At 37.3% G+C, this 136,217-nt stretch overlaps 3 protein-coding genes across 3 annotated transcripts; 1 reads left to right on the top strand and 2 right to left on the bottom strand.

The window, feature by feature from the left end:
- Nucleotides 1–21,383: 21,383 nt before the first annotated feature.
- On the bottom strand, nucleotides 21,384–26,854 carry LOC140156992 (uncharacterized). Its single transcript, XM_072180046.1, has 2 exons — nucleotides 26,558–26,854; nucleotides 21,384–23,288 (listed from the first exon to the last, which is right to left on the bottom strand). Exon 2 carries the CDS (start codon nucleotides 23,280–23,282, stop codon nucleotides 21,387–21,389), a length of 1,896 nt encoding a protein of 631 aa, XP_072036147.1. The 5' UTR covers nucleotides 23,283–23,288; nucleotides 26,558–26,854; the 3' UTR covers nucleotides 21,384–21,386.
- A 5,548-nt stretch (nucleotides 26,855–32,402) lies between these two features.
- Nucleotides 32,403–97,771, bottom strand: LOC140157778 (nephrocystin-4-like). Its single transcript, XM_072181027.1, has 31 exons — nucleotides 97,308–97,771; nucleotides 96,064–96,210; nucleotides 94,651–94,786; nucleotides 93,646–93,750; nucleotides 91,941–92,096; nucleotides 91,206–91,345; nucleotides 90,055–90,245; nucleotides 89,693–89,825; nucleotides 88,637–88,864; nucleotides 87,109–87,189; nucleotides 82,573–82,709; nucleotides 81,579–81,822; nucleotides 81,114–81,211; nucleotides 80,210–80,398; nucleotides 79,448–79,543; nucleotides 74,382–74,496; nucleotides 72,505–72,648; nucleotides 71,656–71,757; nucleotides 70,883–71,090; nucleotides 70,229–70,455; nucleotides 69,320–69,546; nucleotides 57,672–57,867; nucleotides 57,008–57,100; nucleotides 54,835–54,991; nucleotides 53,742–53,824; nucleotides 52,844–52,929; nucleotides 51,454–51,625; nucleotides 36,984–37,092; nucleotides 35,627–35,745; nucleotides 34,608–34,703; nucleotides 32,403–33,948 (listed from the first exon to the last, which is right to left on the bottom strand). The coding sequence occupies exons 1-31, from the start codon at nucleotides 97,734–97,736 to the stop codon at nucleotides 33,808–33,810; spliced, it is 4,785 nt and encodes a 1,594-aa protein (XP_072037128.1). The 5' UTR covers nucleotides 97,737–97,771; the 3' UTR covers nucleotides 32,403–33,807.
- On the top strand, nucleotides 44,210–48,827 carry LOC140156991 (uncharacterized). The gene has a single exon (XM_072180045.1). The coding sequence runs from the start codon at nucleotides 44,346–44,348 to the stop codon at nucleotides 46,155–46,157; it is 1,812 nt and encodes a 603-aa protein (XP_072036146.1). The 5' UTR covers nucleotides 44,210–44,345; the 3' UTR covers nucleotides 46,158–48,827.
- Nucleotides 97,772–136,217: the final 38,446 nt, after the last annotated feature.

Genomic DNA, 136,217 nt, shown 5'->3' with positions numbered 1-136,217 from the left:
TGTTCATGTGGTTGTTTTGCAATGATATTCATCTGGTAACCTTGACTTTAATTAAGTGTGTGCTTAACCCCCTGAGTACTACCTGCTGATCTAACATTGCCTCTGATTGGTCAGTTACATGATATTTTCACTTTAATCACCAATCAGATTGGAGCTTTGTAAATAATTCACCCCAATTTTTGTGTGTGGTGAAATTATTCTAACAATGTTGCTGATTGGTCCAATTGATAATGAAAACTTCTTTTTGGCCAATCGGCAGGTAGTTCTCATGGGGTTAAATGAATATAACGATGCTGTTCTGGCAAAACCTTGTAACTTCAATAGCTGCTATGTGTTAAATGTGTACCATACCATACAATATTGTATGGTACATGTACATATTTAACACATAGCAGCTATTGGAACAACGAGGTTTTGCCAGAACAGGGATAATAAGGCATATGACAATTACAGCATATTCTGCATGTAGTGAGAATTTGACAATTATAATGAAGGCATAAAAAACAAATATTGTTTGATTGGCGTAGGCCAAAACAATTAGAGTCGGCCAGTCAGCAATTTTTATACTGTCGGAATATTTCTAAAATTAATCAAGATTTCAGCTGCGTTTTGTAAAGGATATGCCAAAAAAGACCCAATTTGGTATGACTCCGCCCATAAAAAAAAAAGTACACACGATTTATATAAAAATGCGAAAAATACACACAATTTACCGTTTTTACTGTATTATATGCCCACTTCTATTAAATACCCTATCTTTTTTCAAAGAAAAAGCGACTGAAATGCAGAAATTTCCATACCATAGCATTGCAAGTAAGCTTAAAAAATGTCATGATCGCAAAATTGCATGGCCACATTCTAACTTAATCCAATTCATCGCCACATTATAGTAGAATGGTCATATATTTAACTAAATTTTCCGATAATGTGGTCCTTGAATGGGCGCCGCCATGTTGAATTTCAAACAGGAGGTCGTATCTTGCAAATTCTGTACAGTAAGTTATATTTTGCAAGTTTTTTTCATTGAAAATTCACTTCTAATAAATGCCTTCCCCCTTTTTCGAAAATGCGACACGTCAGGGTGTAGGTTGGCGGTATTTATAGGGTCGGTCGGGTTAGGCCAATCAAACAATTTTTTACGCCAAGGTGTAACATATAATGTGCACATACTTGATCTTGCAGTTCTGTATGCATGGACTTGTGAAATTGTGCTTGAAATGCAATGAATATTTTTATATTTGATGCACGGGTAAATACTACTGCTTATAACTAAGGTTCTGGGTTCGATTCTATGTTGGTGCTCTCTGCACTATTTTTTTCTGGCGTTTGCGTTGGCACTTGAAATTGAAATGTATGTAAGATTGTCACACTGATATTATGGCTTTAAATATATTATACCATATGCCTTTTTGTAATGAATTCCATTCCCACCTGTTGGGCTAATCCAGTTGAAATACATACACCCCCCATGGAAGACATGACCTTAATCTTCCACAAAGGGAGTGTGACAATCAAATGAGATTACCTGAATGGATGACTCCATTTGAAATCTACACTCCCTGTGTGGGAGGTTAAAGTCATGTCTTCCATATGGGGTGTATGGATTTCAACTGGAATAGCCCAGTATATGTTTGTTTTTACAGAGCCTGTTTGAAATGATAAGTTTCTAGACAAATTAGTGTGCCATTTCATTGGCCTATTCCAGTTGCCATACATTCCTTATGGAAGACATGACACACAGGGGGTGTAGATTTCAAATGGAATCACTCATTCATCAGGTAACCCCATTTGAAATTCACACTTCCTGAGAAAGGACATGTCTTCCATAGTAGGTGTATGGATTCAATTGGAATAGTTTTGTTTTTTATTAGTTGTTATTTAGTTGGGTAATAGTATACAAATGTTTTAACATTTAAAAATGTTTATACTGGTAAGAATATTTTCATGAGGTGAAATATGGACTGTTCCATTTAATTAATAACCAGGCTTCGTCGAGTTGAATGGATCGAACCATTCATATTTCACAGAATAAAAATATTCTTTCCACTGAATGAATAAGAACATTCAGTATTTGTTTTATAAGTCATATATTTCTTTCTTTTCTTCCAATTAATTTTATAAATCACCAGGAAATCAAAATCATTAAAAGAAATCTAAATTATATTTATTTTAGAAGCAACACCCACAGTTATAATTGGCAAGTTGAGGTTTGTCAGTATTGCCATGGTAGCTCCATGCCGTGAGTGCAGTGAAAAATTGACTATTGCCCTCACGCAGTTAACGCTAAAAATATCAAAAATAATCAATGTTAAATGATTGGCCAATTAAATAACAAGAATCTTTGTATGAGTTATATAATTAATGTAAATATTTTTTTCTTTTTGGTTTTGTTTTGTGTATTTTTTAATGTAGAATATATTATTATTATTATTATTATATTACTTTTCTGTATCCAAAGGAAGGAATGTTTTAATTTTAAGAACTCATTTTAATTCAATTTTATTTTATATGCATGGTTTATTACAATATAATATTGGGTGTTTTTAAGTCTTAAACAGTTTAAACATGCAATTTGAGGATATTTACACCTTTCTTTTCAGTATATCGTCAGCCTGCTACGCTAATTGCCCAAGTCATTTTTTGTAATTTTGAGAACAAAGAACAAAACGTGGTTCAATCATGCATCAGTTACGCAATCACCCTAATTATTTCGGATTATTCCCTTTCATTTGTATCATTATCATTTGTTCTTGTGCAAAGATTGGTGAATAAATATGTTTAAATGCATTCTTGAACCATATTTTGTACTTTGTTCTCAAAATTACACAAAAATGACCTAGGCAAAAAGCGTAGCAGGCTGACAATATTCATTTATAGATCATGGCAAACATGGGAAGTAATGTGCTATTCCAGATGAAATCCGTACGCCCCATATATCTAAGACATGACCATAATCATCTGCACTGAGAGTGGACATTTCAAATGGGGTTATCCAGATGGGTGACTCCATCTAAAATCTACACCCCCGTGTAGTACATTAAGGAATGTCTCCCATAGTCCATAGGGGGGTATATGGATTTCAATTTACATTACTGGAACAGCCCAATGGTTTGAATTTATGTCCTTTATAATATATTTTCACTTTTTACATAAACTTGATTTTCATAAAATAAATGTATGGAAAGTTTGCTACCAATATGCAATCAATGTCTCAACGGGCAACTCCACATGGCTGGCCAGATCCGCATAAATGTGTACTCCTGGGATGTGCATCAATGTGAACTTTTATTGTGCTTGCAGACGACATTGTGACATGAGTGCCCTCTATGCACACAACATAGGCACTTGATGCACTTACAAGAAACACGCTCACTACATGGTCTTCTCCCAGCTGTGGATCCGAGTGCCATGTAGTGCACATGGATCACGACTGTGCACATGGATCACGGAAAGTGCACATTGATGCGGGTCTAGCTCCCATGTGAGTCGCCCATTGTTAAGAGTACATTCAAAGCAATTGTAAGCTTTGCAGAGGTGGAATAATGCCCTCAATTTTGTTTTTTCAAATTCTGATTTTTACAGGATTGTAATGTACTGTTATACCATGTGAAAGCAAGGCCTTAGGTATAAGTACTGTATTTGCGACAAATTTGGAGATGCTCGATAAAAATCTCTGGATTCGAGATTTAAATTCAGCACGATTCACTGATACAAGCATTCATGATAATAGGCGCTGGAATAAAATAGGGGTTTGTTTCATTTTACCTTGTTTTAAAATGTTTGGCTCAAACTGACAGGTGGCGGATCATGTGAACGAACATTTTGTGAATGAATTTTTTTTTTCAGAAATCTTACAAGAAATATTACTTTGAGATTGTCAGGAAGCACAAAGATGTACTGTAGAAGTGATCAATTGAATTAATTTTTACATGATAGCTTTTTTTTATTTTATGAATTTCAAGATTTCTGCATAGACTACACATACTAGATAAATATTTGTCGCACATTTTAAATTTGGTGCAATCTATATGAGAGGTGCATAAGTTAATAAGGCCAAAAAAAAAGTTGTTTGTTTGTCCTCCACCGCCCACTCCTCAGTTTAAGGCCTGACCAATTTTTTTTTTTTTTTTTCAATTTTGTTTTTTTTGATAAATAATTTGGAGTATTCAGATTTGGAGTATCTCTGGACCTAGCTAGAGCTAAATGCTAGGATCTTTCAAGGTTGAAAATAAAAAGCCCCCCAAAAACATTTTGTGTCTTCAATATGTCATAGTCTATTATTATTATTAATGACTTCAAAATACATTGGATTTATATCCATTTTGAAATCATTAAAAGACTATGACATGAACTATAGCTTTGCATATTAAAGAAACAAAATGGGTTTTTAAGTCACAGTGAATGATTGAAGCTTTTAGATCTAGCTAGGTTCAGAAATATGCCAAATCCGGAAAAAAATCTCCTCTTTCAAAGCTGTGGAGGACAAACAAACAAACAATTTTTTTTTGGCCTAAATGAATGTAGCACTCAATTTTCACATTTTTACAGTACGTACATGGGTTCAGACTATAAAAACCTGCTATTCCAACATCCCTACCAAGACACACTATCAATGTGAATTTGTACTGGAGTAATTTTGCAAAATTTATATAAAAAAATATAAAAAATTCTCACATGCTTTATGTACTGTACTTTTTTTATGTCATGCTAGACCATATCAAAAATTTCAGTTTTATTGTAAGAAATCAGTAACAAAGTACTTTGAGAGATTACACAGATTGGAAATTGAAAAAATTAGTATATAATATGTATGTCAGATCAAGCAATTGACCCCTTGCACGGTCATCTCAAAACGAGGTTCTACCCGCTAAGGGTGTGCGTAGTACTGCGTACACCTGTCAAACGCATGCCTGTTACCGCGTATGCTGTGCAAAAGCCTTCTGGTGTTGCTTTTTGTGCATGTTTTTGTAGGGAGGACCTCGTTTTGGTAGCAAGATGGTGTATCCGTGCGTTTGCAAGGAGGACCTCTTGGTAGCAAGATGGTGTATCTGTGTGAAGGGCGAATGTACTTGAATATCTTTTTGAATAGTTAAAGCCTCTATGTTGGAACTTTTTTTGAGGTAGTAGTAGATCTTTGAAGTAGTGTCTCTTCAATACAATTGGTATTTGAAATGTGGGAATAGTAAGGGTTGTTCTGCCATTTGCCAGACCAATGTTGGATTATGTAATGTTTGAGAATTGGGCTATTCTTGTCGAAATCCATAGCATACACTCCTGTGGAAGACATGACTTTAATCTTCGACACAGGGAGTGTAAATTTCAAATGGGGCTACCTTAACGGGTGACTCCATTTGCACCCGGTGTTGGATATTAAGGTCATGTATTGGGGGTGTATGGATTTTAACTGGAATAGCCAATTTTGGGGATGAGGCATGGTTACCCATCGTCAAAATTTGTCAAACCGAACTTTGAAAATGACTTATTGTGTGGATTACTAATACAGAATGGTCGGTTGCAGATCCGTCGGATAACGCTTTTTCAATGGGAAATGAACTTTGCTGCTTGGATGATGTCACGATTAGGTTAGCATTTATTCCATATTGAAAAGTGCGTTCCAACGGATCTGCACTCAATCAGCCTCAATAGGTAAGCATTGGATCAGGGCGATGAGAAGGAGGTCCCTGACCCTAACCACAACCTCCCCTAACCATGACCTCTATAGCATCGCCCTGATCCGTTGTTTACTTTAATAATATTGGGTTCAATATTGTAATGTATGTCGGTGCAGCCAGTGTTTCTGATCATCTAAACGGGATATTCCATTTAAAAATCACACCCCCTTGAGGAAGCGTTTGGAATTCAAACAATTTTAGCTATATTCCAGATTGAAAAATGTTCAGCCCAAAAAGTTGAAAAGATGTGGAAGATTTTTGAATTCCAAACAAATTGTCTTAAATTAGGGGCCAAATTCTGTTAAAATCAAACTGGATTATTTTCAAAATTTTGTAGTTTTCAGCTTGATTTTAATATTTAATGTGCAATGGGCTCTTCAGCTGAAATCCATACCTGCTGTGGAAGACATTACTTAAATCTCCAACACAGGGGGTGTAGATTTCAAATGGAATCACCCATTCAGGTCACCGTACTTGAAATTCACACTCCCTGTTTGAAAGATTAAGGCGATGTCTTCCACAGGGCTTGTGTGGATTTCAACTGGAATAGCCTAATTCCACCTGGATTGATCATTATAGTGGAATTGAGATAGCAAGTGTCATCTTCCACAGGGGTGTGTGGTAGAGAAGATATCTCACCCTTCCCATAATCCTTTGCAACATAATGCATCACCTCATTATAGCGAAGAACACTTATAGTGTAGGTTCCTTGAATAGACTGACTAAACATGGTTGAAAGTCATCATATCTTGCAAGATCTGGATGTGCTCTGTTCATTGAGGTACTTTTTGTCACTATATCGACCCAAGTTGCACTAATCGGTACTGAAAATTGAATGGAAGAAGTGCATTGTGGGAAGCGTAAGATAATTATCTTCTCTGGGTGGGTGGATTTCGAATGGATTCATACAAGAATTGAATAATGATCAGAATCAGAAAATGGCTGTAATATACGGAGGTCATTCAAAAAATTCTGCTTCCAACCTCATATCTCTACTTTTGTAAATGGCAGCTTGCATATATTTTTCACATGTGTTTTTTAGAAAATGTGGGACAGGAGTTCATAACAATTATTTTTTTAGTGGGTATGTCGTCGAACACCAAAGATTTCACATTAGCAGATATCCGAGGTCTGCTTGTTCTCGATTGACAAGGGGCAGTCTTCTGTGAATGGCTATTTTCATAGCCATTAGTAGGCAAGGGGCAGTCTACATGTATCATTCTTTGGTACTTTGGCCTGAAGAAGTTGGAACTATACTCCTGAGGAAAGCTTGGCAGTTCCAAACTTGTCTGACGGTGAAAGAACCCGCTAAAAAAGTCATCTGCAAGAAGATTAGATAAGGTATTGATATTAATTTAACCCCCTGAGCACTATCTGCCGATCTAACATTGCCTCTAATTGGTCAATTACATGATATTTTTACTTTAATCACCAATCAGAATGGAGCTTTGCAAATATTTCACCGCAATTTTTTTGCGTGGTGAAATTATTCTAACAATGTTGCTGATTGGGCCAATTGATAATGAAAACTTCTTTTTGGCCAATCGGCAGGTAGTTCACATGGGGTTCAAATTATTTTGCAGCTGAGTTCACTAATTACCATACCATAATTTAAAAAAAACTAAACCAGGTTATGAGGTCAGAAGCAGAACTTTTTGAATAACCTTGTATTTGATGTTGTGATAGTGTGTATTAATTAATTGTGGCAGTAAACAATGCAACTTGTAAATTAGTATAAATAAACTGTATAATTCTGATATGAATCAGTTTAAATTATCTTGTTGATATTTGTGTTATTTTTCTAACCTTGATAAATTTTGTGACTAATTTTGCATTTTTCTCAAAAATAACTTCACACTGGTAACAAAAGTTTTGTATATCATAGGGGCAAGGTATCCAGTTTACTTCCTTGTTATCCAGTTATTACATGTGAAATGTATGCTTGGGAATGTAAAACCTGCTTCTTGTTATCAAGAACTTCATGTTAAGAGGGTTCGTGTTAATGAGTTGCCACTGTACTTCACTGAAATTTCAGTGATTCAAGACAAGTGGTTCCTAACTGGATTCAATGCCCCTATAATATACATAACTTTTTTGCCATTGTCTTATTATTTTTTGAGAAAAATGCGAACTGAAAAATGCAAAACATGTAGACTGATGTGAAGGTGTCTGTCTGCTATGTCAAAGGGTCGCTATGTCAAAAATAAGGTTGGTTAGAGCTAGGGTTGGATTTAGTGTTAGATTTGACTGAGTGAACCTTATTTCATATTCAACAAAGTAAACCTTGGACATTTTATGACTTTAAGTCCCCCATATAACTCGATGTTAAATGGCCAAACAAAATAGCCAGTGGGATTTTTTCACTTTACTTCATATTTTAAAATATTCAATCAAAAAGATTGAATTTCAGTCTTTTGCTGTCCCAAATTAGGGACAAATTGTTTATGATTGTTGAGTGACTTGATTTTTTTTTCAATCAAAAGGAGTGATTCTCAATCTTTTAGCAATTAAAATTAGGGGCAAATCTTTTTGGGTTGAATTTTCAGTAGAAAGGATTGTTTTTCAATCTTTTGAAGGCTGGAATTACGGGCAACACCCTTCCGATTGAAAAAAAAAGATTGAAAATATGTTTAAAATCTCATTCCAAGCATATGCAAGACATGTCATTTGGCAGTACATTAGGAGTAACACTTGATTGGATAGTGAATCAGTCTACAAAAAGAGTCAAACCAAAAAACCATTTCAATCTACCGTATTTAGATTGATTCCTATCATCAATCATTAAGAGAGATTTTCTGAGAAATACTGATGCCACGGGAAAAAGGTGGAAGATGGGGGTCAGCAAATTTCAACCATATTTTGTCAATTTAATAAGTTTGGATAAGTGTTCATAATAAGCAGTATAAAAAAATCTGATATGCCCACTCCTGTGAAATATGGGGGCCCCTAAAATATGCCCCCTAAGAGGTATTTCTCTGACTTGTAAAATGCCGTTTTATGCCATTTTTGAACAAATTTTTGGCACCTAAGACAAGCATCTATGAAAGTAAATTTTTCTACACACCTTCTTTCATCCTTTGTCTTTATCAAAAATATAAAACAACAAATGTTTATATTGGGATGTTCCATTTATGAACAGGGGTGGGGGCCCATATTTCACATTTTACAACTTTTGAAAAAAAAAAGTGAAATATCCCTCTACTTTGTGACGTCATTGTAGGAGTTCCTCAATCTTTCTCACATTGTTCATTACAGGAGAGAACCTCTGTACATAGGTCATTTATATAATGCAATAAAAATCATGGAGACTTTTTTACTTTTCATAGAACACAAACATGGATTTTCCCAATATGTGACATTGGTATAATGATGCTGTATACAACACCAACATCAAATATAAGATCTTTTCACTGTAGCAGTCCCTTTTCTTGAGCCAATAGTCGGTTATTGCATTGAGGAGTTAAGAACCACATTTAAGAATGCGAATCAAATACAGGGGTAGGTGTTTCTCTTTTACAGAATATGGGTAAAATCGCCAGTAGATAATGCTCCTTGAATATGAGCCCCATAACTCATGTCACAAACTCGTATTCATATACATGTTAGTGGTATTATGAATCACAAGCTCCTATTCTGATTCTTAATCATTTCACATGCATCAGTACTTAAGCTATAGGAACTAGGCCTAGTAGGGCCCCATACCCCAAAGTACTAAATCCTAATAACCTGGGGTGGAACTTAATGCTAGGAGTGGGCTATAAATGGGACTTGTTTTGTTTTGCTTCGGGATAAGGTTTTTTGTATGTTCTATTTGACCTAGGCCTATCTCAACATGAAATTACAAAATGTTAAGCCTGGGTTCCAAAAAAGAATGTGCACAGCAAAAATCCAAAATGGCCGCATTTTCCCTGAAAATCACATTTTAGCCATAACTTTGTCATTTTGGGGTCTTTTTACCAGGTTCTGGTGTCTAGTCTATGTTGTTTTGGGTCAATCAATCTATTTATGCAGTTAGAAGTAGTCTCAAATCTTCATGTGTTGAGTTACAACCATTTCTGACCCAATGCACCTTTTTTACCCAAATTTTGAACCAGGCCCATAGACCTCATATATATTTAAATTACAGAAAAAGCTAGACATCAGGTTAAAAATTACATAACAATATAAATTGGAAAAACGAAAACGACACACAACATACGTTACATCAAGTAAAAAATGTAGATTTTTGCACTGCAGACTTTTATACAATTTTGATAGTTTAATGGATTTTATTGTATTTACATTTTTAGCAATTTCTTGCATTACAAAAGTTTGTATTACACTTTATATTACTGATTATACGAGGCTTCTTCAATTGTGAGCTAGGATAATTCAAGGAGAAGGCAGTTTCCATGGCAACGGTCTTTTATACTAATTTTAAAGCAAATTTCCCCGGTAACACTTTTCGACAAATTCCCTCATCATGTGAACATGACCTAAACATTTTACCCGGAATAGCCAGTATCAGGGATAATAAATTTTCTTTTCCTGATCTTTTTTTAAAACTTTTTACACTGTCAGTAGGGGAGAGCTCCAACCAAGTCATGTGTATTGACCATACGGTGACAGTGGTATGTTAAAATTAGGCGAGGTAAAAAAATATTATCCCCGATACTGGCTATTTGGGAGTACAATGTTTTAGGACATCTCCACAATATGAGGTAAAATTTACAAAAAAAACATAATATAAATGGCTAGTTGTTATGTTCCTACGGAAACTGATAAGTGTCACAGGCACAATCTCAAACTGCTGCATGATAGTGTCCTATATCATCATCAGTGCCATGTGGTCGCTGCTAACTGCACTGTTGGCAGAGGGGTCAGACCCCACCCTTTTTATTTTTGTGGCACCCTTTTATCCAAGGCACCCTTTTTATGTATAAAGTCAGGACCCCACCACTTAATGCTTTATCCGCCATTTGTACACACTGACATCCCTCAAAAAGCTGCAGCCAACGTCATGCCGCTGTTTAAGTCCCTATAACTTTATAACATTACGGGTGTATGCGAAGCAAAGAGAGAACTATGTGCGGCGCTTGCGACTATGGTTATTTATAATATGTCAGCCTAGTCCGATGTAAACATGCATCAAATGGAATTTTATCTTGCGATATGGTTGGCAGGTTTGGCAATTAATTCTTGGAAACTAGGATTATTTTATCTATCAATAAAAATATATTGTAAGGTAAAACAACCCCACCCTTTTTATTTTACTCCCACCCTTTATATCAATGCACCCTTTTTACCAACAAAGTTTGAACCCCACCATTTTAATGATTTTCAAATTTCAAAGTGGCACCCTTTAAAAAGGGTGCCCTGACAACAGTGTTCAACTTTCATCCCCGGTATCAGTACCAACGCGCATCAGGTGATCCACTCGAAGGTTTTGTCCCCCGCGTTCGTCCCCATTATCATCAAGGTAAAACCCAATATACCAACTTTTGTTGCATCCCTCATCCCAGATGACAGCAACAACATTTTCTGTGACCTATGACCTTTGAATTTTGGGCAGTTTGACCCCAAATTTTGAGCAATTTGTTGCATTAAAAAGTTTGTATTACACTTAATGAGTATATTATTGATATATGGATTCTTTAATTTTAAGCTACATGTATTAGGAGATTTCAAAGGGAAGGCAATTGCCATGGCAATGGCCATTTATACTAATATTTAAGCGAATTTCCCCAGTAATCTATGATATTTGAATTTTGGGCAGTTTGACCCCAAATTGACCCATTTTCTTCATTTTAAGGCAGCTGTGTACTCTCAGACATGCATGTAGTAAAAGTGCCGTAACTTTGTAATTATTCACGCAAGACATATAAAAGTATACATTTTTATAAAGGCAAGATATCAATGAATCTCAGTATAAATACAGATTTGGTGTAAAAACAACAATTATGAAGAAAATCACAAAAAAGCTTATTTTTGGCAATTTTTGTTCGGTACATCATAACAAAAAAACACTCTTTCCAAAAATTTTTGTTTCGTTTTTTTCTTAATCTTGAGGCACCATTCCAAAAACGTTTTTTTTAGTTTTTTTTTATATCGGCCTTGTTTTTTGAGATATTGACCATATAAGGCATCAAAATGAACTTTTTACAATTCACAAACGCCTATTTGCACAAAATGATGCCTAAAATCAGAAATAGACCAAAATATAAAAAAATGAGAAAACCGTTTCTTAAGTCGATCATGCTTTTTATGATGAGCATAATTGCTTACCTATAGATGCTGTATTTATTGAGTTATCGTAGTACCTAAATCGTCATTTTACCGAGAAAATGAACATTGAAATAAAAGCCGTTGAAGTTTAAAGTGGTCACATTTTGCACTTTGATCAAAGCTCACAGGAGAATGCGGCAGTTCTCGTTTTTCTACCTTACATTAGGCAAACATCGGGTAAATCCACAGCCCCTTGAGAAGTTTGGGCGAAATCTATTCATATCTTCATGTTTAAATCGGGGGAAAGACCTTGAAAAAATTCTCATTTTATCAGCTAAAACGGAGCCATTTGACCGCCAGGTTTTGTGAAATCAGTGCTTCCGTGGTGCTTCCATAAGATGCGCCACAAGCATGCAGATAAGCGTTATGCGTATGCGTAAGCGTATCTGTGCGTTAACAAATTAGCGCGCCTACAAAAGCGCGATGCGTTGTTGCGCTAGCGTGTACCCGATGGTACAACAAAGATTTTCTTTCCTTTTAAATTGCGGGAACGAGTGAAATAGTGAAATAAAATCCATACAATTGAGCAGTTGGAGTTAACAAATCTGGATTTTCTTTCCTTGTATTTATAAAAAACATAACAAATTAAAAACATTTCAAAAAAGCTCAATTTCGCGAAAGAAACAATGTCTAGAGTACACAGCCGCGTTAAGCAATTTGTTGCATTAACAAAGTTTGTATTACACTTTATAAGTATATTGATATACATGGATTCTTTAATTTTAAGCTACATGTATTAGGAGATTGTCATGGCAATGGCCATTTATACTAATATTTAAGCGAATTTCCCCAGTAACATAAAGCAAATTCGATTTCACAAGAAAAGTAGGCCCTCTCCGTCCGAATAACTGCTAACAGAACCCGTTTTAGTACTAGTTTCGATGTTGAAATAGCAGCATCACTTTCTAAACATTTGTTAATAAAAACTGAACCTTACCTGTAAAGATAGACAAAATTGGAGCTTAAGTGAAAATTTAGGCTTTATTTAATACAGCTAAAAATAAAGAAAAATATTGTCATTTTTAAACTTAGAAAATCACCGTACCTGAGTTTAGCATGAAAATATCGCACTTTTCTGAAAAAGAGCATAACGTAAGATGTGCTCATTTTAAAACGGAAAAAGTCTCCACGATTTTTATTTCCTCAATTGTTCAACCTATATCTACTTTATCCAACAAGTAAATAACTTTGACAAAAATATTGAGGAACTCTCACAATCATCTTGCAAACTTTGCTTCAAAATTAGGATTTTGCACTTTTCTGAAAAAGAGCATAAAGTAAGATGTGCTCATTTTAAAACGGAAAAAGTCTCCACGATTTTTATTTGCTCAATTATTCAACCTATATCTACTTTATCCAACAAGTAAATAACTTTGACAAAAATATTGAGGAACTCTCACAATCATCTTGCAAACTTTGCTTCAAAATTAGGATTTTGCACTTTTCTGAAAAAGAGCATAAAGTAAGATGTGCTCATTTTAAAACGGAAAAAGTCTCCACGATTTTTATTTCCTCAATTGTTCAACCTATATCTACTTTATCCAACAAGTAAATAACTTTGACAAAAATATTGAGGAACTTTCACAATCATCTTGCAAACTTTGCTTAAAAATTAGGATTTTTCACATTTACGCAATTGCTGAAAAGGCCATTACACCCCTCTCTGAAAATGGAACAACCCAAATGTTGTCCAAAGAATTTTTAATTGTTATGTCGAGACAAAATGTGTATTGTTACTGTGAAGTATAAATAAAATGTCTGCAGATGCGCGTTATTACGTGGCTCTAATCAAAAGTTAGTGCACATTTCAAAGTTTTTGTGTCTGAGAAGACAACCATGGGGTCAATTTGAGGGGTCCAGTATCTCCCAGTGGGGGTCCTCAAAATTTTTAATACCTCCACTGTAAATACTCATGGACACATGTTTGATTGACAAAATATGAACACAATTTGCTGACCCCATCTTCCACCTACCATCTGAGTCTATCGGATAAAGCCTCTTAAAAGATTAAAATATTTCAATTGGTCAATTAAAGAATGCAAGTTCCAGTAGAAAAGCTCTTCTTTTTATAACCCATTTAAATCCCTGCTTTCCCGTCATATGGTATGATCTATGTAGTCACATACCAACTCCTTGGAGCACTAACCTGTTTATTTTCAAATCAGTGCACACTCAACTACAGATTCATGAGCATTCTAATTTGTAAAGCCAAGGGCATCAAACATAATGGCCTGAACCATATGGAAAGGTTTGGCTGCAAAACGATTCTCTTCCATCTATGCACAGTTTCCACCTCGATACACCTGAGCACACAATTTCGTCCACGACCTTCTAAGCAAGCAGTGAATTGTCTCTACACAGTCTTGATTACACTGTATGGTTGAGTGCATAGCATCATAAAAGCTATGTGAGCTTCTAGCTGGTGAAAGTGGAAACATATGGAAAAGTAGTCTCTTTTAATCTCAAGAATTGTCCACTGGCTCATACCACAGAAAATCCCCATGTTGATTTCAGCCGGAAGGCATCCCTGGTCATATTTTAATATCTCAAAAAAAAATCCAAAAAGATAACAACACGGGTAGTTTAAGCATTCAATAGGTCATAGTTTTTCCTAATTAAGCTGTAAAATTCGTAAATGTAGGTTATTGTCGCAAGGTGGACTGAAGTTAAAAGCCCACCTTTCTAGTCTCAAAAATGCCTGATTTTCTGCGCCGCACACAGAGATTTCATGTCTTTCAACGGCTGGGAGATTTTCCTGAAGCCATAATTCCTGAACGGATTGGCCGATGATGGCTGGGTTTTTACTATTCTCTTTCCAATTTATTCACAAACAACATTATGTAAAAGTTATTCTGATTGGTTACAAACGTCAAGCCCCATCCAATCACGCTAGTCGTGACACAAGCCGATGAGCGTTGGCTAGGAATGACTGCACATGCTCCGATGTGTTTGTTGTCATGAACTGGGCCACGTTTATAACAGAATGCAGTGAGAATGAATAGTGAATAGCCAACCTTGGAATCATTGATCTGTGAACATGCACATACCCGAGCATAGCGTTCGGCATTTAAAGAGACTTGTGCACTAAAACAATTCCATATGAAGACATATGTGTACATCCATATCAAAAGGATGCACTTGTCAGTTGCTACATGTGTCTCATTTGACATAATAGCTAGGAATGAATACCAGACTTATCTCAAGTGAAGGTCACATCAAATCATCCCGAAGTCACATGGTTCAGGAAAACACTGAGAGAACATGCCTGAAACCATATGATATGGGGATGATTTGAAGAGACCTGCACTTCATATGAGTCTGGTACTTATTCCTAGCTAGTATGTCAAATGAGACACATGTAGCAGCCGATAAGTGCATCCTTTTGATATGGATGTACACATATGTGATTGGTTTTTGTCAAACCTCAAGTGTTCCCTTCATCCAATCAGAAATTTTTTTATATTGAACGAAAGCTAACACTTTTTTTTCATTAAGTCAACAGATAACCCAATTCAATATTTATAGCAAGGAGAATGTGGTAAATCAGTTGAAACAACCTATCCAAGCAGTTTTTGACCAAAATGTAGGTTTTAAAAGTGATTACAATATTTTTCAGATTTTATGTCATTAAATGAAAGAGCACACTTATATTGTCAATACACTAGCTTCATTTCAATGAGCAATGGCCAGTTCTTTTTAAATTGCAAATCTTGTGCAAAAAGTTACTATATTTGCCTGTTTTGTCATACGGTTGTAAATTCAATGAACTATGACTTTGCTAAAGAACGCTTAGAAATTTATATGCATTGAATATCAGATTAACAGAACTACATTTCAGAAATGCTCGATGCCCTTGGCATATAGGCCTACATATTAAATGCTCATACATGGACCCTGTAGTCTAGTGTACAAGTGATTGATTTCAAAATTTCAAGATTTCAAGGTTTGTACTCAAAGCAATCAGATATATTGTCAATTTGAACCACTTTTGGTGACACTATAATAAGTAGTTTTTAAAACAATATAAAATGTTTGTTTTCATTGTAATTTCATGTTAACTTGTGCTAATGTGTTCATTCCCCTGTATATGAATTAATGTCTTTCTCCTTTGTATAGCATGGATTTGTTGTTGTGCCTTTCAATTTAAAATTTCCAAAGTAATTAGACACAAATGTAGGCTTAGACCTCCTTACACTGTTAGAACACTGGGTAAAAAAAATGGTTGGGTAAGGGTTTTTTACCCAACATTGGGTAAATTTTACCAATATCAGATTATTTTCAGTAATTTACCCAATGTTGGGTAAAATTTTACTCCATATTCTGTCGGTCCATGCCACGTCACTTCCGGTTGATGATGCGACTCACGGTCGAGTGAAAACATTTGATTTTTGTTGATGATTTCTGTCATTGGTGTTATGTAAATTTCGATCGCAAATAGTCAGTGGAATCAAACAACCGTTTCTAAGTCTTCTGAGTGGAAGAAACTTACTTGATTTACCGTTTATATACTGACAAACTTAAAATTAAATTCCATGGTCGAGTGTCGTTTTTTTCCGAAATTGAATGTCACTCCAACAACATCGCTATGTAGCCTCCTTCACAGCCGGTTTCTATTGTTCATAACAAACCGTGAGCCACATGCAGTTTGGGTTCGAGACTAGAGATAGCCCGGATGTTGGACCGAGTCAATTGGGTAAAAACCTTACCCCAACCCATGAGGGTGGTATGGAATCCAGCGGTTGGGCCCGGTGGGTTCAGTTTGTATTTAAAGGTAGGACGTATGACCGTTCCAGGATTTTAAAATGACCCCTATTTCACGGGGAATCAAGGACATTTGCAGCAATTTTACCCCCTATTTTGCACGAAATCAAGGAAAATTTGCCCACAAATACCTCCCCTATTTTTATCATTTTGAGGACGATTTTCATTTCATTTCACCCCTTATCACGAGGAATCAAGGACATTTTATCGAAATAAATACCCCTATTTTTACCATTTCAAGGACGCTTTTGAATTTTCCCCCTATTTCACGGGGAAATGAGGACAATAACAAAACTGTAGTGGTAAAACGCGGACAAAAGTCCTAGAAATACACCCTATTTTTCATATCAAGGACAATTTTGCTCCAAAACACCCCTAATTTGGATAATCGCGAACAATTTTGTCCTCGAAAATTCCGCGGACATTTCTTGAGAAGTACCCTAATTGGAACCATCATGCGTACACATTGTCAGTGAAGACTGAACCCACCGGGTGGTTGGGTGAAATGGTCATTTTGATAAATGGGTAACTTCGATTTGTAATACTTACTCCACTTGTGGAAGATGTAGGTGACACCATTTGTACATGGGAGCATGAGTTTCAAAATGATTAACCTTCACCAATTACATTTGAAAACATACTCCCCTGTGGAAGATATTTCCAAAATCTTCCACAGGGGTAGTGTGAATTCCAACTGGATCAGCCCAATGTACGACTAATGGCAACATAATTACATGTATATATTATTTGATTCACTGGTTTATTAAAAAATCACACACTTCCTCATCACATTAAAACTTTACAAAAATCAATCAGTTCTACACATTGTATTACAATTACGATGTAACAATACACCTTTTTCGTGACCACTTAATTTCCGCTGGCGGCGTTTAGCTCTGAGCTCTGCTAACTCCAATTAGGCCAAGCAGAAAACTGAAAGCGGCAAGGCCAAAGATGTAAATTACATATGCCCAATTATGCGAAGTTAATTAGCCAAGCAACTATAAGGACTATCTAGCTGACTGGGTACATCTATATAATAATACGCATCGCCTATCTGTGTGTCTGTCTGTCTGTCCGCCTATTTTCTCGGAGACTAGGGGTCGCATGTTCCTCAAACTTGGTGGGTGGGTGCAGCTTGACCCCTTACAGAACAAGTTTCTGTGTGTCTGTCTGTCTGTCCGCCTATTTTCTCGGAGACTAGGGGTCGCACGTTCCTCAAACTTGGTGGGTGGGTGCAGCTTGACCCCTTACAGAACAAGTTTGTATTGGTTAGTGGGTCAAGGTCACCCGAGGTCATCCAGGGGTCAAATTAGTAAAATCAGTTTTTCTCAGAGACTGGGGGTCGCACGTTCCTCAAACTTGACGGGTGGGTGCGTCTTGACCCGGGACAGAACAAGTTTGTCTTGGTTGGTGGGTCAAGGTCACCAGAGGTCATCTAGGGGTCAAATTAGTAAAAACTGTCATATGGGCATGCAACTTGAATGCATCTTGACCTAAGACGGAACAAGTTTGTATTGGTTAGTGGGTCAAGGTCACCCAGGGGTCATCTGAGGTCAAATTAGTAAAACTGTTTTCCGCCCATTTTCTCGGGAGACTAGGGGTCGCACGTTCCTCAAACTTGGTGGGTGGATGCATCTGGACCTCGGACAGAACAAATTTGTTTCGGTCAGTGGGCCAAGATCACCCAAGGTCATCCAGGGGTCATCTGAGGTCAAATTAGTAAAAACTGTCATATGGGCATGAAACTTGGTGGGTACAGTCAACTTTTAGAGTCAAATTTTTGGACGGTCATTTTGGGGTCATCCGGGGTCACCCAGGGGTCATCTGAGGTCAAAATAGTAAAAAAATGTTGTATGGGCATGAAACTTGATGGGTACAGTCAACTTTTAGAGTCAAATTTTTGTACGGTCATTTTGGGGTCATCCAAGGTCAAATTACTAAAAACTGTCGTATGGGCATGAAACGTGGTGGGTACAGTCAACATTTAGAGCCAAATTTTGGAAGGTCATTTTTAGGTCACAAGGGGTCATCTGAGGTCAAATTAGTAAAAACTGTTCTATGGGCATAAAACTTGTTGGGTAATACAGTCACCATCAGCCAGGTAATCGCGACAGCCTAGAACCGCCAAATACGGGTAACCGCCTAGTATGTAATATAAGCACAATAGAAGTGTAATGTGTTTAGGATTTTGCTAATTTTAATATGTATAATTAATTAGGCTTAATTACTTGAAAAAATAAATTGAACTCTAATAGCCTGTAATTAATTATGCAGATTAAAATTAGCAAAATGCTAAACGTAATATACTTCTATTTTACTTGTACTACATGCGTACCAAGTCTCAGATAGATACGGTAGTCCTTATAATTACTTGGCAAATTAACTTTACATAATTGGGAGTATGTAATTTACATAGTTGGCCTCGCTTTCAGTTTTTCTGCTCAGCCTAATTGGAGTTAGCAGAGCCAAACGCCAGCAACGAAGTAGTCAATTACGAAAAAGGTGTATTGACAGGTCTTTTTTATCAACATGCACTGTAGGCCTATATACTATCAATCTGTTGGTTTAAATTATTTATGCTGTCAATACAGATCATGTTGAAATCTTCGGATTTAATCATTTTCTTAACTTAAATGCTGGTATTATTATAGTTGCTTAACCCTAACCCACCTGTATACTACAAAATACTACTTGATATATGAGCTGTTCGTGCGTGCATCCCACGTGGCGTGATGACGCAATCGCCCTAAGTGATATATAGGCACGGTTTCGCTGGCCTGCGAAGCCCAAGACCCGTGGAAAAGTGTCGCCGACCGAGTGCTTGGCATGCGAGGGGTCTCGGGTTCGAATCCCACCCAGAGCAAACAACTTCCTTCTTTATTTTCTCTCTTTATTCTTTCCTTCCTTCCCTTCCTGTTGCCAAAAAGCCCTTAGGGGGTTAGGGTTAGCACACAAATAAATTATACAAAACTACTTCTACTGACATACAAAAAAGTTCATCTATTTACAAAAGAAACAAGAAAGATATCAAATGCGTTGAGTTAGCACAAATTTTACAATTTAATATGTGGTAAAATTTACAATTAAATATTTGGTAAAAGATAGATACATTTAGTCAATCAAAGGGGTCTTATTAATAATATTCTACCGATCCTGATGAATGTGTTCAACCATGATAAATAGATTGGTTTTAAACGTTTCAAAAATGTTACCACTTGTGATATGATCAATTGCTAAAAATCGATGCATTACAAGGGAAAACTTTCAGCAAAATGGCATTATTCTATGTTAAATATCAGTTAACCGAGGCCTTGTTAAGTGTTTCTCAAGTGAAGCATTAACATTAATTTTCTTGTTCAATTGTCTTCCTTTATACAAAGGCAAAACATTTTAACATCAGGCTTCTCGTAGTGGTTTCCATACAGTTTTCCTTACATTTTCTACTTTTCCTTCATTTGCATTATTTGATGATATTAGGCCAAAAAAGAAAGAAAAGAAAGTAAGTCTGTCTCAGGCACATTTGGGGAAAAAGCCAAGGGCGGCTATCCTTTTTAAGAAAAAAAAAATGAGCTAAGTCCTCACGCGATTTTTTTTTTTTTACAATCAAGGCACAATATTTATGTATGTGATATTCAAAAACAGGAACATAGTAATATACATACACAATGAATAGTTTTGTTAGGCGAAATGTGTACAAAAAACAACCAAACTGCAACACACCCAAAATTGGATCGCGATACGATATTAAAACATGCCTTCGCTGTCAAAGAAGCTCGTCATCCTGTTGTGATAATCTCTAGTCGCAACTAACACCCTCTCATACACATGGTGCATAGCAGTTTTACAGAAAGTGTAAAGTTTACAATTTGATGAAACAAAAATTGGCTTAAAAGAGTCAGCGAGACACGGTGGTGGTAAAAATACAAACCCAGAAGCACTGAATTTTATGGCCAAGGCGTAGCGCTAAGCATTAATTGGAGTTCACATAGCAATGCGTGTGGGTGCCTGAGACCGACTTTCTTCTTTTTTTTTGCCTTATCATGATTCCTCATTTCCCTACATGATTTCAGTATTTCTTGCAACACTACTCCATATTCCAGAAAAAAAAACAGTACTCATTTTTTAGAATTAAAAATACTATCCTGTTTTACCAAATGAAACATACCGGTAGCCAAATCCTAACTCATTAGTATAGTTCTACCGGGCAAGGAAAGTAACATTTTCATATTTGGTCAGTTTTTGAAAATACCCTCCAAAAACATGCATTTTTAGGGTGTTTTGTTTTTCTGTATGCTGTGACAATCAAACCCAAAGACTTGTACAAAGACTTATTTCAAGTTACGCATTCTACCTTTTTGAAATCACATTTTCTAATCTTTTTCGCAACCAATTATTAAAGATAACATAAAATATTAAAATTACTAGCTAATTAATTAGCCAATACTAAGATTTTGAATGCTTAAACTTGTGCCAAGTCTTGGAGTTTTACGACTACAAGAAAACATGCAAAATTGCATGTTTTTGGCCCATTTCCCCTCAAATTGAAAAATATTAAAATTTGACCTTTATTACCAGTTAGAACTAAAGGATTGGAATTAAGCTATTTTCATTTGGCAAAAAATCTTAATATTTTTTAATTAGTACTGTATTCTTCTGGAATCAGGAGTAGGTACATGTATGTAATATTCAACAATTACCATCCCTAGTGTAGCTTTTCATGTCCATCAATTGTACTCTTGGCACAATGGAATTTTGTACTGTAGCAATGTCTTGTATAGGCTTATCATGTGTTCGCTCATGGCATTTCTTTGATTTCAAACTATTAAACGACTTTGAGCAAAAATTACACATAATCTGTTTTTCTCCTGTATGTAAAATTTCATGTTTTTTCAATCCACTAGATTGCGTAAATATTTTCTCGCAGTAACTACACTTATAATTTCTTTTGCTACTGTGAAGTTCTTCATGGGACTTGAATCTATCTCGTCTGTTAAATGTCTTTGTACAGTAGCTACATTTGAATGGTTTTTCTCCTGTGTGTATCATCTCATGGCGAGTTTTCTGCTCAAAAAACTTGAAAGCCATATCACAATACTGACATTTGTGAGTCTTAGTCAAATGTGTCTTTTCATGCTGCTTTAGAAGACTCATATTCGGCCATATCTTGGCACAGAAGCTGCATTGATGAGATTTTTCATGCACTTGTAATTCATCAGAATATGCAAATGATTTGCTGCAATGTTTACAATGATGAATCCGTAACGAATCCCGTTCATGCTTCCTTTCGTGTTGCTTGCAGTTACTTTTGAAATGGAACTGTTTGGGGCAATACTGACACGTATACAGCATTACTCCTGTGTGTGTTGATTCATGTTCTTTCAAGCTTCTCAAACTCGGATAAGATTGGCAGCAATATTTGCATTTGTGACGCTTTTCTTCACCCGTGTGCGTCTGCTCATGAGCCTGCACATAAGACCGAAGAGCAAAAGCTCTGTTACAGTATTTACAACGAAATCGTTTCTCTCCAGTATGAGTCAGTTCATGTGCTTTCAGAGTATCTTGTCTAATAAAAGCCCGATCACATTCACTGAAAGAACAACGATATGGTTTCTCTCCTGTGTGTTTTAACTCATGTCGTTTCATATGAGCTTTCAGTTTAAAAGCTTGATCGCAATGGCTGCATTTATGAGGGCGTACATCAGTGTGTGTCATTTTATGGGCATCGAGCGTTCCCGATCGCTGCCTGAAGGTCTTGTTACACACATCACATTTGAATGGCTTGTCATTTGTGTGGATTAACACGTGCTTTTTTAATGTGGTCAACTTCAGGAAAGATTTCTGACAAAATTTGCAGTCAAACTGTTTTTCACCAGTGTGGGTTAGTTCATGTTGTCTCTTCCCTTCGTCCCGTGCAAATGTTTTGTCGCAGTAGCTACACTTAAATGGTTTCTCACCAGTATGAACCCTTTCATGTGTTATCAATCCACATGGCTGCCTGAACTTCTTATCACAAAACTGACATTGCAGAGGTTTCTCTCCAGTATGTAGTCTTTCGTGAACTTTTCTATGACATTTTGCTCGAAAGTGCTTCTCACAATAGCTACATTTGTATGGTTTATATCCAGTATGAGTCCATTCATGTTCCCTCCTGGCTGTGACTGTTGTGTATGATTTATTGCAGTAGCTACATGGATAAAGTCTCTCACCGGTATGGGTCATTTGATGTGTTTTTTTCCGACTCAAAAACTTGAATGATTTATCACAGAAATCGCATTTAAGCTTTGTGCATTTACCTTTTGCACTCTTATGGAATTTCATCTTGACCGGTAGCTTTCCAGGTACCTGTTTACGCTTGCGATTTTTTGGTGGTACTTTTCGGTTGCTGTCGTTGCCACTTTTCTGTCCATTCAGTTGAGAACATCCAGCCTTTGGTTTAAGATGAGGATTGGTATACCAGTATGGTTTTATGCGTAATTCATGATGGCGTATATGAGATATAAAACGAGATGCACTTCCTGCGTTGAAGCCACAATATTTGCATACTCTATGGATGCGTCTGGTTTGAATTATTTGTCTCTTCATAGTCACCTGAAAAGATGTGAAGATCACATTTAAAAATTAAATAATCCAATGGAGACTTATTATAATTTGATAACGAGATTTTAAAGGTCAATTATGTAATGTTCACAATTATTTGATTGAACTGGAAATAAGTACCACAGAAAAGTCTCTGCCCTCATCCTTTTTGTTTTTCAAAATGATTCTATTTTTTGTGTTTTGCATCATTACTTGTTGTTTCATTAATAGTTTTAATTGTAAGAATTATTCAAAATGCATGGTTATCGCATTCAATGATAAATATGCTATTTATCCCCTACAATAAATTAGTTAGACATTGGGACATTTTTTGGATCTTCATCTATATACCAGATGATAAGAATGTACCCGCAATGGAAGTTTGACATTGGAAATAAGCATGATAAGATTAAACTCGATCAGTAATGATATTGAATTTAAGAGTAAAAATATTTTCATTTCAGAAAACTGAAAATTGGGGTTGGAAATGTGTGCTATACTTTTGTTATTATATCCTTCATTAATATTTTCTGTTCATTAATTGGTTAAACGAGTACCATGTGACCAAAAATAGTTTGAACTATTTTGCAAATCAGTCACAAGGCCGATTGATGAGGGAATAGGGTACTATTGGAAGTACTATTAATAGTGCTATTCAATCAAAACAAAGCAAAGTCAGCCTAGCCTTGACTAAACCAAAGCCAGCCTAGCCTTGACTAAACCAAAGTCAGCCTAGCCTTGACTAAACCAAAGTCAGCCTAGCCTTGACTAAACCAAAGTCAGCCTAGCCTTGACTAAACCAAAGTCAGCCTAGCCTTGACTAAACCAAAGTCAGCCTAGCCTTGACTAAACCAAAGTCAGCCTAGCCTTGACTAAACCAAAGTCAGCCTAGCCTTGACTAAACCAAAGTCAGCCTAGCCTTGACTAAACCAAAGCCAGCCTAGCCTTGACTAAACCAAAGCCAGCCTAGCCTTGACTAGGCCTAGCATACCTATGCCTAGGTCTATGTCTATGATAAAGGTCTTGTGTTTCTATATATTTTAACCAATCAATGAACAAAGAATATATTAATGAAGGATATACATGTAAAACAAATATTTACTGCTCTAAATTCGGGATCGGGTGGAATCGATTGGTCACCGAGGTGAACTGGAGACTGTGTGCCTACAATTTGTACTGAGACCAACAGGTCAAGGGTAAATAGTAGGCTCACTGTCTCCAGTGCACCGAGACGCCGGGTCGAGGGAAAATAATAGGCTTACTGTCTCCAGTACACCAAGACGGGGACCAAGAGTCCACCAGTTCCCGCATTTTAGAGCAGAAAATATTTATACACTATATATACTGGGCCATTTTTTCTATTCATGTTGCTAGTGAAAAGTAATTATGTAGTAGTAGTAGTAAATCTTTATTTCAGGGTTACTCAGTTCAGTAATACAATACTGGTCTCCCATGAGACCCTGATACAAAATATAAACATTTAACATAATATGTGACACGATCAATAACAAGGGGAATGAGTCGGATGTCGCTAATATTGATTTTGAGATATTGGCAAAGAAAGTGTTAAAATTCTTTTGTTTTATATTGTTTTCAGCGATTGATAAGTTGACCTAACTTCCCACAGAAAAGTCACATCAACATGGAGTTTTCAGTTTCTGAAAGCTCTAAATGACCTCTTTAGAAACATATGTAAAACTCATTTTCGACTAGGGTCGACATGTGACTCATTCCCCTTGATCATGTCACATTATAAGCATTTTAAATTCAACATAGCAGTTAATAACAACATGGAAATATGAAACAAAATTTGAAAGATTATTACTTGATTACAGTGGATTTAGAAGTATATACACTCAAAGTAGGTTGCATCTAACATCAGTTGGAAGGTTATTCCAAAAGGTACTACTGTCTGTTCAATTAGCTTTAGATTCTTGTATTTTTAAGATATTTGAAAAAATAAAAAATTGTGGTCAAAGTCATCAAAGAAAAGCACAGCCTTAGACCCAACATGAATTATACTTTATAAGCATTATAGCTAACATAAAGTTAATTTTATATTACTTCCGTGGTCCGGGTACGTGCTGGTGAATTGCGATCGCGTAGAAGTGACAAGGTCGCCTACTATGCGCCGCCGACCAATGGGTCAACCGGCTTGTTGTCAAGTGCGTTGATCAGCCAATCAGCGTGATTGTTTATTTCTTCTGTGTGTACGCTCGTCTACACTTGGCGCACAGCTTGGACCACGGAAGTAATAAAAAATTAACTTTAGTACTTGTAAATTTAACTCTACAAATAACACCAATACATTTTGAAACAATTGAAGAAAGGTAATCAACATGCTCAACTCCATGATAAAAATGGCAAGTAATACCATGTAATTGGATTTCGCAGTGGAAGGTTCAAATTATGTGCGATATCCTCTCGCAGGCGAATAAGCACACGTAGAAGAGCAATTTGTCTGTTGGTGATGCAACCCATTAACACACTGATTTGAATCTGCCACTACAATATCCAATATTTTTCTCAACTTTAGACAAGACACTATAATCAAAGACAAAATGAAAAAAAAACTAGTTTGCATCTGACGTCAAGGGCAAAGGGACGGTGTGCATGGTTGCCGACCTGCGCAGAACGGCATTTTCAGTCTGGTTGATAGGACGTCGGACACAAACTAGTTTTTTTAATTTTTTCTCAAATTATATAGAAACCTATTTTGCTCAACTAGATGTGACAAGTAATTTAGAAGGATCGGGAGATGATCTGATTTTATTGAGTGTCCAAAACAAAAAGGGTGACGAGACATTCTTAGTCAGTGGGAGTGGTCTATTATGTAGACACATAATCTAATTAGACAATCGCACGATTTTGGGTGTCGTCTATCAGGCTGTAGGCTTGATAACGCGTAACACGCTCATAGAGGTGCGCGTATGTATCGCGCTGTATGCGTAGACGCAGTGCAGAATACTCGCACACGCTAGCAGTACGCGCAACAAAAGATGTGAACCTGTAAGCAAATTTAGTTCATTTTAGAAAAAGGGGAGTTTTTATGACGGTAACATAATGAGAATAATTAAACGATAAGATTTTTTTATTTTGACTATCCTCTACCTATGATTGATAGACGATAGGCAGGTCCAATATTTTTATCGTAGTGGATACCGGCTGCGTCGGCATCCACTACTCAAAATATTGGACCTGCCTGTCGTCTATCACACGGTAGACGATAGTCAAAATGAAAATTCCTATCGTTTATTCTCTAAATAATATTTTCACCTTACCTTTGAAAAGATACAGCCTCTGTTTTGATCTTGTAATATACTCCTGTATCCTGCGCTCCTGGATTCACCAGTGTACTATTCCTCAAAGTTACTTCTCATAATTGTTGGCAAATGAACAGATCTAGTTAACCAGTTCAAAATACAAATTGCACCCAATGTATTTTGACTATGTGATGTATCAGGTAGCAGAAAATGGTGATGCTGCATGCATCTCTTGTACTCTTAAGAAGCCAATCAATCAGGTTACAGTTGCCAGAATTATTCAGCCCAAATATTTGATGGATGAACCCAGATGGCTTTCACTTATCATGATAATTATATACACTCATCCGATGAGCCAAGTGATGGTCAGAATTCATTCAGCCATACTGGTCCATCTGTACCAAACTGGTGTTGCAACTGCCCAATTGGGTGGAAAAGTGCTACTTCTAAGTCAATCAATACTGTATTGCATTGTAAACTTTCAACATCCTTGGGTGATAGATCACAGTTTAAAATTCATGCATCATTTCATATTTCAGGTGGGATGGCCCCTTCAATGGCTGCCATTGAAGTGTAGGAATGTGTGGAATCGGATTAGGTCTGCTTGATATATGACATATTTATGCCAGTACAGTATTTTGGTAGTCCATACAGAACCAACACAATATTTAGCACTATAATCAACGCCGTCAGGCGTACGCGTTGATTATACTAATAATAGTGCTAAATATTGTGTTGGTCCTGTATGGACTACATTTTGGAGGCTACAAACTTTTGAGATCAATCTCTTCAGTGATTCAGTCAGGCATATACTACAGATCAAAGGAGCCCAATAAGATGTATAGGGCTGTGTTCTGGCAATAAAGTTGTGCAGCAAGGGGATTTTCTTTCAAGGGGCCCTCAACTGTGTGGTGATGTAATTCAAAATCTAGACAGTCAATGATCCCAATTAATTAATCAATCAAATTGGAACCTTTTACAGTGATGCCAACGCCGCGCCATAGGCGCACAATTGGGCTACTTGGCAATCACTTGCCGCTACTCAAAAAATCGGACCGCTACTTGCCTAAAATTGGGCTACTTTGCAAAAGTCAAGTCGCAGCAATAGTTTGATGTATTTTCCTTTCAATTTAGCCGATTTTGAGTCTGAAGCTCCGAATTGCAATTACAAAGGGTTTTGTAACTAAATATTGATCGGCCCGTAACTTCCCATTGAGTACCGGAAGTTTGTAAGTCGAGTGCTTTCCGGCCCAATTGGGTGAGTTGCGATCTAAATTCGGGTAAATCCGCCCAAATATACATTATTGGGTGCTTTTTTTGGAAGCTTAAAAATTGGGCTACTTGAGACTCTTTTACCGCGGCCTGGCGAGCCAATGTGCCGCGCCTTGGCACTGAAAAGTTTTGGCAGCACTGAACTTTTATAGCACAAAACATGCCTTTCAGACAGGGTTGGGATGTTCTTTTAATCCATCTTTTCTAGACATATAGGGTCCACAAAATAAGTTCCCCCTAAATCAAAAAATATTTGACGAAATGCAAACATGTTAAAAGGTATGGGTAGTCTTATTTGTTTTACACAAATGGACCAAATTATAGCGTCACACAACATTGCGTTCAGTCACAATGGTTCATTATGTAAAAAAGAGACCGTTTTAAACAGTGTTAAAAGTTGCAAAGAGTCCATAGGAGTCAGCTCTCAAACAATACAGTAGGCCAGGTCTATTCATGTGTTTGTTAAAGAAAACCTGACTGCTATGGACTCATGTACAACTTTTAAAACAGCCTCTTTTTTGAAATTAGGGTGAAAATCAGGCTTTTTTTGAAAATTTTGCTTTTTTTGACCATTTTTGGTGCAAATTTCTCAAAGTTGGTCAAAATTCACAAAAATAAAAAAAGTCCCTAGATATTTTATCTAGTTTTTAAAATTAATAAAAAATTTTTTGGCCAAACAATTTTTTTTTTGTTACGCTATGCTGAAAAAATTTGGGTCAAAAACCTGTTTTTGTGATTTTCTCAAAAATGAGCATTTTGGCCCAAATTGGACCTCACAGATGAATTCATCAAGTCATTTCCATTCTAAAAATGTATACTTTTATATTCTTTAGACCAATAATTTAGCAGTTATGAAGCCCGAAAGTTTCCATAATTCCAGGGTTAAGACCAACCTTAAGCTGGAAGCTCACAATCACACTCACAATTATTTTTATAACAAGGCAGTTCTCAAACCACAAGTCTCACCTGCTTGGAGCGTCCATTAAAACACACATAAAACATGTATTTTCTTCACATGATTTTAGACATTTTTGGCAACAAATTGAATATAAAAATACCACCAATCGATTAGGGTCGTTTATGCGAGGACAAGCAAACTTTTTTTTTGCCTAAATAGCCTCACAGTCCCTATATATATTATTCTTAAACACTTGAGAACGTTCCTGCAATCTCATTGGTTCTTACCGTGTGATATCACACGGTCAGCGCTATGTTCATCAACACGATACACATGCTCGCTATTTGGACCAATCGGAAGGCGCATAGCAACAACAGGACTAATTGATTTTAAGCACGAGGTAGTTCCTTATAAAATGTAGCATTTAATTTGATTAAAATTTGTAATATACTTATGATATTTCTATTTGAATTGAAATGTTTAAGAATGAGAATAAAGGTATTGTTTTTAGCCGCTGTTGTGCATATATCGTCTCATATAACACAGGCGACATCATTATTTTTGGCGTAAAACAACTCTGCTTCGCCTCGTTGTTTTACTTAAAATAATGATGTCGCCCGTGTTATATGAGACGATAGATGCACTCTAGGGCTAAAACCAATACCTTTATTCTCTAAATGTTGTTTCTTACAGGCCTGTTATAATTGGTTTGTGAGAATTGCTGCTACATCAACATTATTTATGTACACACCATTAAAACAATCGCCAAAAAAAATGTAAGAAAATCAAGGTATTTTAATTTGCAAATATACAAATTACAAAATCTACATACCAAATTTACAAAATATGACACAAAAGTTGGTTACTGAAAAAAAACACCTGTGTACACATAGCTACCTGATAACTATGTCTTGGCAAGCACCTGTTCCATTTTGGACATGGCAGTTTAAATGTGATGTGATCAAGCAAAATCAGTCTGAAGTCGGACACAAGCCCGGATTTACCACAGGGCCAGATGGGCCCGGGCCCAGCCCAAATTTTGGGGGCCCCCCAAATTGCCCTGTGCAGTGTGCATCTTCCATTTTAGCCGAAAAACACCATGTTTTGGGCCAAAATAGCCTACAAAAATTGCAAAATTGCCTGTTACAAAATCAGCATTTTTTTGCTCACTTCGCACGCAAATATCCTAGTAAACTCTAAACATGTGACCACTTGAGTGCCCATGTCTTCCTCACGGTGCGTTTGAGGCCTCAAAATTTAGGCCTAGCCCAGGGCCCCCCAAAAGGTAAATCCGGCCCTGGTCGGACATATTCTATTTCCAGTTTCTTATAGGATTGTAAACAACATTTGCAAAGCTACATTTTGCAGAAAACACCATTGAAGTTGGACAACCAGTTCAAAGGATATGAGCAGTTAAAAAGTTTCCAAAACAACAGGAAAGAAAAGGTAATACTTCCTGCATGGTTTAGCTATATCTCCAAATCAATATTTCCGACTTGCGACTGATTTTGCTTGATCACATCATAAATGTACTAGGGTAAATTGACATCTGCTAATAATATTTCGCGGAATTAGTGCCAAAAGATCCTTTCTGCAATAGCTGCCATATTGACATTTGACCATTTCTGCATTCTAGTATTGCATACAATCTAACAATATGAGTAGATATGGTTCCAGACTGGTAGTGTTAAGAGCCTGAGAGCACTGATACAGTGAGTACTGTGGTACTGGCAGCTATTGCAGATACTGCTTTGTTGCCCTAACCCCCAAATGTTTACTTACATAAAATTTCATGCTAAAAATACATCATGAGGGTTTAGGGAACCTCTCTCTTTCGTAAGTGATTAGGCCAGACTCCACCGTGAAATGTTGCTGTGGGGGGATCGCCACACCTCCTCCACAGTGACTCTATTACCTTCCCAGCATTAAAGAATGCCGGTACCCATTTATACACTTGGGTGGAGAGGAGTAATCGAGATAAAGTGACTTACTCAAGGGCACAACACAATGGCGTCAAACCCTCAACCTTCCGATTATGAGTCACAGCCCGTTCCACTCTGCCACCATGCCCTTAACTTAACAAGAATAACAAAATGTTACAAAGTTATAGCAACACAAATCTGAAATCACCAAACCTTTAGTAAGCTGCTGAAGCCTGGACAATGGTTTGTTGTGTGAGTACAAGAAATTCATATGAGCAGATTTTGAAATTGCATTGGTAGACGAATCCAAAAACTTGACACAAATGTTAATGGGATTGGTTATCAGGTGATAATGGTGATTAAAATTGCTCCTGGAAGCATTGGAAGTCCCACCACTTGTGCTACCACTTTCTTGCTCGCATGACGATTTGTAATAAATTATATCAAATTTAGGATAGGGAATTTTATTCAAATGATGGTACAAAAAAATGTAATTATAGACACCGTCCACTAAAAACCTACTTTCATTTTTGTGTGTGTGGTTTTGAGTAAAATATTAAGTAAAATTAATTTTGAAAGATTTTTAACCACAAAGCTAAGACCAATTAATTAGAGTGGTGCAAATTCCTTTGAACATCTATTATACTAATCACCAATACAAATGGAGAGGAATAAAAAGGTTTCATTCAAAAAGAACAAACCAATGATATACATGCAGTAATTATTGCTTTTCAAAGAACAACTTCACAGATGTCTCAAATTTCTACAAATGTGACTCGATCTGCTCCATGGGGACCAAAGGAGGCAATTTTGAAAATTGAGTAACTACATTGTATAATTATTACCTTATACAAACAATAGGCTATCATATACTGAAAATGCCAAAGGTCTAGCATACTTGGTTCTAAAGCATTTATGATGTGTATTTTGTTATGCATTTTATTGATTTTTACTCCTTATTTTTGCTTTTATCTCAATTTCAAATTTACCACTTTTGGCCCTCATGGACCAGATCGTGTCACAAAAACAGTCATGTTTTACATACTGACATTGGCACCAGTTTTTCACTTTTATAGATGTACTTCTATTGAAATAGCTTAGACAATTTTCCCGTTGAAATCCATACACCCTTATGGAAGACATGACCTTAATCTTACACACATGGGCAGAGTGTGGATTTCAAATGGGCTACCTGTATGAGTGACTCTACATGTACACACCCTGTGTGGAAGATTAAGGTCATGTCTTAAATAGGGGGCGTATGAAACTCAGTTGGAATAGCCCAATATGAGGTCAGTTTTCGACCTAATAATAAGCCTTCTCCACTAATAAGTGCCCCTCCCATAATAAGTGCCCCTATAGAATTCTTTAATGATTACTAAGTGCCACATTTCAATGTGCCTGTACAACTTAAAATACAGTCAAAGGTCTAAATCAAATTTCCATCTAAATCTTCCAGCTTCAGCCAAAAAAAATTGTCTCTCAAACATTTTGCAAAAAATCAGTGTACTATGTTTTTCCCCCACTTTAAAAAGAAAGAAAACAAGGTAAGTGCTGTGCTTGTGGGTGTGTGTGTGTGTTTTTCCTGTAGAAAAGGCATGGCACATAGGGTTACCCACTAGTACGGCTTTCACATAATTAAGCGTGCAGGTTTCGGAAACTATTTTCTTCTCCTTAGTACGGTAATGATTTTGACATCACAATCATAAAAAGCGTACACTGTATTTTGATTGTGTGTAAATACCAAATGTTGTTTTTTATTGCTTTTTAATAAGAACAAGCATAACTGCTGTATATTGCTTTAAAATGCCTAGCACTCAGGGGTATAAAGACACAGGCCCACTGGCAAAAAGACATAACTCCTATTATTGCGAATATAAGATTTTGAGATTGATCCTCCGGCCTTTAAGCCTGGATATTTTAGCAAGAAATTTGTGTAGACTGCTGCAAGCCCAAAATCACAACAGCAAAATGCACTGACATGAAACAGCTTCCTGGATCACATGTCACAGCCTATTTGATATTGCCTCGCAAAAATAACACTTGTAACAGATGCACTGAATGCTTCCAAGCACATGGTGGGCATGCACAATATTGATGTATGTGTTTGGCTAAGTGACAATACCTTCATTTCAATTTCTTTTGACTTCTTCACATGCCTTAAACTCTATGTTGCCGACATTTTCAAGTTGTGACATGTGATACACCAAGGAGTTCCATGACAGTGCATTTTCAGTTGTGTCAGAAAGGTAACCGTTTGGATATGGACATATGTCATCAGTAGAGTATTGAAGTAATCCTGTATGTAATTTTGGTTCATTTTAATGGACAGATTTTCAAGATATGACCATGTGACAAAATTATAAGTTTCTTTTTGAGCCCAGTTTACATTATATTCATATGATCAACCATGAGGTTAGACTTTGTTTTACCTCAAGTTTGGTAGTGACGTAGGTGCGTATTTAGCTGGTCGCAGCATTTAATCGTACACACTAACAAAATCCCACAGAGTGTATACACACATGTGTATAAAGGTGGTTTGTCGCCATGCTTGTGACGCAACCACACTAAAGCACTAATGCCACCACTAAATTAGAGGTGAAACCAAGTATAATTACTTCAATTAACAGGGTAAGTAAGACCAGGGCACAAGAAGTCTCACTCTTCAGAGAACCATCTGTTATCATGCATAGATGACACTCACTTGCAGGACTCTTAGTGTAACCAGCTTCCAAATAAGTTAGGCCCTCTGGCAAATGCCCTTAAAAATATGTGAGAGCAACTGGGTTTCTTAGAGGGCCCTCATCTAACATCTTTCACACAAAGCAAAGCAGGCATATCAACTTCATAAGAAAATACCTGGAGGGCCCAGTATCTGTATCATAGGGCTATTTCAGTTGAAATCCATACCATCTATGTAAAACATTGCCTTAATCTTCCACACAAGGAGTGTGAATTTCAAATGGGGTTACCTGAATGGACGACTCCATTTGAAATCTACACCCACTGTGTGGGAGCCTATAAGGTAGTGTCTTCCATAGGGTGTATGGATTACAACTGGAATAGCTCATTTGGGCTTCTTTTGAACACTCAATCTTTGGCATCTCTTCTAATGTTCACTCAAGATCAAAAGTGACTTATCTCTACGCTATATATTATTAACACAAGGTCAGAGGTCATGAGTAGATGGCTTTCACAAGGAACGTTTCTTCATTCTTGTCTTGTTCGTCGTTTATGAAGATCATAATTTCTGCTACGCCCGATTGCTGACAAGGGGCAAATCTAAGTCCAAGTGCTACACTTTCCCCACCACCAATCTGAAAATTAGCAAGTATAAATTAAACTGGTCAATGAGATGAATTAATAAAGTTCAAAAATATGATGTGATCTGTGAAAACCCTTCAAATGTTGCATTATCCTATTTTGTTTTATAAAGATAATAAAGGCTAATACTCTATTACTACTTCTTTATTTTTTTCAATCCTTCTTTACTCATAACCTTTGCTGTTGAAGTCACGGGTACAAAATGAAAAAAAGTTCTAAAAAGAGTTCCAAATGTCCATGTTTTTTGTCTACAAAACTCATTAAGTCAAAAATATCACCCTAAAGGCTTTTCACAGATCACATCACAAAATGTGTACACTATTTTGTTTCAAAAGTCTTTTAGGGTATATTTTTCATTTACTCAATTCATTATTTTGTTTTTAGTCTTTTGTATGTCAACCAAATAAGATTTTACCATTTAATTCTGATATATTAGTTGAAAGAACATGAAGAATAACAAGATCGATGCCACATCGATGGTCGATCACAAGATCGAAACAATTTGGCTGCATGGCTTTGGCAATGGTATAACTATATGTATAATGTTTACTCCATGTGCAAAATGTACTCTATATATTGCAAGATACACAATTATTACAATTTTATCAATCTGACCTAAAAGCATAATTCTTTCCTCTTTAATCACACATACCTCTAATCTTGTCTCTTTGAATTGCAGTAAGTCATCTCTATTAGAGCCAACAAGGAATACTCTCGTCTGTGGGTATGGGTTTGTGTACGTGATTTTCTGTTGAGATAAAAGAAGCAAATATGAAATACAAGTCTCATTGTTAACAAGCAATCATAGACTTACAATTTGGTTCCTTTGGCATACTGTTTTGCAATGTCCATCCATCCGGATACTGTATCTCTGAATGAATAGGCGGATTGTGTTCAAATATTCTAGGATAGGTAGGTCACTGTCAGAAACTTTTTTCCTTTGGGTCTAATTTGCATATTCGTAATTATGATGATGAGCTCAATTGCAAATTTTTCACTGAAATTAGCCCTCCGTTCTTCTTGATGCTCTATCTCTTGAATGTAACTTCAGATATTCTAGGATAGCTAGGCCATGGTTTTAAACTCCTGCAACTTTTTTTGGTTTAATTTGAATATTCGTTATTACAAGCTAATTTGCACATTTTGTCACAATTTTTATTTAATCCAAAAAAAAATCAATTTTCAAATATTTTTTTCTGAAATATTATAAAAATTTTGTTTTTTCAACTCAATTTTTTAATGATATTTTTACAACAATGCGCGGCACATGGAGGCATTGTGGTTGACGCAAAAGCCGAGAACCACAAGATTCTAGTTTGTGATTTAGCATGCAAGCGCTAAATTTGATTGACTCTTGGGCATATTCTATTGTCACAGAGTAGACACTGTATAGTGGATAGTGTGCCATCAATGTATTAGTTCTCCAATATTGAACATGCCTAAAAATCCATATACCGTAAAGGTTCGCCTAATGGCGCACTTGGGCTCCTTTGACTTGGCAGTAATTTCAAGTACAATTAACGAGCTCCCTTCTGAAAATCCCAACAAGAATGAAGGGTACTTTCACTTATTTGCTCAGGCACTTTTAATTTCAGTTATATCAAGGGAGTCCATAGTGCCATTAGGTGAATCTTTACAGTATACTCAAAAGAGCCTTTATAGCAAGTTTACCTTATTAGAGCCCTTGCCTCCACCCACTGGTAGCTGTAACTCAAATGCTTTAGATATGACTGGTTGACGACACGTCACACATATCAACCATGAACGGATAAGCTGGTGGTATTCAGTATCTATTGGATTATATTGTCAAGGTGTATAATGTATAATATAATAAACTAAATAATATATACTTTTTAACACAAGTCGCCCCATACATAAATGAGAGCCAGTGAAAACAATTCACTGATCATCCAAGATTTAAACCAGGGACCTTCGTATCACAGGACCGATACTCTACCAACAATGCTAATGAGTCAGATGGCGAAGAGCAGTGATGTTGTTATCTACAGGCCTTCAATTCAATAATCGCCCTCTATCATCTTCTCATCCAAGAAGTTTGGAAATCATTCCGAAATTACATTCAAAACAGAGAAATCAAGTTAAGGTATGTGGGAAATTCATTATGAGAAAAGTTTTCCCATACATAAATAACAGCCACTGGCAAATTTCACTGACCAACCAGTATTATGTTACAGATCCCAAATATTTTGCCAATGCGGCTAATAGCAGCTGTGCCAATATGCAATCCGATACATGGTCAAGCATTGCAAATTGTATGTCTTGTAAACTCCGTAAAGACATATGATTTGACAACTTTTTTGATCAAAATTTTGATCTCTTACACAGGGGGGTGTGGATTTCAAATGGAGTCACCCATTCAGGTAACCCTATTTGAAATTTACACTCCCTGTGTGGAATATTAAGGTCATGTCTTCCATATATGGGTGTGCATGGATTTCAACTGGAATAAGCCAATTCAACTTTGATCCCACTGCTTCTATATTCTATTGTGACATGATCTGATCCACTCAGACCAAAGTCGTAAATTTTGAAAATTGAGTTACCATTTCTAGCTTGCTCATCATGTCATCAGTACATGTATATACATTTCCTGATTTGGAAATTCCAAAGTCCCTGGCATACTTGGTTGCAAAGTTATGAACTTTTAACTTGTCTCATTTCTCATGTATTTAGCTCCTTGTTTTGCCTATACATGTATCTCAATTTCATCATTGCATACTTTGGTCTGATTGGATCAGATCATGTCAATTGGGCTATTTCATTTCTCAAAGGAAAATTCAGGTTGAATCTTTCTCATAGGGTGTATGAAATTCAAATGGAGCTGCCTAATGTGCTCATTCCATTTGATTTCCCAAAATCTTCCACAGGGGTAGTGTGGATTTTGTAACACTATCCCTATAGCCCATTAATTGCATGTATTGTACAGTCAATAATTACAAAAACCTACAGCAAAAATTCATCTTTGTTGAGTTTTACAACCAACAATTTGATTTATATGAAAGGATACCGACAACATTGATGTACATGAACTTGCAGCCAACTGCGAGAGGACGTACTCCAACTTCTACTTCATGGACGGAATTGGCAGCTAGCATAAACTGCTCTGATGGATTCATCTGCATCAAAGATAAAATTAAAAAAATAAAATCAACAAGGATGTTATGATATGCAAACAGCCACGCATCCATAGAGATTTGACTTAATGAGTCCGGACTCCTCCTTGTTTCCACATTTGCATGAGCATTATACATGCAATTAATGTATAAATGCTATGCATGCTAACCTTCATAACGATATAGAGCAATGACTCCAGTACCAGTGTGTGTAATGTACATGTACATGTGATTCAGATGTGTGTACTCTAGAGTACCAATGAAGTAGATGGGCAGCGGTGTACCTCTGTGGGTGGCAGCAATAGGAATCTGGTGGTGTAAATTGTATATACTTATGCCAATTTGATTTGCCGACAAGCTATTCATCAAGAGGTACCTTTTGTTCATGACAAGGGTTCCGCCATTAAAAGCCCATTCAGTGATTTGCTCATCCGGATGATCGTAAAAATCACCAAAATTCAGATTGTGATACCTTTGTCATTGTCACAGATGTGCTAACGATCAAAAGCCTGCTAGTGGATCAGCCAAAGGCTATGTATTTAAGACAAAATAAGGCATTTACATGAATCTGTAATTTACACATTGACAGTAAATAAATTAGCTACATGTATTTAAATGGGGCTTTATCTTCGTCAATACGGTTGTTTTCTTAGTTTTTTGCCACATTTTAATTTTTTTACACTTGTGCTGGGATCACTGAATGGGTCTTTAAATCAGTAACTGACATGACAGCGTATTAACGCTTTACTGCAGGTTACTGTCAATAAGTGAAAAGTCACATGAAAGCGCCCACTTGAGCGAGAGGTACCTTTGTGCTCATACAGCCCACAGGTGTGATTGAGTAGCCAAAAACACAAAAGGCAGACTTAAGCTGTTGATGCACAGTTATTTACCACCCACCTTATTTCAGACGCACCATTTAACAAATTGAATATAGTTGCTGTTCGGGCTGCCAGGTATTGGTCCATGTCTATCTGACTATGTCACTTTCTATCAATTAACTATTTTGCAGTATATTTTGTTATCATGGTTTATAGGCCTATTCAATAAAGGTAAATGGATTTTTTAAATATCACAAATATCCATTTTAAAAAACAGGGGAAAGTGAAGGCATGAAGGAGGGAGGGGTGAAAAGACAAGAAAGGCGATCAAGAGGGGAGGGGAGGAAGACAAAAAGAAAAAAAAAGAAAGAGGGGAGGGAGAAGGGGAGAGATGGAGAAGAGAGAGAAGGAGAGAGAGAAGTGATAAAATGTGGGCCTCAGAAAGAATAAGTGCAGAGAAAGGAAAAGAAAGGAATTAATTAATTAATAATGATTATTATAGAAACTAAACACATAACAGCACTAGGCAGCCATTCGATGATGCCAAAGCCTTTATGCGTTACCTAATTAAAAATGTCTAGTAAGACGTATTTCGCACCTGCCAAACACAAGTCAGCCAATTTTTAAAACTGGATGTTGAATGTACACTCTCATGAATATTGATTGGCAACATTTTCCAATATGTCAGCGCTCAAATTGGAAACAATTAGATGATCAATATATACATGTAAAAGAAATAGTGGGGTGAAAGAACTGTGTCCTGAAAAAGCGCAATATTGTTGTGGCACAAATTTTTAACATGTGGCAATAATCCTAATTTAGCTCCATTAAATTAACCAAAATTGATTTGTTACTCCTTTATACAATTATTTAGATAAAAAGAAACTTTTGCGGAAAATCAATAAACCATTCACAATATTCCCAAAAGTATCCTAAACGCAAACTTTTCTTGCTTTTCAGTATATAATCATTGCAATATCATAAAACATGAAATGCAGTATGCACAATTCATCTTCATCGTAGCCTTTGACATGAAGATGCAGTCAACCAAAACGTGCCTCTTGTCGCATGCAATCGCTCATGAAATATCTGAGCCCATACTGCTTAGATGTAAAGTGCACCAAGACCTAAAAATGTCACAAGTTTCTTATATAAATGGGTTTCCATGCATGCATACAATACTTTAATACTCAAATGTGAAACAATCTGGTCCATGGGGGCCAAAGGCAGCAAATTTGAAACTGAGATAAATGTAAAAATATGGAGTAAAAAACAAGAAAATAACTTAAGAACCAAGTATGCTAGACCTTTGGTGTGTTCAGTAAATGATAGCCTATTGTAGGTATAATGTAATAATTACAGTAACTCAATTTTCAAAAATACCTCCTTTGGCCCCAATGGACCAGATCCTGTCACAAATTGGACTTTAAAATGGTGAAAATAATTCCCCAAGTTTGTGAGATCCCTTTCCAAGACTTCCAAAATGGTTTATATTTGTATATGCTTTACCACATTCTCATCACTCATATTTTTAGACTATAAAAGCTATAAGGTTATACGATGTATTGTTGATCGAAGCAGCAGAAAAAAAAGTAGTTCACAGCATCTTGCCAATGGTAGTGAGCTTTAGAAAAAATTGCATCGCCCAATTCATAGTGAGCGCGTAGAAGAATTCAAATATCACAGATATACTTTTGCAGGTCCTGTGGTTCTTGAGTTATGTTGTAAAGGGGGCTGAAACAACAAGACTTTTGTAAAACGTACATAACTCATTAACAACAGTAAATTAAGCAAGTTTTCAAAGTATGATTTGTAGAATGAACTTTTGCAAAACACCACAAAGTGTTATTTTTCAATAATATATTGATTCAGATAATGAAAATCGATTTTTTTTTTTTGGCTGCTTCGACCAACAATACCTCGTATACCCTTAATATATTGAATTAATCCCTTTTTATACTATAGTTTGTCCCATGCATATGGGATCTCAGTGACCTAAATGTCAGTGGTGGCACCAAGAGGGGATTTTCCCCTAAACATGACCATTTCCTCAGGTCACAAAAAGGCAACCAGGAAATGTCACTATTTTGAACAAAAATTGCAATATTTAAGGCACATTTTCATTTTTGCCACCCCTCCAAATTTTACTTCTCCCTGGTGCTGCGACTATACCCTAATAAATTTGACATTTAGTTCATAATACATGTTACTAATATCGGACTCATTTTATTTTGATTGATCATGATATGTTTGCCACACTAAGTGCACCTGTCAACTTAGCAACAATATGGTCTCCTAGGTTACGTTGCCATTGTTGGTGATATGCTGGATGATGACTACGAATATAAAAATTGGCTGGCATGCATATGATAGTATCATAGCAGTATAATTCTGGAGACGTTTTTTGAACTGTTCATTTTGTGAAATACTGAATTACAATTAACTCAATAGTGTTTAACATGGCAGCAGCATATTTGGAGAATGCTGAATCAGATCTATCATGTCCGCTATTTTTGGAGTTGTTTGTGGACCCAAATACACCCAAACAGTTGGACTGCCCTCATGTGTATTGTCAAAAATGTCTCGCAGAAATGGCGAAAGGAGGTGTACGTGTTATAACATGTCCAGAATGTCGCAAGGAAACTAGAGTTCCTCGTAAATCACCAGTAAGTGATGGTGGTGTGTCAGCTTTGAGAACTAGTATTAAGCTACGAAGCTTGGCAGAAAATCATCTTGAGCATACTAAAAAGCTTAGGGTAAGTGACTCATCTTCAAAAGAGAAGACAAAAAGCAGTGTACCAACATGTCCAATTCATGAGGATGACAAACTGTATTTCTACTGTGTCACATGCAAGGTACTTGTATGTCAGGCATGTGGATTATTGGATCATGATAGAACTACCCATGACATTAAAGATGTGAAAGCCTTCTACACTGAAAAACTTCAGCATATGAAAGACAAAATTCAAAGGGCAAATGAGAAAGCAGATGAAATTGAACATTCATTTCAGGATGTGCTACAACTTGAGAGGAAAGTAAAAGAATCTGCAGCGGTAACTGAACAAGAAATTGATCAAGCTATCATGGCTGCCTATTCCAAAGTGAATGAGAATGGGGAGGCCCTGAAAGCACAATTAAGAGAAGCGACTCAAAAGCAACTATTGAGGTACCAAAATGAGAAAGAAAAACTGAAAAGAGAGAAACAAGCCTTGAGGAATAACGTTGCTGAAGTTGACAGAGTTATGGAAAATGCAACGCCTTATGAGTATGTGACACAGCACGGTCCACTTGAAGAAGAATTTGCAGATATACAACTGGTTGGCAAGAGCACAAAGGAGGTAGACCCTGTGCATCAAGCTACAACATCTTATAAGTTTGTTTCAGAGCAACTTGGTGGTTTGGGAAAACTTGTACCTGTACCTGTAAGAAGAATGAATCAGACTCAAACCATAGATCTAGGCAAATATGATAGGTGTATCTGTGGAAGCAATGGTGTTTTAGCTGTTTGTCAGAAGGATGGAGTGGATATTTACCATAAACAGACATTGAGTGATTACAAACATGAATTGAAACTGAATATGGAGAATGCATATGATGTAGCGATGACTGGGAATGGAAAGTACATGGTTGCTACACGCACATCTGTTGAAGTGTTTAGTGCCAACGGGCAGCATGAGGGCACCTTCTGTGCAAGGGAGGATGTCTGTGCCAGGTATGTACCTGGGCTGTCATATATTGCTGTGCTGTCTGATGGTAAAGTAATAGTAGGGTGGGAAACTAACAAAACTCTTGCTGTATTTACACATGATGGAACAAAAGTGAAAACAATTAACCTAGGTTATGTACCAGATAGCCTTACTGCTATGAAAGGCTCACAGGTTGCATTGTGTGGTGAGATGTATAAAGTGTGTGTGTTGGATGTGGATTCAGGAATTGAAGTCCTAAATGTTGATATTCCAGATGTAACATGTATGTGTTATGATGAGGTGTCTGATTGCTTGATGATTGGGATTGACGAGACAAGGAAACAATTTGGAAAGATACATCAATACTGTGTGAGTCCTTGGAAAATGATCACAACATTTGACACTGGTAATAATATACCATTAGCCATGACCTTTGCATGTACAAATGACCTGGCTGTACAATTCTTCACACGCAAAAGGGAAGCCACTTCTGGTTATACATGTATATCAGTTGTAAATGACATTAAAATCTACAAGTGCATTAATGGTTAAACATGGAAAAGACCATTTTAAAGGAGCATTTCGTGATCCACAGCCTCATCCCCCCACTTTTCTCAAAAAAGTTGAGATTTTTATATCGCTGGAAACCTCTGACTATGTTTATGTACAAAATATCTCTTGCAGATTAATTCGTTTAGCTAAGATATCGTGAAATTTGAATTTCGTTGTGGTGCACCAGAACGAAATTACAACGCATTGTCTATGGAGCAGTGTAATACACATAATCATGCATTACTCGCAAACGCAAAATCAGAATCAACTGAAATTTTGGGAATAGGCTCTTTTCGTGGATATGTACTGAAACATGTCATAAAAAGAGGATGCTAGGATCACGAAATACTCCTTTAATGATGACTAATGCCAGTAAGGTTACTAATCATGCTTACAAAGAGTCACATGACATTTATTTGCAATTTGGAACTCAAAATAAATAGTTTATAAACACTAATAACTAATATAATAACTTATGATGATGATAAATAATGAATGATGATGATGATGATGATGATGATGATGATGATGATGATGATGACAACACTTAACTTGGCAGCACTTTTGCTAGCTGTTGACACATACATATGATATATATATATATATGTGCATTTATTTCCAAAAAATCTGTCATGCTTCTTTCAAACTATGCTAGGCATGTTCATAAAATGTTGAAATTTTAAAAAATCATCTAAAATTGCTTTCATTAAAAAGAGAATCATCAATTTAAAAATGAGGGGTCAATCATGTATGTAGGCCTACAATTGGCAATGTTATAATTAAAAGTATGCTCGCCTGAATGTCCCAAATTTTGTGTCCCAGCATTATCAATGGCTTCCTATGTCTCAACATGTGTGTATGTATTTTATGGCTAAATTTTTGAGCACAAAGGGCCATTTTACAAAAATGCACTAATGTTTCATGAAATGAGGCTTTCACTACTTGATAGTATAGGGATTACTCCTGATTCCAGAAAAATACAGCACTAATTTTTTGGGATTAAAAAAATATTATCCAGTTTTGCCAAATGAAACATAGCTAAATCTTAAACCTTTAGTTAGTTCTAACTTGCAATAAAAGGCCAATTTTAATAGTTTTGAGATAAATGAGCCAAAAAGATGCAATTTTGCATGATTTCTCACAATTTCAGTCGCAATATTCAAAGACTTGGCACAAGTCTAAGCATTTCAAATTTGTAGTATAATAGGCTGTGCAATTGCTTATAAATTTAATATTTTATGTTAATTTTGATGAGTTATAAAAAGGTATAATACAAAACGTTTTTTCCAAAAATTAAAATGCAGAACCAGAAATAAGTCTTTGTACAAAAGACATATAATTTTAAAAATTGACCAAATGTTAAAATTTGACTTTTATTGGCAGTTAGAACTAATTACAGGATTAGGGTTTACTTGTATTTTATTTGACAAAACAGGGTGATATTTTTTATCCCAAAAAATTAGTGCTGTATCATTCTGGAATAGGGATTAGTGATGGGAATAGTAAAATGGGATTGGCATTAAAATTTCCCTTCCACCTGCACGGTAATGCCACATTTACTGGCCCGCAAGAAATTTGACAAGTTCATAATATAATGTTACCGATATCTGACTTATTTTATTTTTCTTGATCATGTTATTCTTGCCATGCTTAAGTGAGCATGTGAACTTAAGGACAATAGGGGCTCCTAGGTTGGCATGCATGGTTGGTGAATAAAGCCAAATCAGCATTAAAATTCGCAAAGCATTGTAGGACAGTTTTGGGACACTTTGCCCTCTGACTTATTGGGAAAATTGCTTTTTGTACAAACAAAATATTATTTAAAATGTTTTACTAGCATAAAAAAAATGATGAAAAAACATGCTAATTCATAAATTAATTATTTAAAATATTTTTAATGATTACAATAATAAATGTTACAATAATAAATGAAGGAATAAAAAGCAATTTTCTCAGTAGGTCAGAGTTCAAAGTGTCCCAAAAATGCTCAGCGAAAACAGGAAGTTATAATGGTGACGGGGCTTATTCACCCATAGATTGAATTATGCATGTACTAGTGCATGGTGCTGATATACAAACAGGAAGTAAGTCAAACAATTGGAAAAAAGGTTGGCATGTGTGACAGCAGCATAATTCTGGAGAAGAACTTTCCTTCGTTTATGTAATTTTTAACCATGCCCATTTCGGTTACTTAATTATGCTTGACATGGCATCATCATATTTGGAGAACGCTGAAGCAGATCTATCATGTCCACTGTGTTTGGAGTTGTTTGTGGACCCAAATACACCCAAACAGTTGGACTGTCCACATGTGTATTGTCAAAAGTGTCTAACAGAAATGGTGAAAGGAGGTATGCGTGTTATAACGTGTCCAGAATGTCGTATGCAAACTAGAGTTCCTCGTAAAACTGCGGCAAGCAAAGATGGTGTGTCAGCTTTGAGGACTAGTATTCGGTTGCGAAGCTTGGCAGAAAATCATCTCAAACATCCTGGAAAGCTAAACGCTTATGAACAATCTACAACAGAAACCGGACATACAAAAAGCAGAGTACCAAACTGCCCAATTCATGTGGATGACAAACTGTATTTCTACTGTGTCACATGCAATGTACTGGTGTGTCAGGCATGTGGGTTATTGGATCATGACAGAAATACTCATGAAATTAAAGATGTGAAAGCCTTCTACACTGAAAAACGTCAGCATATGAAAGACAAAATTCACAGAGCATATAATAAAGCAGACAAAATTGAACATTTAGTTCAGCATGTGCTGCAACTTCAGAGGCGAGTTACAGAATCTGCAGTGGTAACTGAACAAGAAATTGATCAAGCTATCACGGCTGCATATTCCAAAGTGCATGAGAACGGGGAGGCCCTGAAAGCACAATTAAGAGAAGCGACTAGAGAGCAACTATTGAGATACGAAAATCAAACAGAAGAACTAAAGAGAGAAAAGCAAGTCTTGAGGAATAAAGTAGCCGAAGTTGAAAGTGTTATGGAAAGTGCAACCGCTTATGATTATGTGACCAAGTATGATCAACTTAAAGAAACGCTTGAGCGGATACAATTGGTTGGAAAGAGCACAAAAAAGGTAGACCCTGTACCTCAAGTTACAACCTCTCATAAGTTTGTTTCAGAGCAAGTTGGGAGTTTAGGAAAACTTGTGCTTGTAAGGGAAATGAAGCAGATGCAAGCCCTAGGAAATGCATATAATGCTAAACACATTGGTGGAGGCAAAGGGGTTTTAGCTGTTTGTCAGTCGAAGGATGTACATATTTATCATAAACAGGCAACAGATAAATATAAGCATGAATTGAATTTGAATGTGGAAAATGCATGTGATGTAGCAGTGACTGGTAATGGAAAGTACATGGTTGTCACACCCACATCTGTTGAAGTGTTTAGCCCTAAAGGGAAGCATGAGGGCACCTTCTATGAATACAGCGAAGATGTCAGGGCCATAGATTATATCATGGGCAGGGAAATTCGCACTGTAATGTCATCTATTGCTGTACTACTTGATGGTAGAGTAATAGTAGGGGATGAAGGTACAAAGACTCTTGTTGTACTTACGCATGATGGAACAAAAGTGAAAACGATTAACCTGGGTTGTGTACCGCATAGCCTTGCTGCTATGAAAGGCTCACAGGTTGCATTGTGTGATCAGAGGATGGGTAAAGTGTGTGTGTTGGATGTGGATATAGGAGGAGAGGTCCTTGTTGATATACCAGATGTAAGATGTGTGTGTTATGATGAGGTGTCTGATTGCTTGATGATTGGGAGTGGACTGGAAACTACTGGTTGGGGAGAAATGGCAATAAGGGTTACAAATAGTAAGATAGAGCAATACTGTGTGAGTCCCTGGAAATTCATCACATCATTTGACACTGGTAGTGATATTCCAATAGCCATGACCTCTTCAGACAGAAATCACCTGGTTGTAGGATTCAAAAGCGAAACAAGTGATTTCGATGTAGATTACATTAAAATCTACAAGTGCATTGGTTAAACAAGGAAGAGACAATTTTAAATACTGGTGAATCGAAAAAGTAATGGCATTGCATTCTGGAACTCAAAATTAAAATTTTAAAAACAGTAAGAACTAATAAATAATAGCAATTATTATGATGATGGCGATAATGGTGATGGTAGCAGTGTGGTAGTACTCGCATCCGCTTGATTGGGCATTGACAAACCAGTCACGTTTCCAATCTGTTGATTTTAACCATAATTTTTGCATTAAACTTTCTACTTTTCCATTCTACCAGGTAATGAGGGGATAGTGATATTCAAGGGGAATGCGTATCTGAACTTTTATCAACCATAGTGATATATAATATCCCAGCTACATCAAAAACAGTGGACTTTCAAGCCCTGGATGAATGTTGGTATTGAAGTAAAACAATAAAAATATAGAAAGTATACAGTTGTATATTGAAAAGAAACACTATTCCAATCAGGTGCATGATTAATATCACTTGTTGACATTTCTTTTGTTAAAAGCAAATTAAAATATCACTGATAAAACGGCTAGATTTTACAATCAGGTACACCACCCACAGTACTCTATTCTGTGTATGATATAGATAGAGACTGACCGATCAGGTCCTTATCTGAATTTTGACCAATTTCACCAAAAATATTTGAAATTTGGGCCAAAATCGGGATTTTTTATGATTTTTTTGAAAAATCAGCATTTTTTGACCATTTTTGGCGCAAATTTCTCAAAGTTGGTCGAAATTCAAAAAAAATGAAAAAACGGGTCCTAGATATTTTGATCTAGTTTTTAAAAATAAATAAATAAAAAATTTTGGCCCAAGAATTGTTTTGTTACGATGCACGAAAAAGAAGTGGACCAAAAACCGTTATTTTTGGGATTTTGGGCCAAAAGTGCCATTTTGGCCCAAATTTGACCTCACAGATGAACTTATCAAGTCTTTGCCATTCTAAATATGTATACTTTTATATACTTTGGACCAACAATTTAGAAGTTATGAGGCCCAAAAGTTTCCATATTTCCAGGGTTCAGACCAACCTTAAGCTTCAACAATTACTTTCATGATATTGGGTGATCAGTGCATTACATCGGCGGATGAAGGAAAAATCGGCCGATGCAGATCACTACCGATAAGCTAATAATCGGGCCGATACGGAAGCTACCGATCTGATCAATCAGTCTCTAATAAGCGACTTCAGAGAGTGTTAGACAAGGTGGCATACTAGATTCTAAAATTGTGCCTATAAAATATTTTGTATTTTTGTAAAACAGAGATTTCCATAATTTTCCTGTTTTAGGCCCTCGACGGCATTAATTGTACAAAACAAAAACATTGGAAATTGACAGCAAGAGGACCAAGTCATAAACATATCGTTCAAAATAATATAATGTTGTTGTTTAAACTTTTTTATAATCACTTAAAGCCATATTGTAACAATTCTAAGGTTGAGAGCCAGAAAGCCTCAACTCACAATCGCCTACTCCCACAAAATCAGCATTAAGTCACCAGGGCACTACAGAAGATACAGTCCATTGATCATGACAAAATTCAATAGAAAACAAAAGACACTGTGGAGGCAATATTGATTTTTGAAGAACAAAGCAAGGAGCCAACTTTATGCTCATTTTGTGAGAGCAGGTCATAGTGAGTTACGGCTTTCTGGTTCTGAACCCTCGAATTCCATTAAAAATAGATTAGTATGTTTTCTTTTACAGAATGTTAGTTTTCACTGCATGTCTGTCCCCTTTAATTTTGACCCAAACAGGTTAGGCAAAACAAAGAAAATCGCTTTTTAATTTTGATGTGTTATGACTATCCCGCATGCTGTGTACGTACAGTGTTATGGGCATCGCGTACATGTTTGACTCATATTTTGATTGTAATAATTAAACATCCGTATTCTGTCGTTTTATTCAAAATCTCAAATTTTGTCACAACTACAGCACCAAAAGACTTGATATTTTCAAGGTATGTTTGTTTACTACATTACAATCATGTAAAAATCAGAAATTTGAAAAACATTCAGGGCTTCCTCCTCACAGCAAATGTTACAATATGGCTTTAATTCACCTTTTCGGTAAATCCCATAAGCCTTTGCGAGTACACCTGAGATGTTGTCATTTGACGTCACACCAACTTGCGATGCACAGTAATGATGTTCGATAAACGATGTGCGTATCAACGCAGATCGGCATGACGTCAAATGACGACATCGCGAAGGCTTATGGGATTTACCGAAAAGGTCAATTATATTTGATATTTGAACTAGATAAAGCCAAAAAATAGTATATCTCAAAGATTTTAAAATCCAATACCGAATGCGAATATTTCTCCTTTTCCTTTTTTGCCATTTGCCCACTCAAACTCAATCAAAATAAGTTTGAGATTCTCAAAGCTTTCAAAAATGGACAATCTTCTACACATACATGTAATCAATATTTTCACTAATCTAAAGTGTCACACAATTCTTCCAACAAAATGCTATTAAAACATTTTTTTTACCGATATGTTTGTAAAAAAAAAATGGGGAAAAACTTTAATCAGCCAATTTTCCGAAACAAATACACACCGCAAAATGAATGCGCTTGGCAGATTTGAGACATACTTGATTTTTTAATCTGAAGATATATATAATACCGAATATTTGTATTGGAATTTAACATTTGAAATAATTGAATTGGCACTTAAAGAAGAATATAGCCTAATAAAATATTTTGTTGAGAAATAATTAAGAGCTACTTGTGTGTAAAGTATATTATTTACTGTACTGTGTCTAGTATTTCCTGAATTTTTTTTGTTCACAGAATTGTTTTTTCAGCCACTTACATTTCCATTGATTTCTTTTGCTCCTCTGTTTATGTATGACAAGTAAATGTTTATCAAAATCAAAATATATACCATTTTTCATCTTGATGAGGCATTGACGTCAGCGCACATTTCCTTGGGTGCAACTTCAAATTGTGAGCATTTGCTCAGAGCGCTGGCGTACACACACACACACGTTTAAACACCCCGCCTCGTCAAGATGAAAAATAGTATAGTTACCATTCTGATATATTTTAGTTTACAGTATAATGCTTTTTACATTTTAACATTTCAATCCAATTCTATCCTTGTCATTATTTCAAATATAATTACCTGCATTTTATTAGAATTATATGTATGGCATTGCACCAAGCGTGAAGCACGGGTACCTCTCTGAATCAAGAATTTACTTGTGTCTCCTCCCACAGAAATAGAGGATCACAACTTGCTGCCATGTTTGTTTGTTTTTATAGCTGACAGCACCAATGGGCTATTCCACTTTAAATTCACACTACCCCTGTGGAAGATTTTGGAAATAATAATATCTGCCACAGGGGGAGTATGAATTTCAAATGGAATGAGCACATTAGGCAGCTCTGTTTGAATTTCATACCACCTCTGAGAAAGGTTCAACCAGAATCTTCCCCTGAATGAGAGCAAGTTTCAAATGGAGCTACTATAATTCCATTTGAAATTCATACTCCCTTTGTTGAAGATAGTTCCAAAATCTTCCATAGGGGTAGTGTGGATTTTAAATGGATTAGCCCAATAAAGGGTGGTATATTAGGTCCAGATTCTCCTTCTCTATATATGTGACATGATCAAGGGGAATGAGTCGCATGTCGGCACTGGTCTAAAATGAGTTTTACATAGGTTCCTAAAGAAGACATTTAGAGCTTTCAGAAACTGAAAACCCCATGTTGATACGACTTTTCTTTGTAAAATTCGATCAATTTATCAATCGCTAAAAACAATATAAAACAATATATACAGACTGCAAAAGAATTAAGATACCAGTTATGTTCACCCCTGTACATGTGTATCCTAAACAAAGCAAAGACAATTTAGCTCTGATTTTTAAAAAGACCTAATTTGTTTAAATTGGTTGAGAATTAAAGAAACGGTGATATAAAACCCAAGGAAGTAACAAAATCAAAAGTTGCACTTCGATGGAAAGCACTGCGCTAGTTCTTTTGTTAGAGAACGCTTTGTGTAGAAATCAATAGGGCATGTGATGGAGCAAACTGCAACTTTTGAAATTGCATCTTGCAATTAAGTCCCTGAGTTGTTGTTAAATGGTTTATGGAATGATGTGGGGCCGTAGTTGTCAGGGACAACCTGTAAAGTGTGCTGAGGCTTGTGGATCAACGTCTACGCGCTGTGCCTGTGCGTAGCGCACTATAAATCAATGCGCTTTTTTTTCCTCCTTAACCATGTAATATAATTACCTGCATTTCATTGTATGTATAGCACTGCACCAAGCGTGAAGCATAAGTACCTCTTAATCAAGGAGAATTTACGATTCTGTCCTTCTACACAATTTATGTCCACTCTTTATATGAAGCATAAGACCTCAGAATCAGAATCAAGGAAAATTTATACTTGTCTGTCTCTCCCATAGAAAGAGAAGGAGTATCGGGCCTCGCTACTCTTTATTCAGCCACATGGAGGATAAACTGGGAATATTTGTGTTTTGTCCAGAGTGTATTTGGAACTAATCACTGCTTGTGCGCAACACTTGCAGACCACACACACAATTTAATCTTTTTAAAGGTGTTTTTATTTAACGTATTATGATATGATAAACACGTATTGATCATAAAATTTGATGCATAATTGTGTTTTGTTAATTGCCAATGTACAGGGTGGTATAAAAGGTCCGTATTCTCCTTCTCTATATTGTTGCGGTCTATCAACACAATTTATATCTACCCTAATCTTGTGATATAATTACCTGCATTTCATTAGGGTGTGATGTATAGCAATGCACCAAGCGTGAAGCATGAGTACCCCTCAGAATCAAGGAGAATTTACTAGTCTGTCCTTCAACACAATTATATCTACCCTTAGTAATCTTGTGATATAATTACCTGCATTTCATTAGGATGTGATGTATAGCAATGCACCAAGCGTGAAGCATGAGTACCTCTCAGAATCAAGGAGAATTTACTAGTCTGTCCTTCAACACAATTATATCTACCCTTAGTAATCTTGTGATATAATTACCTGCATTTCATTAGGATGTGATGTATAGCAATGCACCAAGCGTGAACAGCATGAGTACCTCTCAAGAATCAAGGAGAATTTACTCGTCTGTCCTTCAACACAATTATATCTACCCTTAGTAACCTTGTGATATAATTACCTGCATTTCATTAGGATGTGATGTATAGCAATGCACCAAGCGTGAAGAATGAGTACCTCTCAGAATCAAGGAGAATTTACTCGTCTGTCCTTCAACACAATTTATATCTACCCTTAGTACCCTTGTGATATAATTACCTGCATTTCATTAGGATGTGATGTATAGCAATGCACCAAGCGTGAAGCATGAGTACCCCTCAGAATCAAGGAGAATTTACTAGTCTGTCCTTCCACACAATTTATGTCCACTCTTTGCAGAGCATGGATGTAAAACTGCCAGGTCTGTACAGGGACGGATAGGAACTGATTTCTGTATGGAGAAAACATCAAAACAGTATTAGTATAGTGTAACATGTGTGTATTCTGTTTTAACAATACTTCTTTTGAGGAAACTACTGCATTCAGAAATTACATGTGTATTGTACAATTAGGGATTCAATTATGTTTCACCGTTGTTCATCACCGTTTAGCAACGATGCATCCGCGTCGTCTGCGGGGTTTACTTCGCAAGGGCAGTAGACGCGCCAGACACAAGTTGTTAAACGGCGATGAACAATGGTGAAACATAATTGAATCCCTTTCAACAACGAAAACCAGCTAAAGATAATCTAATTAACAAGTGATTCTTTTATTCGGAATGTTCATTTGTCATTGCCACTCAACCTTACAAAAAGATCAGTGATTTTTCTGTTAATAGCAACAAAACTAAAGAATAAAGCAAGCAATAAAACTCAAGAATGAATCGGCAATATTATTTAGCTGCTGCCACCAATATGAAAGATTGTTTTGGCATCAGTTCCAGGCATGACAAATTTTACGCGATCACACTACTGGACTGTGGATTCATCATGGATTAACAAGGCTTGGCTCCTGTACAAAAGTATAGGAAGAGTTGTCTAAGTAGAAATTACCCCTATACATGTAGACCTTTTTCAATTAATGTATCGTATCAGTATAAAAATTACCTCCTACTTCCTTTGATTTTGCTCATTTTAATTTAAGGCCAGAAGCATTTGGCTAGTGAGCTATGTGCTAAAGTTTGTTCGGCTTATAATTGGCAAAAAAAATAAGACTCGTAACACAGTGTATTAATAATCCTGTGCACGCAGTTGGGAGCAGCACTTTCGCCAGTTGCACTTTGTGTAATGCGTGACTGGCGCACACTTATGTGAATTTACGCGAGTGTAAGGCTAAACTTTTTTGACTCGCACAGTAACACAAACCTAAACATTTTCGCCAATTATAACCAAACAAACTTTATGCACAGTGCTTTTTTATTTGGGATAAAAAGGCTAAGCGTTACATGAGATTTCCTTTATCATTGCATTTTTGGCCCACTTTTTGGCGGCCAAATTGCAGTCTTTTTTCTTGACAACTAAAAAATAAAACCTCAAATAAAGGCGAACGCATAGGTGTATGCATTTTACATGTACCTATGCACATGGGTCTTTGGAACAAACCCTTTTTTAGGCCTCACGAGGAAGTTAAAAATCTCCATGTGAAATACTAAATGGTTATAGCTACTTACGTATAAATGAGAACAAAGAATTTCTTAACAGAGGGTGATGCCCCACAAGGCACCTTTAGATATACATCCTGAGGTTCACCGGGAGGCTGAAACAAACAAATAAACATAAAATAGTGCATTATGTAAATTGCATGTCACAAAAACAAAGCAAAATGTCAAGGATTCCAATTGAAATCCATACACCACCCTGTGGAAGACATGACCTTAATCTCCCACACAGGGGATGTAGATTTAAAATGGAGTCACCCATTCTGGTAACCCTATTTAAAATTCACACTCCCTGTGTAGAAGATTAAGGTCATGTCTTTCATAGGGGGTGTATGGATTTCAACTGGAATAACCCAATTTATTTGCTTATTTTACATACAGGTACCAAAAGTTCATTTTCAATTTTACATATTTTGCTGCTTATTTCTTGGCCTAGATTTATGAAAAAAGTATTCCTAATACCACAAATATTTTTCAAAGTTGCATACCATAAGCAAATACACCAATGTGCAGTTGTACTGGGCTGCAGAATTGTACAGATAAAAATATCTGCCAGGGATCGCTACAACAGGATCGCTACATGGATGCTTCTGCAATGACCCCTCAGATATGTGCAACTAACCATGGTGGGGGTACGTGACCAGCACATAAATATACCTCCACTCCTGCACGGCAGGTAGTACAGCCTCAGGGTTACGTCATACCAGGAGCAAGAACATATACTGGACTAATAAGGCAGAATACAAGTTCTTGACCTGACAATTAAGGAAGTTAGGACACTTTATAACTTTTTTAACACTACATGCTAACATTTACTGATATGATTTCAAATTCCCTGGTGACAAGACACGAGGAGTGAATCGTTATGACATTAGTTATTACTATTTCAATCTCATCTATTGTCACTTACCACTTTTTTGGTTTCACATATGATATTATCATCACTACATCTCACAAATAATTCCCCCAATGCACTCCCACCAGCTGGAGTACCTGAGGAAAATGACAAATAACATAATGTTTACAAGTTTTCAGTGTTTCATTACAACAAAGGCATTCACATCTCATATTCATACACTCTTAGATAGCGAGAACCAAATCAGCAAATTTATGTTAGAGAAACGCCTTAAGCGTATTAATTGTGCATAATGTACAAGTGTGCAGTCTGTGTAATACTGCAGTTCTTTCGGACATTTTCTTGTGGGTTGATGCATTTATATTTGCTCGCATTTGCTTCATAATTTTCTTATAAAAACAGCAAAATAATATCACAGGATCTTTTTCTTGTGTATGGAAAAAGGTTAGGAATAATTCTGGTTTTAAAAATTTGTATCACTTGTAGCTCGGGAAATTGTACTAAATAATGCACTTGTACTGAGATGTTGATGTGTCTAATGCACTCCCTCCTGAATGTGGCGCATGTGCATTAGACACATCTACAATCTCAGTATCCATGCATTTATTTTGTACAAGTTTACTCCCTAAAAGTGATATGTATTAAGGTTGGTCTGAACCATGGAATTATGAAAAACGTTTTGGTCTTGTAACTTCTAAATTGTTGATCTAAAGTGTATAAAAGTATACATATTTAGAATGGAAATGACCTGAAAAATTCAACGATGACATCAGATTTATGTAAAAATGCTTCCTTTTGAAGAAAATCATCAAAAAGTGTGGTCATGTCTTCGGTCAGAAAAGTTGTTTTTAAGTTTTGCGCGAGATACAGGGGAGGCTGAATCGCACGCGTGTTATTAGTAGCGCACAGGGAAACGCGGTCAGGCTTGTTGCGTTTATAGAGGCATCACAGGTGATTGGTATTGCCTGAGCGCATAACACATTGGCACCACTGTCCACTTGGGCTCGAACCCGCAACCTCATGACTGTCAGTCAAAGCCTGCACTGCTGTGCAACCATATGCTCATATTACTTGCCATGCAACTGTAAGCCCTGAAAAATGAATATTGTATGATGTTATATCTACACAAATAGATTTTCTCTCTCACCTGGCAGGGAATGGAATGGAGGCAGTCTCACAGATTTCTTCAGAAATGACTGTTCTGGATGGTGAAATCTGAAAGTCTGGTCTATAACATGTGGTTGAGGCTCTATGTTGAGGGATAAGATGGCTATGGGTTTGCTGTCTTGTGTCTTGAACTGAACCTGTAAGATGAAAATAAGGAAACTGAATTTAAGTGTACCCTGAAGATAGTTATCAAATAAACATATCACAAAAAGTAATTACACCCCTCCCTTATTACGAGATAATAATTGAAAATCTATACATCAAATTATTAAACTGAAATAGCAAAATTAAACACATTTTCATTCTGCAAATTTTGATAGCTCATTTGTCATTTGTCTGGATGTCTCAAAATGTGTCGCCATGGTGACTCCTTAAATGAGAAAAGATGCAGATTCAAGTTGTACTAAAAGCTACTTACGTCAGTGTACCATTAATTCTCTTCATGACTGGTCAAGGATGACCTGCGATGACCAGTGACGACCATGCACTCTATAGTCTGTCTCATCACAAGTTGAGAGCTGTTGAGAGTGCCATCAGTGCGTTTCCGCTAGTGCATCACTTGCATACAAGTAAATTGCCCTCCTACACATGTGTACATCTATATTCCCCGTAGGATTATATTAGGTTAGCTTACGCCATTTGAAACGGCACACTGTGATATTTAACATGGCGCTACTCTCAGCTTGAGACAAGACACACTATAGCTAGCAACAAAAGCAATATTTTCAATGCATGGATCTATGTGCAACTTTTAAACCTGCATCCTTTTAATTCAAAGGGTCACAATAGCAACAAATTTTGTGATATTAAGATAAATAAGGCATCAACATGTGCAATGGGTTTCATTTTGTTATACCAATTTTTGATGCATAGATTTTTGAGTTATTATCTCATAATGAACAGGGGTAATTATTTTATGTGATGTGTTTATTTACATTTGAAAGAGCCAATCAGAAATATTGAGTTGGAAAATTTGAAGCTTAATAAATTACGACAGTCAAAATCCTTCACTTCAAAAAAAGGTGCAAGGTGATTTTCACATCGCCAACCTGTCTCTCCAATGGGCTCTTCTATTTCAAATCTGCCATACCCATGTGGAAGAATTAAGAAAAGTCTTTCACTGAGGGGGCGCATTTTTCAAATGGAATCGGCTAGGGTTAATGATTTTGAAACCCATACTCCCCCTGTATATGATTCAGTATCTTCCACAACTGGAGTGAGTATTTCAAATGGAAGTCACCCAATTGTCTATTCTATTTGAAACCCCTACTCCCTCTTTGGAAGACTTTGACTAAATCTTCCACAGGGGGAGTGTGGATTTTAAATGTGATAGCCTAATGCATACAGTAATTATTGATGGTTAAGGCTGTCAAACAGCTCTACATAGCAACCTTTATTGTGTTCAGTCTATCACATTTGATAGTAAGTTTAGAATGTAAATTTCTTACAAAACAAATTAGACCATCTACATTAAGCTAGGCTTGTTCATAAAATGTTGAAATTTAATAAATTCATCTAAAATTGCTTTCATTGAAAAGATAATCATTTAACTTAAAAAATGAAAAAAACATAAAAAATCATGGATGTAGACCTACTATCTATAGAGGTTATCCATGTTCTATAAGCTGCATATCCTATCAGCGACTGCTATACCTTGTTTAGGACTTTCAAAAGAAGTACCTGCATGAGTAACCATCACCGATTCAAAATAGCCCGCCAAAGTCATGCAGGTAATTCTGAGGAATACTACAGGAACCAGCGCCTTTTGTTAGAAGTCACACATGAGTGAAGTGGATAACCTCTTAGCAATGTATGCTCGTCTGAATTACCCCAAATTTGGTGTCCCAGAATTATCAATGTCTTTATGTATGTATTTTATGACTAAATTTTTTGATCATGGAGGGACATTTTACAAAAATGCGCTTATGTTTCATGAAATGTGGTTATCACTACATGATATAGTATCAAATTATTATTCAAATAACAAATACTAAAATACAAGTTTGATTGAGGTTTTGATGGTCAAAATCCAAATTTCTTCATTTTCCTATTGGATTACACAGACATGATCTTGGGTCACAAGAAGTTGTACTGAAGCTTAATGAAGCCTGCCCTCACATGTCAAAAATGTGATCATATCTAATTAAGCTTACCTTGACATTTCTAGACTGCAAAGCAAGGTCTACATCTTTGTCTTGTTGAGGAACTTGAATCTTAAAGTTGGGTTTGTTTGCTATATGTGGTCCCTGAAAATTAGTCAATCAAATGAAAGCAACAGATCATATAAATCATACATCAGATGTATAATAATATATCAAAGAAAAGTTTAAAACTAGTCAACAACACTCACGTTTTTGTCCGAATAATAAATATTGTCTGAATATTATAATTAATAATATACACGTTTATAAGCTAGCTCATGATGGTACGAATCAGTAAATCAAGATACAGTATATCCTCGAGCAGTCGCCCCTTAAATTTGATGCCCCCACCATTTTTTTTCAACCAAGATGTTTAAAAAATGCTGATATTTCCATGCTATCTTGTGTATATTGTGTACACAAAATCGCTAAATGGCATCTTGGTAGTTGTCAAAAGTATGATCGTAAACCTGGAAGTGAACCGGAAGTCATTGTTCCCAAGTTCATAGTTTGTCATTTCAGCATGAGATTTTTAAGCTTACCTAACTATTTTAATGGGAATTATCGTTCTGAAAATGACTTCTAATAAACTCCCCCCTTTTGGAAAATGAAACGCATCCGGGGGAGACTATTTGAGGATATACGGTATACATTGTATAAATCAACATTTCATTACCTGAGACTGAACACTTTGGTCAGCTTTAAAGCACTGGTACTTGAAAGGCACATTGACACTCTCTTTAGGTCTCAGGAATATCCTCATGCCAGTAACTTGAGTCTGATCCTCTACATTAAACATGTTCTCTTCTACCGGAGTATAGGTCTCGAATAGCTGCTTGAAATGACGCCATTCTCTTGGTTCTGTGATAATACTGTGATGAGAGAACAATGTTGTTTTAATGAAATTACTTTAATGTAAATTGTGGGATAGGCTTTTACGACGGAAATCATAACAATAGAGGCCGTCATATGCCGCCATCTTGTGGGTACACGCTGCGATGGTCGTTCGATCTCCATGCGTGAACAGCAAAATCACTGCGTCGATGCGTTAAAACAGCTGCGTGGCAAGCTGCGCCCTGGGCGCAGTGTCTGGCGCATGAACACGCGTATCATTTGTACCCACAAGATGGCGAAAGGCTGACGGTCTCTATTAGCGGGTTCTTATCGGGTTCGCCGTCGGACAAGTTAAGATAGCAGATAGGCGTCTTTAGTGAATGGCTCTTTCAGAGCCATCAGTGGGCAAGGGGCAGTCCACATGTCTCATTCTTAGATACTTTGTCCTGAAGAAGTCAGAGCTACTCCTAACAAAAGCTTGACAGTTCTAAACTTGTCCGACGGCGAACCCGATAGTTACTTTAATGTCTTTACCACTGCAATGTAAAGTTAACACAAATATTGGGCTATTCCAGTTGAAATCCATACACCCCCTATGAAAGACATGACCTTAATCTCCCACACAGGGGGTGTAGATTTCAAATGGAGTCACCTAATCAGGTAATCCCAATTGAAATTCACACTCCCTGTGTGGGAGATTAGATCATGTTTTTTTTATAGGGGTGTATGGATTTCAACTGGAATAGCCCATTGCACATATGCATTTCTGGAGCTACAAGTCCATGTTTGTTGCTAATTGATTGATATGGTGTGTCTTGGGCCTCAAAGGTCAGTGAAATCATGTACAGTAGAGCCAAAAGTTTCCGTTTTACCGGTAACGAAAACTGAATTCAGTGTTTTGGTGGAAAACCAGTTTATTTCATAACTTCTTGGAGAAGACTTTGTCAGACTGATCAATGTAATTATAGCTTTGCTTTGCCTTAAACACTCCAAATTCATGCTAACAATATTGGTCTGCCTATGATGAGGGTGGAATTCTGCAATTTGAAAACTGTCGGAAACTGGTATCGCATTTCACAAAACGGAATCTACCTTTTAGGAAACAAAACACTTTTGGCTCTATTGTACAGTGTGCGTAGGCTTGTAGGTTTATGCCTGTAAGGGATGCACCATTAGACTTCAAGGGGGGTTAGAAAGTTGGGGTTGGGGCAAAAAAAAATTTGCAGCCAAAGTTAGGTGGGAAGTTCTTCTTTTTTTTTTTTAGTGTTGGTGTGGAAAGTTGCTTTATTTTTGCTCATGTAGTGGGGAAGTTATTTTTTTGAAAACTTCCTAACCCCACCCTTGAAGTCTAATGGTGCGTCCCTAAGCAGCACACTATAAATCACTGCAGCTTTGTTTTTTGTTGGATTGTCACACTGATACAGGAGCATAGCACATTTGAAATTGTGATTTATGTTTTATCACAAAATTTGAGTACAAATCTGCCAAAAAATACCCAAGACACCAATTGCAAAATAAGCAATCCTCATTTAATTTTGTTCAAAAATGGTGCCAAGATTGCACCCAAGATTGCACTCAAACAAATAGAAGCACCAGCAATGGCAAAACTTCCACGTGTACTGCATGTAGTGAAGTGGCCTAGGTGAAAACGATGCAGTCAGAGAGAGCACTGTAAAAGTGGAAATTTTTGGCGCGATTAATTTTTCACGCTTTGCCAATTTGGAACTGTTTCTTTCTCTTGTTTTTAAATTTGCAATTCTAAACTTCATTACATTGACCTATCCACAAACAGATTATATTTATGCGTTGTTATTTTCACGGTAGCTACTTGGAATGCGAAAAGTGCAAATTTTTTTAAAGAACCTAGGCCAGTAGTTCTTGATAGCCCCAAAGCTCAGCTCATTATATACACACATTAGACATAGCCCAAATCATGTGACATTAGATCACTATATATTCAAATGTATCCTCCCTCTGTTAAATTCCACCACAACATGCAGTTGTTGACAAATAACATGGCAAAGCATGACAACCTGTAAAATGCGATTAGACGTTGTTCAATACATACCACTGATATAACAACTCGTGGTCTGTTGAGACCCGGTTCTAAACAGTGTTTACGCCCGGCTGCTTAACGTGACAATCACAAGATGGCAAAAAGTAAGAAAACCACATTTTTAATCTTATTTGTTGTTACTGCACCAAATGAAAAGGTATGAATTGTTTAAACCCTCACACTACAAACCAAAATCGACCTAACAAGGAAAAATCGTCCTAAGATTATCAACATCAATGAATGAGGAATTAGCCTAAGTTGACAAAAGAATTTAGGGAGAATTTAGGGAGATTTTAGGGACATGAAAGGTCGATAGACCGCCCAAAACTGCCACCCAAAGCAAAATCAATACCAATGTCTCCATGCCCATCAAGTATCGAGTAAACCAATAAAGCCATCGTGAACCACTTTATATCCGGGCACTTACCATTGAAATGTCAATCTCAATTAGTGTATAATACAAACTCTGTTAGGGCTACCACGATGACAAAGCAGCCTTTGTTAAGAAGTGGAAATGTATAGCACTTTATATCATGTTTTATTTTTATGGTGATCGATCGAATAGTTGACCGTTAGTTTTTATTACATCACAGAAAGGAACCGTCAGCGTGGAGAAAAATAAGTTAAAAAAGTTTTTTTAATCAAGTTCCAATTTATATGAAAGTTAGTTCAGCCGAAAAATGGTTATCTCTGGAACGTGGTTCAATATCATGCACATCGCGCACATGATTTGATGTAGGCCTAAACAATAATTATGATTTAATAAGAAAAGCCTACTCCCAATCTGAGACCATAGTATTATGGTCTCAGCTCCCAATATTTTTTGTTATGTCGTGATATTCATCCATTTACCATTTTATTTTTCAGCTGGATAATCAATGCTGCGATCTTAACAAGTTGTAAAATATTAAAATGTGCATGTTTATTGTTAAAACTACAGGGGATTTTGTCGACGTTCATGCCTACTCTTCCCGCTACTCTTAGTATTTTCAATTTTAAAAAATCAATGAAACCCGATTATATTGACGGTTCATGAAATGAAACAGCTTAATTATCTTTTAAATCAAGCAAACAGATCTGCAGGAAAAGACAAAGTAAAATGTACCGCAAACTCTCCGTGTCACTTATTATGTTTATGTTTGTTTACAAAGATTTGAGCGAGGGGAGAGAGAGAGAGAGTCCGATAAAGAGTGTTTGTAAGAAACATCTCAAGACATAAGGCCGTGTAAAATTAATATTTTGGTTCTCGCCCCTCCCTCCTCAATTTCTGGGATTTGTCAGATTTTTTTTTTTTTAGATTTTTCAATTTTTTAGACTTTGGAATGATTTATGAAATCTTCATACATATGAATAAGTTTATTAGAGAACAAGCATCACTTCCAAGTCTTTTGTGGTACTCTAGGGGTTTATCCTCAGAATCTCACATTTGAAAAAAAAAAAAAAAAAAAAATAAGAAAAAAAAAAAAAAAAAAAAAAAAAAAAAAACAATACAGAAAAAAAAATAAAACATTGAAAAAAAAAACAAAAAAAAAAAACACCTCCCTCCCTCATCAATTCATGAAAATCCTCTGGACGAGAACCAAAACATTAATTTTATACGGCCTTATAAATTATAATATATTATAAGTTCCTACCTCAAAAAATTCTTGAGTAAACGCATGAAAAATCGGGAAAGTTTTGTCCATTGACCGGGCCGTTGAGATGCATTATCGCATATCCGCATCGCGGGATTTTTTCGCCTACGATATGTATGCTCATGACATCAGGTTTTCATTTCGTTTTACTTCAGACCTTTTGTGGCCTAGCACTTCCAAGCAAATGTCCCAAAATAATGTTTTTCTCGTAAAGTATTCTACGCAATGCAAGTATATTGGATCAGGATCAGCACATCACAATTTACAGATAGATGATGGCCTGAGGATGCCGGGTCAATTGGATACCTACACTACAGTACTGGTTAAACATTGTTGTTAACTGCTTCATCCGGATCCGGTGCGGTTCAAACAAAAACAAAAAAGCCAGGTAGATATATTCCATGATCAAATGCTATAAATTGTCGGCACGGCATTTAATTCTCCCGGGTTATTTCTCCATTTTGATACAATTTCCAGCAAATACCGTCATCAATTAACTTTCTGCCGCCGCTTCATGTAAACTATATCCATCATTCTCGTGCCTCGAACTTCGAAGGTTGGCCTAACAAAGCAACTTAGGCCTACCGGCAAGGCCGGGTACCAATGTCAGGAAAGACCGGTCGCGTTGTCAGTGGTCTGGCGAGTTCGTCGTCCAACCCAAGCATGAAGTTCAAAGAAATATAATTTTCTTCAATCTGATATAAACGCTCTAGGATATGGATAGTCCAGTAGTCCACATTAAAATATTATTTTAAAACATCATGCTGCTTCCTGTTCATCTCCAAATGAAATCATGGAAGTACCGTGAGAAAGTCTTGAGTGGCGTCAACGTACCCACTTGACCCGATGATGAGCATGTGTAATTATGTGCATGTACCGTCCGTTTTATAACGTGTTTACAAACAATTTACACTTGGTTTTATAAATAGTTGCTGTATAATAATTGCAATTAATAAAAACTGAGGGTTTTTTCTACTTGGCAAAAACAATGTTGCCAACAAAAATGGAAAAAACTAAAAAAACTGATGAATGTTTCACTTTTTTCATCTCAAAACAAAATGATTAATTGACAAATAATAATAGTAATAATAATTCGATCATTACAATACATTATTTCCTTCTGTCATTTTTGATCAGCAAGATTCTAAATTGTCCACGATTTTGTATTTCCTTGATAATCCATCGCTGTATTTTTTGCCGATTTTTATTCCTTTCTGATTTATTCCAGGTACGTATCTTCCAAGTTCAAAAGACCCAAGCTTCTGTTTCCCATCATGTTCAAGATTACTCATGCATGGATCAAGACATCTAATTATAATAAACATATGTTGCCCCATTCATAAAATGATCACCAGGTGTCCTTCCCACATCCCGGCCCACATCATTTGTGATTGGTTGGTTTGAACTACATCCTTGTTTTGAACGTGCCAGAAGTCGACCACAAAGGGACCACAAAGGACACGCCGCCCAGTTAAAACCACGTGGTCACCATGGTTACAACTCCATGCATATGTTATGTGTTGTCAACGTTCCAAAAATAACATTCAACCGTTGCCATGGGTTAGAAGCAAAACTTTTTTTTATCTTTGCATTGGAAGCAATATAGTTGGTTTCTGAGACTATTATACCTATTATAGTCTCAGGTTGGTTTAGACCAGAGGAGATGCTCATCTTCTCTGGTTTAGATGGAGGGGGGAAGGGGCTCATCATGTTTTACTTCTTCAACTGTTGATGTTTTACTGGCAACATGATTCCAAAGATAACATCAACCGTTGCCATGGGATTGGAAACAAGTTAGTTGGTTTTAGACCGAGGGAGTTGGTACTCTTCCAAAAAAAAATCCCTAAACATGGGTCCCAATTTGAGAAAATGTGGTCAAAAACTGTCAAATATATGGAGCTCCCAAAGTAACATGAAGGGGAAAAACTATCTGGGGTGCGGACAGCTCAAGTCCGAGATGGTAGCTCGGGTGTGACTGAGTTGATTGCTCGGGTGCGAGGTGGTAGCTCAGGGTGCGAGGTGGTAGGTCAGGGTGCGGGATGGTAGCTTGGGTGCGAGGTGGTGGTAGCTCGGGGTGTGGGGTGGTAGCTGAGTGTCCGAGATGGCAGCTCGGGGTGCAAGATGGCAGCTCGGGGGATGTGAGATGGCATCTCGGGGAGATGGCAGCTCAAAGTCCGAGGTGGTTGCTCGGGGTGCGAGATGGCAGCTCGAAGTCCGAGATGGAAGCTCGGGGTCCAAGATGGTAGCTCGGGGTCCCGAGATGGTAGCTCGGGGTGCAGGGTGATAGCTCAAAAGTGCGAGATGGCAGCTCAAGTCCGAGATGGAAGCTCGGGGTCCAAGATGGTAGCTCGGGGTCCCGAGATGGTAGCTCGGGTGGGGGTGATAGCTCAAAAGTGCGGATCAGTGGTAGCTCAGGGTGAGGGGTGATAGCTCGGGGTGCGGGATGGTAGCTCGGGGTGAGGGGTGATAGCTAGCTCAGGTTGCGAGATGGCAGCTCGACGGTCCGAGATGGAAGCTCGGGGTCCAAGATGGTAGCTCGGGGTCCCGAGATGGTAGCTCGAAAGTGCGGGGTGATAGCTCAAAAGGGATCAGTGGTAGCTCGGGGTGAGGGGTGATAGCTCGGGGTGCGGGATGGTAGCTCGGGGTGAGGGGTGATAGCTAGCTCAGGTTGCGAGATGGCAGCTCGACGGTCCGAGATGGAAGCTCGGGTCCAAGATGGTAGCTCGGGGTCCCGAGATGGTAGCTAGGGGTGCGGGGTGATAGCTCAAAAGCGGATGGTAGCTCGGGGTGAGGGGTGATAGCTCGGGTGTGAGATGGCAGCTCAAGTCCGAGATGGAAGCTCAAAAGTGCGAGTGGTTGCTTGGGGTGTGCGAGGTGGTAGCTCAAAAGCGAGGTGGTAGCTCAAAAGCGGATGGTAGCTTAAAAGTGGGGATGGTAGCTTAAAAGGGGTGGCAGCTTGGGGTGCGGGGTGGCAGCTCGGGGTGAGGGGTGATAGCTAGCTCAGGTTGCGAGATGGCAGCTCGAAGTCCGAGATGGAAGCTCGGGGTCCAAGATGGTAGCTCGGGGTCCCGAGATGGTAGCTAGGGGTGCGGGTGATAGCTCGGGGTGGGTGATGGTAGTGAGGGGTGAGGGTGATAGCTCAAAAAGTGCGAGATGGCAGCTCAAGTCCGAGATGGAAGCTCGGGGTCCAAGATGGTAGCTCGGGGTCCCGAGATGGTAGCTCGGGGTGCAGGGTGATAGCTCAAAAGTGCGAGATGGCAGCTCAAGTCCGAGATGGAAGCTCGGGGTCCAAGATGGTAGCTCGGGGGCCCGAGATGGTAGCTCGGGGTGAGGGGTGAGGGGTGATAGCTCAAAAGCGGATGGTAGCTCGGGTGAGGGGTGATAGCTAGCTCAGGTTGCGAGATGGCAGCTCGACGGTCCGAGATGGAAGCTCGGGGTCCAAGATGGTAGCTCGGGGTCCCGAGATGGTAGCTAGGGGTGCGGGGTGATAGCTCGGGGTGCTCGGGATGGTAGATGGCAGCTCGGGGTGAGGGGTGATAGCTCGGGGTGCGAGATGGCAGCTCGAAGTCCGAGATGGAAGCTCGGGGTCCAAGATGGTAGCTCAAGTCCGAGATGGTAGCTCGGGCGCTGGATGGTAGCTCGGGTGATAGCTCAGGTTGCGAGGTGGCAGCTCGAAGTCCGAGATGGAAGCTCGGGGTCCAAGATGGTAGCTCGGGGTCCCGAGATGGTAGCTAGGGCTGCGGGGTGATAGCTCGGGGTGCGGGATGGTAGCTCGGGGTGAGGGGTGATAGCTCGGGTGTGAGATGGCAGCTCAAGTCCGAGATGGAAGCTTAAAAGTGCGAGGTGGTTGCTTGGGGTGTGCGAGGTGGTAGCTCAAAAGCGAGGTGGTAGCTCAAAAGTGCGGGATGGTAGCTTGGGGTGCGGGGTGGCAGCTCGAAGTCCGAGATGGTAGCTTGGGGTGCGGGTGGTAGCTTGGGATGCGAGGTGGTAGCTCAGGGTCCAAGGTGGTACCTCAGACCAACAGGTACAATCTCAGCCCCTGAGTTATTAAGTCGAACCCCGACTCCGAGTCACCGTAGTCGTACCCCAAGATTTTTTTTTCCTTCCATGTCATTTCAGGGGCTCAGTACAAATAAGCTGGTTTTTTTAGGTAGAAAATCAAACATGGATCCCGATTTGAGAAAAAAAATGTGTCCAGATTTTAGAAAAATTTGTCGTCGTCATCACCTTTGTCACTCCCCTCCCCTTCTTTTTACCACAATTGTTAGACCCAATCAAACCATTTGGTGTAACCCTAAGCTCATCCCTAACGCTAACTTAAAATGCCCTAAATCATAACTTAAAATTGAGCGCAAAATCTAGATTTTTAACTTTAGCGCTCATGCACATGAAACTGAGTCGATGTGGATGGGTTGGGGTGTGTACACGAGTCTGGTGTAGGATATAGTGTGTGCCGGCACCAGGAATTGTTTTTTTTTTTGGGGGCGCATTGGGTCAAAGTGAATAGGGGGGTGGGGTGGGGATTAACTAATTTTACACACAATTACGGCAAAAGTGGAACATTTCAGAAATTGGGGCGGTTTTACGGAGGGGGGGTTCTAGGGGTCATGGGCCATCATTGTACCAAGTATGGGCCCCAAGGCTACTTTAGTTCTTAAGCTAGAGGAGGGCAAAGGACTGGTCTTGAGAAGGAGGAGGAGAAGCCGAAGACTAAACACAACAAATACAATATATATATGCCCCGTTGCACGGCATAGATAAAAAGTACGCGAATTCTACACTTTAGATTTATGACGAACACTCCCCCAACACACCCCGCTCCTACTTACAAGGTATAAGCCCAGGTAAAAGCACCATAGCTCAATCTTATACCGGTGCTCCTTTTAAAACACGGGAAATCCCAGCATGGACAGCTCCGATTTAAGCTATGGACTCATCACTGTTTGGACTCATCATATTGATCAAAGTTTTATTAGATACTCTCCACTTTAAGGAAAATCCACTTTAAGGAAAATCTTAATCTCAAATTATAGAATTTGAGATTTTTTTTTGGGGGGGGGGGGGCTTGTTTGCATATACACAAACAACAATGATTAAAAGTTATTTCAAACAATTTCAAACAAACAACTTTTCCAAACAGGAATTGACATTTTAATTATACCCCACCCCACCACACCCCCTACACTCAAATTGTATTTCAAATTCGAGTATCAAACTCAAAGACCATAGTGACCTACACCCCACCCCACCACACCCAAATTTTATTTCAAATTCGATCATCTGACTCAAAGACCATAATGATCTACACCCCACCCCACCACACTCAAATTTTATTTCAAATTTGAGTATCAAAAACTCAAAGACCATAGTGACCTACACCCCACCCCACCCCCAAATTTTATTTCAAATTCGAATATCGAACTCAAAGACCATAGTGACCTACACCCACCCCACCACACCCCCTAAACTAAATTTTTATTTCAAATTCGAACATCGAACTCAAAGACCATAGTGACCTACACCCCACCCCACGCACTCCAAATTTATTTCAAATTCGAATATCGGACTCAAAGACCATAATGACCTACAACACACCCCCTACACTCAAATTTTATTTCAAATTCGAGCATCGAACTCAAAGACCACAGTGAATTAAATTTACAAACTTTAATTAACTTGAAGACTTGATTGACTTTGAATTTAAAAGCTGAACAAATCTGCACTGCACGAAACGACCCCTTCCAAACTTCAAATGGACAGGTGTTTGGCCAATTGCCAAAGATTTATTTTTTTCCCATTGTTATTGTCCGTACTTCCAAAGATCTATTTTTAGTTTGGTATACATCTCTTGAGAAATTGGACCTGTGATTGGATGATCATGATACACACCCCCATCACACCCAAAAATCGATAAACATCTAGCTGGCGCTAGGATCCATAACATGCTCATCTAATCAGGGCACAGTTCTTTAACCCCAATAAATTTGTATATTCATTGAATGACCTCTGAAAACGTGGGTACAAAAACTCATACCTTGCAACTTGAGGTCAAATTTTGCACTATGATTGTAAAATATAGTTTATTGAACTACGCCGTTGGGATGAGGACATCGTAGGCATCATCAGGTCAAGTGGGTATGTTGACACTCCTTTCTCACGGTCGCGCCCGAACAAGAGACATCAGACGTGACATGGGCAGGGCTTCAATCTGGAAATCATGGTGTTTACGTTTTTAGAACAAACATTTTATGCGGACTATCCATCGGACCAAAGATCAGATTGAAGAATATTTATTTTCCTGGAACTTGGACGATGTTTGCGTTGGAACTTGGAGTTGGAGGACAACTCGCAAAACCACCGCGGACGACGGGAGCTGACGGGATCTTTTATACTGCATACATCCAGGCACGCTTGAAAGATGATCATAATAATTAATGATTGGAGAGGATTGATCGAGTTGATGACTAACATAGTGACTAAAATGTTTGCTGGAATCTGTATTAAAATTGGAAATAAAATATGACAACAATTGAAATTCATGATTGAAATTATTTGATCATGGAAGGAAAATATAAAAACTATTATCATCGATATAAATATGTGAACCGCCGCCCTGGGTGATGCTCCAGTATCTATGACTGGACCATCATCTGAATTCTGAACTTTGATGTTCTGATCACCTATTCAGATGCATGCTTTTGTGGAAATACCTTCGAGTTATAGGACTACGTTATTATGTGGGTCTTCTAGGCCACAAAAGGCCAAACGTAAATGAAATAAAAACTCGGAAAATATCGAGATGAGCATACGAACGACAAATCAACCTAGGATTATTAATGCGGTCAACAATATTGAGCATGGTGAGTTCGATATCAAGATTTATTGCAAACAGCGCAAGCTAATATTGACTAGTTTATTTATTTGAAATTCATATTATCATAAAAAAAAATCGTGATTTCGAATTTGATGAATTTTAAACGTACATTTATAATATTGTTTAAATAATTGCAGACCTAAATAATTATAGGCCTACGTATTTGACTGGTCACTTCCCCAGGATCACTCCTAAATCTGTATTTTTGTTTTTGTTTTAATATATTTTTCTCATGCTACATTTTTTGTCATCTTCGCTTCGGTCATTTCTAAAAACAAATGGTCCATTTTTAACCACATGGTTTAACCTACAATTTTTTAAGTAAGTTAATTATTACTAGTTTTAATACACGCATGGAAAAATTAAGCAAACAGACTGAGAAGAAACTTATATTCACGGTTCATATATTATTTTTAATGCTGGGATAACCGACTCCACGGCAGAAATACTATGCCTAAATTGGAACAAACAGTGTAGTGGAGCTCAAGCGATCATGATCAACAACAAAATCTCTTGTATAGCACGCACTTGAGCTGGCTCGGAAGTGGTTCCTATCTATCGATTGTAGGATTTGTGTTTGGCTGATACCCGTGGCTTTCTAGTGCTGACATGCTACCAAGCTGATGTTTTGCAAAACGCATGGCGGTTTTGCACCCAAAAAAATTGGGTGCCATCCTAACTCGCGACGTAAGATTGGGTAAAACAGCTTTGTATACCGCCCTAAATTGAAGTGGGTCGTCCTAACAGTGCCTAATAATGCCTAAAAACATAAAAGATTGCAGAGATAATTCCTCATTGTTGTGGGGGATTTAAGTTACGTCGATTTTTCCTTGTTAGGTCGATTATGGTTTGTAGTGTCAGCCCTGCCTTGGGCATAAAAAAACCCGCAAGCCCTATATCAATGAACCCAAGAATCACATACATACCTGAGGTCAGGGTCCTCCCATTGAATGGATATAGTATGCTGAATGTTGTATGGATTTTTGAGTACAAACTCAAAGAATTCTGCATGACCAAAGCTTGGATGAACTGTATGCTCAGTAGTTATGACAGATTGCAGCATATTTAGAATACCATCTTTCTTGGTCCTCTCGCGGTATATCTCGATGGTCTTCAAGTCTCTTGTTCTTTGCAATTTTTCTTCTTTCTTTACCTGCAAATGGTCAAGAATTAACTTTTGTTAGTTGTGTTAGCAAAATGCTTCCTCTTATATGCTGGTAAGAGCTTGAAACACACACTTGGCACATAATCCACTGGCTGAATTATCAGCCTCTAAGAACTATTTTGATTGGTTGGAAAGAGGGTTATATCATGTATTGAGCCAATCAGAGATATGGTAAGAATAGAATAGTCAGTAGGGTTGACAGGGATTAGCTTTATAAGAATACCTAGTACAGCTGAAGGGGATAATGCTTGTAAATGCTAAGAAATCTAAAAGCTCCATTTGGATTGGTTACTCAAATGATTATATCATGAAATCAACCAATTAGAGGCACTGTAAGAAAGGCAGTAGTGACAGGATTAAATTTTTGTCACCTCACCTACTATATAGGCTGTCTATCATCTCAAGCTGAAAGTAACGCCATGTTGAATTTCGGAGTGGCATTTTTGAATCAGGCACGCTAACCTAACCCCATGGAGCGTATATGTATGCGTTGAAGGGCCATTTGTCCGAATACTGTTGACGCAACTGTTGCGGCCAACCACATAAACGCACTGATTCGAATCTGCCACTGCGAAACCCAACATGGCGTTACTCTCAACTTGAGACGAGACACACTACATAGTACTACAATGATCAATAAAAAGGCTTCTCAAGACAAAGCTCGACTCACCAACAGACTTTGCCCGAGACCGTTCTCTCCACCTTGCGTCTTAGCTTGCCGCACAGCCTGCATGCGTGCAAGCTTGCGCTGTCGTTTTGAGTCCCCTTCACGGTTTGCTTCCTGTAATACCGCCCTCTCTTGTTTCGAAAGTAAGGCTGTGGCTAGTTCCCTGTCTGTTTCTGACATGTGCGAGGCTAGATAGCTGCGCTTCTGTCTAAGGTTTGCAAGACCTAAACCTGTGAAGATCAAAAAAATAAAAAAATCAGTTGAAACAACACCAACATCAGATGAGGACCCAAACAGAAACTGTGCAACATGATTTCAGAAGATAAACCAGTTACTTTTGTCACATGCAATTCTGCTATAAGTTGCATGCTCAAATCCTCCCAATTTTGTTCTCATTTTTATCTTCATGGCAATTAAAGTTTTATTATACTTAACAACTTTTACAGGAAGTTCAGTTCATGACCTGTTTGTCTTGACTTACTTGTCAAAGAAATTTTGTTTTTCAATCTAATAAGACCACAAACAGTACCCCTCTCTTCTACTGCAACTGAAAAAGATTCACTTTGTGCAAATTTGGCATAATTACATACTTATAATATATATACAAATCCTAATTTTGAATTTTAAATCAGTTTCCTTGTTCGCAAAAATGCATACCTGTTTGCCTTGCAGCCAGATTTAAGCTTCCTCCGAGGAAGGCACCACTCCCATCTTCATGTACAACTACTTTTGAGGGATGAATTGGTAAGGTTCCAGCCTTGAGTACTTTGGCTTCTGCTGAGTGCCCTATGTTTGCTAGTCTCAGATGAAGACGACCTTTAAGTATGGGAGTCACTCCCACAGGACGCACACTACCACTCCGCATCTGTGAGTGAAAGAAATAACACTTTTTCCTGTTAATGATCATGTGCATTTATTCATTATTTATTTTGCCTATCCTCTACCGTGTGATAGACAACAGGCAGGTCCAATATTTTGAGTAGTGGATGCCGGCTGCGCCGGTAACCACTACTTAGTCAGTTAAATATTATTTATAACTTAGTCAGTTAAATATTATTTTAATAACTGTAAACTGTTTTTTAAAGCAAAAATTAAGTTACCACCATAAAAACTCCCCTTTTTCTAAAATGAAAGAAACTTGTTTACAACTTCACATCTTTTGTTGCGCATACTGCTAGCGCGTGCGAGTATTCCGCACTGAGTCTACGCATACAACACGATACATATGCGCACCTCAATGAGCGTGTTACGCGTTGCCAACATTCATGATGATGTGGGGTTAGATTATCGGACTGACAGGGTTTGGATTGACAGTGTTTTGGATTGACAGTGTTTTGGACTGACAGGGTGTACCCGTGGTAACGATATCTAATTCATGAGTAGTATATTTGAATACAAATTATTCAGTATAAAGTAGAGAATCTGCTTACCAGATCTCCAGTCATAGCAGATGAGTCATCTGAGTATTCTGTGGTAATGATATCCAATTCATGAGTAACTTGTACAGCTGATCTACCTCCTCTTAGTAAGTGCTGAGGAGAGAAAGTATGAAATCACTTACAATTAGGCCTAATCATTATCTGTAAATACAATTAAATAATTTAAGAATATTCCTTTCCTCTCATGTGGTATTTAAATCACAGCTTTTAACTTCATTTGCAACTGAGGAGATTAAAGATTATACAGCAGGGGAATAAAGCGGAAATATAGTCCATCGATGAGCGATGAGCAATTGCTATTTAACCAATGATGTAGTACACTTTACATAATGCAACTAAAAGTGCTCTTCCTCATTGGCTAAAAACCAATCACTCGGTGTGCTCAGCAATATAGTATATATTCAAAACAATTTGCTTTGGGTAGAAGAAATTCCAAATAGACACAACACCAGGGAAATAAATAGATTATTCTCTCCATGTATGTGCATAAACTTGTTATTCACAAAGGGGTGGGGGCAAATAGCCCCTCTGGCTCAAAATACCGGGACAAAATTACCAAAGGTTGTAATGAGCATCTTCCTTTGGCCTGGTTTTAGGCCACAATCGGCCCAATTTTGACCCATTTTAGCACAAAAATTCACACACATTTGTCGCAGTGAAGTCATTTTAGTGGCAGGCCAGCAAATTTTGCCCATTGGCTCAGTGGCCCCTGCTATCATAAAATACAGGTTTATAGTTATCACATGTGCAATTTCATTAAAAAACAAGGCACACTAGTGTTTACCACTTTATAACTCCTGTTGAAAAAGCTATTATTTTCCCCCTTAGTTGTGATTTTACCTTGAGTTCTACACTACAAGAGCCAATGAGTAGTAAGGAGTCTCCATCCCAGACATCTATGTGTAAGGTTTGCTGGAACAGATGCTTCGCAAATAGACGACCTTCCCCTGGCTTCATAAATCCTGGGTCTACACTGTACTTGGTCTGTCAAGGAAAAAGAAATGGACAATCTTTTATTTTAAGATACCTCCAAGGTACGTTTGTATGACTTATAAGAGCCTCAAGTTATTTATTACATTTGATATCCCGCATGATTGGGAAAGTAATATAGTAGGAATTTCAATTGAATGAACACAGTTCTCAACAGCTGTACTTGATCCAAGCGTGATCATATATCGCGTATTTCAAACTAAAACTCGACCTTGGATACAACGCAAACGCACAACCTTGGATACAATAATAACCAATCAGGAGTATGTTGGTACGGTTGGATTCACTTCCGTGTTACTCACACACAGTCACACACGCTGGCGTATATCATGCAGTGTACGCAAGAAATTGTCACGCTATTGCGTTCATTCAATTGAAATTTCCACTATAAGTGAGTCATCAGTTGTAAGGTAATTAACATGGCATCATTTTGCCATTTTGATATCAGCTGATTCTAAAACGAAATGGAAAAAATGCTATGCCTTATGTATCAGCCAACCAAATGCCAAAGAAAACTAAGTATTGGCACAGTCAAAGCTATATACAAGGTGAGTCAAAAAACTGCAATAGAGTGAAGAATCGATATTTATGTAAGAACCAAATCGAACTTTCCCAATATTGAAAGATTCTATAAATGCTAATAGCCACCTTCTGTGAAAATATGAAGTGAATCGCAACTACCGTTTAATTTTGATGAGTCCCTTTGTTGCGATACCCAATTCCGTTATTTGTCCACGAGGTACCATGTATTTTGAATGAGAGCACACAGTGTGCGGTAAATGTACCAGCTCTGAAACTGACTTTAACTTACATAAGGTTAATTTTTGCATTATTTTAATTTCTCTTTTTTCTGTTCAAACAAACTTTCTAACATTACTTTAAGTCCTTCATACCTCATTCGACTCCAACTCCAGTTTTTTAAATCCCAATATGTCCAACTTACTGGATATTTTGTAATTCACTCCATTTCAATTTCCCCGCATTTCATATTGCAATTTAAAAAATCTGCCTGCAAATTTGTATGTTTTTGATAGAGAATAAACAAGGTAAAATGAAAATAACAACAAATAATGTTTCTTCTCCTTAAACAAGACCAAGGGCAATAACGCTTTGGGTCCTCCATTTTATTTTAATGCCAATAAGGTTAAGGAAAACGGCAGTTGTTCCAAATCTACCTTACACAGAGTGGGCTGACATTCAAATTTTAGATGTCTCTTGGACAAACATTAAAATTGGGTAGCGCTATAAAATGTGTCATAAAAACAAAATGCTAATTCCTTAATTCTTTCACACAAGGTCACTGATGGATATACCATATATAAAATGTTTTCAAACCTAAAAAGTTCAACTTGGTTCTTAAGTAAAAATGGATTCTTTTCTCTATTGCACTTTTTTTGACTCACCCTGTATGAGTTGACCTCAATGTTTATCAACAAAGGCGAGGGACTGGTATATTGCTATGCTTAAGTGAATGGCATACAACCACTGTTCAATAGCCTTATTGTGTTGTGGCGGTAGTTTTAAAAGCACAGGCTCTGAACAAAATATGATGCGCGAGCATACTGCCAGGCGAAAATCAATGGAAGTTGTGATGATGCGCGCACATACTACCAGGCAATGACGTCAGAAGTCAACTCATCTATAGATTACATATCTATATGCAGACTTGAACAAGCTCATCCAAAACATCAAAGGACAAAAACAAAAGATAATTTTAAGTAATTTACCGTCCATCCAGGAGGAATGTCGCTCTTCTTATCTTCTTGGCCCAGCCTGTGTAGAATACAAGGTAGACTCTCTGGATCATTTGACAAAGCTGGTGCAGTGTCTCCCAGTAGTAACCTACCATTACAATGATAAAGAAAAATATACATGTATCATATTAAGGTTAGCAACTATTTAAACTGTTGCGATTTGGTAGTTCACAGCATCTTGCATTGATCATATCATAAGCGAGTTTGTAAAAGAACTCAAATATCACAGATATATTTTTGTACGTCCTGTGGTTCTTGAGTTATGATGTAAAAAGGCCTGAAACAACAACACTTTTGCAAAACGTACATACCTCATTAACAACAATAAATCAAGCAAGTTTTCAAAGTATATGATTTGTAGAATGAACTGTTGCAAAACATCAAAGAGTTATTTTCAATAATATATTGATTTAGACAATGATAATCAATTTTTTTTTGGCTGCTTCGACCAACAATACCACATCTGCCCTTAATGTGGAAATAATGTCAAACAGAAGCTTCTGAACAGTTTTTAACATGTGGGGTACTGTGGCGCAGTGGTCCAAGACTTTGACTCGTAATCGCGAGGTAGCTCAAGGTCGTAGGTTCAAGTCCCTGTGGCGTTCACCTGTTGTGCTCTTAGGCAAGGCTCTTCACCCCTATTGCCTCTCCCCAGTACCCACCCAGGTGTACAGATGGGTACCTGGTTTATTCAATGTCAGGATGGTAACAGACTCACTGTGTTGGAGGTGTATAACAACCCCCATCCCCATGCAGCAACATTAAATGGAGGAGTCTGGCCCAAGATGGGCACTCCCTTTCCCATCCAAGATACCACTACGGCATGCATGAAAATGGTATTTAATTAGCCACAATGCAAGTTTTGAGTGAATTTCAAAATAGATTATGAGGAATAATTAATTGAAATGTTTATAATGTAATTGTAGTATATGTTCCCTTTCCTGTAGTACATGTAAGATGGCCAGAGAACCCCCATCTTCTGCCATGAGCATGTGCAATTGGTGCAATTATGCACCTTGCTCTTGGAGTGTGATTTTGCAAACCCATAAATATTGCGAGTTGCGCGTAAGTAGGACGTGTTAGCGTGAATTATCCCAATATCCCAAACTCAAATTGTCAAAAAAAATCTCATCTTCTCTTCTTTTCAGTTTTATTGGTGGGTGACCCTATCAAACTTGCAGTTTGGCATTTGAACAAAGCTCCTATACCTCCACTTTAGATGTGCCTATAGCATTAAGTAAAATGAGATGCATGTAGCAATCAACGAGTACATCGTTTTGATTTTGATGTACACATATTACTAGTTTTACTTATGTTATTTTCTAATCAGATCAGTTTTCTGTTAGTCTAGACTCAAGTCTTGGGTTATAGTTAGAGTCAGGGACAGACTTAGGTTTCAGTTTTCTACTGGCCCTCCGGGCCAGTGAAATGGCAAATCTAGTGGCCCTGCAATAAATTTACTGGCCCAGCCTTTTCAATATGTTCTACTGCAAAGAAAAACCCCAAATTTTTGTCGGTGCTTTGGGGGAAAAATTTATATCAATTTTTAATCATTTGTCATCATACAATGTGTATCATATCGCAAATATCAAAAAATCAAAATTATTTGATATTCCTCCTTTTCAAAATGCAATTCGATATGTCTGATGTGCTCTCAGGTCCCACAAAAATATGTGGAACTGGATCACTATCCGAGCCCTTAAAGTCAAGCAAACCTTAACATTTTAATTTGTTTTGTACTGAATGTACTCAAGGTAGAGAGTATAGTCACTAACATAAGTTCAGTCAGTAGTCCTGCCTTTTTTAGTTCCAAAAGTTTCAAATTAGGCGGTATTTGCGGTATCGCTATCATCATCAGATATAATCATGTAGCACATGGAAGAGCTATTAGTACATAGGCCTACTATCGTAAAAAGCGGCCGTATATTTCCAACTTGCTAGCAATGCAAGAATAAGAATATAAATATTATACAAAAAATCATTGAATAAAGATATAAATTTCAAGTGACAGGCAGAGCAGAAAACTGTAAATATGACCATCACTGATATCTTGTCTCGTAAGTGTTATATCAGGCTCAAAAATCTAGTGGCCTGCCGGGCCAGCATTGTTGGAAGTTTACTGGCCCGACGCAAAATCCACTGGCCCCGGGCCACTGCTTAAATCCGTCCCTGGTTAGAGTTGGTTTTGTTGTAATCTTGAAATAAGTTTCGCAGCTGTACCTTAAGTTAAATAATTGAATATATGAACACAAAACCCACCCAAGTCCATACCTTGGCCAAATTGAGTTAAGTATGGAAAATTGTTGCTATACATAGGCCTGTCATATGTATGAAAGAACAACTCAAATTCATCCTCTGTGTCTATTGAGCATGTGAAAAATGAAAGAACCACCCAAGTCCATGATTTGAGTCTTGTAACACATTGATAGAAATCCAGTATGTATAAAAGTCCACTTGTAACACATTCATTGCTGGAGAGTGACTTTTGGAAAAAATGGGTTTAATCAAGGAAAGTGTGTGGTTTACATGGCAGAATGCTTATCAACATTATACATACCTGTGTGCTTTATTTTGTATTATCTTACTAGTGGTAATCTCATTCCAACATTATTGTCTTTGTATATGATTCAAAAAACCACCCAAGTCCAGTATTAAAAATGAACCCCACAAAGTCCCTGAAATGCTAATCGTCATACCCAGTATAGTTTAACCCACTCATTTGCACGTAAAACTTACCATATTGACCAGGTAAATCTAACTGAAGGAATTAAAATGATACACAGGTTTTTTTTCTCAAAATCACTTCCCATGGACTTGGGTGGGTTTTGTATTCATGTATTCAATTGTCTCGAGACAGCAGGAAAGCACAACAACGCAAAGAATAGACTCCGCATTGCCCCCATGATCATGAGGACCATTTAATACACATAAGCTTATTTATAATAATTTCACAATCTCATAGAAATTAAGACTATATTGAGATAATAACAGATTTCATATCAATTAAACAAATTATATACATTGAGATAATTAATTGCAGCAAGCATTTGGAATTATTTATTATCTTCATATAAATCAATAAATACACAAATTATTGGAAAATGTGTACAAGCCAACCATACAGGCTGGACAAACAAAAGTTGACTTCTGAATCACATTTAACCAAATTTCATCTTAAGCAAATCTTAAGCATATCTTAAACAGATACATCTTTGGATCAAACAGAGGATTGGATTGGAAAACAGCATTTTTAACCCCAATTAAATAATTAGAAATCTCCAAAAGAATAAACAATGCCAACACTAGCAAACGAACAGTTTATATTCAGCAAGATCCGCATCAATGCTTAAACCATTTACTGATATATAATATATTATTAAATCCACCGGTATTTACAACCAAGTAAATAAAGATACTCCAAATAAGCAACAAAGCATTTATACCCTGGTATAAAAACGCAGTAGAAAGCGAGGAAAGCATGAAGGCAACCAATAGCCCACTATAAAACAAAGTAGAAAGTGGAGACAATCTACTGACGAGATTCTTCAGGTTTTGAAGAAACTCCACCACCCTCAATAAAAACGCAGTAGAAAGTGGAGACAATCTACTGACGAGATTCTTCAGGTTTTGAAGAAACTCCACCACCCTCTATAAAAAACGCAGGAGAAAGTGGAGACAATCAACTTACGAGATTCTTCAGGTTTAGAAGAAACTCCATACAAAGCTTTCAATAACCCAATAAACCAATCAATACCATAAAACGCAGTAGAAAGTGGAGACAATCTACTGACGAGATTCTTCAGGTTTTGAAGAAACTCCATACAAAGCAATCAATAGCCCAATAAAACCAACCAATACCATAAAACGCAGTAGAAAGTGGAGACAATCTACTGACAAGATTCTTCAGGTTTTGAAGAAACTCCAAACAAAGCTTTCAATAGCCCAATAAAACCATTCAATACCATAAAACGCAGTAGAAAGTGGAGACAATCTACTGACGAGATTCTTCAGGTTTTGAAGAAACTCCATTCAAAGCATTCAATAGCCCAATAAAACCAATCAATACCATAAAACGCAGTAGAAAGTGGAGACAATCTACTGACGAGATTCTTCAGGTTTTGAAGAAACTCCACCACCCTCTATAAAAACGCAGTAGAAAGTGGAGACAATCTACTGGCGAGATTCTTCAGGTTTTGAAGAAACTCCACCACCCTCTATAAAAAACGCAGTAGAAAGTGGAGACAATCTACTGACGAGATTCTTCAGGTTTTGAAGAAACTCCATACAAAGCATTCAATAGCCCAATAAAACCAATCAATACCATAAAACGCAGTAGAAAGTGGAGACAAACTACTGACGAGATTCTTCAGGTTTCGAAGAAACTCCACCACCCTCTATAAAAACGCAGTAGAAAGTGGAGACAATCTACTGACGAGATTCTTCAGGTTTTGAAGAAACTCCTTACAAAGCATTCATTCCCCTTCTATAAAACGCAGTAGAAAGTGGAGACAATCTACAAATGATATTCTTCAAGATTTGAAGAAATTCCATACAAAGCCTCTATTTTTAAGCATAAAGCAGCATAATTGGACATACCATTTTATTGGAGTATCTTTAACCATATTTAGTTAACTGATTCACCCTTCCAGCTTTTGGGGGGTGGGTGGGATTTTTTGGTCCATCAAGATCGAAGGAACAATTGCAAGTGCATCACTAGGAGAACTATGGACATAACAAAGGAATGAAAAAATAAGACGGGAGACCTGAATGGCTGCACATCACTAAAGTGACAGCTGACTGGACAGAAAAACTGAGCTTGTTGCTATAACAACATAACAACAACCCCTAAATTAAAACTGAATTGACCAGGAGACAAAAAAACTTTGAAGTGTTCTTGAGAATGCTCAAGTGGAAATAAGAGGATAAGCCTCTACACCTAGATGCACATGACAGCCTAATGTCCCCTGCTGCTGAGACAATCTAGTTTTTAAAAGATTTGCAACTTTAAAAAACGGAATTGTCTTCAATGTTGACATTACCTTTGTGTAGTTGCAGGAGGGTATCTATAGAACTGGAACGTAAAGAATACAGTCCTAGGTGAGTTGGCTGGAATGGACGGCTGGAATTGAAGCACCCTACAATGAGAACACATGGGAGTATATAACTAATATGAAAGAAAAAACAGTTGTATGCAAGTTGGTTGGAGCAATGGCTACAAAATGCTTTCAACCAAGAACATGGTTATGTTAACTGTTGCCACAGTAAAAACTTATTATTTTTATACTTCTCATCACTTACTTCCCAATTTCTGCATTTTTGTATGCATTACAAATGAGCAGTGATGTTCAACGCAATTACATAACATGAACTACCTCATTAAATATAGCAAATCCATGTTGGGCCAAAATCTGTAAAAAAAAAAAAAAATTGAGCCTCTATGTGTTTAATTTATATACACAGGCTTCAATAAATTAAGAATAACCAATTTTGGGGATGTTAGTACCAAACATTTCTTATAAACAAATATTTTGATTATTATCAGCAGCCCCCCCCCCCCCCCATCAATATTGTTTACAATGGACTATTCCAGTTGAAATCCATACATGTACATCCCCTATGGAAGAAACAACATTAATCTCTCATACAAGGGGAGTAGATTTTAAAATGGAGTTACCCATTCAGGTAACCCATTTGAAATCTACACCGTCACCCGCTGTGTGGAAGATTAAGGTCATGCCTTCCATATAGGGGGTGTATGGATTTTTACTGGAATAGTCTTAACACAAAAAACACACACATACCTTGAGAAAGCCAAGAATTGGATGACAATTTCATTGCACTGTAATGGGTCTGCATTCTCCCTCTGAGGGTTAAAGGTCACACGGTCTCCAGGATCAATCACCTCCGGTAGATCGCCGCTGCGAGCTTTGATTTCCGGGAAACCGGCTTGGTAGAGGCGAGCGTAAGCTGCTCTGCTTAGACCAGGCCCACTACGACAAGAAAGAGTACAAAAAGTAGTATGTGAATAATCAAATTTGATGTTATGTTAGCTTTGTACTACTGTAACTAGCAACAATACACAATTGCAATTAAAAATAAAAATAAAAAATAAATTTGGGATTTATATAGCGCCTCGGAGAATACAAAGCGCTGTAATTTCGCTACCATGGTGAATTTTCAATCAGATCGCCATCAACTAGGGCAGTTGCAGCCGAACCCGGTGCAAACCTATCAGCACTTAGATTGTAACATCTGCCGATTATCTGTGCAGCTCCCCAAATTCCACTGGGCAAAGGAAGTTTTTGATAACCAAACAACTAATCACCAATTTTTGAAAGCAGGAGGAAACCAGAGATCCCAGAGAAAACCTGGAGAGCATGCATGGATCAGGATAAACCAAGTGCATATACAGTCCTTGGGCACGCCCGGGGCTTGAACCTGGGACCTCAGTGGTGCAAGGTGAGGAAACAACTGCTGCGCCAACTTGCTCTCCCTTTTGTGATCATTGAGGTGAGAATACAGTTTCCATACCTCAAAAAAAGTTCTTGCGATTTACTGGGCTATAAAATTTAGTCCATTCAGTGTCAGCTAACTCTATTTAAATATGACTTCCAAAGTCACTGTCAAATGTTGCTTAGGAGCATTTAGTCATGTCCAAATTGAGAAGCGCTGCAGTATTCTATCAGTTGGGGTATCAGTACATACCTTCTATGGTAGGGGCCAAGCGGCATAATGGGGGCATGTACTGGTGCATATGGTATTTCCTGTAGCTGATCACCACGATCTGTTCTTGGAGTTGGCTCCTAAAATTGACACAGACATTGGCATTAAACAAAATAAGCATAGAGCATCCATACAATTATATCCCACAAACTTTATGAAGCAAAATCTCCTGTAAAAGTGGATATTTTCACTCTACATTTATTTTCACGCTTTTCGTGTTCCAAAAATAACAACACACGAATATATTCCTTTTGTGTATAGGTCAATGTAAGAAAACATGGAATAACAAATTTAAAAACAAGGGAAACATTTCAAAATTGGCAAAGTGCAAAATATTTATTGTGCAAAAATTTCAACTTTTACAGTAGTTCAAATATTCAGTAATATCCAACACAGAAATATATAGCCATAACTGGATAAAAAGTTTTAAAACTTTAAAGTTCATACCTCCAAATGTCTGATTTCTACTGGGTACTGTTTTGTACCCACTCCTTGTTGTTGCTGGGTACCCCCGTACTGATTGCTATGCATCATGGGTCCCTGCTGTGTGTTATACTGTGAACCATGCATTTGGTACTGTTGTTGTGGCGATTGGTACTGTTGTTGGTGTTGATATGGCATCTGCTGCATGGGACTTGGTGGTAGTTGGAGCGGCGGTACTTGCGGCGATGGAGACATTCCCATGTAAGCCCTGCAGGATAAAAAAAATTGATTATCAAATTATCATTAAGAATCCAGGGGTTTGGCAGACCACAACTCAAAACTTTTCTATCAGATTTTCAAACTGAAATAGCAAAAAAAAGGCCTAATTTTTGTGCCAAGAGAACCACAATTTTTGCCATAGCAACACTTTGTATGAAAAGATGAAGATTCCAAAGTTGCATTGAAAGTGCTACTTAATTCATATAGTTAGACAACCTTTTCATCCAGAAGCAGTCATGAAGAGAATGTTATGCTGCACTGGCATGAGTATAGTGTTTAGTGCAGCTATTAAATCTTAGTCAGAGAAGATATCTTACACTTCCCATAATGCATTTCTCATATCTTCATTTCCTGTACTAGTTCCCTGTCTAATGTAACATGGGTTGATAGTGATGAAATGTACATCACAGAGCATATCCAGATCATGTAAAATGACTACTGATCCATGCTTGGCCAGTCTATTCTCAACATGAAAACAAAGGGAATATGTACAAAGTAATAGGAGTGTCATTTTATGTAAAGAGGTGATGCATCATGTTGCAAAGGATTCTGGGAAAGGTTAAGATACCTTCTCTGATGGAATCTGCTTCATTGATCATTTAAAGGCCACAAATGAGGTATCAATTGTATGGAACATGATTGGGCTCTTTTTGCTATTTTATCTTGAAAATTGAGTCCTGGAAAAATTCAACTACAATCTATTGATCAACAGACTTAATGACCATATTCTGTCTCTTACTTTGGTGTTCTTGGTGTTCCCTTGTATATTGGAGGTCTACCAGATACCGGTGGCTGTTCAGATATTTCCGTTCCGGACGTTTGTGATCGTAATGACTGTACTGATGGATACTGGGCATTGATATCATGATGGCCATCCTAAACACAAAAGTATTTATATATATACACATTAAATAACCACACTTTCCAAATAACATACTATACACCAGCCACAAAAAGAACGAGTCAGTTATATTCATCCTTGCTGTTCAATAACTTGATAATTTTGGATTATTCTGAAATATACATTTTGTTAATTGGACTTTTCTCATTTGACACCCTGTTCGTGAACATTGATAAAGAATTGACCAAGATATGCGCCTCCAAACTCTCAAACTCCAAAATGAAAAGTTGCAATTTTAACGATTCAATTGTGCCTGTTACACTGTGTGCTTTATTGATTGGCCTGTGGTGCTTGTGTGCAATACAACGATGCGTTCCCATTGAAAATCGTTGAAAATGCAACTTTTGATTTTGGGGTTTGAGGCTTTGGAGGCGCATATCTTGGCCAATTCTTGTTCGTTATTCACGAACAGGGTGTCAAATGAGAAAGCAAAATCCAATTAACAAAATGTATATTTCAGAATAATCCAAAATTATCAAGTTATTGAACAGCAAGGATGAATATAACTGATGAGTTTCTTTTTGTGCCTGGTGTATTTGAGAGTTAGTGAACTTATCACTGCTGGTAAAGAAAAAACATACACTTGAACATGACTTTTTTTGTAAAATGCTACATAATATTGAGCATAAGTTGTAAGAAGATATTCCATAATTAAAAGAATTGCAGTAATATTTATGATAAATTATGGCTTACATTCCAGCACACACACATAAAATAAAAAGACCATAGCTCAACAACTAATTCAATAACACAAAACACCAAATGTACCTACACCAGATAAGATACCTATTCAATTAATTTTTATTATTTAACAACTAAATCATAATTTATATCAAAATAAATATGACACGATCTGGTCCATGGGGCCAAAGGAGGCATTTTTGACAATTTAGTTACTATAATCATTACCTTCTATAAACATTAGGCTATCAGATAAAGAAAACACCAAAGGCCTGACATACTTGGTTCTAAAGTTATGAAGTTTTGCGACGTCTATTTTCTTATGTATTTTATTGTTTTTTCCTCCATATTTTTGCCTTTATCTCAATTTCAAGTTTGCCGCCTTTGACCCCCATGGACCAGATTGTGTCACAAGTAACACACAATAACTTTGGATAGATGAATCAAAATGTTTCAAAAAGAACCACAAAGAAAACATGATGTGAAACAACAATATGTTGAAATGATGTTAAAACTATAAATCAATGTCCAAACAGGATTACACAATACACATAGTCACATTGGTACTGTAATAACAAATAATTTTTAAAAACAGTTACTTTATACTGCAAGTCAGATGCACCAAACAGAAATTTATCTTACAAAAGACTATTTCTTTCACAAGAACAACAAACTTATTTAAAACTGCATGATAATTGAAATCAGTAAGCAAATTTGTTACATAAGTCCCAGTGGCATAACAGTTTAGGCAATAAGTTTAGTCCCACAGAAGTCCCTTTTTAAACACTAAAACGGTGTTTTAGCTCTTAAAGGTCCGTAACATGATCGACAGCATCACCCCCCGACTTTTCTAATTGTTGATGAGTTTTTGGTATCATATAATAGGTCATATTTTTCTCATTACCATGCTGGAATTTGTTGCTCCAAATTGAGACAAAACACATTTATAATGTCAGCAAGTTTGAGGGTCTGTGTTCACAAATTCATTCCAGCACATGTGATGTACATGCACAACACAGCTGTACATGACTCATAAGAAATCATGTTGTACGTGCAGTAGGTCAACTAGTTGAATTAGACCACTTACATTGACATGCACAGCAAATAATGTGCTACAATCATGATACAGGGTTTAGTGGATAAGGGCCTAAAACGAAATGTACATGCACAACAGAGCCGTACATGACTAAAGAAATCCTGTTGTACATGCAGGTGTTCAACCAGTTGAATATGACTGCATGCACACATTAAACACAATGCATGGTAAATAACTCTCCAATTGTGATACATAATTTAGTACATGATATGTGAGACAATCTGAGCCATCCAGGCCAAAGGCAGCGATTGTGACATCCAGATATATATAGGCAAGTAAAATGAACAAAAAACAATAAAATATATGAGAAAGAAAAAAAATTTTATGCTATATAGCTATGTAATGATTTCATCAATAGCACACATGGTTATTGTGCCAAGTTGTTGGCGGTACAAACACACTTTTCAAAATTGTCTCCTTTAGCCTGATTGGATCAGATCATGTTGCATATACCGCTGTCATCACCGCATACTGATGAATAGCACACAGCTATAAACCGTCCTCGTCCATTTGCATTTGTCAGAGGGCGTTAATAATTTTTTTACAGTGAAAAGACACTTTTGCCTTGAGAATTCACAGGTTAGAGTTTGTCCCGTCTCAAGTTGAGAGTAACACCATATGCGTTTATTTGCATGGGTCAACGGCGTATGGATAAACCGCCCTTCTACGTGTGTGTATAAGCACCACTGCATTAGATTAGTCCGCCCGATTCAAATTTGCCATTGCAAAATCCAGCATGGCATTACTCTCAACTTGTGACAAGACACACTATATAGATAGGGATGCTTTATTGGGCTATTCCAGTTGAAATCCATACACCCCTGTGGAAGACATGACCTTAATCTTCCACAAAGGGAGTATGAATTTCAAATGGGGTTACCCGAATGAGTGACTCCATTTTGAAATCTATGTACCTAATGTGTGGAAAATTAAGGTCATGGCATCCATAGGGGGTGTGGCCTTAAACTGGAAAAGCCAATTCCACATTATGCGGAAATCACACCGACATGTACAGTTACATTCTCTAATTAAATACAGTGACATAAATTAGTAATGTTAGATTTATCCCTGTGAGAACTACCTGCCTATTGGTCGAAAAGAAGTTTTCATCATCAATCAGCAACATTGTTAGAATAATAACACCACCCAAAAAAATGGGGTGAATTATTTGCAAAGCTCTATTCTGATTGGTGATTAAAATGAAGATATCATGAATTGACCAATCAGAGGCAATGTTAGATCGGCAGGTAGTGCTCAGGGGGTTAAAAGTGAATGATGTACATATAGTAAATACCTCTAAATCCGCCTGAGAGATGAGAAGAGTAAGATGATTTGTAGGCATGCAATGAGGAAATATAAAGAAAAGATAACAGCATTAAATCTGATTCAAAACTAATCTCTATCTGGATAAAATCAAATGAAATGGTTGAAAAAAATCCTGCTTGGTACTCACAATATAATCACCGTATGGTGTGACGACTTCTTCATGTATCTATAATCAAAAACCACTTTTACTAGATGAAATTAAACTCAGTGGGAGGTAATCATGTTTGGCTTGGGTAGGGATGTGCCTCCAAGAATCTGAAAGCAGACTCATCATATTTATACAAAGTTTCCAAGAAAATATGATCCATTTTTATACCTAAGGCCCAGATTTTTGGCCAAATTTAACACAATTTTGTAAAACTTTTTACAAAATTACAAAAAAATATTGACATTTGGGCTTCAGTTAGGTGAAATTGGGATATTTTCCCAAAAAAATAATGACCAAGTTTTATACCAAAATTGACCTAGAAGCAGGATCCATTGTTATTCCACAGACCATAAAATTTACTGATTACACCTGGGATTAAACTATCAATTCAAATCCAAATTATAATAAAAATGTGATGATGTATTTTCATACATACCGGTAATGCATAAGGCTAAAAAATAGCCACATATGTGCGTTTTTCTTAGCATGTTCATGTCAGCTGAAACAGCAAATTCATTTTTATTTCCCTTTTTATCTTCTTTTTTTTTTTGCTGTAAAATCATGAAATTCTGAGACATTTGTTTTGAAACTGCAATGGGCTTTGAGACATAGTATTATTTGTTTTAGCCTTTTTTTTTTTGATTTGTTCGAGTTTTGACAACCCTGGAGGTTTTGCCAGAACAGCGACAAATTATGGTAAGTACAATCAATAATCAAAATTTATTTATGCTGCAAAGATAAAACAATCATAATTTAGAAAATGTAAGATAGATGTTTGGACCACATGGGGTAGCGAGGAGAGATTTTTCTTGGGGAAAAATACCCCCCAGTGGCTAGATTTACATGGGAACCAAGGTCAGCTTTCTTCAGATTTTACGCAAGCTTATTTCCAATCCAAGCCCGCTGTCTGCTACACTGCATCTTCAAATAAATAATCAATATGATTTCTTTTATGCAGAGATTTTGCAATGATGAAGATGACTAAATCTGGACAACCATGACTTATCATAATGACCATCACTTATCATAATGACTGTATACGCCAAGAAGTGTGTCCTTTGTATTACAATGTGTATTTTTAAAAGCATGCACACCATATTACAAGCATATTAAAGTGACTTACCATCTGCATGGGTCTATGATGTGGTTCATTGGATGACATTTGGGAGACTGGTGACATAGGTCGGGATGTGTAACCCTCTTTCTGTAAAAAATAGTGAAAAATATACTTAATAAACATGAAAAACCATAATTACTATAACTTTTCACTGTTGCATTAATGGAGTTTTCAATATTTGACCGAAATGCTTAAACCAGGGATTCTTAGCTACATTTGCTGGAGGGTCACAGAGGGACAAAATCATTTCAAATATTTGTGTTTGAGGGCCAAATATGTCCATTGAACATTTCAAAGCTGTTCTAGGGCCAACTACACTGGTCGGCGGGCCGGATCTGCCCAATGGGCCACTAGTTGAGGACCCCTTAACAACCATAACAGTATCAGGACCACAGAATTAGAGGAGGAGAGCCAGGACACCCCTACTATCTTGGAGCAAAAATTGGGGTATTCAGTTACCCTCGGAATGTGCTTGAAGCAACCGTTGTCATGCAAGCGTGATATGGATGATGGGCACATTTGAGAGATGCACTTGATGCGACCTGCACGCGACACCAAGACGCTTCAGATGAGACGCAGATTTGTTTTTGTTTGTCTCAGCGCACCGGCAGCAAGGACCCGAATACCTCCAATTTTCTCCCCATAGCTGACACAGTGTTATTGTATGTGGCGGTATACAGAGTCCAGGTTCTCCTCCTCTAATTCTATGATCAGGATTCTTATACATGAACACATTTATATTCATTTTTTAAGGGAAGGGGTATGAACGTTTGGACAGTATTTATTTTGGGACATTAGAGCACATCAGACATATCGAATTGTATTCTGAATACGAAGAATGTCCTTCTGATATCAAATAATTTTGATTTTTTTGAAATTCGCAATTTAATACACATTTTATGGCAAATCATTAAAAATTGATATTTTTGATATTTAACATTACTCGAAGTTAACTTTATAAATCTGATGATTTATACTTAAAGTGTATGTAGGTGGGATGAAAAGCCAGCGATCAATTGAAAATTTAGACCTTTCATATTGAATATATGGATTTTTTTCCAAAACACACACACAAAAAAGGTCTTTTTGGGAAAAAATTCATATCTTCAATATGAAAGGTCAAAATTTTCAATTGACCGTCGGCTTTTCCTCCCAGCTACATACACTTTAAGAATATATCATTAGATTTATATAATTTACTCGAGGACTGTTATATATCAAAATTTGAAAAATATCAAATTTTTATAATTTGTCATAAAATTTGTATTATATTGTGATTTTCAAAAATGAAAATTATTTGATATCAGAAAGACATGTTTCAGTATTCAGAATGCAATTTGATAGGTCTGAGGTGCTCTCATGTTCCACAAAAAATACTGTCGAAACGCAATAAACGCTCATTCTAGATCCCTTAAGGTAGGTATTAAAATACAAACTGGATTTTCCCTAAAGCAGCTTTTCATGTTTCTTATAATGTGTCATGGCAGTAACAGGATTCTAAATACATTCTCATATTATCAACATTGATACCTACCTTAACCTTGAATACAAATTGAATCTTCCCTGAGGCAGCTTTTGATGTTTCCTTATCTGCCATAGCAGTATCAGGATTCTTATACATGAATACATTGTCAGCATTGGGTACAGGTCCGCCTATCAGCTGCACTGTGACATCGCTCACATGCTCCTTGAAATTGGGAGCATAGACGGCCCAACGTAGGGCTACGCTTCTTGTCTGGTTTCGGTTGAAACTTGTAGATAGCTGTATGAGATGGAAGAATGTATTACGTACTGAATATAGAATTAGACTGTGTAATTAATTTGTTACCTTGTTCCACAAAAACGTTTGGTCTCGCTTTGACACTGGCACAGACAGATTGTATTCTAATATGACGACTACAGAACACAGAGGGTCATCAACTACATGTATGCTTGATATAGAGTTCAACAACTCATTCTATAACTTTGTACAGGGGCCAAACATTGTTAATCGGTGATGAAGCCATGCTTTACCAGTAGCAACGTAGAATATATGCAAACACAAGTTTATGTGAGCACATAAAATTTGTCATGCCTGCACTTGTGTGCTTATACATGCTCACATGTTGAATTCAGTTTTATTGCCGATATCAATAGAGAAATCACCAATCTTCCTTTAGGCTCCAAGGTTGAGTGGCAATGAGTAACTGACACTGGACGATCTTTAGCCTGTTTTCGTTGTTGAAAGGGACTAAATAATGTTCCACTGTTGTTTATCACTGTTTCACAACTTGCGTCTGGCGCGTCACACAGACGATGCATATGCATCGTTGTTAAACGGTGATGAACAACAGTGAAACATACTATAGTTGGTCATTCATCCCATCAGTGGATATTTTAATTAAACTCTGCTATCTACTGAAGATAGCACTCTTCAGTAGATAGCAGAGTTTATCCGGCGCGTCTGTGTGGTTTACTTCGCTCTGGAAGCTAAAGCTGCCCACATGAAATAAACGATGCAAAAGACGCAGATGCATCATTGTTAAACAGTGATGAACAACGGTGAAACATCACTGAATCCATAAATCTTATTCTTACTCTGATAACATACCTGTTGGTCTTGCTTTGACACTGGCACAGACAGATTGTATTCTAATAGGAATACTACAGAATACAAAGGATCATCAACTATGCTTGATAAAGAGATCTTATTCTTCACCAATAATGTTGTAGCCAAGTTTTCCCTGAAAAAAATAAATCAAGTAAAAAAAAAATCAAATTGTAATTTATGTAAATCTGAAACATTCCTGAATGTGTGTTAAACTGTACAATTTCAACTCCAACATTGGCATGACATGGCAAAATGTCATTGTCCGACCTTGTTGGCAAACTTTTCAATTAAAAATGAGTGATAAAATTTCATATCTACTAATAAACAATCCCTATAGCTACTTCTACATATTAATACCTCACCTAGACCCTGCTGATGATGGACGACCTTTCAACTTCCTCATACTCCCTCGTTTGCCACCCCTGCTGAATTCATCATCTGTGGTTATCATCATGACATGTGGGTTGTCTACATAGCCAAAACCATTATGTATACCAACATGAAGGCGACGTTCTGCTATAACTACACTCCCTGTGTCAGACTGCACACCATCCTGTAAATGTGCATGGAAACAAGTTTTGAATATACCGCGCTGCACTGGTATGTTCACGCGTTACCTCTGCATTGAACCATATCATGCTGATCACTTGCACCTGTAAGATTAGTATCTTTGGAAAGACCAGTATTGTATTCAATCTATGATTACAGACATACACAGGTGATGAGTTCAACCTGCTTGTAGTGCAGCGCAATATATTCAAAATATTTGTTTCCACCTATTGCTATGGTAGTTAATCCGATTTATTACGTCACTTCGCCAGCGTATTTATTTTTGCTAGCCTTCACTCAACATCTATAATTTGGCCTAAAACTTAAACATTTAAACATGGCTGTCCCAGACAGGTGAAAGTTGCGACAGCATAATATGTGCCCATCCACCACAAACTGGTCGTAAAGTCGGCATTTTCCATTTTGAGATACAATCAAAAACAGTATATAGATTTATATGTAAACTATATTAGGAATTTGACCTTTGATGAACCATAACTTCACTTCCAGATGTCCGATGAAGCTGGTTGAGGTGTCATTTTAAAGCTGAAGGTGCACTCTTTCAAAATTCGCAATAAACAGAAAATAACTACCACTCCGTGGTGGATGGTCACATATAGGCCTAGTGCAATTTGAAAGATGCATGTTAAAGTATTATCATGCATGTATCGTTGCGTTTGACAATAAATCACTTATCACTTCAATGGGAAATAAAAATAGTACAAAGCGATAGGATGCAGTAAAAACTTATGTTATAATTTTTTTTCTTCTTTCAAATGAGAAATATTCAGGATCAGCACTGTAACTAGGGTCGGTCGGGTTACGCCAATCAAACAATTTTTTAGGCTTTATTGTATACTTGGTTTTGTTACTATCCTCAAGCAAAGCTATAGAAATAACTATTCCTGTGCCTTTGCATTCTAGGCTGCTATCCATCACCAGCATACCATTCAATTTCCCTTACCCTTGCCAATCTATCATTATTGACTATCTGACATAATTCCTCTTCAAACTTCTCCAGAGTTGGGTACAGGTTAATCTTGATCTTGTCGATAACACATGGTGTCTTCTTCAAAGGGCGAGGTTTCCTTAAATTGTCACCTCCTTCATGAAACAAAATAAAGTAAAAATATCAAGAAACACTGTGAAAAGTAATCTGCTGAGGTCAGTAAAAGGCAAGGATTAATATAAACTTATAAATAAGTACATTTCGACGGCTCAGCAGCACAAAGATGTATGTCCATTACATGCCGTATGATTGACTGCATCTTCATTGACAGGGCTCAGCGGCACAAAGATGTATGTCCATTACCAGCCATATGAATGACTGCATTATCATAGACAGGGCTCAGCGGCACAAAGACATATGGCCATTACCTGCCATATGAATGACTGCATCATCATAGACAGGGCTCAGCGGCACAAAGACGTATGTCCATTACCTGCCGTATGAATGACTGCATCATCATAGACAGGACTCAGTGACTCAAAGATGTATGTCAATTAGCTACTGCATGAATGACTGCATCATCATAGGCAGGGCTCAGAGACACAAAGACGTATGTCCATTAGCTGCTTGCTGTATGTATGACTGCCCATAGTGCTTAGAACAGGTTAAACAATCATCACATTTTTTGGTTTTTTTGATAAACGCACATCCCAGCTGCAAAGCATACATATCTCATGAAGAACAACTTACCATCTCTAGGATCCACTATAGTGACTCCAGGTACGACTTGCTTCGCATCCACTAAGTAGTTCTCAGGCACAAGATGCATGATCTTCTCCATATAGCGGTGTGTACGGATGGTGAAACTGAACTGACAGTTGGATATTGCACAGGTGAACTCACTCCCTGGATGTTTTGGAAGAAGTAAAAGGAATTGAAAAGTTAGATGTGGATGAGTCCACTTTGTAACAAGTATGACATAAGAGGTGGAAAAAATTACAATTCTTTACAACTGGACTGACAGTTGGATTGTCAGCACTTCAAGTATTCTTCGGCGACTCCAATCACTTCTACCACCATGACATCACAGGTCAATAATACAGAGCCAATCCAAGATCACTAGACCTGATGATGCATCATGGATATGACCTGATACTGAAGTCAGCAAAAACAGTAAGTCCAGTTGCAAAGAATTATAATTTTTCCAACTATTTATCTATCTGGATGATTGAGAACATTCATAAATACATGGCATAAGAGTGCACACCTATAAATTGGATCCTCTGATATCTTCCGGGCAAAAAATTGGTGTTTCACAAATAGAAAAGTGGCATGTTACTCTATGAAATAAAATTAAAACGATTAGAAGAGGGTTGAAAGCAAGCAATTAAGTCCTGATTCATGTTTAGTCTTAGTCCTTGCTATTATTTTGACTGTCCATCAAAACTGAGTAGTATCTGTTTTTTTAATAAAGATTTTACTCAGATTTCACACTGTGTTTTATTGTACATAGTGAAACCAATCTATGTTGGGAGCTGGCATGATATAGTTGACCTATAGGGTGATCAAATTGGCAAAATCTTATTGGACTCTGGGTTTTCTCTACATCACTATAGCTGTCTGAACTTGTAGAAAGGATATGGATAAGTGCTGAGAATCTGTGTGTCATGAAAATGATGTTTGAGAAGCACCAATTGGGTTATCCCATTTAAAATTCTCACTCCCTCTGTGGAAGATTTTGAATGAGCACATTAGGCAGCTCCATTTGAATTTCACACACCCTCTAAGAAAGATTCAAACTGAATCTTCCACAGAGGGAGGGTGACTTTCAAATGGAGCTGCCTAATGTGTTCATTCCATTTGAAATTCATACTCCCCTGTGGGAGATATATCCAAAATCTTCCACAAGGGTAGTGTGGATTTTAAATGGAATAGCACATTTGGACAATAGGTCAATGGGCAAGCAATTACAGGTGTGCACTCATAACAGGCAGAATCTGTACAGAACTTGTCAATCATACTTATTCAGACCAAGTCAAATACTATAGCCTGCTAGGATATGAATGTGTATCACACCTTCAAAAACACTGTCTGTAGACGAAAAATGCAATGTGCATATTTCTATAACACCTATTTCTGATTGGATTCTTATTGAAGTTTGTCAAAATTAAACATATCATTTACATGTATAAATGATTCATACAATAGAGAGCAGCATGGCAAAGTGGTGACAAGCTTTGACTTGTGTGCAAGAGGTTCCAGGTTCAATCCCTCGGCTAGCGGAGAAAAAACAAAATCATCCACTCTCTCCACCGCTGTATTTGAATTTTGGGGCAGATGAAGTGGGTGACAAAGACCTTGCAGCCAGTTTAGATCAGGTGAGCTAGCATTGTCTGAGGTGAAATCTCTTGGATGAATATGTATAAGGGTGTCTTTACACAAGCATATTTCTTACCTTCGATGTCATCTCCCAGATACAGTAGAGCTCTTGGCGATCCATGATAAAGATCTACTTTTTTCATCGGAGCTGGGGTGGTGTGGGATGTATCTACAAAATCACCTGTACATTTGGACAAAATTATATAAGACAACACATGTAGTGGAAGTATGTGACCACTAAAGTGTCCAAATTGTGGACCAATACATTTTTACCCCTCACCTACTTACTATATAGTGCTTTTGCCCAAGAGCAGTTAGTGGCATCATTGTGTATTCACTTCAAATCACAAGTATTCACTCAAAGCTTAGCATTTGTTCAGTGCGTAAGGAACTGTGACAAGAACTCTCTGATATAAAAAATCCACTAAAGTTGGTTTTTAAACTTCCGTGGTCCGGTGCAGCTGGTGAACTGCGATCGCGAGAAGTGACAAGGTCGCTTACTACTCGCCGCGCCGAAGACCAATGGGTCAGCCGGCTTGTCAAGTTGTCAAGTGCGTTGATCAGCCAATCAGCGTGATTGTTTATTGCTTTTGCGTTTACGCTCGTGTACGCGATACGCACAGTCACGACCACGGAAGTTTAAAAAAACCAACTTTAGTCCTCCTGCGCTTCACACAAGTTTGTGTGCGCTTCACGTGCACCCCCTCTTGGGAGTGAGGAACTGGAGCCACAGTTCTAACTCAAAGCAGTGCATGGTGTGCACACGTGCCCATTTAAGACACTGCATATATATGTAGCTGCCTCGATGCACTGATGTCATTGGCTGCCTCGGCCAAAAGCAGATATTCAAAACACAAAATATTTCGCTTATGGAGCTAATAACATGAAAATAAGAAACTTAATTTACAGGTAAATGAATCTATTGACTTACAAATCACAAATTGAAACATTAATTTACAATGCTGAATCCCAACTTTCAATTTCTTGGTCAATAAACAAAATTATTAGCTCTGTTTTTAGTTTCATTAAATAAACATAATAGTGTGGATTTTAAATAGAATAGCCCAATCTGTATTCTTACCTTGTTGAAATAACCTAAGTACTCCCCATCCACATGATACATGTTGGCTCTTGCCTTTCTTTGGTGTCAGTATACCGATGACTTCAACAACCACAACTATGTTTGGGTCAGCTAACGATGTGTGGAAGTATACAGGCTGTATAAGAATAAGTAATTAAGCATTATGAAAATGATATTATTATAATGAAACAAAAGCTGATGACTTTTAATTACTATAAATTAGACATATCCAAATGTTGAATGTCTAGATGTCATCAAGTCCCGGGCATCAAGTGTACCAATTTTTTTACAAATGTATAATCTTATTATGGATAATAGTAGCAATAGCATGCCACATGATTTTGGGTTAACAAATCCAAAATGCTTAAATTATGCTACACGATGTTAAAGATTTCATTAACCCAACATCCTGGGTGTGATTTTTTCGGAGGTGCCCTTTTTATTTACCGCCACTGCCCCGCTGAAGGGGAGGCCCCTACCCAGTAATATGTTTTATATGGATAATAATCCAAAAGCTAAAGCATGCAACATGATTGTGGGTTAACATATTCAAAATGTTTAAATTGAGCTACATAAATGTTAAAGATTTTTCATTCATATTATTCCATTTCATTAACCCCAACATTCTTGGGGTGACTTTTTCGGAGGTGTACTTCCATTGACCGCTGCCGCCCAACTGAAGTGGAGGCCCCACCCAGTAATATTTTGTAGCAATGATAGCATGGTGATGTTATGGTACTGGTTAATAGGGACTGCCCATCTTATCGTCAAGATAATCGCACAAGACCGTGGAGTTATTGCATTTAGCTTGAGAGCCGTTACTGTGGTCGGCAGCCTAGGGCCAATGGCACACTTTCATGTCTGTACTTAGATGTGGGTGGGTTTTTATTCTAAGTATCCTAATACAATTTTAATGACCAGGCATACAAGTGGGCAATTCCAAAAAGTCCTGCAAATCAAACTAGCCCTATGGTCAAGCGCTTGTGCGCTGCATGAAACATTTATGGGATCTTGTCCGGAAAATAGGCTTGGGGCATCACCAATCCCTAAAAAATTGTCTTTGCTCTTTTTTTGATGAAATATCATCTAATTCCGGAAAAGTAAACAAATATTATATGGCCAACATTTCCAGAAATCTTGTATCCCTGAACTGAATTGGAATCAGGGTGTTAGCTAGCCACCTGTCATTTTGGACAGGCAGTTTGCTCCTGTGACAGGCAAAATTAATGGCTGTGTCATGCTAAATTCTACAAAATAATACTTGAATATAAGTGCTGTGATCTCAAAATAAGGCCAGATTAATAAATGAAGGGACAGAGGTCTAGTTTATGTTTTCAGAACTGACAGTTTTGGTGAAAATGACAGGCACTTGTCAATCCTAGCTAAGACCCTGATTGGAATGGCTTTACTCACCACATTGTACTGTAACTTTGGCACCTTGTTAGTAACAGATGTTTTGCTTCTTTTCCTTGGTCCAACCCATGTCCTACCAAAGAACCGCTTGTAGGTGATATCAAACAGGTTCAAACGCACTTCATATTCAATTGATCCTTCTTCTTTCTGTAATGTAAAAGAGAGAGAAAAAGAAAAAGAATTAGTGAAAGTAACATAATTTTCCTCCTGGAAGAACATTTGTAAGAATTAAACTTGTAGATGTAACAAGAACTGCTTCTAAAAAGATATACATGCCGGGGAGCATAAATTCACACTGTGATGTGATCTGATCCCCGGGATCTGATCCATTCTGGTCAAATGTGGAAAAATGTTGTGAAATTGAAAAAATTTGGAAGCAAAAACAATGGGCCATTCCAATACATACACCTAGACATGATCTTAATTTCCCACACAGGGGTGTAGCTTTCAAATCGAGTTTCACAATCAGGTAACTCCATTTGAAATTCACACTCCCTATAGATGCGGAAGAGCAAGGTCATGTCTTCCATACAGGATGTAAGGATTTCAACTGGAATAGCCCAAAGAAAATCAACAAATAAAACAAGTACAAATTTTATAAATGATCACAAACTTTGCTTTCATTTTGGCATTTAGCGTAAAGTTTTAAGGTTGGTCTCAACCCTGGAATTATGGAAACCTTTGGGCCTCATAACTGCTATTGTTGGTCTAAAATGTATAAAAGTGTACATTTAGAATTGTATAGATTTGACGAACCCATCTGTGAGGTCAAATTTGGGCAAAAAAGGTTTTCGTAAAATTCCAGGGTTAATTAAAGGGGGTACTACACCCCTGCACAGATTTGTGCTTATTTTTGCATTTTCTTTCAAATTATAGCGCATTGGGGACAAGTAAGATATGTATATTATACGGGCAAGGACTACAACTGCTGCACTGGAAATTTTATTTCAGCACAGACAACAGATATGGAGTTGCAGTCAAAAATGAGGGAAAACCAATATTTGATCAATAAATCAATAACGACTTGCTTTGACTTGTTTAATTTTCAGTACAGTAGTTGTAGTCCTTGCCCCTATAAAATACATATTTTACTTGTTACCAATGCGCTATAATTTTTGAGAAAAATGCAAAAATAGGCACAAATTTAGCCAGGGGTGTAGTACCCCCTTAAGACCAACCTTACAATCCTTATTCTATAAAGTTGTCAGAATATAGTTTACATTAAATCTTGTTTGGATACCAACCCTTTTAGTATCAGTTTCAATATTCTGTGCTTCCAGTAGACCATCTACCGAATGCAATGCAATACAAAACGGTACCCAATCCTCCAGCCTCTTATCCTTCCCATCCTCATCCACACATAGGATGGTCCGTCGATACGCAGCAGGAACGCTTCGAAACTGCGCAAACGCAACCCTCAAAGCTTCCACTTCCGTTTTTGTCTGCACAACTTCGGCAACCGACTGAAATGTGTCGTTAAAGTTCAACGGCGATGCAGAGTATGGGAATGGAGACTGGGGTGGCAGAAGACTGAACATATACGGTGGTTCCGGTGATCGTAGTTCAGGTGGTACCGGAGTGTAACCTCCGGCGAATGCTGGTACAGGTGACATTGTCGAAATGACATTCTCATCCCCAGGCGTTGGCAAGACAATTGTCGGTACCGATAACATCGTATGAGAGCTCTATGCCAATCTAATGAATGCTCCAATGCTATTTGCTTCCAGATCTGTACGTGTTTGGATGAGTATGATTTGCATTTCAAATACTGCAAAAGTGTAATGTTTAGTGTGATTATGATTTTTTGCACTTTGCCAATTTTGAACTGTTTCAATTACTTTTAAATTTTCAATTCTACTCCCCATTCCAGAAAAATACAGCACTAATTTTTTGGGATTAAAACAATATATCCTGTTTTGACAAATGAAACATAGTTAAATCCAAATCCTTTGATTATAGTTCTAACTGGCAATAAAAGTAAATTTTTTGCAAATAATGGCCAAAAACTTGCGTTGTTAGGTGTTTTTTGTATGCTGTGACAAAAAAAAACAAAGACTTGTACTAAGACTAATTTCAGTTTAAGCATTCCAATTTTTGGAAAAAACAGGTTTCATTTTTATAAGCAATCAATTAATTATAGTAACACATTTAGTGAAAATCGGAGCAAAATTTCATCATGTATTCAAGATTTTGAATGCATAGACTTGTTCAAAGTCTTTGATTTTTGTGACTCAAGGCATTTTTTTTCAAGAAATAGTGAACTTTTCTTTTATCTCCAGTTAGTACTATAAAAAGAATGACTAGGATTGAGCTATGTTTCATTTAGCAGAACTTGATATTTTTTTTTATCCCAAAAAATCAGAATTTGACCTATATACAAAGGAAATATATGCCAGCGTTGTTATCTTCTTGGTAGTACGAAAAGCCCCAAAATAAATAGTTTTTGGGCAGGAAACACCTCCCATGTACTTGTGGCCCTTGAATATGTTTAAAATAAAAATTACCAAGAGGTTACATAGGAAGTTTTGCTTTAAACATGTTCAGGGGCCAATGACACATAGGTTTTTCCTGCCCAAACGGCAACATTTGTAACACAAAAATGTCCACTTTTATAGTACCGAAGAATCACTCTCTTATCTGGATCAAATGAATGTATACCCCTATGAAAAGAAGCTGGAACTAATCCTTTAAAAACTTCACAAAACCTCTCCTTGATGACGACAAAACACATTGAAAATCTTCATATAGGTGACACCAGTAAGGGAACAAACAAAAAGTTCAATGATATCCTATAAACGAAAGTCCTTTCATATAAGGGCTGTAGAGGGGGTCAAAAAGTCTGACTAAGTTTCTAAAAAAGTAGTTAAATGTTGAATATTCAGAGTGACATTTTCAACATTTAACATGTTTCAGGAGGGAAGGAGGGAGGGGGCTCAAGTTACAACTGGAATACTCTCATTGTAACTTTTGAGGTGCTCTAGAGTAGCCAACTTCAGCCAAGACTATCGTTTTGGTATCATTTTAGCCAAGGGTTAAATCCTTGTTTAGGGTGCTTTTCAAAAGTTGATTATCGCGGATGGTGTACAGGCCACAATGGGAGTGACCCCCCCAGGCAAACTATCCTAATTAGTCATAATAATATCCAAATGATCTAAAATATCCAAATATCTGAAATATAAAATTATCCATAATAGCCTTGATAATATCCAAATCTAAAATATCCAAATATCTAAAATATTAATAGGCGCAACTATTATCCAAATTAACCATAATATTCATTACTACTATCCGAATAACTTAAATATCTAAATAGCTAAAGATAATTGGATATTTGTCAGGATAATTTATAAGTCTCAGGCAATCACAACATCATGCCTATATATGTAAGAAAAAAAATTTAACAAACAAATGAATAGTAACCATAAAAACAAATTAAAACATCCATCTCTCAACACAGTGGCATGTCTAAGGGGCTTTGAGTGCTGAAGCCCCCCGCACTTTGTTAAAAATCATGTACAATGAGCCAATTTTTGCGATTTTAGCCATTAAGCCCCGCATAACTCTGAAAGCCCCTCTGAGCCCCCGCAGGAAAAGATCCTGGACACGCCGGTCCAACACGCGATATTCAAAATTCCGGGCGCCAAAATTGTCGAGTGCAACGACGTCCCAGTAATACAATGAGGGCCGATGACAATTGCACATAAATAATCATTACGTCATTGCACTTAGACAATTTCGTTATTCATTTTCATGGTCAATATGAGTTTATTTTAAATAAAATCATGTGATTCGTGCTTGATAATAATTTTTCTAACATATGAGTCATAATGTTATGGAGACTCCCTTTAATGGCTATGACCTAGCTAGCTATAGGTTGTATCTGTGGTGTGGTGTAGATGATGTAAACATCTAGACATGCAGTGTTGGGAGGTGTATGTTAATTGCTTGCTATACATGTTCATGTGTAGGCCTATACCACGCTCACAGTGAACTGCGTGGTTAGGGTGGCAAATCCCCAGTATTACAAGGCAGTATAATAAAACCACATAAATTAAAATGGCAGCAGGCGGTGCACTAGGTAACAAATCAGTTGCTAAACGGACCAAAAGTTTTGATGTTTTTATCCCCATAGAGCAAGGGACGAGTAAACATGTTCACCTGCAGATTCTACAAGGTGATATCACTAAAGAAAAAACTCATGCTATGGCTGTCTTCAGATCAGATACAGACAATGCAGAGGGTGATTCATTGAGGATATTACAGGCTGCTGGAGATGGTATAGAAGCAGAGTATCAACATGCTAAAACTAGAGGAGGCAAGAATGTAAAAAATGGTGTTGTGTTAACCGGAGCAAGAGATTTAGAGCACCCAGAGCATATCCTACACCTATTGGTGAATAAGAATGATGTCAAACTACGGATAGCGCTTGCTCTTGCTCTTCGGCTGGTAGAAAAGCAGTACTCAAGATCTATCGCATTTCCCCATCTACCTGCTGTACTTTGTTCAATGGAAACAGTCAAGACTATGCTGGAATCATTTGATGACTTCACTAGAGTGGATTGTCCAATGTGCCTTCACTTTATCCAAGTAGTACTAGCAAATGATTATGGGTTTTATCGATATACAGCTGCAAGACAGAGTTTTGAGTTTGAGATGTATAGAGACCTACTGATTCAGGAGTTTGACCAGTTTTCAGACTCAGACTCAGATCTAGTCTTTTCAGGTAGGGAAATAAAAGCAAGCTTTTTTGAATTGGGCTTTCCGTGTTGAAATAAAGTCTAATAAAAAAAGAACCTCTTCCATGTACAGAATTATCAAGGCCAAATTTCGAACAAATTTTGAATATATCACATTCTTGAAACCCAGCAGATTCTGATACCTTCCCCTAGGGCTGTGTGCATTAATTATGAGCCCTGGTGGGAGGGTAAAATTTGGGGGGCAAGAAATTTTTGGCGAGCCGAAAGGCGGCGCAAGCGATTTTTGGCACACATTCATGGGGCGCCTTTTAAATAAAATGCTCTAAAAGGCTTAGGAAAACAGTACAGAAATGCTTAAATATCCTAATTTTCCTGCTTCCTGCGCTCGCAGATGGGGGGGCAAAGAACTTTTGACAGGCCGAGAGGGGGGTAAGCAATATTTGGCGGGCCGAGAGGGGGGCAAGCGATTTTTGGTGAGCCGTTTTGGAAATTTTACCCCCGGGCTCATAATTATTGCACAGCTTCACAGTTATATATGGGTCTTCAATGTTGCAAGTTGCAGTTTCGATCAATTCACATGGAATAAATGTGTACACCTATTATAACTCATACAAAGATTCATGTCATTTGATTGGTCAATTACTAATGATTTATTTTTGCTATTTTTAGTATCTGCTGCAAAAAAAATACTACACTTCGCAAGAGAGTAATACCTGTAGCCCATTATCTTTTGCAAGCCATGGCAAAGCTAATAAGCTTGTGCATAGCATTAACTTTCACCGGCAGTGACCAATAGGACTCGACAATTATAAGGGTGAATTGCTTCTAAACTACTCATGAAAACATTTTAATGTTTAAATGTTTAAAAATATTTGTATATTAATTAGTGGTATTAGTGGCGTTTGTGTCATAGGGGTGCGCCCTCCCTCGAAGTAACAATTTTGGAAAATCCCATTAAAAATTATCCAAAAAAAAGCTGGTGCCCTTCCAGGCTCGGTGTTCCAATAATATTAATAATATTTTTTATTACAGCTAATTCTGATTATGAGAGATCAGATGTTATTCACTATAACATTGATGTCCAACCTCTGTCAGTACGTATATCTTCATATAGGAAACTCTCACATGATTATGATGAGTCCAGGGATATTCATGCCAAATTGGGCAAAGTCTATCTTCATGTGCACTATTCTAGAGACTACTACCACGACCATCAGAACGTTGCATTTGTAGACTTTCAAAATGCAACCAAAGAGCATCAATCGTCAGCATCGCTTAAAGTTCCATTCCAACACCAACAATTCTCAGATATTACGGCAACTCCTCTGACTGACAACATCTCTATCAAAACAGCAGAAAACCAAAGTCTCTTTGAAATTACCATTGATGAAAAGCCAGGAAAGTTTCCTAGAATAAGATCAGCAATTCACAGAGTGCTACAATATGCAGATAAGAAAGGCATCAGTTACATCTGCTTTCCTGCAAAGTTTGATTATGGAGATGATCAAATTGAACTACCAAAGAAGACGACCCGGCACTGTTATCAGCAGAAAGAGTACAATATTTTCCCACTTCTGTACTTCAATGCTGTATATGACTTCGCTCTCTATGGTCAACCATCCATTCAACATAGCATCCATATCCACACCAGTAGCCCGTCTCATTTGACGAGATACAAGGATGTATGGTGTGAAGGGTTTCCCTCCAGTCAAGGGAAGGAATCAGGTTGCTTTGAGTCTCTCTTCACTCAGCTGAACATAGATCCACTCTTTATAGCTTGTGACCTGAGTGTTGTGAAGGAAACTTACAGAGTCTCCAGAAGCAGGTGGAAATGGAACCAGTACAGAGAAGAGTTCTATCTTCCTGAGGAGAAATCAACCTATCTTGATCGATTCACCTATGGGCGTGCCTTGGTAGCACCAATCAAGATACCCTATGATGTGATGTTCTCAGAAAGGTAATTTATACACAACGTTAATTCAAAAAGCAATAAACATTTTCCGGTACAGTTATGATAAATGGATATATATGCTTCAATGAATTCATAGGCCTTTTTGATTTGTGTTATAATTTGTCACAGTGCAGACTTTTAAGCCTGATCCAGGCTTGTGCTAATTCAGATCACACGACGACTGGCCACTAGGCCAAAAAAAAATGGTTTGATTGTCCATACATCCCTTCCAAGGGGAAGGGTCGGTCGCCGGTCGGTCAAATTAAAAAAAAAAAAAAATTTAAAGGTCATAGCCAAAACATGTTGGCATAATTAGCTTAACAAATAGGTGTGATTTGGGATATTTCTCTGTATACTGTATACCACTTATCCTACTCCCCAATTCCAGAAAAATACAGCACTAATTTTTTGGGATTAAAAAAATATTAGCAAGTTCTGAAAAGTGAAACATAGCTCACTCCTAATCATTTATTTAGTACTAACTGGAGATAAAAGAAAAAGTTCACTATTTTACTAATTTCTTTAAAAAAGGGACACAAATATGCATTTTCGGCACGTTTTCTGACAATCGAGTCACAAAAATCAAAGACTTGGAACAAGTCTAGGTATTCAAAATCTTGATTATATGTCGAAATTTTGCTCTAATTTTCACTTATTTGTGTAACTTTAATTAAATGATTGGTTATAAGAATGAAACATGTCTTTTCCAAAAATTAGAATGCATAAATTGTATTTCAATTTCATATAAGTCTTTAGACTTGATTGTCACAACATGTGAAACACACCCTAAAAATGCATGTTTTTGGCCCTTAATTCATAAATTTGGCAAAATAGTGAAACTACACTTTTGTTGCCATTGCCAGTTAGAACTAAATGAATGATTAGGATTGAGCTGTTTCATTATTGGCAGAAGTTGATAATATTTTTCTAATCCCAAAAAATTAGTGCTGTACTGTATTTTTGCTGAACCATGAAATGGTATCAGCCTATTGGTGAATGTTACTTACTAGCTTACTTACTAGCTTACTAACTGACTAACCATTTGGTCTGAAATGGACATATCTCTAAATGCCATGAAGGTATGACCCCATGATTGGTATCATATGAAAGAGGAAAACATAAAGAATATAATAAAAATATTTCCAAACGTCAGAGGTCATCCAGGGGTCACAGGGGTCAAAAAAGGTCATTTTAACCGAAAATGCTCAGATTGAGCTTAAATTTAAATGCAATGATGCTTATGACATTCTTAACTTGTTTAAAACATTAAAAAATCAGGTCATTAAGGGGTCATAAAGGAGTCAAAGGTCAAGGTTTTCAAAATGATCCAATTGAGCTGAAATTTAAATGCAATGATCCTTATGATATTCTAAACATTTAAAAAATATTTCAAAATTCATTTAAGGTCATTAAAGAGTCATAAAGGGGTCAAAGGTCAAGTATTTCAAAATGCTCCAATTGAGCTGAAATTTATGTACAATGATCCTTATGACATTCTAAACATGTTGACAAATTTTAAAATTCATTTAAGGTCATTAAGGGGCAATAAAGGGGTCAAAGGTCAAGTTCTCAAAATGCTTCAATTGAGCTGAAATTTAAATACAATGATCCTTATGACATTTTTAACATGTTTTAAATATTTTAAAATTCATTTAAGGTCATTAAGGGGGTCATACAGAGGTCAAAAGTCAAGTTTTCAAAATGCCAGCTTTCCACAATCAAGGTATATTAAAACGGCAATTAATGAAACAGTCTTATTAACATTAATACTATCCAGCACAGTATTGCTGCTTGATCAGATCGTCACAGTCATCCGCCTAACTTACCTTGTGTCCTTGCAAAGGGCACAGTTGCTCTAGTTTATTTTATATTCTTCACTTTTCCTCTTTCATTAACACCACTCGGGCGGTCATACCTTCGTAGCATTTCAAGATTATGTCCATTATAGACTCCGGGTGACAGTGGTATAGGGCTACCACAATATACTGCTGAAGCCACATGGTTCAGCTATGGTGCGGTTATCGCTCTAGTTATGGAATAGGGAGTAGGGCTGCACGACATAGGCTTTTTTAGTAGTTGACTAATCGCCACCCAAATAGTCGCGCCTATGACTATTAGCGACTTTCTAAGGTCAAATTTCAAAAGTTCAAGCTTACTTTTTTTGTTCAGAATACACTTTTTCTTTATTTAAAAAGCCAAGAAGGCTGAGATCAGGACGGGCGTCAGGACCTGGCTGCAGTACATCCCAGTACTGCATTGGGGCTCCTGTTGAAATGAGGGTTCTTCATAACCACAGCAAATGAATGCCAATGGCGAACGTCACCAGTACAATCAGCAGTGTTGGAGGACTGGGGACTCGGTCGAGTCCTCCTCGAGTCCGGCAAAATAGGGTCTTTTTAGGTCTTTTATTTTCATTTATTGTAAACTTCAATTGTGAACAATAATACAACAGGGCCCTCAAGTTAAATTTTGGTAGGGGTGTGCCGCGCCGAACTTTGAGTATTAAGAACTGTAAGCAAAATAGGAGCTTGATGAACTGAAATTTCAACATTTTTGTGGTCCGTGAACTAAAATTCGGACAAATTATAGGCTTTGAGCTAACAAATTCAAAATGTTTCCAAATTTGAGCTAAAGAGCTATTTTCAGAGTGTTGGGCTCAATGAACTGGAGCATGATGCGAATGTGGGTCTTAAGGGAGCCTTGACCGCCGCACATACCCGTACCACCTTTACCCGGGGGGTCACTCCCATTGTGGCCTGTACACCATCCGCGATAATCAACTTTTGAAAAGCACCCTAAACAAGGATTTAACCCTTGGCTAAAACAATACCCTAAACAGGGATTTTATTCCTTGCATCAAATTTCATACCCTAAATTTCATTTCCGCGTATTAAGCAATTGCAATTTTGCTACCCTTTTTCCCAATATTTCATGTTTTTGACACCCTAAACGCGTTACGCGCGTATCGTGCTTACCCACGAAAAACTACCCTTTTTACGCGTTTTCATTATCGCGGATGGTGTACAGGCCACAATGGGAGTGACCCCCGGCACCTTTACATGTGAGTGGCGCCCACCCCACCCCGAAATAATACTGCATATGCCTACATGTACACCCAGATCCAACACCCCTTCGTTTGGCACTTTAAAACACAAGCCTAATAAGTTACTGTGAGTCTATGATTATACTCTGTTTCCAAGGTATGCTACCTAAGTAAAAATTATGAGCATTGGGGGAAGGTAAAATTGAGGGTAAGAATTTTTGGCCTATCAAAAGGAGGGTGGAAGCAATTTTGGCAAACCGAGAGGGGGAACAAGCAATTTTTGGCACATATGGGGCTACTTTCAAATAAAACGCTCTAAAAAGGTTTAGAAAACAGTACGGAAACACTTACATATAGGCAAATTTCCCTACTCGCTGCGTTTGCAAAATAGAAAACAGTACGGAAACGCTTACATATATATGCAAATTTCCCTGCTCGCTGCGCTCGCAACATATATCTAAACCATTTAGGGTTTGTAAATTGGGATCCCAAAAAAAAATGGCATGTGCAAAGGGAGCTAGTGCAAAGATTTTTGGCAGGCCGAGAGGGGGGGCAAGCGATTTTTGGCACGCCGAGAGGGGATAAGCATTTTTTGCAATTTCACACCTACCCAGGTTCCGAATAATTATTGCACAGCCCCAAAACAATGATAGGTATGACTAGCAAATTATGTATTTACAAGAAAATAATATAGAACTAAAATTCTGGTTAAGTATAGGCCTACGTTGATAAAGTATTGGTGAAAACCCCGGGCCTTGAATTTGATACATAAGGACTCGGACTCAGACTCGAACATTGAGGACTCAGACTTGGACTCGGACACCAAGGACGTGGACTTGGACTCGGACTTTGACTCGGATGATGAGGACTCGACTACAACACTGACAATCAGCACATTGGAACATTTTATTCCCAACAATAAAGCTGTATGTATAAGCCAAAGCACAACATGACATTAAAATACACAGGAAGGAATAATAGGTAAAGTAACTTTCACAAAGGTTTTCAAGGCGGTAGCACTTGTTCTTAGATAATTTTTTTGCACTTTTAGAACTCGTCTTTACTTCAATTTTGTTACTTGTTGAACTTTCAGGAACAGTCACCAATTAGCAATCATTAGTCGTAGTAGCGACTATCATCAAATAGTCGCGACCTCAACTATTGGCGACTTAGTCATACAGGCCTACTTCATTCATGTTTTTAAAACAGGTTAGAAGTGTGAACTGTTTAAAAAAACTTTTTAGAATGTCAAAATTTTTGAAGGAATTTCCAAAATTAGGGTCGGTATTCTTTTATCAGGGATGTAAATCTTCCGGAAATTCCTGCAATTCCGGAAATTTGCCTCCCCCCCCAAAAAAAAAATATCTGGAAATTATGTAAAAAAAACCCTTTTTTTTAGCATTTCTGGAATTGGATGATGATAATATATCATAATAAAAAGAGCCAAAAACCTTTTTTAGGAGGGGGTGATACCCTGCAGCCTATTCCCAGGACAAACCCCCTATACCCCCTGTATGTTCAATACCTCGCGCAAGCCCTCGGCCACCTGTCCAAGGATCAGATGGGTTTTCAGGAAATTGATATGTTGCCCATTTACATCCCTGTTTTATGCAGTAAAACAAAACAAAAAAACTTCTTTCCAGATTTTCCAGATTAGGGTCGGTCGGATGAGGACAATCAAACAACTTTTTTGCCCTATTGGGATATCTATATCCAGTCCAGAGAACACATTTAATTATCAATTTTCCCCTTGGTGAATTTCATACCATAATTTGTTATATATCATGCATGTTGTGTTCAAAGTAATTTCATCTAAACATACATGATTAACGCATTAACCAATATTTTTTGTGTCCTAACCTCCAGATCAACCTCAGGTGGCAAATCATCTTCATCAGATCAGACTGAAGAAGGTTTCAGAGAATACAAAGATTATATAGATATGAACAGCTATATCAGGGATTCATCCTGCATGAGAACAGTAGTACGGTTTGATAACGCACCACCACCTCCACCAAAACCATCATCTGCATTGGCGCAACGCATCCAATTAAAGAAGAAAAAGGAAAAAAGAGGTTTTTCCCACCAGGGGCCTTAAAGGCGAGCCCCTGGACCCCATGGGTAAAAAAATTCACTATAACAGTTCAAATTGACCCAACAAAAAAGCCTTTCAGAGGAAACACTGACCAGTTAGTAATACTTTTAGAACCACAAGCCTTGATAGAACTCAAAAATGTAGAGCAGGGTTGTAGCCCGGGGGGACCATACAGTCGCAAACATAGGCAGCATTTTCGGCCTTTTGGTATATATGACCCCCTTTTCTAGCCTTTTGGTATATAAATGACCCCTTTTCTAGACCAATTTTGGTATGGATGTATCCTTTTTTCTATTTTTTTTTGTTGAAAATAGCCCAATTTTGCCTCAAGCTGAATTTATACTCGATCGCTTTTGTAGAAAAGCGATTTTCACGCATGCTCAATGTTTACTTACATTTCCAGAGCGTCAAGCCGATCAATCGATTCAAATCGCAGAGGCAAAAACGACGTCGCTTTTGCAAGTTGAAGAAATCTTAACTTCCCTGCGATATCGCTTGACACGTGAATGCGTCAACCAATCATATACATTGTACAACCATCTGAATCTATTATTTTGCTAATTAATTTACCTTTCTCGATTATTAATTTTTCGTGATGAATTAATTCAAAGCAATAATTATTGACGTGGCATTTAGAATATATTAATTGTCGTCTGCAATCGCTATCGCCGTGATAAGTATAAATGCAAAAGCGACGAGCGATGCATCACAAAATTCGGCGATTGCCCATCGCTTTTCATAAGCGTTTAATCGCAATCGCTCGGTGATCGAGTATAAATTCAGCTTCACTGTAGACACAATTTTAGAAATTTACACAAAATTTGGGCGAAAAGTAAGTTGTTCAAATTTAAAAAATTTGTGTTAAATTTGGCAGAAAATTTTTGAATTTTGACATAGTGATGAGTCCACATTTCTTGAAAAATTGGTATATTGGTCCACTTTCAAATTATCAGCAGCACACCCCAACCCAAACCAAACTTCAGTACACCCCACCCTGGGTTATTTTTTAATGTCTTTTTAAAAAAAATGCTTTTGTTTTAAGTGTAAGGATACTTTTTGCACATAAAGTGCCAAAGTGGCAAAGTACAACATGAGTATCACATTTTGAGATCAAAGCTGTCACGGCAAAATATCCAATTCAAAGAATATCACCATTCATAATCCGCAACCTAACCATAAATAATTGGCAGTGACAATTATTCAGCACAGCTTGTTCATTGATGAATTATTGTTATTGTACTTTTTTGTATGAATACCAATGTACGATACCGGTACCAAAATGTGTGTCAAATTTGTTCAAATAGTATGTATAATGTACATGTTATACAGGGTGTCCCAGAAAAAATTACCGAGTGAATAAAATTGAACGTAAGTCGAGAAATAGACATCAGAATCAAACAATTTAAAATGTAGCGCATAGCCTATTTTGTTGTGCATCACATACGAAAATTGTATTTGATTCGGTTGACTGGTTCCGAAGAAATGAACGATTGCATAAAGCGTGCATAAATGCACTTCATTCCAAGTTTGATAAACCGGCGCTATTTTTATACTCGCTCACCACTTCCTAAAGTTTGTGTATCTTATTAAATTTAGTCCACAATATCTATTAAAACCCTCGGTGTCATGTCATTCATGCTTTCACTAACGATGAATAACAATTTGTCCGAGAAAACTTTGATTTCTGCAATTGGAAGCTCTCCAACTTTAATTCTTTAGGTTGTCCAAATATACTTTACAAAGAACATTTGAGCCAAAACTGACAATGATCAAGTGCTAACAGCTTTACGTGTTATTTTTGATACCACGCAACATTAATGTTAACGTTTTAAAAGATTTAAACTTTGCATTACAATTCCTTGGAAATATTCCGAAAACATTAATGTGTGTGAGAAATGTTTAAGCCAGCTGGAATTCTTTATGTAGTAATTCTTTATGCAACATTTATATCAAAATTAACAAAAAAGATATTTACAAATACTGAGCATCATCTTACATGCAAGCTTTCATTTTCAAAACCGTGCAGGTTTTCAAATTTGAACAAAACCTAATTAAATGTTTTGCAAGAAACAGGTTGTTTAAAAAGAACGAAAAGGATTTCATAGAACAAAATATGAAGCCCATTGATAGTTTAACCACTAGTGCGCACACATTGTGTTGAATGATCTTTCTTTCAAACTTGGAATGAAGTGAATTGATACATGTGTTATGTAATCGCTCATTTCTTCGCGATCAGTCAACTGATTCCAGTCAAATTGGTGTATAAGAAGCAGAATAAGATGGGCTACACGCTGATGTTTAGATTTTTGGATTCTGATGTCTATTTTTCGACTTACGTCCAAATTCATTTGCCCGGTAATTTTTTCTGGGACACCCTGTATACATGTGTTATATACATGTGTATATGAAATAGCCAGTATAGTGCTCATTTCATTTGACTCTCCTTCACTATCTATGCTCCTACAGAGCAATTAAAAATAACACAATCAAATTGTGTTTTTGAAAACAATATATTACATAATCATTATTGTATGTTCATTATTATACAGCAATTTATACTTTGGTTTAAAATAGGCCTACATGTAATACAACACTTTTTTTAACATGATTGATCAAAGGGGGTACTCAATCCAAATGACAATACAGGGATGTGTCGCAAACATGATTAGCATTTTCGGTCATTTGGTATATCAATGACCCCTTAAGCCAATTTTTTTCCGGAAATAACCCAATTTTGCCTCAATTTTCAGGAAAATTTGTAAAAGACAATTTGGGTTAAATTCGGCCTAAATTTTTCACTTTTGGTATATCGATGGGTCCAAATTTCTTGACAAATTGGTGTATTGGGTCCACTTTCAAATTCTCAGCGACACCTACCAAAACCAAACTTGAGTACCCCCCCCCCCCACCCCCGGGTCCAAAGCACTATCTACAGGGCACCAACCATATAAAGACCTCCTATATTGAGTCCAGAGGTGCACTGTGGCCTAAAGTGACTTTGCAGGAAAAGCCTGAGAAAGTGTGCATATTTGGGCTATAGTAAAGATTCAAAACGGATAAATAAAAGTGCGGAAATTTGAAGTACAAAAAGTAGGAATAAAATTGAATATTCATGTACGTAGTGGTATATACTAAATTAGAAGAATACAGGAAAACCTCCCATGTATTTGTGGCCCTTGAACATGTTTAAAACAAAATTGCTAATTGAGGTTACATAGGGAGTTTTGCTTTAAACATGTTCAGGGGCATGACACATATAGGAGGTTTTTCCTGCTCAACGGCAAAATTTGTAACACAAAAATGTCCACTTTTAGAGTACCGAAGAATCACTCTCTTATCTGGATCAAATGCATGTATGTATACCGCTATAAAAAGAAATTGAACTAATCCTTTAAAAACTTCACAAAACCTCTCCTTGATGATGACAAAACACATTGAAAATCTTCATATAGGTGCAGTAAGGGAACAAACAAAAAGTTCAATGATATCCTATAAACAAAAGTCCTTTCATAAGGGCAGTAGAGGGGGTCAAAAAGTTTCTAAAAAAGTAGTTAAATGTTGAAATTCAGAGTGACATTTTCAACATTTAACATGTTTCAGGAGGGAGGGGGCTCAAGTTACAACTGGAATACTCTCATTGTAACTTTTGAGGTGCTCTAGAGTAGCCAACTTCAGCCAAGACTGGTTATATCCAGGGATGAAAATGAAAGTCCACTTTTGACAAAAAGCCTGAATAAGCCTGAAAAACAGTGTGAAATGACAATGGCTATAAAACAGGCTGAAAATAAAAGAAATTGCCTAAATCTAGACTACAAAATATCTAGACTCAGGCAAAAGCCTGAAAACTTACATCCCTGTGATACAGACATGATAGTACTTACTTTGAATTTTATCTATGACAGATTCGAGATCTTTGACTGACAATTGATTGATTGATTGATTGATTGATTGTTGATTGATTGATTTTATTTGGTTCCATATAAAATAGCAAAATACATAAATATAATATAACAAGTTTAAAATACATTACATATGACACTTGACAAAATAAGAAATTCCATCAAATTATCTAAAATATCCATAATATCCTTAATGCTATTCAAATTATCTGAAATATCCAAACTATCCTAATTAGTTATAATAATATCCAAATGATCTAAAATATCCAAATATCTGAAATATAAAATTATCCATAATAGTCTTGATAATATCCAAATCTAAAATATCCAAATATCTAAAATATTAATTGGTCCAACTATTATCAAAATTATCCATAATATCCATTACTAATATCCCAATAACATAAATATCTAAATAGCTAAAGCTAATTGGATATTTGTCAGGATAATTTAGATAGTTACAATCCTGCACCTTAAAGCCTTAATGTATGATTTCCGTCAAACTTTGATTTTGTTATTCTTTATTCAAAATGTTGAAATAATATTAGTAATAACTGACGAGAAGGGTTGCTGTCCAGTGTCCATTTTAGGTTGATATAACAAGGTAAAGTGAAAGAAACCCCATGGTTATTTTGGCCATTTAACACACAGTTATATGGGAGGACATATTATCATAATTTTTAAATTATGATAATACGTCGAACTTTGCTCTGTTGGTCTACAAAGACAACAAATTTGGCCGATTCCATTTAGGTGCAAGTTGGGACATGTGTAAACATTACAAATATGCACAAAAAAAATCAGGTTTGAAAAAAATTATCCAATTTCCTATTATAAGATCGACTTAGAGAAAAATAATTATCAAACTTGAATCATGTGGTTTTATTTAAAACAAACTCATGAATAGTAACAATAAAAACAAATTAAAACATCCATCTCTCAACACAGTGGCGTGCCAAGGGGGGCTTTGAGTGCTGAAGCCCCCCTCGCACTTTGTTAGAAATCATGTACAATGAGCCATTTTTTGGCGATTTTAGCCATTAAGCCCCCGCATAACTCTGAAAGCCCCTCTTAGTCCCCGCAGGAAAAGATCCTGGACACACCGGTCCAACATGCGATATTCAAAATTACCGGGCGCCAAAATTGTCGAGTGCAATATGGCGTCCACTCCCAGTAATACAATGAAGGCTGATGACAATTGAGCACAAATAACCATTACGTCATTGCACTTAGACAATTTCGGTGTGGGAATTTTGAATATCGTGTGTTGAGAGCCGACTGTTTTTATTCATTTTCATGGTCAATATGAGTTTATTTTAAATAAAATCATGTGATTCGTGTTGATAATTATTTTTCTAACATATGAGTCATAATGTTATGGAGACTCCCTTTAATGGCTATGACCTAGCTAGCTATATAGGTTGTATTTTGGTGTAGAGGATGTATAAAACATCCGGACATGCAGTGCTGGGAGGTGTATGTTAATTGCTTGCTATACATCATGTTCATGTGTATACCATGCTAACTGCATGGTTAGGGTGGCAAATCCTCAGTATTATGAGGCAGTATAATAAAACCACATAAATTAAAATGGCAGCAGGCGGTGCACTAGGTAACAAATCAGTTGCTAAACGGACCGAAAGTTTTGATGTTTTTATCCCCATAGAGCAAGGGACGAGTAAACATGTTCATCTACAGATTCTACAAGGTGATATCACTAAAGAAAACATTAATGCTATGGCTGTCTTCAGATCAGATACAGACATTGCAGAGGGTGATTCACTGAGGATATTACAGGCTGCTGGACATGGTATAGAAGCTGAGTATCAACGTGCTAAAACTAGAGGAGGCAAGAATGTAAAACAGGGTGTTGTGTTAACCGGAGCAGGGGATTTAGAGCACCCAGAGCATATCCTACACCTATTGGTGAAGAAGGATGATGTGAAACTTAGGATAGCGCTTGCTCTTGCTCTTCGATTGGCAGAAAAGCTGTGCTCAAGATCCATCGCATTTCCCCATCTACCTGCTGTACTTTGTTCAATGGACACAGTGAAGACTATGCTGGAATCATTTGATGACTTCACTAGAGTGGTTTGTCCAATATGTCTTCACTTTATCCAAGTAGTACTACCAAATGATGATGGGTTTTATCAATATGCAGCTGCAAGACAGAATGTTAACTTTGACATGTACAGATACCTACTGATTGAAGAACAGCGATCTTTTAATAGACGTCTCCAACAATGCATGATGCAAGTGACTGACGACAGCAGTACGGGTAAATAAAAGCAAGGAATTAAATCATGCATGCACAGAATTTATATATCCAGACAAAATTTCTAACAAATTTTAACTGGGATTACCATCCATCATAGGGCTGGATAGCTCAGATGGTAGAGCACTATAGTTCACCGGTTCTAATCTCGCTTCAGCCAAATTTTCTTTGCTCTCCTTTTTTATTGTTACCAGGTCAGTTTCTCTGTATGTATATCATTTACTATAAGTTTTGAATATATTTCATACATTCTGACAGTCAGATAGTAAGAAACAACCAATAAATAGGCATGCAGAAATATGGGCATAACGCATCAAAGGACCGACCTCCGTCATGACCAATTACGGAGTGCTACACATCGATGACATAGACGCTGGCATTAAATAACAATTTTCTTTGATTTGCCTCATTTGTTGCACTCAAAATTAAAAGGGGATATATCTGACAGTAAAAAGTAACAGTTTGTGGAAAAGAAATTTTACAAAATAATTATTTCTTATGGAAATGTTACAATATAAAACAAAATAATACTGAATGTTTTTTATTCACTATTCAATGGAAAGAATATTTTCATTCAGTGAAATATATGAACTGTTCCATTGTTGAATGGAACACTCCATATTTCTCTCATTAAAATATTCTTACCATTGTACTCATTAAAACATTAAGAACGTATGTATGTGTCATAGGGGCAGGCCTGACCCCTCGATGTGACAATTTTGGAAAATCCAGCTGAAAATTATCAAAAAACAGTTGGTACCCTTCCAGACTCGGTGTTCCAGCAATATAATAATAATAATAATAATATATTTTCTATTACAGATAATTCTGTTTTCTTTGCAGAAAGTTCAGATGTGGATGTACCTTACAACGAAACACATCAAAATGCCCAACCTCTGTCAGTACGCATATCTTCCTATCGGAAACTCTCGCATGATTTCTATCATGCAGGGGAAATTCATGCCAAATTGGGCCAGGTCCATCTTCATGTGCACGATTCCAGCGACTACAACCACACCCATCTGAATGTTGCATTTGTAGACTTTTGTAATGTACATGTAACCAGAGAGCATCAATGGCCAGCAATGCTTACAGTTTCCTGCCAATGCCAACAATTCTCAGATATTACGGCAACTCATCTGGCTGACAACATCTCTATCAAGAGAGTAGGAAACCAAAGTCTGTTTGCAATCACCATTGATAACGAGCCAGGGAAGTTTCCTAGAATAAGATCAGCAATTCACAGAGTGCTACAATATGCAGATCAGAAAGGCATCAATTACATCATCTTTCCTGCAGGGTTTGATTATGGAGATGATCAAATTGAGTTACCAAAGGCGACGAGTTACCATTGGTATTGGCCGAAAAGGTACAATATTTTTCAACTTCTGTACTTCAATGCTGTATATGACTTTGCTCTCTATGGTCAACCATCCATTCAACATAGCATCCATATCCACACTACAGAGTCTGCTGATAGTAACTGGACTTACGAGACTATATGTTTTAAAGGGTTTCCTCCAGTCAAGGGAAGGAAGCAGGTTGCTTTGAATCCCTCTTCACTCAGCTGACCATGGATCCACTCTTTCAAGCTTGTCATCTGAGTGTTGTGAAGGAAACTTACAGAGTCTCTAGATGCAAGTGGGTATGGGACCAGTGCAGAGAAGAGTTCTATCTTCATGCGAAGAAATCAACCAATCTTGATCGATTCACCTATGGGCGTGCCTTGCAACAGATAGCACCAATCAAGATACCCTATGATGTGATGTTCTCAGAAAGGTAATTTATACACAATGTTAATTCAAAAAGCAATAAACATTTTCCGGTATAGTTATGATAAATGGATATATGCTTTGTGAATTCATAGGCCTTTTTGATTTGTGTTATAATTTGTCACAGTGCAGACTTTTAAGCCTGATCCAGGCTTGTGCTAATTCAGATCACACGACAACTGGCCACTAGGCCAGAAAAAAAATTGTTTGATTGTCCATAGATCCCTTCTAAGGGGAAGGGTCGGTCGCCGGTCGGTCAGATTAAAAAAAAAAATTGAAGGTCATAGCCAAAACATGTTGGCATAATTAGCTTAACAAATAGGTGTGAATTGGGATATTTCTCTGTATACTTTAAATACCACTTTCTACTCCCCAATTCCAGAAAAATACAGCACTAATTTTTTGGGATTAAAAAAATATTAGCAAGTTCTGCAAAGTGAAATATAGCTCACTCCTAATCATTTATTTAGTACTAACTGGAGTGGAGATAAAAGAAAAAGTTCACTATTTTACTAATTTCTTTAAAAAAGAGCCAAAAATATGCATTTTCGGCACGTTTTCTGACAATCGAGTCACAAAAATCAAAGACTAGGTATTCAAAATCTTGATTATATGTCGAAATTTTGCTATAATTTTCACTTATTTGTGTCACTTTAATTAAATGATTGGTTATAAGAATGAAACATGTCTTTTCCAAAAATTAGAAAGCATAAATTGTAATTAGATTTCATACAAGTCTTTAGACTTGATTGTCACAACATGTGAAACACACCCTAAAAATGCATGTTTTTGGCCCTTAATTCATAAATTTGGCAAAATAGTGAAACTACACTTTTGTTGCCATTGCCAGTTAGAACTAAATGAATGATTAGGATTGAGCTGTTTCATTATTGGCAGAAGTTGATAATATTTTTTTAATCCCAAAAATTAGTGCTGTACTGTATTTTTATGGAATAGGGAGTAGGGCTGCACGGCATAGGCTTTTTTAGTAGTTGACTAATCGCCACCCAAATAGTCGCGCCTACGACTATTAGCCACTTTCTAAGGTCAAATTTCAAAAGTTCAAGCTTACTTTTTTTGTTCAGAATACTTTTTTTCTTTATTTAAAAAGCCAAGAAGGCTGAGGTCAGGACGGGCGTCAGGCCCTGGCTGCAGTACATCCCAGTACTGCATTGGGGCTGTTGAAATGAGGGTTCTTCATAACCAAAGCAAATGAATGCCAATGGCTTCGAGTCCTCCTCGAGTCCGGCAAAATAGGGTCTTTTTAGGTCTTTTATTTTCATTTATTGTAAACTTCTTCTATGTACATGAACAATAATACCAGGGTTCGGTTTTTGCCGGCAAAAACCTGTTTTTGCCAGCAAAGTGGCAAAAACCTGACAAAAACTGTTTTTGCCAGTTTTTGCCTGGTTTAAACTGGCAAAAATGGCAAAAAATGGCAAAAACTCACATATAGTCACTCAAATATTAAAAAGTGACACAGAAAGCTCATAAACAGTAACACACAACTTTTAACGAATCATTCAACCTATTTTTTTGTCTCATCAAGTCCTTAAAATGAAAATGTTTTGAATTTGATACATGCCACATTTCGATTAAATGCACTTGAGCAATGAAAATGCATGCCTTTAATTTCTAAAATATATTGTTTATAATTACACAATCTGGCCTTGTTACACTCTGGAACTTATTTTTGTAACTCAATAATTTGTTTTGAGATGAAAAAACTGAACTATAAATCACTTTTTTAGTTTTTGCCATTTTTGCTGGCAAATACTGTTTTTGCCAAGTGGTTAAAACCGCGGTTAAAACCACGGTTTTTTCCACCTGCGGCAAAAACCTGCGAACCCTGAATAATACAATGGGGCACTCAAGTTAAATTTTGGTAGGGGTGTGCCGCGCCGAACTTTGGGAATTAAGAACTGTAAGCAAAATAGGAGCTTGATGAACTGAAATTTCAACATTTTTGTGGAGGTCTGTGAACTAAAATTCGGACAAATTATAGGCTTTGAGCTAACAAATTCAAAATGTTTCCAAATTTGAGCTAAAGAGCTATTTTCAGAGTGTTGGGCTCAATGAACTGGAGCATGATGCGAATGTGGGTCTTAATATACCATATTATGATTCATAATAAAAAGAGCCAAAAACTTTTTTAGGAGGGTGATACCCTGCAGCCTATTCCCTGGACAAACCCCCTATATGGCCACCTGTCCAAGGATCAGATGGGTTTTCAGGAAATTGATATGTTGCCCATATACATCCCTGTTTTATGCAGTAAAACCAAAAAAAAACACTTCTTTCCAGATTTTCCAGATTAGGGTCGGTCGGATGAGGACAATCAAACAACTTTTTTGCCCTATTGGGATATCTATATCCAGTCCAGAGAACACATTTAATTATCAATTTTCCCCTTGGTGAATTTCATACCATAATTTGTTATATATCATGCATGTTGTGTTAAAAGTAATTTCATCTAAACATATACTTGATTAACGCATTAACCAATATTTTTTGTGTCCTAACCTCCAGATCAACCTCAGGTGGCAAATCATCTTCATCGGATGAGACTGAAGGAGGTTTCAGAGAATACAAAGATTATATAGATATGAACAGCTATATCAGGGATTCATCCTGCATGAGAACAGTAGTACGGTTTGATAACGCTCCACCACCTCCACCAAAACCATCATCTGCACCACATAGAGGTCGTATGCTGCGCGAATAGCCCAGCGCTTCCAAGAATTGGCGCAACGCATCCAATTAAAGAAGAAAAAGGGAAAAAGAGGTTTTTCCCACCTGGGGCCTTAAAGGCGAGCCCCTGGACCCCAAGTCCATGGGTAAAAAATTTCACTATAACAGTTCAAATTGACCCAACAAAAAAAAGCCTTTCAGAGGAAACACTGACCAGTTGGTAATGTAGAGCAGGGTTGTAGCCCGGGGGGACCATACAGTCGCATTTTCGGCCTTTTGGTATATAAATGACCCCCTTTTCTAGCCTTTTGGTATATAAATGGCCCCCTTTTCTAGACCAATTTTGGTATGGATGTATCCTTTTTTCTAATTTTTTTTTGGAAAATAGCCCAATTTTGACTCAAGCTGAATTTATACTCGATCGCTTTTGCAGAAAAATGATTTTCACGCATGCTCAATGTTTACTTACATCAAGCCGATCAATCGATTCAAATCGCCAAGGCAAAAACGATGTCGCTTTTGCAAGTTGAAGAAATCTCAACTTCCCTGCGATATCGCTTGACACATGAATGCGTCAACCAATCATATACATTGTACAACCATCTGAATCTATTATTTTGCTAATTAATTTACCTTTCTCGATTATTAATTTTTGGTGATGAATTAATTCAAAGCAATAATTATTGACAGCAACTGATGTTTTAAAAATGTATTTTGTGGCATTTAGAATAATATTTTAATTGTCGTCTGCAATCGCTATTGCCGTGATAAGTATATGCAAAAGCGACGAGTATAAATTCAGCTTCACTGTAGACACAATTTTAAAAATTTACACAAAATTTGGGCGAAAAGTAAGTTGTTAAAATTAAAACAATTTGTATTATATTTGGCAGAAAATTTTTGAATTTTGGCATAGCGATGAGTCCACATTTCTTGAAAAATTGGTATATTGATGGGTCCACTTTCAAATTCTCAGCAGCACACCCCTACCCAAACCACACTTCAGTACACCCCACCCTGGGTTACTTTTTAGTGTCTTTTTAAAGAAATTGCTTTTGTTTTAAGTGTTAGGATACTTTTTGTACACTGTACACTGTATAAACTTTGGCAAAGTACAACATGAGTATCACATTTTGAGATCAAAGCTGTCGCGGCAAAATATCCAATTCAGAGAATATCAACATTCATAATCCGCAACCTAACCATAAATAATTGGCAGTGACAATTATTCAGCACAGCTTGTTCATTGATGAATTATCGTTATTGTATATATATAGATACATGTAGATGAATACCAAGGTACCAAAATGTATGTCAAATTTGTTCAAATAGTAGATGTGTACATGTGTATATGAATTTCATTTGCCTCTCCTTCACTATCTATGCTCGATCCTACAGAGCAATTAAAAATAACACAATCAAATTGTGTTTTTGAAAACGATATAATAATCTGGTCATTATTGTATGTTCATTATTTAATACAGCAATTTATACTTTGGTTTAAAATAGGCCTACATGTAATACAACACAACATGATTGATCCAAGGGGGTACTCAACCCAAATGACCATACAGGGATGTGTCACAAACATGATTAGCATTTTCGCCCATTTGGTATATCAATGACCCCTTTTCCTAAGCCAATTTTTTTCCGGAAATAACCCAATTTTGCCTCAATTTAGCCAAAATTTTCGGGAACATTTGTAAAAGACAATTTGGGTTAAATTCGGCCTAAATTTTTCACTTTTGGTATATCGATGGGTCCAAATTTCTTGAAAAATTGGTATATTGATGGGTCCACTTTCAAATTCTCAGCAACACCTACCAAAACCAAACTTGAGTACCCCCCCCCCCCCGGGTCCAAAGCACATATCTACAGGGCACCAACCATATAAAGACCACATATTGAGTCCAGAGATGCCAGTGGCCTGAAGTGACTTTGCAGGAAAAGCCTGAGAAAGTGTGCGAATTTGGGCTATAGTAAAGGTTCAAAACGGACTGAAAATAAATAAAAGTGCAGAAATTCGGAGTACAAAAAGTAGGAATAAAATTGAATATTCATGTACGTAGTAGTATATACTAAATTAGAAGAATTTTTTTGACTTCAACACTACTTAAAATTTGATCACTTACCGGGAGCGCTTTCACAGTACCAACTGTGCCCTCAGCCGGATGTTATGGCTCTGATGATATATGGCTTGACAACCTTGGATGATGTCACACTTGTAGAGGATGTCAAAGGTGTTTTCCTCCCCCTCCCCTTGGTGGTCATGGGTATGAGAAGGATGTCCCAAACTGGATCTAAGTCCAGTCCAGTGTCTCTGTTCAAGTTTGGTCCTTTTTTCCTGATGTGTCATCCAAGGTTGTCAAGCCATAAATTCAAATTATCAGAGCCATACACCACCCTTTTCGCCAGCGTTAGCTGGCTATTTAATTCGGAGATCGTCTTTGTTTGCTAAAGAGATTACGGGGTACTAGCATTGGTTTTAATTACTTTGCGGAACTTTTTATGGTGAAAATATATAATAGACCTGTTATTGGATTTGTAAGAAAAAGAAAGTATGTTTTGCCGTTTCAACGAATGAAAACGAGTGAGAATTTCAAAAGTTATGGTTTGAAGGAAATATGACATTAAAAGTTCATGCCAGGCCTATAATAGTTTCCACAGCATATCGACGAAAGAAAATTATAGAATCCTTGTTATCAGGCGTTCTTAGATTTACATTTGCAGACCTCCTGGAGATCAGCACAGCATGAGATGTGAGTGTATTGATAACATGATTAAAACCTTTATGGACGTAAAAGTCAAAGTAAAAATATCCTTTACCTGTATCGTTTTATGGATAAAAATGACTCAAAATGTCATTTATGAAATAATTTATATCTTAAACATCAGTTTTGTCTTTTCAACAGGAAAAATTCGATGCAATTTCAGGGCCTATTTTTGATATGGGTATAATTTATATACATGTAGGCCTATTATAATTGAACAATATCAGTCTTTATACATTTTATAATGTGCTATATTAAGTATAAATTGCGAATTAATATAAAATTAATGTGCATGTATAAGGCAAGTAGGATGACAGTTTTTAGCAAATTAACAGTTTTTAGCCAATTAACTAAAAACTGCATTTCTTTATATTAATAATGAGCTATGGGTAGCCTTAGCCTTCTGCTAAGGCAGAAAAGACAAAAAGACAGAACAATTTGGAGTAATTAATTGACAGGAAGTTATAGGAGTTGTTTGGTTTGCTGTTTCTGTGTGCATGTTCTCATCATTGATGGTTTGGTGGACTGTCATGAAACATGATGGATCATAAAAAAAGACTGATCCTAAAAATGCCACCACCCAAACTAATTACAAGGCATCTTCTGCATTGAAGCTGGCTTTCCCTTTAAAGGGAATTTTTATTATTTCAAACCCACCCTTTTTATTTTATACCCTTTATACCCACTGTGCTTTATACCAGAACTCCAAAACCCACCCTTTCTAAGCATGGTTATTGATCATAGATAAGTGGTTATGATGTTCCATGCAGGAGGTGCAGATTTAATTTTTGCATCCAAAGAAAATTACACATTGAAGTTTTAGATGACCAAACACTACAGAATGGGATTTCAATATTTTTTGTGCTTCATTTAGTGTCATTCAGTCGGAGATTACAGTAAGCTTTGAGATTGCAATTGTTGACTTCTAAACCCACCCTTGTTATCAGTGACCACGCTTTATATTTGGACACACATTTTAACTAGAAATTTTGCAAACCCACCCTTTTAAGCATTTTGTGGACCCTTCAAACCCACCCTTTCTAAAGCGTGGGTTACCAACAGTAGTCTCACCCCAATGGCATATAATTCAACAATGTCAATTAAACAATCATAGTGCAAAATTTGACATCAAGTTCCCGGTGGGTTCAGTCTTCACTGACAATGTGTACGCATGATGGTTCCAATTAGGGGTACTTTTCAAGAAATGTCCGCAGAATTTTCGAGGACAAAATTGTTTGCGATTGTCCAAATTAGGGGTGTTTTTGAGCAAAATTGTTCTTGAAATGAAAAATAGGGTGTATTTCTAGGACTTTCATCCTCGTTTTATCGCTACAGTTTTTGTTGTTTGTATTTTTCTGTTTGTTTTTAACTAGTTCCACACAAAAATTGATAGGGTATTTTGTCCTTATTTTATTTGAAATAGGGGGGAAATTCAAAAGCGTCCTTGAAATGGTAAAAATAGGGGTATTTATCTCGGAAAAATGTCCTTGATTCCTCGTGATAAGGGGGTGAAATGAAAATGCGTCCTCAAAATGATAAAAATAGGGAGGTATTTGGGGGCAAAATTTCCTTGATTTTGTGCAAAATAGGGGGTAAAATTGCTGTAAATGTCCTCGATTCCCCGTGAAATAGGGGGTCATTTTCAAATCCTGGAACGGTCATACGTCCTACCTTTAAATACAAACTGAACACACCGGGATCAAGTTGCAGAGTATGAGTTTTTGTACTCAAAGGTCTTTCAACATGAATATACAAATGTATTGGGATTAAAGAACTGTGTCCTGATAGATGAGCATGTTGTGGATCCTAGTGATAAACATCCGGCTGAGGACGCAGTTGGTACTGTGAAAGCGATCCCAGTAGCGATCAAATTTTAAGTAGTGTTGATGTCAAAAAAAAAATTCGAAAATTAGGAAATCAGGTAATTACCTGAAAAGTGGCATCCCTGTTAGTCCACTCTTGATGGTAGCTGCTTAGAATACAAAAAGCGCAAAAGGGCAGGAAAACCTCACATGTATTTGTGGCCCTTAAACATGTTTAAAACAAAATTTCCAAAAGGTTACATAGGAAGTTTTGCTTTAAACATGTTCAGGGGCATGACACATATAGGAGGTTTTTCCTGCTCAACAGCAAAATTTGTAACACAAAAATGTCCACTTTTAGAGTACCGAAGAATCACTCTTATCACTCTCTTATCTGAATCAAATGCATGTATACCACTATAAAAAGAAGTTGGAACTAATCCTTTAAAAACGTCACAAAATCCCTCCTTCATGATGACGTACAACAAAACACATTGAAAATCTTCATATAGGTGACACCAGTAAGGGAACAAACAAAAAGTTCAATGACATCCTATAAACGACAGTCCTTTCGTCAGGAGTGTAGCGGGTCAAAAAGTCTGACTAAGTTTGTAAAAAAGTAGTATATTCAAAGTGACATTTTCAACATTTAACACATTTCAGGGAAGGAGGAATTAGCTCAAGTTATAACCGGAATACTCTTATTGCAACTTTCATGCTGTAGGACTTGGCCAATTGAGTTTACACCGGTAATATTTGATACAGACAAATCTACGACTTGTTCAAGATCTTGCCACCATTTGACTGAAAAATGGGGTGACAAAAATGTTTACTTTCTACGGCAAAACTAGTTTCTAATTTCGCAACTTAAAACCTTGTATTTCTTCTTCTTTTTTTTAAAATAAAATGTTTTGGCCATTTTGGGGTGACCAGAATGTTCACCAACCATTTCAAATTGCCCATTGTACTCATAAAATACATTGCAACCTTCCATATTTATTTCTTATCACATCATGATGTTATCCATCAAATAAAACAGCTATTTAATTAGCAAATAATTGCATATATAGTTTGTGTATGGTTGTTTGAAATTGACATTTGTTGTGACAAAAGATATTATTTGCTTCATTGACTTACAAAAATGATATGGTATTTAGTTTTGGCAAAACTTAATTATATTCGAATTCTATTTTTTAACAAATCAATTTCTGATTTTCACTAATTTTTCAGGCATGTATAGTCCAATAGGGACAATTTCAAATAGGAACAATTTTCAAGTTGATAATTTGCATTTTAGACTTAATATTTTTTACTTCATTATTCTGCATTTTAATGTACTTTGATTGGTTAAAAGTACTTTTCTTCAACTTTGATTTGGTCCCCTCTTCTACAAGCTCCAAAAAGTCAACATGTTCACCAAGCTACAGATTCTATAAGCGGATATTACTGATGAAAACACTCACATTATTATGTTGTGCATACAAGTATAAAATGGGTCACCGAACAATTTTGTGCACACACAGAAGTGGTCTTGACTTGACTTCTACCAATCTGAAGTTATATTTAGGTGGAAAATCCCAGTTTAAAGAGGAAATAAAAATACACATCAAATCAAAATGGCAGAAGGCGGTACAGGTAGTAAATCACTTGCTAAACGGGTCAAAAGTTTTGATGTTTTTATCCCCATAGAGGCAGGGACAAGTAAACATGTTCACCTACAGATCCTAGAAGGTGATATCACTAAAGAAAACACTCGTGCTATAGCTGTCTTCAGATCAGATACAGACATAGCAGAGGGTGATTCATTGAAGATATTACAGGCTGCTGGAGATGGCATAGAAGCTGAGTATCAACATACTAAAACTAGAGGAGGGAAGAATGTAAGAAAAGGTGTTGTGTTGACTGGTGCAGGGAATTTAGAGCATCCACAGCACATCCTACACCTACTGGTGAAGAACGATGGTGTGAAACTACGGATAGCGCTTGCTCTTGCTCTTCGGCTGGTAGAAAAGCAGTGCTCAAGATCTATCGCATTTCCCCATCTACCTGCTGTACTTTGTTCAATGGACACAGTGAAGACTATGCTGGAATCATTTGAAGATTTCACTAGTGTGGATTGTCCAATATGCCTTCACTTTATTCAAGTAGTACTGGCAAATGACGATGGGTTTTATCAATATGCAGCTGCAAGACAGAGGGTGGAGTTTGAGATGTATAGAGACCTACTGATTCTGGGATTATCCAGAGGGCACAGTGATATACACCAATCCGAGAAGCGTTTACTGTATTTGGCCCTCAATCGACGGAAACACAGATGTACCAGAGCGGGAGATTTAATTCGTAAGTCAATACTCATGATTGTGTATGAATATCACTGTTGTGTACAATTCCCGGTTACAATTCTGTATAGCACACAATAAATAATGGGTGGAACCCCCGACCTCGGGACACCGCAGTTTTACATCGGGGACACCGCAGTAATGGCGAAGTCGGAAAGGTGTATAGAAGCATACGCTGATATTGCTGCATATTCAAAATTGTTGAGAGTTAACATGATGATCGAAGGTAAATAAAATCAAGAAGCTCTTCCGTGCACAGATTTTATCAAGGCCAAATTTCTAACAAATTTTGAATAATACATTGGAGAGCTTGGCGCAATGGTTCATGTATGTACATGATCCACCAGTGGAGCTTCTGCGACCCCTGCGCAGAACTTCCGATAGTGGATTATCTGCGCACGGTGGACGCAAGGAATCCACAGTCGGATTTTCGGCGCACGTGCAATGAAAATCCCCTTCGTATATAGTATATAGCAGAGTAATTCTGCGCCGCGGTCGCAGGGAATCCACGGACGGATTTTCGGGCGACGTGCTCAGAAACTCCCTCCGTATATAGTTCAGGTGGAGTAATTCTGCCCATGGTCGCAGGGAATCCACGGACGGACTTTCGGCGCACGTGCGCAGAAACTCCCCTCCGTATATAGTTCAGGTGGAGTAATTCTGCGCACTCCCACGGACGGACTTTTCGGCGCACTTGCGCAGAAACTCCCCCCGTATATAGCTCCGTGGAGTAATTCTGCGACGGTCGCAGGGAATCCACGGACGGATCAAGTTTCATGTTTAAAAAACACAAAAAAAACACAAAAAATAACTTAGAAAGTAAGAAATATTATATATATTTTTAGAGTCAGAACGGTGGAGTTTTTCTGCGCACGGTCGCAGGGAATCCACAGTCGGACTTTCGGCGACGTCGCAGAAAAAACTCCCAAAAATCCGTATATAGCTCCGGTGGAGTAATTCCACTGTCGGACTTCGGTATGACGGCTCGCAGGGAAATCCACGACGGATTTTCGGCGCATGTTTTAATCATCTCATGAATTGTTATGATTTAATATTATTAAATGGTAGAAAGTATGAAATATTATTTGTATATAACTCCGGTGGAGTAATTCTGCGCACTGTCGCAGGGAATCCACGGACGGATTTTCGGCGCACGTTTTAATTATCTCATGAATTGTTATGATTTAATATTATTAAATGGTATAAAGTAAGAAATATTATTTTAGGGCCTATATGTTTAGAGTCAGTTCTATGATCAAGTTTCATGTTTAAAAACATGTTAAAAAAATAACTTGGAAAGTAAGAAATATTATATATATTTTTAGAGTCAGAACGGTGGAGTTTTTCTGCGAACGGTCGCAGGGAATCCACAGTTGGACTTTCGGCGCACGTGCGCAGAAACTCCCCTCCGTATATAGCTCCGGTGGAGTAATTCTGCGCACGGTCGCAGGGAATCCACGGACAGAGTTTCGGCGCACGTTTTAATCATCTCGTAAATTGTTATGATTTGATATTATTAAATGGTAGAAAGTAAGAAATATTATTTAGGGCCTATATTTCACCAGAGGTGGTAAAGATAAGACGGCTTATTACACAATAGGTGGGATATAGATGAGATGAGATTAGGCCAACTGCTACGTATCTAAATAATATCGGGAATAATCCGATTCCGCGGTAATTGTTAATTAGTCATTGAACCAAAAGATCAAAGGTGTCGTGATGAGAAGATTCCGCGAAAATTGTTAATTAGCCATTGAACCAATAGATCAATGATGCCGGGATGAGAAACCCCGCTGTTTTGTAGCATTGAAAATAATTTTAAGAGGTATAATGATGATACCAAGAATAATCCGATTCCGCGAGAATCATTTTCCACTATCGGAAGTTCTGCGCAGGGGTCGCAGAAGCTCCACTGGTGGATAGCTTACATAACTCAATGGTTAGGGTACTTGCCTTTAGTGCATGAGGTTTCAATTCCCGGGTTCAATTCCCAGCGGTGGCGATTTGCTGGGATATTGACTTGGGAAAAAAAAGAAATTAATTGGCAACATCTGTAGACTTCTGCTTTCCCCATATGGTTCATTTAGAATTGGGTAAATGAATCATGCAAGTAATCCGCCCTTCGGAGGGGACGTAATTAAGCCGTTGGTCCCGTGTGCAGAGAGCAATACCTGTACATGCATCTCGCAGCCAGTTTCGAAAAGAGTAGGGTGATAACCCCTGACTGTTCCCAACCCGTCCTGGTGTTCAAATGGATCTAATGGAAATAAGCTTCAATAGACATGATAGAGGCTTTCTTGGGTTATCCAGGGTTGTCAAAACCTGAACAAATCAAATAAAAACTAGAGACGCAAGGCATCAAATGGGATGCCTCCACCATGGGGCGATTTAAATATGTACAAATCCATTTTTAGTAATTTGACCTCAGATGACCCCTGGGTGACCCCGGTTGACATGCCAAAAATCTGGCTCTAATTGTTGACTGTATCCACCAAGTTTCATGCCCATACGACCAAATTTATTAATTTGACCTTAGATGACCCCTGGGTGACCCTGAAATGACCATCCAAAATTTGGCTCTAAATGTTGACTGTACCTTCCAAGTTTCATGCCCATATGACAATTTTTAGTAATTTGACCTCAGATGACCCTGGGTGACCTCAGATGACCCTGAAATGACCTTCCAAAAAATTTGGCTCTAAATGTTGACTGTACCTACCCAAGCCTTGAAATAAGTGGACTGGAACCAGGAGCAATTTGTCTTTGAACATTGCTCCTGGTTCACTGTTTTATACAAGAACCAGGAGCAATTTCTGAAGAAACGGGAGCAATTTTCAAAAAGCAAATCCAATTCTGCACATATACAATACAGCATGTAAGCACAGCTGCATCAAGTGCAATACTGGAACCAGGAGCAATTTTTTTAAGAAAATTGCTCCTGGTTCATGTAAATTTTACAAAGACCAGGGCATTACAAGGGCATTAATTTGCTCCCATCGCCTGCTTATTTCAAGACTTGGACCTACCAAGTTTCATGCCTATATGACCAATTTTATTAATTTGACCTTAGATGACCCCTGGGTGACCCCAGATGACCCCAAAATGACCTTCCAAAAATTTGGCTCTTAATGTTAACTGTACCTACCAAGTTTCAAACCCATATGACAGTTTTTGCTAATGTGACCTCAGATGACCCCTGGATGACATCAGGTGACCTTGACTCACTAACCAATACAAACTTGTTCTGCCTGGGGTCAAGATGCACCCAGCCACCAAGTTTGGGGAACGTGCGACATCTAGTCTCTGAGAAAAGAAGTAAATAAGGAAAATGGTCCCCCCTGTAGGAATACATGCAACAAAGTATGAATAAAAATTCCTTTAAAAAAGGAATGTGGCGCCCAATGTGAACTTGGACGTGATATGGTGAATTCCATGGTGTGTAGATTTGGTATTACTATTATAATGATTTTTCTAGGGAAGAGTAGAAGATGATCAAATGCAAGAGAAATGTGTTTGATTGGGGAAGGTGTTCTGACAATCCAAATATAAACTTAGTCCACCTCAAATGACCTGTAACAATTTGTGATTGACATTACTTAATTCACCTCAGATGACTTTGATCTGACATTCAACATTTTCGCTTACACCAATCATATCCATAACAATTTAACTCTTACAACTTCCTGTCAATTCTCTAATTTAAAACTCTAAATTTCTGTCTGTTTGCCTTTTCTGTCTTATACCATTTAGGACACTACAGTTTGTTACAATTATTAAGATAAGCAAACATTGCTGGGTAGATAACAGGATTTAGTCCCGGATTTAGTTATTTACTTAATCCAATCACGGAGGTAGTAGCTGGTCAATTTTGGTCTTCAGTGTTTTAAAATACAACAATGTAGAACATGTATAATTAATATGCCGTGTTGTTTGCATACAGTTTGCCGCCCAATTGTGCCACCATATTGCAACTTTGGCAATAACCGCTATATAGATTCTATGGTATAATTAGCAAACAAAAGCCATCAGTTTAAGAGGCCTCGTTAATTGATCTTATCACTATGGACCACAAGAGTCTCATCCCAATGGCACAGTCCAATAACCTCAATTACATAATCATAGTGCAAAATTTGACCTCAAGTTGCAGAGTATGAGTTTGTGTATCCAAATTGTCAAAGGATGAATGTACAAATGTATTAGGGTTTAAGAACTGTTCCCATGATAGATGAGCATGTTGTGGATCCTATTGTATGGTCAAATGTCACCGTCTATCGGGTTCTAAGGCACACGGTAAACTGGTTGAACGCATACAAAGGTCAGGATTTATTTGGTGTTTTTATAAATCCTAATTTTGTATTTTAAACAAAGAATATACATTCACCATTTTATCCCGTGCATATCAGAAAACAATAATAAAATAAAATCCAAGCAAATTGTGATTTTATTTCTGAGCTGGGCATAATTTTAGCAAAACAATTGCGAAGTCAATCTAGCAAGAGTGAAATTAGAAGCTTTTCACAAAGTCATGCCTATATTGTGGCGTGCCTCCGTGAGGGCGCCACAAAAGGTCCCCAATAATAAATAAATAAATAAATAATGAGTGTGACCATAGTGCAGCTATGACTCAAGATTGGTTGCATCAGGATTTAATTTAAACTGTTCATATGAGACCAAATTTTAACCAAGTCTCAAAATAATGGTATTTTACAAGTTGACCTCAAATGACCTTTGACCTCAGTATAATGACCTCTAATCACCACCAATATATGAGGGTTCCCAAAGTGCAGCTATGACCCAAGTTTGGTTGCAATATGATTTGAACTGTGCATATGAGACCAAATTTACAAGTTTACCTTGTTTGACCTCAGTATTTGACCTTGAATCCCACCCAAAAAAATAGTAGCCAGAGTTTCTGACCATGACCCACCTATCCTGAAAATCTGAAGTCAATCCGCCCATCCATGCCCGAGATACAGCATCCGGACGGACGGATGGAAGGACGGAAAGACGGAAGGACGGACATTGCAAAAACAGTATGCCTCGCAATGGAGGCATAAAAATCATTATTGGCACCCCGGCAGGTTCTGAGTCTATACTCTCCTCATTAATAATAATGATTTATTTTTGCTATTTTTATCATCAGCTGCAAAAAAATATTGTACACTGCAAGAGAGTAATAGTCCATTTTCCTTTGCAAGCCATGACAAAGTTTAACTCATACGTAGTGTTTACTTTCGCGTGGTGTGACTACCTGGACTCAACAATCATAAGTGTGGGTTTGGGTGTTGCTTAATTCTAAATGGAATATATATATTGAATTAAAGTTTTAACTTCAACACTACACTATTTTTTTTCGCTCACCTGGAACGTTTTCACTAGTCCAACTAGTGTCTTCATGCAGCAGATGGTGATGCTGTGTTGATATCTTGTCTACAGTCGGGATATCTCTCACTGATGACGCCATATGATTGACAGAATGACGCCATAGAATGTTACTGATGTAGCGCCCCGGCATCAGCAGGTTATCCCAAATAGGATCTATTTCTGGTCCTTTGTCACGATTTAGTCTCGGTTTTTGAGTCCTTATCTGTATGGCTTCAAGAACTCTCACAGACCCGGCAGATAAAGCAGAGGAGATAGCTCATGTGAAGAATGCAGTAAAGAACTGCGGTTACCAAGACTGGACTTTTTTTCGTGGTCAGCCCAAAGAAAAAACAGTTCTTCTCAGAACCGAGACACAGAAACAGCTAACAAAGGATTTGTCACCCTACCTTACATAGAAGGTCTTTCTGAGAAGCTACGTAGAGCGTTCAGGACTGCGGGAGTTTCAACCACCTTCAAACCTCAAAATACACTAAGGAGTGCGCTTGTAGACCCTAATGACAAGACAGAACCCATTAAACAATCTGGGATTGTGTATCAAATTAACTGTGCTGATTGTGATGCGAGTTATATCGGCGAGTCTGCCAGGAAGCTTGAGAAAAGGCTTAGTGAATACAAGTCAACTGCTGGCAGCTCTAAATCTGCAGTCAGAGAACATGTAGTGAGATCTAAAGGTCATCAAGATTGATTGGGAAAACGTCAAGGTGCTTGAACGTTGAACGGGGCAAAAAGAATTTTCCCGGAGAGTTCTTGAAGCCATACAGATAAGGACTCAAAAACCGAGACTAATCTACATCGTAACATCCTATGACGTCATTCTGTCAATCATATGACGTCAGCAGTGAGAGATATCCCGATTGTAGACAAGATATCAACACAGCATCACCATCTGCTGAAGACACTAGTCGGACTAGTGAAAACATTCCAGGTGAGCGAAAAAATAGTGTAGTGTTGAAGTTAAAACTTTATCTACCGCTATGTATGAATATTCACTCGTATGGCATATATATATAGTTGAGATATTTTAAATTTATTTTGGTTGTCCTGGTGATTTATGAAATTAAGTGGAAGAAAAGAAATTTAAAAAATATTGAATGTTTTTATTTCAATGGAAAGAATATTTTCATTTAGTTCAGGTGAATTAAAAAATGCATTTGGTCTGTAAGTTTTGCCACTTTTCGCCACTGAATGCTGTAATTTTTCCCCTTTTTATAAGCTTTTAATAGACAGAAAGAAGACCAATTTATATTGTAACATAAAATGAGACAATGATATGATAAAAGAGCATATGGCTCTGTATGGTCTATATAGCTGTAACATACAAGATAACCCTAACCCCACATGTAACAAAAGCTAGTTGATATAATTTTTTCAAAATAGATTTCATAGATTTATGATAAAAAATATATGCTAAACAAAGAAAGATATCAGCAATAATAATATTAAATTTTTTTATTTAAATAATGTCCTTTCTTATTCAGAATTTGAGGCCCCCACTGCGGATGGACCTTACAACAAAACACGTCAAAATGCACAACCTCTGTCAGTACGCATATCTTCCCATAGGAAACTCTCACATGATGTCTATCAACCAAGGGAAATTCATGCCAAATTGGACCAAGTCCATCTTCATGTGCACAATTCCAGCGACTACAACCACGCCCATCTGAATGTTGCATTTGTAGACTTTCTAAATGCAACCAAAGAGCATCAACGTTCAGCATGGTTAAAAGTTCCATACCAATGCCAACAATTCTCAGATATTACAGCAACTCATCTGGCTGACAATATCTCTATCAAGACAGTAGGAAACCAAAGTCTGTTTGAAATCACCATTGATGAGAAGCCAGGGAAGTTTCCTAGAATAAGGTCAGCAATACATAGAGTGCTGCAATATGCAGATCAGAAAGGCATCAAGTACATCAGCTTTCCAGCAGTATTTGATTATGGAGATGATCAAATTGAGTTACCAAAGTATATGAGACGGCATTGGTATCAGAAAGAGAACAATATTTTCCCACTTTTGTACTTCAATGCTGTTCATGACTTTGCTCTCTATGGTCAACCATCCATCCAACATAGCATCCATATTACAGCGTCTGATGATAGACTATGGTCTGATTTGTATAAGTTCATATGGCATGAAGGGTTTCCCTCCAGTCAAGGGAAGGAAGCAGGTTGCTTTGAATCCCTCTTCACTCCGCTGACCACGGATCCACTCTTTATAGCTTGTGACCTGAGTGTTGTGAAGGAAACTTACAGAGTCTCCAGATGCAGGTCGAGATGGGATCAGTACTATGAGACAAAATCAACCAATCTTGATAGATTCACCTATGGGTGTGCCCTACAACAGATAGCACCAATCAAGATACCCTATGATGTGATGTTCTCAGAAAGGTAATTTATAAAGAATGTAAATTAAAAAAGCAATAAACATTATATTATAGTTATGATAAATGAATGTGCTTTGTGGTATAGCACTTTATATTTGATTGCATTGACAGTTGCTGCAGGTGGCTATTATATCATAGGCCTTTTGATATGTGCTATAACTTGTCACAGAGAACTATCATTAATCAAAATCACTGAATATCCAAAATGGCAACCCCATGAAACAAAATTAATAACTTGTGCACCAAAAGTTTGACCAATTTCACACACAATAGATTGTCATTTGATTTAAAAACAAGGCACAAGGTAGCCTCATAATTGAAGTTGCATTCAACAACTCTTCCTATACCTTTGTACTGGAGCCAACCGTTGTTAATCCGCGATGAATCCACAGTTCAGTAGCATATACGCGAACGCAAGGTTACGCGTACGTGTTACGCTTGCGCATGAGCGCATAAAATTTGTCATGCCTGGAACATATGCCTAAATATTACCGCTTTATTCTTTAGTTTTATTGCTGATATCAACAGAGAAATACCACAATCTTTTTGTAAGGTTGAGTGGCAATGACAAACGGACATTCCGAATGAAAGAATCATGTGAATTAGACATCTTTAGCTTGTTTCGTTGTTGAAAGGGATTCAATCATGTTTCGCCGTTGTTCATTACCGATTAACAACTTGCGTCCGGCGCATCTGAGCAGCGTTCGAAATAGGGCCGGTCAGCCGGCCAATGGCCTGCAATTAACTTATTGGCCTGTAACTTTTTGGCCTGGCCGGTAACTTTTCTGACTGGCATCTAGTTGCCGGCACGGCTGGCCGGTAACTTTTTAAGGTCAAGCCTGGCTGGCCTGTAACTTTTTGAGGCATATATTCGGGCAGCTAAAGCCCGGTCCCCGCACTCCGTGCATCCGTGGGTATTCATGCTTGTCGAAAATTTCGCGAAATAAGGGTGTTTTCAGATGAAGAAAGCGCGATTCGCGAAACACACACAAAAGGGCGTTTTTCAAACCATGTGTTCGCGTAATTAAAAAAAAGGGTATTTTCATCGAGCAGCCTACACGTTTCTGCCAGAAAAGGGTATATTAGAAATATTGTTCGTGTTTTAGCGAAAATAGGGGTATTGTCGAAGAGCAAATAATTCACGAAATCGCTAAAAAAGGGGTCTTTTTCCCCTAAAAACTTCGCGAAATGAGGTGCAAAAGGGGGTGCATTTAAAGTTCACCGACAAGCATGAATACCTGCGGACGCACGGAGTGCGGGGACCGGGAGCTAAAGCTGCCCTCGCGAAGTAAACCACTCAGACGACACGGACGTATCGTTGTTAATCGGTGATGAACAACGGTGAAACATATGATTGAATCCCTAATTTTAGATTGACATCAAAAATCTTATATAAGCCTATAAATTTTAACAACTGTCACTATTGGGCTATGCCCTTTGGTGAATTTCATACCACAATTTTTAAAATATCATGTTGTGTTCAAAGTAATATCGTCTAAACATACTTGATTAACCTTCTTTTTTCTTTTTCTTTTTTTGTCCTAAACTTCAGATCAACCTCAGGTGGCAAATCACCTTCATTGGATGATGAGACTGAAGAAGGTTTCAGAGAATACAAAGATTATATAGATATCAACAGCTATATGCGGAATTCATCCTGCACAAGATCAGTAGTATGGTTTGATAACACACCACCACCTCCACCAAAACTGCACCACAAAACTGCATCTGCACCACAAAGGTCATATGGTGCGCGAATAGCCCAGCGATTCCAAGAATTGGCGCAACGCATCCAATTAAAGAAAAAGAAAAATGAATTTTTTTTTTCACCAGGGGCCTTAAGGTGATGACCCCTGGACCCCAAGTCCATGGGTCAAATATTTCACTATAACAGCTCAAATTGACCCAACAAAAAAAAGGCCTTTCAGAGGAAATACTGACCAGTTGGTAATACTTTAGAACCACAAGCCTAATTGATAGAACAAAATAATGTAGAGCAGGATTGTAGACAGGGGACCAAACGGGGCGTGTCGCAAACATGGGCAGCATTTTCGCCTTTTGGTATACAATGACCCCCTTTTCTAGCCTTTTGGTACAATGTATATAAATGACCCCCTTTTCTAGGCCAATTTTGGTATGGATGTATCATTTTTTCTAATTTTTTCCGGAAAATAGCCCAATTTTGCCTCACTTGACAAAATATTAGAAATTTACCCAAAAGTAAGTTGTTAAAATTAAAGACAATTTGGGCAGAAAATTTTTGAATTTTGGTATAAAGATGAGTCCACATTTCTTGACAAATTGGTATATTGATGGGTCCACTTTCAAATTCTCAGCGGCACACCCCTACCCAAACCAAACTTCAGTACAACCCAGCCTGGGTTATTTTTAGTGTCTTTTTAAAGAAATTGCTTTTTTTTTAAGTGTAAGGATACTTTTTGCACACAAAGTGCCAAAGTGGCAAAGTACAACATGAGTATCACATTTTGAGATCAAAGCTGTCGCGGCAAAATATCCAATTCAAAGAATATCAACATTCATAATCCGCAACCTAACCATAAATAATTGGCAGTGACAATTATTCAGCACAGCTTGTTCATTGATGAATTATCGTTATTGTACTTTTTTGTATATATATACATGTAGATGAATACCAATGTACGGTACCAAAATGTATGTCAAATTTGTTCAAATAGTATGTATAATGTACATGTGTATATGAAATAGCCAGTATAGTGCTCATTTCATTTGCCTCTCCTTCACTATCTATGCTCAGAGCAATTAAAAATAACACAATCAAATTGTGTTTTTGAAAACGATATAATAATCTGGTCATTATTGTATGTTCATTATTTATATAGCAATTTATACTTTGGTTTAAAATAGGCCTACATGTAATACAACACAACATGATTGATCCAAGGGGTACTCAACCCAAATGACCATACAGGGATGTGTCACAAACATGATTAGCATTTTCGCCCATTTGGTATATCAATGACCCCTTTTCCTAAGCCAATTTTTTTCCGGAAATAACCCAATTT

Source organism: Amphiura filiformis, chromosome 7 (genome assembly GCF_039555335.1).
Source record: "Amphiura filiformis chromosome 7, Afil_fr2py, whole genome shotgun sequence".
NCBI classification, from domain to species: Eukaryota; Metazoa; Echinodermata; class Ophiuroidea; order Amphilepidida; family Amphiuridae; genus Amphiura; species Amphiura filiformis.
Note: the sequence above shows the minus strand (reverse complement) of the source record. Positions and strands in the feature narration are given on the sequence as shown.

Coding starts and splice junctions, on each gene's coding strand:
- LOC140156992 (XM_072180046.1), bottom strand. CDS start 23,282: ATGAAGAGACAAATAATTCAAACCAGACGCATCCATAGAGTATGCAAA.
- LOC140156991 (XM_072180045.1), top strand. CDS start 44,346: ATGCTTGACATGGCATCATCATATTTGGAGAACGCTGAAGCAGATCTA.
- LOC140157778 (XM_072181027.1), bottom strand. CDS start 97,736: ATGTTATCGGTACCGACAATTGTCTTGCCAACGCCTGGGGATGAGAAT. Junction 71,758..72,504: donor CTTGTAGTGTAGAACTCAAG/GTAAAATCACAA, acceptor TTCTCTCCTCAG/CACTTACTAAGAGGAGGTAG. Junction 51,626..52,843: donor TTCTTTGTTCTCATTTATAC/GTAAGTAGCTAT, acceptor TTCTCCATACAG/AAATCAGTTCCTATCCGTCC.